Source organism: Adiantum capillus-veneris, chromosome 4 (genome assembly GCF_014529385.1).
Source record: "Adiantum capillus-veneris isolate H3 chromosome 4, ASM1452938v2, whole genome shotgun sequence".
Lineage (NCBI taxonomy): Eukaryota > Viridiplantae > Streptophyta > Polypodiopsida > Polypodiales > Pteridaceae > Adiantum > Adiantum capillus-veneris.
In genome coordinates, this window is record NC_140934.1 from 92,200,605 (window position 1) to 92,344,783 (window position 144,179).

Here is a 144,179-nt window from a genome sequence, read left to right on the forward strand (position 1 = left end):
ACCTTGATCAAAAGGCGCCAAATATGGGCAAAGTGTGGATGACATGGTGGTCAGTCCAATAGAGGCTTGAAAATTCTGAGCAACTAAAAGAATCTATAGTAGAGAAGGCGTGGTGACTACCATTCTGTGTCAAACAACGAAGAATTTTGGCCAAGTATTTTCATGCAAGATGGAAGAGCGCTCATAATTCACTCCATAGTGTGGCTTACATGCTCGATTTGGAGTATTGGAATTTAGATTTGATGTCCAATATAGAGGTGGTCATCGATTTCTATCACATGGTCAACAAGTTCTACTCCAATTTTCAAGACCTAATGGATTGTATCAAAGAAATAAGTGCATGTAGACTAAAAGAATATCCTTTTGCAAATGATTTTATAAAATCAATGGCAAAAGAGCAATCTACATGGAAATGGTGGATGACGGTGGAGAGCATTACTCGATCTTACATCCCTTTGCAATGAAAGTACTAGCACAATGTGCAGCAAACTCGAGTTCAGAGAAAAAGTGAAGTTATGTACAAGTATGTTCATAGCACTATTCGCAACAGATTATTAGCAGACATAGCAGAAAAATTAGTGTATATATTTTGCAACAAAAATATATTGCATTACATCGAAAGTGTTGGCTATGAGGAGGAAATGTCAATCTGGTAAGACGAAATAGAAGAGAATTTGATAATAGATGTGAAAGTTGGATTACAAGAAAACCCACAACACTCAGACTCAAAACCAAATAACAACTTCACATATTCAATATAGCTTGAGAGTAGAGTGAAGATTGTGTCAAAAACCATTATAAAAGAGCTTGTATTCAACGTGTTTTGATCATATACAATGCTTCATAGTAGTGATTATAAATAATCTATTGATCTCAATTGTTATGCTTAGAATCTGCATCTTCGTTACCAAATAGATTTCTAATTGTGTTAGGGGTATCTTGGCAGGCTTGCTTGAATTTATACTCATTTTCCATGCCAAACATATAATACATTCCTTGTGGAATATCTTGTGAATAGATTGCACATAAGCTACTATTTTGCATTTAACAAGTTAAACACAAGAGGTGATAATAATGACCACATGCCAATGTATAGTATCCTCTATCCATCAAAATTCTTTTATCCATCAAAATGGACACTGAGAAGATGAAGATGCATCCGAATCAGAGGCAAGGACCAACTCTAGATGCAAGATGAGGTGACTAATGTGTGTCCCTTGTACAGGTGGAGGATTCACTTGCTTTGTCAAATTCTGAATATCTTGGCTTAAGCAATGAATACTTTTCTCCATCCAGACCTGTGATGGTTGGGGTGTTTGTGTGGCTATATAAAGCCATATTATTTTTGCATCTTTCTCTTCCAATTGTTTTGTGTAAATATCTTTCTTCTTTTTTTAATGGAGGTTGGCCCATTCAACTATCAATGCCAGCTCATCCTTGGTGAAAGTGTGACAAGCTCTCCCTGATATCATGGGTGGAAATGGTTGTCTTCTTCAACAAAAAGCCTATTGATCGTTGTTGCACAAAATGTACATACAAAATTTTTGCAAGATATATGCAGAATCAACATTGTGCAATGGATGGCCATAAACTTTCAAGTAGATCCTCTCAGTGTTATCTTTGATCGCTTCATGAAGTCACTTTAATACCTTCCATTGTCCTTTCTTTATCTGTGTATCCTCGCATGGCCATATTGTTTTAATCATATCCTTGGTCACTTCTTTATTGATATATTTTCATTGTATGTGGTTTGGATTTGCCCATTTTGATAGTCGTCAAGCAGTGTGCATCGTGTGTTGTGTCAATATACCGTGTGCTAGAGATTTCATGCGCTGAAATGCGTTAACATATCCACTTTTTTTGTTGATCATCTGGACTGGTTGGGTATCACAAACTTGTTCTCCATCGGCCATAGTATCTTAGAACTGCAATGGACAAATAGACAAATATCCAATGTCTTTGACAAAAATATATTCTCACAATTCAACAGTCTCAAAGATACCACAATTCAATAGTCTCATCCACTACAAAGCATGTTGTATCTTGGTTCAATCAAATCACAAGTGATGCAAAAAACAAAATCAGAACTGATTGAACCAATTGAACCACAAGACAAATGACTAAAGATAATTGATCCAATTGAACCACAAGACAATTGATTAGAGACATATAGATTCAAATATACTTCAAATGGCTCAATGAGGTGAACCACCCTAAACCCAGATAATAGACTTCAATGCAAATAAAATAACCAGACGACAAGACAAATGTATAGTACAAAAATTTTCAAGCCAGGTAAAAACCTCGATTGTGCAAGTTCAACAAGCAGTCGTTGGACAAGATTAGGGTCTATCTTTAAACGCTCTTTGAAAAAGATCAAAACATCTGATGTGTTTCTTCTAGCTTTCCTCTCTCTTAACACTAGGTTGGTAATGGGACACTTTTATGTCTTGGGACACTTTTATGTCCTGTTAAGTGACCATTTTCCTTGAATTATGTCAAGAGTTTCAAAATGGATTTTGAGGTGCTATCTGTCTAGAAAGTTGTCTCATGAGCTGAAAAAAACTCGACACTTTTTTGGAATATCAATTCCATCTTTAACCTTGTCCTTGCACAACATTTCACAACCTAAACCATGTGAAAAAACGGGTCTTGTTTTTGGCTTTTTTCAACTTTTTGCAACTATACCACTCTAGAATTCATGTTTGTGAGGTCTATAATGCTAGAGAACTATCTTTAGTAGTCCTCAACATGTCCTGATGCTTCTAGGGAGAAATAAATGTTAAAGTCGTAAGTTATGACCAAATTATAAAAATTGTCAAATCCTGTTTTTTAGCCAATTTTAGCTCTTCTATGATTTTTTTGGTGGCTTTCATGATATCCAAATGCAGTTTTGATTTTCTATGTCGCATATTGTAACATAAAGCTAATATTCCTTGCGTTTTGGGGCACCTAATACCCTATTTTGCATAGTAGACAACGATGGTTGATTTTTCCAATTATAGAAGAAAACTAAACATTCTAGTATATCAAGTATAGCTTTTTCAATATTGTTAGTTTCTTGTGACAACTACATGCATTTTGTAGTTAGTAACCATATCTAGTCATAAGGATCAAATTTGGCTAGATACTGAATACTTTCTATGGGATTCTACAACTCATAATGTTGAACCCAGTTTTTTCATGTTTGCTGTATTTAGCACTTCATCTTTTTCCCCAAGATTCCCCTTGGTAAGAGATGTATTATTCTTTTGACATGCTCCATGGCTCCTTATGAACCTGAAGGACAATACGGAACTAAGAAAACATGCATATATTATTTGTATTGAGTGTGGCTATAGAAACTTTGATGACAGGTCTGCAGAATGGTAAAAATTCAACTTTTTTGTACCTATTTCTTTTGGCAAAACAAAAAATAGTGAGTGAGAATCAATCATATGTTCTGATCACCAACCCATTGAAGTTAACTAGGGAATTTATCTCAAGCCCTACAAAAATCCCTAATCTTATTTTTATGCAACAAAATGTAAGAAATCACTGTTTTGATGAAAATGTACTAGTCCATCAACTTTGGAGGCTTGGTGTGACCAAAAGATGAGAAATTTTACAAGTTTCTTATTTTTTCCATGTGTAGTAGGCCTTGAACTATAACCTCATGAAAGGATTTTACAAAATGAGTGGATCTACTATGGTTTTGGAGGTTTTTTTCAAAACCCTGAAAGGACACTTTTATGTCCTGTTAGGTTACCAACCTAGTGTTAACTTTATCTAGCATTCTACTTTTATCTGAATATCCCTCATGGCATCTTGATCGGGATGGTAACATACTTCTTCTGGGAAATAAACTTTCCTAACTACACCCAAAAATTCTATCATGTCAAAAAGAAACCATAATGCATAAATGTCGCTTGCTTTTGTGTACACATATGTGCACCATGGATCATATATGTTTGGAGCAATCCACGATTGCTTTGCAATCTCTCCTTCCCCTGCTGATTGTTCCTCCAAAACTGCAAAGTCCGATTGTCCTCTTGGATGCGAATAATTATTTGATACGGGCTTGGCTGGATTAAGCATTATGTCTTAATCAATGATCCCGACACGGGGTTTATTTGCACGAGTAAAGTCCAACCTTATGTTGAAAGGGTGAAGGTCATTGTGCACTATACGAGCTGAGTGAGTAGCCACAACAACATCAATAAAAGCGTGTAAAATTTTTGGCATCTGCTAAATCACTACTTTGATCCGTGCAGTCTCTATCTTTGGTAAGTGCTAATTTGCTGGTGACAGCAACCTCCATCCATGTTGTAGCATGTGCATGTGGCATCTAAACACTTCGTGGGCAAATGGCAAGCAGCACATCATGTCCCCCAAGGTACCCCCATTGTAATATAAAGAGCTTTAGTGGTAAAGCCAATGCATCTTACAATGAAGGGGTGAAGTTTTGCATTCCTTCCTCTATCTAAAAGTTATCAAGTTTTGCCTCACTCCCTCCCTTGTAGCATTTTTCCACATATGTGATGTGCTTTGGAAAGAAAGAGATGCCTTTGATGGTGTATAATGTGCACACACCAAAAGAGCATGCTCCAACCCGTGTATCTTCCATCAGCTCCTCGTGGGGAATGCCAATCAGATGAGCGCACTTGGCATTCAATGTTGTGTGCATGATTGTGCCGGTGCTATTGGCAAGAAAGCAATCAAAGGACAACTTTTGTATTCAAACAGGCAAAACAGCTAGTTTATTTGAATTCAAATTTTCCCCCCAAAATGAAATTTAAAATCTAGCGAACAAAACCATATCATGTAACATATCTTTGGAAAGAGCTCGGTGTGTATAGTACAGATCTATAATCTCCGCTCAAATCGAAGATCGTATGTAGGAGTTATGGAAGGCCAAAAATCATAAAGTTATCCACCCCCTTTTTTTGGGAAAAAAGTGCATCCTTTGAACACTCTTACACACCCACCATTCTTGCACACATGGCGTACACCTATTTGTCAAAATGTTAATCACCTCCATAATCTCATGGAAAATAAAGAGGCCCTCCTAGACCCCATCCTCTTCCTAATGGCACATCTTGGGCCATCTTCAATCTCTTGGATAAGGAAGCTTGGTTCTGAGCTTTCACCCGCTTCATCTTGACCTTCTCTTCCTCCCATAATTTGTCCCAAAGCTCTAATTTTTCCATATAGTAGGTGGGAGGGATATCTTCTTTTAAATCTCTGAAACAAACTTTCATATTGCCCAACACTGTCCTAACCTTGTGGTGGGGGTCAAATTCTTGGATCCCTGTTGGAATCACTAACTCATATTGGCCTTCACCTCGCAACCTACGCTCTGTGTTCTAGTGAGGTCTTTAATGAAGACATCACTTTCACTAATTTGTTGTATTCAACCATCTGCACATGATGATATTGTCAAATTACATTCTTTTCGAATGGCACGCATAATAATTTTCTTTTGATCTGGCGTCATTTTTGCACTGGACATTAAAAAACAACATATCAAATACAATTTCATGGGTGCACATTGCACTAATACTCTTACACTAGTTCAGACAAACCATAACAATGACTTGAAGACTTTAAAAAATGTGCACAATTATATTGATATACATTGGAAACCATGTTCACTTTAAAATGCTATGTTTACTAGTGTAAAATGCAGAGTAAATAAGTAACTTTTGAAAACTTCATATAGATCAAACAATACATGTTAAAAACCTAAAACATTTCAACATTTGTCTGGAAACATTCCATTATGTTGTGAATATTACTTATATTTTGCATGTTGCACTCTCTCACTAGTTCAAACAAACCATACCCTGACTTGTGCAAAAAATTGTGCAGGATTATACTCATTCAGGTTGATAATCATTTTGACTTTAAAATGCTATGTTTACTTGTGTAAAATGTAATAAAAATAAGTAACTCCTAAGAAAATTATCCAAATCTAATAGCTAAAAACCCAAACCAATTCAAAATATTTCGATAGAACATAAGACGTGAATTTATATTTCACACGTTATCACAATTTACTTCAAAAAAAAAAATCAATAGAAGATACATGCAGCGTGATGTACATATTACCAATTTCATTTTAGCTCATTTTAAAACATTGAAAGTATAAAAACCATTCATAAATTGCAAAGAATGTCTTGCTCTTAAAAGATAAAAATGAATATTTTACATGCAAATTGTGTGCATATACTTTTTTTAAATTGAAAGTATATTATCTATTTGTAGACATAGAGAAATAGCATAGTGTAAATATTACTTATGTAAATGTAGCATTTGAAATAGCAACAATGGTTGATGAAAAAATCATTCTTTTGAATATGATTAGCTAGTATATGTTTCCATAAGAACACTTTAAAAAAAAAAATTTGACCAATTTAAACATTTGTATATAAAATACTCTTCACGGCCAAGTATTTCATATACTTAATACTTAGAAAAAAGAACTGCAGATGTACATACAAATTATATGGCGTTTATATGGCCGGTTAATGACATGAACACCATATTTATGCAAAAATAGATGCTTCTAACAAATGACACTAAATTAGCCGCATTACCGATCGAGTGCCGCCCGAATCTAAAGAGCAATAATGGCTTGAAAACGAGCATCATATAGCCACATTACTGATTGATGCCCATATGTTTTTTTGGAAAGGGGAAGGCAAGTTGACTCACCATAAGGATACTAGAATTGCCGCATTACCAACGTAGTACCTACACAGTGAGCCAGTACTTACCACAAGGACACCATATTTCCTGTGTGACCGAGATGATGCTCCGGTGGTAAGCTCTGTTTCGTAGAATAGCTTACACACACACTCACATTGTGTGGTAAGGTACCTTATGACTGCCGTGCAATACGACAAAAGGCATGCTACCACAAAACACGTGCACACACACACCTAGGTTGTCTGGTCAGGTACTCCGCTTCTGTCGCGCACTGCGACGTAGAGCACTCTCACACACGACCCCCTCTCTCCTCTTGACGTACCTGCGAAGGAGGTCATTGATCTCTCTCTCTCTCTCTCTCTCTCTCTCTCTCTCTCTCTCTCTCTCTCTCTCTCTCTCTCTCTCTCTCTCTCTCTCTCTCTCTCTCTCTCTCTCGCTCTCACTCTCGCAAGCATGTCTTCTCTTCAGTCCATTTCATTCTACCAAGTAGAGTGACAAATTCTACTTGGTGTTTGAGAGACGTCATCATCACAAACATGATTCTAAGAATGCAGACTACTTAAATTTGTGCAGAATAAAAAGATAGCTAGTCTTATAAGACAAAAGCATTGGTCATCTAAAAGAAATTTGTACATTTTCTTACTCTAATGTAGCATTGTAAGCACTGACAAGGTTCATACTATCCTGAAGCTGTTTCCTTGCATCGATCTAGCGTCTTCAAAAGGATAATTTTTTAACTTAATAAGATACCATGAGATAATCTTACCATGTCGTAGGACCTTTTCTTCATGCCGAAGGATAGCCTCGGGTTGTAGCACCTCTTCTTGGTCTTCAATTTCGGAAGGGTCTTCAAAATTGGTTCACTTGGTGGCTCTCCTTTGTAGGGATTAAGTAGGCTCACATGAAAAGCATTGTGTATTGTTGGAATTAGGGTTGCAGAGAAACACACACAGCTTGGAGAAGACGAAGGGAGCTCAAGGCACACAATAGAGAGTGTGTTACTTAGTGTGCAATGGAAAGATAGATAGCCCTAGAGTGATGGGCGTATATACAATGCACGGGGAAAAAAACCTCCTAAAGAGGGAAAAAATACCCCGGCGGTCCTAGTGTGTTCACACACATCACTACCACATGTATATGGTAACAAATCCCCCCTGGAGTGATGCGGTGAATGAGAGCTGGCACATGAGTAAAGGGAAGTGCCATGCCCTGAGGACAGGATCAGTCCACAAAGGGGAGTAAGCCCAAAGCTTTGCGGAAAGCTTCAAGCTTCTCACGAGACAATGCCTTTGTGAAAAGATCTGCAAGGTTGTCCTGTGTTGGCACATAAGCCAAGATGATCTCTCCTGCTGAGAGCCTCTCCCTGACATAGTGGTAATGCACCTCAATGTGCTTTGTGCGAGCATGAAAAATTGGGTTCCTCGCAACTGCCAATGCGCTCTGACTGTCAGTGTAGATAGTGTTGGCAGTGTCCTGTCCAACACCCAAGTCAGCCATAAGGCGTCTGAGCCATACACACTCAACCGTAGCTGTGAAGACTGCCCTGTACTCAGCCTCACAACTCGAAGTGGCCACAGTAGGTTGCTTCTTGCTCAACCATGATATACATGAACTGCCAAGCATGAAACAAAAACCACTTGTGGACACTCGCGTGTCAAAACAACGAGCCCAATCTGAGTCCGAAAAAGCATGTAAGTCTGGCGGCAATGATCCCCCCTTGGGATAAAACAAGCCAAGATGTAAAGTGCCACTAAGGTAGCGGAAAATCCTCTTGACAGCCTGCCAATGCTTAGACCCTGGGCTATGCATAAATCTGCTGACCTGCGAGACTGCAAACTGAATATCTGGCCTCGTGTTGCATACATAAATGAGGCAGCCAACAGCAGTTTGGTAAAGAGTGACATCAGCAGGATCGCCAGCATCATGTAGACTCAACTTCAAACCTATTTCCATGGGAGTGGCAATAGGTTTGCAATCCTCAAGTCCAAACTTACATAGCAATGTCTCTATGTAACTTTTCTGACACAAGGCAATACCACCATCACACTGCTTAAACTGTATACCCAAGTAATGATGCAACAGCCCCAAATCTTTCATCTTGAAAGTAGCATTCAAATCAGCCTTAAATTCAGCAATATGTCTCTCATTTGGTCCAGTGATCAGCAAATCATCAACATAAAGAACCGCAATGAGAAATACATCATCCTCACGCTTTACATACAATGTGCTTTCTGTTGGACTGTTACGAAAGCCTCGTTTAACCAAATGAGTGTCAGCTTTCTCATACCAAGCACGAGGAGATTGCTTCAACCCATACAAAGCCTTCTTACATTTGCACACTTTGTCCTCTTGTCCTTTTATGACAAAACCGCGAGGCTGCGTTACATAAACTTCCTCAAATATGTCACCATTCAAGAAAGCAGTAACAATGTCTGATTGATGTACATCCCAACCAAAATGAGCTGCCAATGCACATAGAAAACGCACAGTAGTCATACGACAAGTGGGAGAAAAAGTCTCTTCATAATCTATGCCTTTTTGTTGTGCATAACCCTTTGCAACAAGTCGAGCCTTATGGCGATCGATCTCACCATCCGGCTTGCGTTTCAACTTGTAAACCCACTTCGTACCAATGGCCTTTTTGCCAGGAGGCAAATCACATAAAGTCCATGTGTCATTCTCTATAAGTGCATCATATTCTGATTTCATGGCAACAATCCAATTTTCTGAATTCTGTGCTTCATCAAAAGACAGAGGCTCCTCAACATCATGTAAACTAGACACAACCAAAGCATAACAATCTGATGCATAAGATGCATGGCGAGAGCCTGAACGAGTACGACTAGATAAAGGTGCATGCAATTTACTGTCACGCAAAGTGTGCACCAGCCATTTGGGCATACCTCTAGCCTGCTCATTTTCAGCCCTTTCCTCATCAAGTACATCATGTACATCTGCATCAGTAATAGGCTGTTCTAAAACATTTTCAGAAACCCCCATAGGCTGTACATTTGCCTCATTGGAACTTACATTCGTATTTCCACCACTGAAAAGAGGCAACAAAGTGTCATAAATGTCCTGTGAGCTTACATTACTGTCTCTAGTACATGACAGCAAGGGTTGAACAGAATCTTCCACAAACACTACATCCCGTGAAACCAGAATACGTTTTGTTTGCGGATGATACAACCTGTAACCTTTGCTTTCAGCACTATAACCAACAAAAATACATTTGACAGCCTTATCATCCAATTTTTTGCGCTGCACTTGTGGCACCAAAGCATATGCCAAACAGCCAAAAACACGCATGTGCTCAATAGAAGGTTTTCTATCATGCCATGCTTCATATGGAGTAATAGACTGCAAAGCTTTCGTAGGACACCTGTTAAGTACATAAGTGGCACACATGATGGCCTCAAGCCAAAAAGAATGCGGCAAAGCTTGACTTTTGACCATACATCGTGCCATTTCCGTTAGTGACCTGTTTTTCCTCTCAGCAACACCATTTTGCTGAGGTGTATAAGGCACTATACATTGGTGTTTTATCCCACGACTAGCCAGAAATGCATTAAATTCATGAGACATATACTCCCCCCCTCGATCGGAATGGAGGGTGCCCATAGTACATTTTGAGACATTTTCAGCCATAGCCAAAAATTGTTTGAAGCACATAAAAACTTCGGACTTCGCTTTAAGTGGAAATACCCACGCATGCCTGGAGTAATCATCAATGAAAGTCACGAAGTACAGGTAATTGCCCAAGGACGAAGTTTTCATGGGCCCACAAACATCACTATGCACAAGCTGCAACCTGCATGTGGCCCTAACTGAACCATCCTTTGGAAACTTAGAACGCTGCATTTTACCCAGAATACAGCCTTCACAAACATGTTTGATAGGTGCTTCAAGAGGCGGCAAAGAAGCAACCATATCAGATTTCTGCAAACGCAGCAAACTGGCAAAATTCAGATGACCAAAACGTGCATGCCAAAGTTTTGCATCTGAAATAGCCCTTGAATCTGCAACAGCATTTGCAAAATTTTGTCCACACTTGTCATACAAAGTGAGCTTATACAGCCCACGGCACAAAAGCCCAGATGCAACAATTTCATCACCAAAACTGAGATCATGAACTGTACATCTGTCATCCACAAATTTGACTACAAGTCCAAGTCTAGCAAGTGCGGATACAGACAAGAGATTCTTCTTGATCCCAGGTACATAAAGTGCATCAACAAGTGTGAAGGAACTGCCATTAGCAGCAGTGAGCACAATCTTTCCAACTCCCTGAACTGGATAAGAGGCGTTGTTGGCACAAGTGACTGAATTCCCATGAGGGACAGACTCGAGAGAGGTAAACAATTCACGATGTGAGGTAATGTGCTTTGTAGCACCACTGTCGAAATACCACACATGTGAATCTGCAGCAACTGACAAGCATGCATCATGGACAGCAGGATTATAAGTGCACTCTGCGCTAAAAGCCCATTCTGCATCAACATCAGCATCACAATCTCCTTTCACAGAAGACTCAACAATGGCTGCATTTGTAGTGGACCCAGCATTTGCAGTGGAACCACCCTCTTTCTTCTTAGCCTCTTTGGCCTTCAACTTAGGACACGACTTGATCAAGTGATCATTGGCTTTACAATAATGGCAACGCATCTTCTTTTTGCCCTTATCACCAAAATTGCCAGACGAAGTGCTGCCAGCAGAAGCATTAGGAACAGAATTTTTGCCACTCGTAGCAGAACCATAAGAAGTGGCTGCATTACTGTTACCACCCTTTCTTTGAGAAGCAATAAGCCTGTTCAACTGCACGCTGCCTAGTCCTGTTTTTTCTAGAAAGTGACTCTTGCAACAGCAATGTGCATAATGCATCAAACTTGACAACTTCAGGATTTCCTTGGGTCATCAGTCTCCAAGTACTAGCAAAAGTCTGGTAGGAATCTGGTAAGGCATCAAGAACAGTCTGCACAAGGGAACTGTCAAAAATGACTTCACCTGCAGAAATGAGTTGCTCATTGATATCCTTGACACTAGCAAGGAAAGTGTCCATATCATCTTCCTCATGCATAATCTTCGACTCTAGCTCTTTACGCAGCAAAGCAATTTTAGCCTCATTGCGGCTTGCATAAAGACCTGCTAGAATATCCCAAGCCTGTTTTGCAGATTTTGCTGAATGGATGTGAGGAATAATGGTGCGCTTCACAGACAACGCAATCAATGCATGAGCCTGCACATCCTTAACATCCCAACGAGCTTGTTCTGCCGTAGGCAAAACAACTCTAACAGCTGCAATCCTTGCATCAAGACCTGCAACATCCTCAATATCGCCTACATCTTCAGAACCAGGACGTACATCAATGCCCTACACAATGTTCCAGACACCTTTTGACACAAGAACATGTTGCATCATATAAGCCCACATAGGGTAGTTGTCCCCATCCAACCTGTCCTCAGCAGCAAACATCTTGAACACATCTGTGTTGTTGTTGTCAGCCAGGGTAAATGCTGCACCTGATGTGAAAACTCCCCGAAAATAGGAGAAATGGAGCGGGAACAACTTGTGCTATATAGCACAAACCGTAGAAGACTATAAGGCACCTGTTATGCAAAAAACGGCACTGACAGAAAATCTGCACAAAATGACAAAATAGCCTGTGCAGTACTGCCCGTAGTGGAAACGGAGGCCGAAATGAGCCCAAATCAAAATTCTGAGCAGACCGAGCTCTTCGAGCGCACCCAAAATATTTGTCGACCTGCGAACGCTCGCCAAAGCTCACTGAAATCGGAGAAAGTGAGCAGGCGTGTGCTGGAGCAGCTGGCGACTAAGCCCGGGAAGACGTGACCTGCTCTGATACCAATTGTTGGAATTAGGGTTGCAGAGAAACACACACAGCTTGGAGAAGACGAAGGGAGCTCAAGGCACACAATAGAGAGTGTGTTACTTAGTGTGCAATGGAAAGATAGATAGCCCTAGAGTGATGGGCGTATATACAATGCACGGGGAAAAAAACCTCCTAAAGAGGGAAAAAATACCCCGGCGGTCCTAGTGTGTTCACACACATCACTACCACATGTATATGGTAACATGTATGAGCCAATGGTTGGGCAACTTGAGTTGATAAGCCCTCATTGATTGGCTTCAAGATTTGAAAAGGACCATAGTATCTTTTTGCTAATTTAGCATAATAGTTTTGATGGCCCGTAGGATTTTTGCACGTTGTTGCTTTGGGAAACTTAAGTAAGATCCAATCATTTTCTTTGAATGTTAAGGCCCTTTTGTGCTTGTGATGCTGCCTTTTGCCATTTTTGAGAGATGGTAGCCTCCTTAATCTTTTGAAAAGATTCTTGTAGGTCACGGCTATACTCATCGATAGGGAAGATCTTCCCTTGTACTTTAAGTAGCAAGAGACTTTTAGGTCTTCCCTCCTTTTGCTTTTCCCGTAGAAATATGTACAGTATTATTTTATGCATACTCTACAAGAGGTGATTACTTTTCCCATTGTGAGCATTGATCTACTTCAATAACATAAGTCTTTAGTAGATCAAGTATCGTAAGATTGGCTATCTCACTTTGACCATCCATTTGTGGGTGATAGGCTAAAGAGAAATTCAATTTTGTTCCTAGATTTTCAAAGAGACCTTTCCAAAAATTACTGATCATTCTAAGATCTCTATCTGGCACGATGGATGTTGGCAAAATCCATGGTATTTGAAAATCTGTGATATGAAGAGAGTTGCCATTTGGTGTGCCTTAATAGTCTTTTTGACAAGAATAAAGTGTGCTTGCTTGCTATACTTGTCGACTATTGTCCATATTCCCGTAATCCCATGGATAGACTTGGGTAAACCAAATATAAAATCCATAGATATACTCTCCCATGGTGAATTTTGGATAGGCAATGGCTGGATTAATCCATGTTGCTTCCCTCTATCATACTTGGTCTTTTGGCATACCGCACATTTTGAAACATACTCTTGTATGTCTACTTTCATGGCAGGCCAATATAAATACGTCTCTACTCCTGGGAGAGTAGGTTGAATGCCTCTATGCCCTGCATAGAGAGGAGCATGGGATTCATACATGACTTTCTTACAAAGGGAGTGGGTAACACATAGCCTGTTTCTGTGGAGAATATAACCATCGTGCAAGGTGAATGGTTCCTCTTTCTCCCCCAAAGCAACGGCTGACATTATGTCTCTATAGTCTGGGTCAGTAGCATACTCATCTATCATGAAGATAGATCATTGTGTAAATAGATATAGACACCGTATTAACTTTTGGTCGTCATGAAAGTGCATCGGCCGCTTGATTGTGCTTACCTGCAATGTGAGCAATATGAAAATTAAATTGCAAAAGAAAATTTTTCCACCTTATTTTTTTGTCGGAAAGCTTAGTTTGCGTCATGAAGTACTTGAGACTTTGGTGGTCTGTTTGTAAAATGATTGGAGTCTCCAATAAATAGTGCTTCCATGTGTCTACGACATGAAAAACGGCTAAAAGATCTTATTCATAAATTCCCAAGACTCGTTTATCCGTATTGAGCATTTGGCTCTCATATGCTATGGCATGCCCTTCTTGAAGAAAGACTGCTCCAAGGCAATCACCACAAGCATCACATTTGACCTCAAATGGCTTTGAGAGATCCGAAAGCATGAGGACTAGTTGGGAGGTAAACTTCTCTTTGAGCTTGTCAAAAGCATTTTGCTCCTTAGCAGTCCATGAATACTTAACATTCTTCTTTGTTAAGTCATGTAATGGTCCTGCTATTTGAGAAGATTTTGCTATGCACACATACCAATAAAGCTTCTTAGCTCTTGTAGATTCCTTGGATTAAGCCATGCTTTTATTACCTCTAAATTTGATGGATCCATACGAATACCATCTTGAGAAATAATATGACCTAAGTATTGAATCTCTTGAAGGAAAAATTCACTTTCTTTTGGTTGAGAAAAATCTTGTTCTCCCTCAACGCTTGAAAAATTACTTGGAGATGTTGCTTATGTTCCTCCAAGGACTTGGAGTAGATGATGATATCATCAACAGTCCAGTGAATTTGTGGTAGGGTCTAAAGATTTTCTCCATTACATGATTGAATGTGGCTGGTGCATTACTCAAGCCAAAAGGATGACTAGGTACTCATAAAGACCAAAAGTTGTACGAAACGTGATCTTTAGGATATCTTCATCCACTATCCTTATTTGATGATAGACACTTTTAAGGTTAATCCTACTAAAGTAGGTAGAGCTTTGCATCCTATCAAACAGATCTTCTACCCGAGTCATGAGAAATCTGTTTTTGATAGTGATATGGTTTACTACTCGATAGTCCACACACATACGATATGTACCATCTTTCTTTTGCACTAAAAGGACTGGAGAACAAAAGGGAGAGGAGCTAGGCCTCACCATCCCTTTGTCTACCAATTTTTGTACTTGCCTCGTGATCTCCTCTTGTTGATCTTGGGAAACTCAATAAGGAGTCTCGTTAGGTGGTGAGCTTTCTGGTAGGATCTCAATTCGATGGTCATCATCTCTTCATTTTGGAGGTAAGTCCATAGGGATATCATCTATCAACACATCTTGGAATCCTTTTAGAAAATAAGACAAGTCCAACTCTTCTTGATTCCTGCCATTTACATTTGATGAAACATTCGGACCTTTTAGGGACTCTTTGACAAAAATCATGTATGCAAAAACTGAGCTCTTCATTGATTTATCAAAAGCAAGAGTATTTACAAGAGGCCACAGGTAGAAGATCTATTTGCAAGTTTTGGCCTGACAAATTCTCCAACCGCATTAAAACTCACAATGGACAGGCCACTCAAATTCTCTTCAGGAGTACAAGTGACACCTCCAGGTCACATTATCTCTCAAGATGGTATCCGTATGGATTCATCAAAGTTGGAGGTAATAAAAGCATGGCCTAATCATAGGAATCTACATGAGCTAAGAAGCTTTATTGGTATGTGTGCATATTGTAGATTCTTCATTGAAAATTTTTCTCAAATAGCAGGACCATTACATGACTTAACAAAAAATAATTTTAAGTATTCATGGACTTCTAAGGAGCAAAATGCTTTTGACAAGCTCAAAGAGAAGCCTACCTCCCAGCCAGTCCTTATGCTTCCGGATCTCTCAAAGCCATTTGAGGTCCAATGTGATGCTTGTGGTGATTGCCTTGGAGCATTTTTGCTTCAAGAAGGGCATGCCATAGCATATGAGAGCCGAAGGCTCAATGCCGATGAGCGGGTCTTGGGCATATATGAAAAAGAGCTTTTAGATGTTCTACATGCCCTAGAAACATGGAAGAACTGTCTCTTGGGGGCTCTATTCATCCTACGAATGGATCACAAAGCCTCAAGAAATTCATGACGCAAATCAAGCTCTCTGACAAACAAATGAGGTGGGCAAATTTTCTTTTGCAATTTAAATTTCATATTGCTCACATTGCTGGCAAGCACAATCAAGTGGTCGATGCACTTTCACCACAACCAAGGGTAAATGTGGTGTCTATAGCAACTCACAATGATCTATCTTTTATGATAGATGAGTTGCTACTGACCAAGACTTTAAGTATGTAATTACAGCCTTTGCATTAGGGAAGAAAAAAAGAACCATTCACCTTGAAGGATGGTTATCTTCCAAACGGCAATAGGCTATGTGTTACTCACATCAATACAATAAGAAAGTCATGTATGAATCCCATGCTTCTCCTGATGCAGAGCGAAGAACGATTCCATAATCTACTCTTCGAAGAGTAGAAATGTATTTCTGTTGGTCTACCATGAAAAATAAACATACAAGAGTATGTTTCAAAATGCATGGTATACCAAAAATTGAAATTAGATCGAGGGAAGCAACTTGGATTGTTTCAGTCGACAAGCTTAGCAAGAAAACACACTCTATGCCTGTCAAAAAAACTATTAAGGCACATCAAACGGAAACCCTCTTTAGATCTCAAAATTTCAAGTATCATGACTTGCCAACATCCATAGTTTTGGACAAAGATCCTAGAATGACAAGTAATTTCTAGAAGGGTCTCTTTTGAGAATCTAGGAAGTAGATTAAATTTCTCTTTCAGCCTATCATCCACAAACAGATGACCAAAGTGAAATAACTAATCTACTGATTCTTGAATCTACTAAAAGCCTATGTCATGGAAGTAGGTCAACGTTCTCAATCAGAGAAGTACCTATCTCTTATAGAGTATGCGTACAATGACATTGTACATACTTCTATGGGAAAAGCACCTTTCTAGGTTGAAAATGGAAGATCCAAAAGTCCCTTATTACTTAAAGTGCATGAGAAGACCTTCGTTGCTAATGAATATAGTCGAGACTCACAAGAATCTTTTCCAAAGATTAAAGAGGCTATATCCATCTCAAAGCAAAGGCAAAAAGGGTTGCTGCTAATAAGCACAAAAGAGCCTTAGCCTTTAAGGAAAATGATTGGGTCTTGCTAAAGTTTCTCAAGGCTCGTCTAAGGCATACTATGGGCAAGAATCCTACGAGCCATCAAGAGTATTATGCTAAACTAGCAAAAAGATACTATGGTTCTTTCCTTTAAAATTATTAAACCAATCAATGAGATGTCTTATTAGTTAAAGTTGCCCAACCATTGGCTCATTCACAATGCTAACCAGGTGAGCCTACTCAAGCCTTACAAAGGAGAGCCACCAAAAGAACCAATAACGGAGGACCCGCCAGAGATTGAAGATCAAGAAGAGGTGTTGTAGCCCGAATCGATTCTTTGACACGAAGACAAAGGTACTAAGAAACGGTAAGATTATCCAATGATATCTTGTTAAGTTTAAGAATTATCCTTTTAAAGATGCTAGATGGATGCAAGGAACCTAGCTTAAGGATAACATGAACCTTGTCAATGCTTACAATGCTAAACTAGAGTAAGCAAATGAAAATGCATTTTAAATGAACAACGTTTTTGTCTTACAAGACTCATTCTCTTTCTTTTATTGTGCACAAAATTTAAGAAGTATGCATGCTTAGGATCATGTTTGTGGCGACGAGGTCTCCCAAACACCAAGTAGAACTTGTCGCTCTACTTTGGAAGTATGATATTGACTGAAGAGCAGACATGCTTGCGGAAGCTAAGTCTCTCAAGCACCAAATGGATTAGTAATCCATTCTAGAATGATGTCGTAGTGTAAAAAGGGATCCTCTACCCGCTAAGAAACATGGACTAATGACTAGGCTTTATCTTCTCTACCTCATAGTCGAGGACGACTATGATTTCAAGAGAGAGGTAATGTCATAAAATATAATATCTAACTTTATCAAATGATTTTCTCATATTCAAGTGATCACTTAATATGGAAAGATAAAAGGGGAACAAGAGTTAGGATATATATGTGTGCTTCTATACCTATCTCAACCGGGGATCAAAAGGAGAAATGGTTGCATATCAACAGGGGTCCAAAAGGAAACGGTCTACCAAAGAGTAATGTGCAGTAAGTGCTTCTAGATTTACCTCAGCAAGGGACCAAGAGGAGAGATGGTTACATCTCAAAAGGGGTCCAAACGAAGGTAGTCTATCAAAGAGCAACGTGCATGTAATGGAGCCTAAAATACCTTAGGGTTAACTTCATTCAAGACATCCAAAAGTTAGTGTTAAAAAGTCCTTTGATATTATGCAAGCTAGGGTTAGCCTCGAGGTAGGACTCATACCCAAGCATGAGATGCGAAGATGCTTAAAGTGGTTGTGAAAACCTTGCCCAAAGCTTGAGGTGATTTTTATGCATAAAACGACTAAGGTTCTTGAAATGTTGAATTCAAAGATAAAGTCTCAAGAGGCATAAAAATTTCCATGCTTGATTGACTAAGGCTTGAAGTATTCAATTCAAAACAAATGACTTAAGAAGCAAGACAAACTTATTAGGAGATTTCGGAGGTCTTTTGGAGAGCCTTTTGGAAGAGAGAGGAAAATAAGCTCCTCCAATGAGAGAAGAGCTTACGTTACGTAGAAAAATAGATTGATATTAACAAAAATATAAAAGGTGTCCCTCTCCTCATTTAATAATCTAGTGGTTCTTGAAGACGAGCACTCTCTTTCATTTAATGCGAGCACCTTTTTCAGAAGGTAGATGCGGTGCATTTGATACGGGCTACGTCATCACTAGAACTCAAAAAGTCACAAAACTATCAAGTGGTGGAAGATTTTGAAACTTTTGATATTGCCAATGCGTCCGGAACGCACATATCTCTTAGAAATGAATGTCCAATTGCCTCGCTCAGACATCCAAAGAGGTAAAAAAATGTCAAAAAGCCCTAAAGGAACATTTTACTAACGGCGCGCGAGGGGCCATTCCAAAATTTTGTAATGCCTTCTCGCGCGCCGTTAGTAAAAAGCCTATTTTTCCTCTTTTTAGGGAGCTATTTGAGAGGAAAATGTCCAAAAACCTCTAAAAAGGGGCTTTCTGAAAAGATAAGTGTCCAAAAATCACTAAAAGGAGCTTTGTACTAACGACGCGCAGAGGGGCTTTCTAGAATTTTGGAATGCCTCCTCGCGCGCCGTTAGTAAAAAGCCCCTTTTTTCTCTTTTTAGGGAGCTTTTTGAGAGGAAAATGTCCAAAAACCTCTAAAAAGGGGCTTTCTGGAAAGATAAGTGTCCAAAAGTCACTAAAAGAAGCTTTGTACTAACGGCGCGCAGAGGGGCATTCTAGAATTTAGAAATGCCTCCTCTCGTGCCTTAAGTAAAAAGCCCATTTTTTGGGGTTTTTTGACATTTTTTGCCTCTCCGGTCGTCGGAATGAGGCAAGTAGACATTCGTTTTTAGGGTATTTTGGCGTTCCGGACGCACTGGTGGTGTCAAAAGCCTCAAAATCTATCACTAGTTGACACTTTGTGACTTTTCAACTTTTAGTGATGACGTAAGCTGCATTGAATGCGCCGCACCTGCCTCCTGAAAAAGACGCTCGCATTAAATAAAAAAGTGACCGTTTTCAAGGACGATTGAGAATATAAATCTACTTTTTAGAGTGTCTGGTTGTCCTTTTGGACGTACTCACAAGGTGCAAGTGCATTTTATAAAAAGTTTCTAGAGAGAGAAATACAATTTCTTAAAAGGCCCTCCAAATGACCTACGAAATTTTCTAATAAACTCAACGCAAACCACAAGACAAAAAAAAACTACAAACAACTGTCATAGTGGGGGTAAACTCGACCACTAAACCATCATAGAGCAGGGATTTAATATTTACATAATTACGACAAATTTTGTGTGATCGCAAGGTCTTATTGACACATTAATAGTGATCACAAAGAATCCGGTTAAGGGCAGCCTAGAAACCCACTAAAATCCCACTACGCTTTTTAGTATTCCCGTCGGGCCCGTCGGGCTTTTCCATTTTCCCTGCAGGCACGTCGGTAATACTGAAAAGCCCGACGGGTCCACATAATTATATATATACGGGCCCGATCGAGTCTGCTGGGTGTTATTTCATTGCTTCATCTTGAGAGAGAGAGAGAGAGAGAGAGAGAGAGAGAGAGAGAGAGAGAGAGAGAGAGTCGACCGCCTTTGCAGGTACGTCGAGAGGAGAGAGGGAGAGAGGGGGTCGTGCGAAAGCGTCTGCTGCATCGCAGTGCGCGACAGTAGCGGAGTACCTGACCACACAATCCGGGTATGTGTTATGTGTGTATGCATTGTGTGGTAGCATATCTTTTGTCGTATTGCGCGGCAGTCATAAGGTACCTTATCACACAATGGAATTGTGTGCGTAAGCTGTTCTACGGAACAGTGCTTACCACGGGGGTATCACCTCGGTTGATTTTGTTGTTTTTAAATGTCCATATAAAATTATATACTAGCTAACCATATTTAAAAGAATGATTTATTTATCAATCATCGCTATTTTAAATGCTTTATTTATATAAATTATATGCAAAAAAGTATTTGCACACAATTTGCATGTTCAATATTTTTTAAGGACCTCAAGCATCATCGCTATTTTTAATGCTTCATTTACATAAATTCTCTGTAAAAAAGAATTTGCACACAATTTACATGTTGAATATTCTTTTGTATCTTTTTAAAGAGCATCAATCATCATCGCTATTTTGAATGCTACATTTACATTAATTCTGTGTAAAAAAGTGTGTGAACACAATTTGCATGTTAAATATTTATTTCTACCTTTTTAAAGAGCAAGACAGTCTTTGTAATTTTCTAGTCCGATTTGTATACTTCCAATGTATTAAATGTTTTTGAAGTCTTTAAGTCAGTGTGTGCTTTGTTTGAACTAGTATGTGGGCACGGAGAAAAATATAAGTTAAAAATTCAATATGTGTTGAAATGTGCCAGACTATTATTATGTATTATTTAATCTGAATTAATTTTTTATAAACCACTTGTTTGATCTGCATTTTACACGTGTAACAGATTGCAATTTTAAGCGAAGATTGTTTTTAATTTTTCATCAATATTTTCTTGCACATTTCTTAAAGTCTACAAGTCGTGGTTAAGGATTTACCTGAAATAGTGTGAGAGTGTTAGTGTCATTCGCAACCATGAATGACTATTTGATATGTTGTTTTTTATTGTCCAATGCAAATATGACGCCAGATCAAAAGAAAGGTATTATGCATGCCATTCGTAAAGAATATGAATATATTTTGGCAATCTCATCATGTGCAGATGGTCGCATACAGCAGAGTAGTGAAAGCGATGTCTTCATCAAAGACCTCACTGGCGCTATATGGGAGAACATAGAGCACAGGCTGCGAGGTGAAGGCCAATACAAGTTGTTAATTCTAGCAAGGATTCGAGAATTCGACCCCCACCGCAAGGTTAGGACAATGTTGGGCAATATGAAAGTATGTTGCAGAGACTTAAAGATATATATCCCACCTGTCTGCGACATGTCAAAATTAGAGCTTTGGGATAACTTCTGGAAAGAACAGAAGGTAAAGATGAAGCATGTGAAAGCGTAGGACCAAGCAGTCTTACCCAAGAGATTGAAGATGGCCCAAGATGTGCAAGCAATTTTGGGAGGTCGATCCAATGCTAGCGGCACCGGCACAATCATGCACACGGATTTGAATGCCAAGTGCGCTCATCTTGTCGGCATTCCTCACGAAGCCTTGGTAGAAGGTATGAGGATTGGAGCAGGGTCCTTCGGTGTGTGTGCACATTGTACACCATCAAAGGCGTCTCTTTTTTTCCATACCACATTACATATGTGGGAAAATGTTATAAGGGAGGGAGTGAGGTGAAATTTGACAACTTTTAGACAGAGCAAGGAATGCAAACGCTTTACCCCTCCATTGTAATGTGCATTGGCTTTACTACCGAAGCTCCTTGGAGAACAAGATGAAGAACGAGATATTGGCACATCATCAGTGCTCGATGATCAACAATGAGCGGTTGTTAATGCATTTCAGTGCATGAAATCTCTAGCACATGGTATGTCAGCACAACAAGCGACGCGCACTTTTGGACGACTCTCAAAATGGGCAAATCCAAACCATATGCAATGGAAAGAGACCAATAAGAGGTGACGAAGGACATGATCAAGACAATATGGCCATGTGATGACGTAGAGATCAAGAAAGGAAGGTGGAAGGTTTCGAAGTGCAACCATGATGCGATCAAAGAAAATGCTGAGAGGATTTACTTGAAAGTTTATGGCCATCCCATGCACAATGCATATTTTGTGCTATATTTTACAAAAATGTTATATTTTCACTTTGTGCAACAACCACCAGTAGACTTTTTGTCAAAGGAGACAAATATTGCCACTCATGATATAAGGCAGAGTTGTGTCACTTTCACCCAGATGAGCTGGCATTGATAGTGGAAGGTGCCGATCTACAGTTAAAAAGAGAGAAGGATATTTACACGACACAAGTTGGCAGAGAAAGATGCAAAAATAACGCGGCTTTCTATAGCCACCCAGACACCTCAACCCTCACAAGTCCGAATAGAGAAAAGCATTCACCGCTTAAGCTAGGACGTTCAAAATCTGACACAGCGAGTGAATCTAACACTTGTACAAGGGACACACATCAGCCACCTTGTCCTGCATCTAGATTTAGTCCCCTCTTCTACTTCAGATGCATACTCTTCTTCCCAATGTCCAGTTTGCTACAAGAATTTTAATGGATGGATAGGATATTATACATTGACATGCGGTCATTATTATCACTTCGTTTGTTTTATTCGTTTAATGCAAAATAGTAGCCGATGTGCAATCTGTCCACAAGATATTCCACAAGGAAAATATGTTATGTTTGGCATGACAAATGAGTATAAATTCAAGCACGTCCACCAAGATACCCCTAGCACAATTAGAAGTTTGTTTGGTGAACAAGATGCTACTTCAGAGCAACACAATTGAGATCGATAAACTATGTATAATTGCAAACTGTGAAGAATTGTATATGATCAAAACAAACTTGAATACAAGGTCTTTTACAATGACTTTTGACACGATCTTCATTCTACTCTCAAGCTATATTGAATCTGTAAAGTTGTTATTTGGTTCTAAGTCTAAGTGTTGTGGTTCTCCTTGTATTTCAACGTCCACATCTATTATCAATTCTCTTCTATTTGGTCTATAGTGCATTGGGATACACCAACGTTGAACTCTTCTTCGTCTTCATTTTGACAATCATACAACCAAGTTGGCATTTCCTCCTCGTAGCAAGCACTTTCGATGTGATTCGATATCTTTTCGTTGCAAAACATATACACTAATTTTTCCGCTCTGTCTGCTAATAGTCTGTTGCGAATAGTGTTGTGAACATACTTGTACATACTCCAGTTTCTCTATGAACTTGAGTTTGCTGCACATTGTGCCAGTACTTTCATTGCAAGGGAACGTAAGGTAGAGTAATGCTCCCCACCATTCATCATCCACCACTTCCATGCAAGTTGCTCTTTTGCCATTACCTGTACAAAATCATTCGCAAAAGGACCTTCTTTTAATCTAAATGCACTCATTTCTTTGATGCAATCAATTCAATCTTGAACGTTGGAGTAGAACGTGTTGACCGCGTGATAGAAATCGCTTACCACCTCTGTATTGGACGGAGTGGACTATGAGCACTCTTCCACCTTGCATGACAATACTTGGCCAAAATTTTTTGATGTTTGTCAGAGAATGGTAGTCGCCACTCCTTCTTTACTATAAACACTTTCAGCTCTTCGAGATTTTCAAGACTCTGTTGGGCTGACCACTATGTCATCCACACTTTGCCCAAGTTTGGCGCCCTTTGATCAAGATTGCGGATTGCGAACATAACGGGCATCATTAAATGGTATGCATCCATTACACTCCTCCACCAAGCAGCCTCGTTTACATTGCCACGTAGATATGTAATTTTATCTTTCACTTTTTCTTTCTGCTCAAGTTGCCATTCATCAAAGGCCGCACAATTGAATGTGTCAATCACAGCGCATTTATTGCGGAGAAGTGATTCCAAGGTATAAAAGTGTGTGCAGAACCGAGTTTCAACAGGAAGCTTCAACATCACTGACATGCGCATCCTATACAAATCGAGCACTCTTTGTTGTTTCAAGATAAATTTCACAACCCGACGCGCTGTATCAATTATTTTGGTGAGCCATGTGGTTTCTTTGCTAGTGTACCAATCTTTCAGCATCAAGTTTAAACTATGCGTATTACAACCATTGGTAAAAATGTGTGGAAAGCACTTCTTTATTAATTTACTGACGTTTTTATAATTCTTCGCGTTGTCCATGACTACTTAAACGACATGTTCATCATCAATTTCTTCAATTACATTAATCAAGACCAGAACTATCAATCCCCTTATAAATTTTTCTCCCCTTAGACAAACCAGCATTACATTGATCAGCGGTCTTCTTTGAACATTTGACCAACCATCACTAATAATCGTACATCCTGAAAGCGAAATATTTCCAAGTATTATTTTGCCAAAACGCTCTTTGACTTCGATGTAACATTTGTCCAAGAAAACATTTCGTATCGTGTGATAAGGAGCTGAAAATCTTGGGCCAAACTCTTCCAAGCAACCTTCCAATGATTGCTGTCTACCATGACCAAAGCACTTCCAGTAAAGAATATTGCTTCGGCGTATGCAGTTTGTGCTTCTTCTAGAGACTGCATTCAAAAGCTTTGATGTAATGATTTTTGACGCATTTGACTAAGTCCACCTTCATTGTGACGCTTAAATGGAACACTGTCTGGAATTTTCTCTCTCTACGTAGGTTGTTCTCCAAGGTTAGTTGGCATCACTACAGGATCTGCGAAATTAATATTTGGCGCTGAGAACTCTTGACTCGAAGCCTCAGAGCTATAGATCTGTTGTCTTTTGCCACCCTTTTTGGCGAGCTCTTCTCTCAAACGCTTTGCAACTGCAGGTACCTGAGGATGTTCACATTTCTTATAACTCTTTTTAATGCTACCCAGAAAATGATCCCTAATATGTAATGCACCGCCTAATTTTGTTGTATGACAAAATTTACATTGCCATTCCATATATCGGCCGCATATATTGTGAGCATAATCCCACACTTTGTCAAGATCTTTTTTATTCTTTGGCTTCTTCGTACCACTTGTGCCTACATTTTGCTCCATTGCTTTTAAATTAAAATTGAAGACAAAAGAACCAAATGTTCAGTTTTTGAAACATTTTTCTTATTTTCAATATATATTAAAACTTGAAACCATTCAATATGAAAGTAACCATGATGCACAATATGAGATTTTCAATGCACGCTAGTCAATCCACATATCGATCACCTATATTGTGAACAAACATATACATTGCAATACAGTCTATGCACGGCATAATATCTACAACAATGCTATGAATCTCTCAATGCAATTATTGTTATAATGAATATTTATATGTCCACTTTCATTTGCAAACAATAAGACACATCTAATTTCAATTGCTACAAAAAAAACCGAAAGCAATAAAATATATGATTGGTCATTTCATGCACTGATAATCTATCATAATACATAATGCACTCTTTGTATTAACCAATGCATGAACTAACGCAAATAGATCTTCAATATAATCACTCAATTGAGGACTACTTGTACCCAGTGAAGGATTGTAGTCCCCCCATGCAACCAATTCAATATATAAAAGCTATCTTAACCCAATTAAGGATTATAGCTCTTATATTGTGGAGTGACAAGTGTAAATCAACTCAAATCTATGATGAAAAAAATGCAAGACTTCAAGGATCTTTATATGCGCAGTACACTAGTACAGGACATCCGACCCTTGACTATCGACTCGTCATTTACATATGCTCATCTTCTAAAACCAATTACAGCCCTCATTTGGACCAATGGTTTCTTCGCAATGAGCATGACTATCCAAGTTTTTAGTTGTTTTGGTTTCGTACCTTTATGTCAGTAAACGAATTAAAAAAAGTTTAGAAGTGGTTACCAAATTAAGAATCACGTTCAGTCCAAAAAAAGGACATGTGACTCTATAACCTTAGATCAATTCATAAGGAGATGACTATACCCGGCACTCGGATACACTCCCCAAGGATTTGCTTAGCTAAAAGACCGCAGTTAGGACACTATTTACTATATATATTACTCCCGTCGGACTTTTTCATTTTTCCGACTGGCCCGTCGAGTATCTGCAGAAGTCCGACGGGCCCCGCTAGAAAAAATATAAACCCCGGAGGACTAACTGACTCTATGGGTTTTTGCAGGTCATAATCAAAGTCACGTTAACAAGTAACATGATCACGTGATTTTCTTGTGTAAATACTAGAGTTATTGACGTAATCACACAGTCATGATTACGTTAATGAATCCTTTTCATAGAGTAAACTACGAATATACATAAACCATGACGAGAATCTAGCAAAAATCCCGTAGAGTTTTCCTTGAAAACTGAGCAAAAATCAAAAATATCACCAAATATGCATGAAAATAGATACTCAGTGTCTCAGTAGAAAAATCCACACATGACATACATAGCACTGCCAAACCCTGGCAAAACAGCTCACTCATGACCGAGAGGCTCTATGGATGTATATCTGTCCAAAAACACATGTAAACCTGCGAACCTGCTACCTACTTGTGAGCTATACCAAGCTCAAAATGTATCCACATAATGCATACATAGCATAAAACTGCACAAGACCGTGTCAAAAGCCCTCTCAAATGCTCCACACAATCTTACATGAGCACTACATGTGCCGCATAATCCACACTGAAAATATTGTGCAACCTGTGAGCAAAACTGCTGGGAAACTGGGACGGACTACCTCATCAATTGGTAAACTCATCGATCGAAAATGCCGTCCAAGAGCCACCTGCGCTCGACAGAAAAACTTGCTTTGAAATAAGCCGTCGGAGCGAGATGTGGCGGTACGTGCCATCCAGGTCGAAAACTAGAGAATCATCGAAGTCAGAACGCCGTGGAGAGTACGTCGCAGCCGGGACACTCAGGATGGGACTAGATGAGAGTCGATACCACTCTCGCTCTATGGTCTCTTCTTGTGCGGGCTCGAAAAATCGTCGTCGATGTCGTCTTCCGTCGTCGAACGGAAGTACGCTAATAGAATAGCCACTGATCGGTGTCAAAACCAATGCACTGAGCCGTCAATGCTCAAAATCGGTGTTTAGCCGTCGTTGCTGAGTTGTAGACGAAAATCGTCGAGAGTCGATGTCGTAAAGCGTGTCGCCAAAACGGAACTGCCAAATCAGTGTCAAAAATTGATGTTGAGGCCGCCTCCCGTCACCGGACGGGAGTCTCCGATGCCAAGGAGAATGCTGAAATCAAACCGATGTCGGATGATGCCCGGGCTTACTTGCCACTTGTATCCGCACACGCCTATGTATGTGTGCGTGAGCGCACACCAAGAGTGCTCTCTCTTGACCCCTCACTTGCTCCCTCTCGGCTTGCAAAACCTTCAAGGCTATTGACCTTCTCAGTGCTATCGAGGTTTGCTTTGCTTGCTCAAATGCAAGCTTTAATGGCTCACCTGATTCCCTTGGTCTTGCCTGATCAATGCTCGATGTCGAGTTGCTACCTTTGCTTGGCCTCGCACTCACCAAAATTCGACAATCTGCTGATGCTCACTACTACTCAAGAGGCCTTCAAGCTTTTTTTTTTCTTGCAGTTGCTCGGCTGGCTTGCATTCCTAAGCTTTTGCACTCCTACACACATTGAGCTTCTACTCCTTGCACTCCAAGCCTTCAAGGCTTTCTCAAGCTTGCCTTTGATTTCGAGCTCAATGCTCTCCCGAGCTCTTGCTACTCAAAACCTGCAGATCTACTTCCTACTCTCGAATCTGTGAGAATCCGCCACCAGATCCCCTCCAAGCCAAGAGGGGTTGCACATGTCATGGGAAAGCCAAGCCCCGAGATCCACTCCGATGCGGTTTTGCCTTGTCAGATCTGCCACCGCGAAGCTCACGTTTGAGCTCCCAGCTACGCCATAGCCGGCGAGCTCCGTCGCTTCATAATCGGCCATAGGGAAGCCGTCGTACGCGCCAAGCCGTAGCTCTAACACCACTTGTGAGTGCACATATGTGCGGATGTGTGCGTGCGTGCGTGGTGCAGTGCGATGCGTAAGGGGAAGGGGAGAAGCACAAAATGTTGTTGGTGCAGCAACCTCTAGAAGTGTAGTGAGTGAGGAGCTCCTTATTCTTTGAAGAATAAGGGTATGTACATACAGTGGGCGGGCGTTCCGTCGCAGGCAAACGCGCAATCCCTTTACCCCAACATCTCTCTCTCTCTCCCATATGAGGAGTCCCATGGAGGAACCTAACAGAGATCGGGACATGGCAGTGGGCTCTTGCTTGTTTAGCAGCAGGTCCAACAGAGGCAAGGCCGTGGGGGAAATCCCCCTTGCATGCACAAGGTGCGGAGGTGACTTGCATGAAACCCTTTGCAGGTGGGCTCGCTAAGTTTGTGACGGCAAGAGGAACAGTATTCATCACTGCAACGTGGGGAGAGGCCGCCTATAACGGATGTCCTTACTCCTTCGGCTATGCTCTACTTTATCAATGCCATGGTTCTCCTTTGTTTGTTCAAACTCGTCCGCCCTTTGGGGCTTGGGTAGTTGGCCATCCCCTTTCAAGGAGGCCTTTTCCACCCACCTACAGCAATATGTAACCCCCCTCTACCCTATTGCACTTGCCATGGGCAAGCGGGCATTACTTCGTCGACAAGGATGGCAAAAGCGGGTGGCCAAATCAAATAAATTTCTATAATGTCTCAGAAATTGCAGAGATATTGAGCAATACAATTGGAGAAGCTCATGCAAGGTAAGCCATGAAGGGCAGCAAGGAGGGCGTGCAAGGCATGCAAGGGATGCCTAGCCACGGCCAAGGCAAAACATGCATGCTGTTGATACCATATTTGGCAAATCGAGGAATTGATGAGGGGTTTGACGGAAGTCGGCAAGGCCAGAGTACAGAACTTTTAGAAGTACAATTGAGGAATATGCAAGGTAATCTTCTTGGTTATAATAAGCATGCAACAAGGGATTAATCCAAGGATACGACCTCAAGAATATGACAAGGACCGTTTCACTGACCGCTTTAAGCAATCTAGATGAGGACACGATTCTCTAACAGGAAAAAAAAATTGAGTTTCCAGATGCTATCCAAAGGAGTTCGACATTGGCAAGGCTATGAGCCAATACATCGGATTTGTTGATGCTATGACATACATTACCATAAGAATCAGTAAGCAAGTTGATTTTAACGTTTTAAAATAATATTTCATATAATTTTGTAGATCTATCTGCATTCCAAGCACGAAAGCAAAGGTCGCCTCTATTCGGTAAGTATCTTTAATTAGGTAAACATCCAAAGTTGGGCTACTACGCTATATCATGCAAAGGCATGGAAACTTGGTGATCTTCTAGTATATCAAGGGGACTATTTCTAGACATGATACTACTGCAAGAAGAAACTCCTCCAAAGGTAAGGAGCACTATGGAGTTTTTTTAAATCAATTGCGTAAGACGCGCAATGACTATGAGTTGCAATCGAGACGAAAAAGTCCTCATACCACTTTTTAAAGCTTGAGAAGCCCCCAAGGGTTTCTCTATGTTGTATTCTAGATTAAGAATTTTGTTAGGATATGGCTCCTAGGCAAACTATTTTAACACATCCGTTGATCAAGACAAATCTATATGTTCAAAGACAACATTAATCAAGCCAAGCAAGTATCAGACTTTTCTTTCTTTTCAATACATTGTACAAATTGGACAAGATCGATTATATGTGAATGCTCGACAAGGTCGACTTTCTCTTGCTATCGCATTGTAAATTGGCTAAGAGCACCAAAACTCCATGAGTACTTATGTGAAGCAAGGCTTCCGTTTCGACATTTGGCATCGAGGTTTCCAAAGCTTGGAATATGCTATTAGCAAAGAACTTGCGAGAACTTGCACAGATGTCTACAAGTTTTTCAATCACAAGAGTGTATATGATACATATGCTCACACTCAAGCAGTACTTACGGCTATGAGCCAAACTTGAGTGAGGTGCTTACTTATGAATTACCAAAAACTTGGCCACAAATGGACGACAAGGGTCATAAATTTCAAGTGATGCTTATGTCTTCTATAATCAAACCTTTCATTTGAAAAAACATTTCTCAACTGGTGCAAAGCAAAGTGCTTTGTCAAACTTTACGCAAAGCAAAACTTCTTTTATGTGCCGAGGTATTATTGATTGACTTCAGATCAATGATAATGGCGCACATCTTTGGCACTACGTGCATATAAGCTCACAATTTAAGCAACGACACATTGTGATGTATCCATGACAATATAATCATACAAGGCACGTATACCAAGGGCTCACATGGTTGAAACTTTCATTGAAGCCAAGGGCTTATTACTTTCGATATGTATGCATGGCGTACTAGTACAATGGACGTACTACACCCCATCATTGTATACGCTTTTGCTATAAAACCCAACATTGACTCTTATTTTGTTCGCTAATTAGCTAACACCTATAATCAAAATTGTTCAAACCAAAAAGCACCAATGATTTTCACTGAATCATTGTTGAATAAGATTGCTAAAAACAACACACTTCCGTCCCACAAGTATTAGCATTTTTTGCTTTCAGAAATAAAAACTAATGACGCCAAAGCGACCCCATAGACTCAAGTACAATGGTCGTGGCACACCCAAGTACACCGTCATTCTTTTCCTCCACTCCAATGTGCCACAAAAAAGGCTAGTCAACCATGCCTCTTACAGGCCGAGAAAGCTAATGGGTATTGACTTATACCTGATGTTAATGCCATTGTAGATTGCTGCTTGCTGTCCCAAAATAAGATTCATGATCCAACCATTTAAGTCCTGAGACCATCTCTAGAGTCGGCGAATATTAGTGAAAGCTTTGAATAATAGAATATATTTGCCAAGGAGAAAAAGGAATGAAGGGACTCATCCTAAGAAAGAATGTCCAAAATCAAATATGAGATCATTGAGATGTACTCAAATTGTTCTTGGATAGCACATGATCAAAAAAATCAAACTCCAAAGTGACCTCTAAAGAGCATCAGAACCTTTCATTCCAAAATTTTCACACTTAGAAGTAAGGCAAATACTGCACAGATGTCTTCAACTTACTATCATTGTCTGAGCAAAGAACAGCCGATTACGAGTCAACAAAACTGTTTCCCAATATCACAGCTGAATTAGTTTCTACACTTACAACCTTGTATATAGAACCAGCAAGTTTCTTCATGAAAAGTTGGCTACCTGGTTTATTGGAACATTTTTGAAGTGCCACTAGGTATACAGGCCTCAAAAGCAACCAAAAAGAAGCAAAAAAAATCAATGAAAGAGCAGCATGTAAAATGCCCACAGCTTGGCCACCTTCACAAGAGCTCTTCAATAGAATTTAACTTACATGGAACACTACAGGGTATGTTAACTATACAATCACCGCATAACCCAGACATTGGGCAACTTGCAGCAAGCCCCATGTCAAAGGTGTTAATATATAGCTCTTAATACACTCGTCGCTGAAGGCTTGTCCTCTCTCCTCATGAACGATGAGACTAGCTGCCCAACAATGGACCTTGACTAAATCTATGTTTTAGAATTCGGCGGCCTGTAAAAATTTTAAGATCAGTTTCAAACATACACAGTTCTCAAACTTGAAGAAAAACCAACACACAAGTCTTTCTCGAATAATACCTTGGGAGACCTGTTGAAGTATTTGTAAAGGTTCTCTGCAGACTTGGACTCGGAGCTAAACTACTCGCACCTTCATCCTGCCCTTGACTCGTAAGATCGGTGTTCATTTCTAGGGACTGCAATGCATGGGATATGGAATGCAACTCCTGCAGGTGGCAAAAAAAATGTCATATAATCATGCTTTTGAGCACAACGTTCATTTTCTCAACTAAACTAACTACCTTCAGTCCTGTACTTCCAAATGTAGATGCAGAGCGCTCAAGACGAGGTCTGCGAAAACCGCCCTAAACAGAAACCCCACCAGACAAGAGTAAGCAAGCAGCATAATCCAAACAAACATGAGCTAAGTAGCTCAACAAGTTTGCCTCCTAATACCTGCAAGGTGGGATTTTGTTGAGGAGCTTGCATTCCCTCCACAAAGTTACATAAATATATTACACCAGTATTGGCGATGTCCTGTTTTGTATCCAAAGTCATAAGCACAGTAATCCTTTGTAATATCTTATTCATACGCACAGACCTTGGATATAAACATTTCACACATTACCTGCTTGTTTTCAATACTATCAATCTTAACACCCTGTCAAAGAAACAATGTCAACGTAAAAGACTGGAACGTGGTTAAGGCTATGGCTGATGCAAAGAAAAACCCTTACCAGAGTCTGAACAATCCGTTGTACTGTCTCAATCTCAAGGCCATATCTTGCAATATCCCCTCGTAGGTTACCCACCTGCACAATAGAAAAACAGTGTCAATGTGCATGCAAACGTAGGTAATCATTACTTTGCAAAAATTAAACCTAGGCAACAAAACCCTGTTTCGCTTTAATGTTATAGCCAAACCAGCAAAGAAGGCGACTCGCACACCAGTTTTGTTGCATACCTCGTCTTTCAAGTCTATTTGAAGTTCCTTATTTTCATCCAAATTGCTAGAAAGCTTGTCAATTCTAGTGTTCAAATGCCTTTTGCTTGCCTATACCAAAAAAATATATAATCTCGCAAAACCATATTTGGGGAGAGTGCAATGTAGTAACTCAAATTCATCACTTACAGAAAGTGCACTTGTGACTTGTTCTAGCTGTTTTGAAACAGTTGATATTGCTTCTGACATGCTATGCCTTGTTACATACATAAGATCTGAGAAAGATAAGCCCTGAAAAAAGAAAAATCCTTCCACTATGTGTGATTAGGGGGCTCAAAAAGCATTTTTATCAATAGATCGGGACCAAAAGTAATATAGATGCTCACCCGCCAACGCATATAGCCATACCCTGCAGCACTAACAACCAATGCCGGGACCCCAACACAGACGACAAGACCTGCCCATTTCCAGAATACAATTGATTTGTTATCTCTGTCCCACGTCCACTTTTGCTGAATAATGACGAGACTTCGGCCAGTCAAAGCAGAAATATGCATATCAGGTGTGATCAAGGAAACAGTTTCCTGTTACTCAAGCTTTCAATATGCAAGCAGCTTCTCTCCAATGTCTCAATGCTTGCATTACCAAACCCGATTGCAGTACTAAACGATTCGCCCAAGACAACATAAGTTTAGATCCCTTCCCTTAATCTAGTTTGAAGGTTAAGTCTGAGCTTCGAAGGTTTTAAAAAAGTGAAATGCAAATCTATCTTATACTGTAGACTTATTCTTGCATCACTACAATAGAAAACCTCAAAACCACATCAACAGGATGATTTATGCAAACTGTTTGCGAAACATGAGTGCAAAATCACAACTATATCTACAAAATGTCATGTCATTTCATACCATTTGGGACAAATCAAGCCTATATATCAAGTGGCTACTCTTGCAGTAAGAGGCCAAAATATAAGAGCCAACACAGTACTATTCTCACAGCCAACAAGCCCTGCCTCAGGCCAACGTTTTCCATGACAGTCCCCATCTTTTAAATTGGTGGTGGATCTCTTTTTGCAATGGTCACAAAAAAATCTCCCCCACGAGCTGTAGTTTAGAATGTCACATCGCCAGCAAGGGTGCTTGTCAAGTCCCTAGGGCACACCTAAGAAGGCTCGATTTCTTTCTGAGCCCCTTGATGATAGCTGGAATGCTGCTCTCTGCAGCATTCATTACAGCCCACGTCCTGGCTGCTACTAAACATCTTCCTGCCCGGCTTTGGTCTGCAATTTAGCAGCCTCTACAGGGCAATCATTGCGCCACAGGTGCAGCAGCATCCTTCTCCTTGTACTGGACACTATGGGCAGGCCCATCTGGGCATCCAAGGGCTGCCTCCCGGTCATTTCCTCGGAACCAGCCTGAAGATATATACCAATTTCCCTCAGGTCGGTTACCTGCAGTCCATACCTCTCTTTTGTGGGCCTGTGGAATCTTCTTGGACTGCTATGTGGCAAAACATTCTAGGCGGTTTAAACCGCAGCGGGAGGCAGCCACCCTATTTGGGCATTTGCCATAAGTGCCACATGGCACCCATGCATATTCACTGGGCAACTGCTGCCTAGGCCGGCCCCTCTCCCACATGCTGATAGGCTGATAGCCAATAGGCCCCAGTATTTCCAACTGGCACTTCTCTATTAGAGAAATTACAAGCGGAGGTCTCTTGGGCTGCTACACTGACTCCTCACAGATGGGCTGCTACACTGAACCCTCATAGATGTTTTGATGCACCAAATTCATCTTTCCAACAATCAATATCACCCCTGCCGCTAAATAGAGATAAAATGTTGCAGACATTCCATCGCATACAATTTGAAAGAGTACATATCACTAGTCCAACCACTTCAATCACACATTCTGGAATTCCAGCCATAACATCACATATCATGGTGATCTATGTGCATATCATGTAACAATCACCAAACATAGTACCCTCAGCACATTGGAACCCCCAAAATGTCGAGTAAAATGGTTGACTCTATCTCTCTGTTGTTGATCTAAGACAAAGGAGTGGAATTGCTCCTCTCCTGTGGAGCACACACCGCACAAGACTCAAACCAGAAAAATCAACATGCACTTTTGGAATGGTCGCAGCCAAACCAAAAGTCACAGGGTAAAGCTCTAACAACCAAGGACTATCTGCCAAGTCATCCTCCTATGTCCACTTAACATCAAGAGAGGGTAGTTCCTGAACTTGCCCAAAGTATTTTCAAGCCAACTTACCCTTCACTTTCCTTTCCTTGTGCGCTAGAATTTGCTCAGGTATAAGAATCTCATATGTTTCTTCTACCTCAAGTTGCTCCTTTGGCTTTCTCCTATAAGCGGGACATAACATACTTCGCCCTTAAGAACCATTGATGTCCTCATCAATGAAGTGGGAACGCTAAGCTTTCAAAGCTCTGACATTTTCCCAAGTACCAACCTTTTCGAATTGACCCTTACATTTGATTAAATACTCATCAAAATCACTTTGGCATCAATGACAGGTATGATAATCTAAAACAACCGCTGCTTCTCGAGGAATATACTCAGTTTGGATATCTTCCCAAATATTTTCCTCGATTGGCACAATTGTGTCACCTTCACCTAGTTTTTCTTTAAGGCAATTGACATGCAACACTGGATGTACGCTAACATCCGAAGCAAGAGCCAATTTATAGGCAACTGAGCCAATTTTCTTTGTGATCAAGAATGGACCACAAAATCTAGTTGAAAGCTTATAATGCTTTCTGATTCACATGGTCTCAGCATCCTTGGGTATCTTCAGATAGACCCATTGTCCCACATTTGAGTCCTTGGAGATCTCCTCTGATTAGCATAAGTAGTAACTCGATGATGAGCTATCATTATACTATCCTTAGCCAATTTGAGCATTTCTTGCATATCATACAAGAAATCACGAGCTTTGCGATCTTTGACGTTCTCTAAGCCAATAGCAATAGGGGATTTAGATTGAAATCCATACACAAGCATGAACGGGTTAAATCCAGCAACAAAATGCTTGCTACTATTGTAGGCAAACTCTAATTGTGGAAGGTAACTTTCCCAATCACATTGCCCATGAGAGACATAAGCTCTCATCATGGCTTTCAATGTTTGATTCATCCTTTCAGTTTGTCCATCAGACTTGGGATGATCAGAGGATGACATACTCAACTTCGTCCGAAGACGAGCAAAAACATCTCGCCAAAATCTCGCTCTAAACTTCGTATCCCGATCACTAACTTCGGGCAAACCATAAAATTGATCAACAAATAAAACCGCCAGCTCATGGCTTTTTATTGTCGACTTCGTTGGTATAATAAACTTTGCCATTTTTGTGAGTCGATCAACCACAACCCAAATGGCATCATTGCCACGACTAGTATTTGGCAAACCAACAATCAAATCCATAGAAATACTGTGCCACGTCTCATCTCTCCAGCACGACTCACTTGGGTCTCCGGATCGCCCAAGCCTGTTGTCGGGGGATATGTGTTCGAAACGTGAGCCGGGCAAGCGCCGGGCCTTTGGCTATGGGAGGTGTGAGAGAGAGCAAGAAAAACAAATGCATATGGCTTTGGCAATCCTGGTAGTCTTCAATTAATCAATTCAAACTCTAAGTACAATGAAATTGGTAGCCAAGGCGGGTTGTTAGCAGCACCAACACTTGGATCAATTAGTAAATAGGAGTTAGCTCCCTTTACAGATTAACCGGGCCGTTTACGACAACGGGGCTTAAGACGATGATTAATTAACCTTCAGATTGATGACGATGATGGAAACTTTCACCTGCCACTTTACCTGCTTTATCTACATTCAAGATTCTGCAAACTTCATGTAAGTTCACTGTGTCGATCATCATGCTTCAATTATTGCCAAATATTCTGCAGCTTCCTGCTCTATTTGCTTTGCATTGTCTTCATTGCCGCACACAAGCTTTCACTTCGTCCTCTAAGCGACTTGCCTTCAAGCTCTATATGCTGGTGATTCCTCTTACTGAGCCCGAGAGAGAGAGAGAGAGAGAGAGAGAGAGAGAGAGAGAGAGAGAGAGAGCATGTATCTTGCTTCAAACCCTCCCTTGCCGGCTTCTTCGTAACCCTCCTTGCTCTTCTCGTAACCCTTTTGCTTTCTTCTCCTCGATTGCTCCTCGTCTCCCTTACATGCTCCTCTCTTGATTACGGCCGAGAGAAGGAGAGAGAAAGCCTGATTTTCCGAGAGCATCCGTTCTTGCTGAAACCGGCCTATACAACGTAGAGGGCGGTACTATTTGAATTACCTGTTAACTTTACACAGAGAACTGAGAAGGGAAGAGAACACAGTTGCGTCCAGCAACTAGAATGTCACTGCGCACACGAGACCGACACCTTGTAGGCCCCAAGACTGGCGCCCCTTTCGGTATTTCTTTATTCAAATTTAGGTAGACGATCCGACCACTTAGCACAAGCTTTCACAAAGCTGTCCAAACCTGGCGAGGACTGAAAACGCAGGTTTTCGACCTGATTTTGGCAACATAACGGCGCAAAAACCCCTGTAGGTCAAAAGCACTTGTCTAGGACGGATTCCCTCGCTATCTGGAAGCTTTCTGGTGAGCTGTCGCAGAAATTCAGCGGGCTGTAATTCCCTGTTTTTCACTGTTGGGTACCCAAAAGCCTGTGCACGCATCTCAAGGCTCTCATGAGACTCCCCCGGGGTTCCCTTGCAGTTTAGGTGCGAAACCCTAAACCTGCAGAAAAACACAGCAGGCTGTAATTCGCTGTTTCGGATCGTTTTTAGTGGAGCGAACACGCATACGCGTGTCCCAAGGGCTCCAGCACACAATGGGACAATTCCCCTGTGAATTGGACGAGTTTTCACGCGAGAAAACTCTCCGAACTCGCAATCTTTCGCGATGGAACTGTGTGTACCTGTGGGGGATTAGCAATTAGCTAATCCGGTTCCTGTTCAGAAGGCTCTTGCCTTGGCAAACGCGCATAAACCCCCAGAACTGTACATGTTCATCTGAGTAGCCCAACTAGTGGGGCATTACCATATGTGCCAAAGAGGAGAGAGAGATGCACGAGAGCAAATCATCGCGCTACATGAGACAGAGGAGAAGGCAAGCTTTCCATTAAAGCTGTAGACCTGCACCCACTACTCACACACACATTGTAGGTCACTAGTGTAAAATTCAGCCTCCTCTCTCAAATTGGGCGCCCCCTCTTCATGCTGGAAGTGGCAAAACTGCCTGGAGCCGCCATGTGTCCAATTTGCCGCTTTTGAATTAATTCTCTACTTCCCACTGACTTATAAAGTTATAAGTGACTTTCCGAGTGGCCCAGACTTCATTTGGCACACACAGGCTTCCATACTCATCAGAATTCAGTGCTAACTGGCCCGACCAATCCCAGACTCACCGACCCAGACTCCCGTTGTGAGAAACCTATTCGGCCGCAGCCGTTTCACACTAGCCATGCAATGTCCACTTGCACCTTTTCAAGGGTTCCGGGGAAAACAAGGAAAAATTAAAATAAATAAAAATATCTAGTACTTATTTACGGAAGGCAACAAGAAAAATACACCTCCTGGTGACACTTGCCCATTCTCGTTGTTTTCCTTTGTTGCTTCACGGTCGAGAGGGAGAGAGAGCCTTTGGCCTTGTGTCGAAGGACGAGAAAGAACGCGGGAGAGAGCCCTCCTTTGCTTCCTCTTCCTCACTTCGCTACCTCCTTTTCTTTGCTTCCTTACGTCCAAGCTATCCCTCCTTGCCAAATCCCCCTTGCTTCCCTTCTCTTTCTCTTCTTTCTTTTTCTTCTTCTTCCTTTCTTTCCTTCTCTTCTTCTTCTTTTTTGTTTTCTTCTTCTTCCTTTCTTTCCTCCTTCTCTTCTTCTTTTTCTTTTTCTTCTTCTTCCTTTCTTTCCTTCTACTCTTCCTCTTTCTTTCCTTCTTTTTCTTTTTCTTCACAGCTCACCCCTTCCTCTTCCTTTCTTCTTCCCTAACCTTGCATGCCTTTCCTTTCTTCTTGCTCATTAAAAAAACCTTATTAAAGCTTTCTTTTGAAGAACGCCGTCGTTGCCCACTCTCTTTTCTTTTTCCCCCCCTCCACACTAAAAAAACCCCTTTTGACTTGGGCGACATTCCCACCTTCTTGGGCGGCCACTAATCCTATCCCCCTTACGTGGCCTTATTCTCTTGCTTTGGGCGGCAGGCCCTTGTAGTGGCACCACATTTAACATGCATATCTAGCAAGGAACCGCCAAGCTCAACATCTTCCTCCAGCATCCCCTATCGAGCCTGGCATATCCCACAATCAATACGCTCCATGAGACGACATTTCGGACAAAGACCTCATCAAAAACATCGTTCTTTCGTATGAGCACCATATTTGGAACACCTATCGGCTCAGGAATTGCCCATTACGGCATTTAGCAAGCACACCGGCCAAAGAATTGCTCAACGTGGCTTTCAACTTTCAGCAGCACTTGACTGACAATATCATCCGGATTCCAAAATTCATCCTCCTCAGTTGTACCAACAGCTGACACCGGCCTTAAGCCATATTATCTCATGAACCCGGACTCGGTCTGACGAGCCGTTAATTCATTTAGACTTCTCAAACTGCATAGAACGCATACCAACCATGCTGAGGCTGTAAAATTTCCAGATGGCATACCCACCAAGCGGACCGGACTGGTACGAAACCGGCCCCCGGTGAATCTTTAACGTCTAATATCTTGGCAACCGGAACCCTGATCACTAATCTGAAAAGACCGACGCGCTCCACAAAGTGAGCACTTCAAGCCCATGCATTCCCCTTAGCTGCAGTTGCTTAAACTTCAACCTGCCATAACTTTTGCACAGTAGCTCCAATCGACGAGCCGTAAAGACAGGCCGGCAAAGCACTTCAAGCACTACAGTTCTAGATCATAATCTCCCATTTGTGCTCACTTCAAGCATACTCCTTTTTAGCATCATTAAGGCATCTGTTGGCCCTTTAAAGCCGCATCTGGCATACATTAATCGTAAACTAGCTTGTTAGCAAGCGCTGAACACTGTCCATTAATCAACGTAAGCTTCAAATAAGCTTGATGTACATTTTTCTGGCATCTTTCTTAGCATGGGAGCGGAGCTGCACGACACTATATATGAGTCGCGCCTACTTTGACCTACTTCGTCGACCTCGGTCCATATCTTGCCAAAATAGCTATCGAAACAAGATAGCCCTCACACACACACACACACACACACACACACACAGATGAAATGAAATGATATGTTAACGTCTTCAAAAGGCCAAAATGACCTATGAGACCAAGTTGTTAAACATGGTGAATCTAATACCATGTCCGGAATCAAAAAGAATTGAAACAAAAATACAACTACTACAAGCTGGGACTGTATCGATGTGCCAGCTATTACAAAAGGTGCCCAGTACAATGTGTAGTACAATGAGAGAAGAGGGGGGGGGGGGGGGGGGGAGGGAGGAAGATATGGTAGAGATCCATCCTCATCTGCACTCGAGACGTCGAGAAAGTATGGCTCGAATCCTCTGTTGTAGTCTCGATCGATATTGTGTTGCTGCTCTCCTCCATCGCGGTCGTCTAGATCTCCCTAGCTCCAATGCTCGGTCTATGAGAATGCCAGTAGTGGTAGTATGAGTGCGGGCAGAGCTCTGCAATGGTGGTTGCTCCTCTGGGTGTCCAATATCTAGTTTAAAGAAATCTGTAATCTGTCTATGGGACTCTCTCTCTCCAGCTCTCTCCAGTAAAGTGTCTCTATGCCTGTGTAACTCAAGTAGATACAATCCAAGACATCTCTGATCCTCGTAACTCATGACCCTAGATAGAGGCCTATGGGATCCATGACCCTAGAGAGAGAGATCCATTGAGATTTCAGCCAAAGACAAGGCATTAACCTCACAAATCCGACTGAGTGTGTCAGCAACTTGATTATTGGATCCTTTCTTGTAGTGAATCTCAAAGTCAAACTCTTCCATAAGTTCAATCCATCTAGCCTTTCGACCTTTGAGATCACCCTGATCACAGACATAGCGCAAAGAGTGATGGTCTGTCCATGCAATAAAGGTAGAGCCATACAAATAATGCCGCCACTTCCTCAAAAGTGCGGACCGCGACATAAGCTCTTTTTCATACGTTGGATAACGCATGTCAATGTCTTACTTTCAAACACAACAAGACGTCCATCCTGATACAATGCTACACCAAGCGCATAATCAATAGCATCGGTTTCAACTACAAATGGCTTCTTAGGATCCACAATATGCAATATTCGTGCAGTAGCCACCAAGTGCTTTAATGTCTTAAAGTTCTCGTCGAAACGCTCATTCCCAACAACAAGAGATTACCTTTACGGTGAGGCCTTGAAATCTTCAGTCCTTCCACCCCTCCTTTCAAAGTTGCGTAAATGGAGCAACAACTTTAGAGCAATTTTTTTTTTAATAAATTTGCGAAAAAATCCTGTAAAGCTTAGAAAGGACTTTACTTAGCGTACATTCTTCAAAATGGGCCAATTTCGCACTTTATCCAGTTTCGAATTACATTGCGAGTAATAATATGACCCAAATATAGAAGTTTTTCTTGAAGAATTCGCACTTAGAGGCTTTGGCATAAAGCTTCTCATTTCTCAATACTTCGAGAACGACGCATATATGTGCAAGATGTTTGGATAGACTTCCTCTGTAAACCAAGATGTCATAGAGAAATACAACAACGAAGTTGCGAAGAAACGGTCTCAATAGATTGTTTATCATTAGTTGAAACGTAGCAGAAGCAATTGGTCAAACCGAAAAATAAGACCAAAAATTAAGTCACCATAGCATGTATAAAAACCCGTTTTAGAAACATCTTCTAGTTTGATTCGTACCTAATGATACCATTGTCGCAGGTTTGTCTTCGTAAAGTATACGCTCCATGGAGTCTATCTATCAGATCATCCATATGTGGGAGTGGATACTTATTCTTAACAGAGAGCTTATTTAACCCTTTGTAATCCACACAAAAATGCATAGTGTTATCGTTCTTTCGAGGAAGTAACGCAAGCACTCCCCACGGCGATTTTCTTGACCGAACGACCTCTTCGGTTTTACTAAACCGATAAGGTTGCTTCAAAAAAGGCTCACTACGAGCACCACTTCAATAGCATGATCTAGATCATCGGACTCGTTAGAAATATTTTTACGAAATTCAGTGATTTACACTGATAAAAGTCTACATTAGAAACTTTGTATCCTTAAACATTTCAAAGCAGTGACAATTGGTATTGCAAAACCATTATTTACAGAAATCTGATTACAAAGCAAAACAGACACATGAGGCATGTCCTTTTTAACAAAAACAAGAACAATCTATATAAAATGTATCCTGTTTATCAAAAAACCATGGAATCCCTAAAATAACATCTGCTCTATCTAGACCCATGATGTGGAAATCCAGGTTTTCTTTGTAATCAGCTAGCTCGAGCGCCAAGCTAGGAACCATCAATTCAATACATCCAAATCTTCACCTTGAGCCATCTTCACACGATACTTGTGGTCATTGTCTCGCGTTTGCAGGTAAAATTTCTGTAACAATTTTGCATCCACAAAATTATGCAAGCTTCCATTAGCAAGGAGTACTATCACATCGTGACCATTAATCTTCTCGCGGAAATGGAGAAGATCATGCTTCTCAAAACACTTTGGTGCTAAAAGTACAATTAGTGCATGAACTATGCGCTAAATGATGGATTTCGACTTAAATAACATCAGAATTACCTGAGATCTCGTGAATATGAGCCAAAGGGCGTCCTTGCGATTTCTTTGATTTCTTCTTGAGACAGTCTTTAATTTGGTGGCCCATCTTGCCACAATCAAAACAAGCTCCCTTCTTCATTGCATCACCAATAATGGCATTCCTAGCTTTTTTCTTCTCTTGGGCACCACGCGAGATGGTGTTGAGAGAAGGTCTTGACGGCGAATTGGACCTTTGTTAGAATGGGGACCGCTTCCTTGAAGTACCCTCACCGGATTGGTGACCAAAGTTTCTTTTCTTTTGTAGTTCATTCCATTCATCAAATAAAATGTTCTTGCCTTTACCACAGCACCCTTACAATCAGTCGGGGCTTTATCCAAGGCCCAATGATGATCTTCATGCAAACCCAGCAAATACATATGCACAGCATGCGTAGACTCCACCTTGCAGAAGGTAAGTGCCTCCTTGAAAGTCGTAGTATACTTGGAAAAGGACGAAGTTTTCATCAAAAGACACTGTAGCTTAGCATAGGCTTTCAAAGGACCCATTTTTACAAAAGAAATCAGCCCACGCCGTAGGCTTCTCCATCATATCACGTAAATTCTTTCTTCCCTTGAGAAGTTGGTAGTTTTGTACAAAATTGTTGCAGTGGGCCACCCTACGAACGCCAAAAGCAACGATTTGCGTCTGCTTTGCTGAAGATTGGTGTCGTTCCCAAAAACACGCACAGTCATCGACTAAGCCGTATTTTCGAGAGCGACTACACAAGCATTAAACCCTTGTATGGCTCCTTCGAGAGAGCACACACAAATATATACCTAGATGAATCCAGGATAAGCCCAGACTCACCCTTAAAGGAAAGCGCAAGGTATAGACCCATGGTAGTCACCCACAAGAATTTATAACCCTCAGCTCCATCATGCAAAGTATCAACTAAATACCACGACATCCCCACTAATGTCGTCAGTGCCTAATAGTGGATGTAGAACTAGGTACTAACATATGCTCCCAAACACAACACCCACCACACACACGCACACATGAGCATACATCAACACAAAGTTCAGCGTACTAAGTTTCTATCACGACTCCGGAGATCAAGGGCAGACTCAGCCATAATGAAGCCTAGCACTAAAAGAAGCATTAAATCGTAAAAATTAGCACAAAAATGAGGTAGTTGATAGGGCATACGCACAAATGTTTGTTTAAACATTTGGAGCATTTATATGTTGATTGACTCTAGAAAGTACTCGTAATCCATGTATAAAGAGCACACACAAATGTTTGTTTAAACATTTGGAGCATTTATATGTTGATTGACTCTAGAAAGTACTCGGAATACATGTATAAAGAGCATACGTGAATGAAATTTCAGTGTTACATGACGTGTCTTCACATTGTGGACCTGAGCTGGAGGAATCCATGATGAAACTCGGTGGAAAACTCCAGTTTCCACGCAAAGACAGGGCCTTTTCATACTTTTCCTTCGCAAAAAGTAGATTTTTGGGAGGCTCCCCCAAAGGCTTACCATAAAGAATCTCAAAAGGTGCTTTCCTTGTAGACAAATGTACGGTACTGTTATATGCGTACTAGACAAGGGGCAAATACTTCTCCTAGTCAGGTTGTCTTTCTAACACATAAGATTTCAGCATATCCAATATTGTGGTATTAGCGATCTCACTCTGCCCATCCATTTGAGGATGATATGCAGAAGAAAAATTTAACTTCGTGCCAAGGTAATCAAACAAGGCACGCCAAAAGTTTCTTGTATGCAAGGATCTCGATCACTCACAATAGACTTGGGCATCCCATGATGCTTAAAGATCTGTGCTAGAAAAATCCTAGCCATACGATCCGCTTTGATTGTTTTCTTAACTAGAATAAAATGAGCTTGCTTGCTAAATTTGTCCGCGATGGTCCAGATCGCATCATTTCCAATCTGAGTCTTTGGGAGATCCATAATAAAATCCATGGCAATACTAGGGTTGATCAGCCACAGGCAAAGGTTGGAGTAACTCAAGCGTCTTATGCCGATCGTACTTTATCTTTTGGCAAATCAAACATTCCCTAACATATTGATCAATGTCTGCTTTAAGGCTTGGCCAAAAGAAATACCTTTCCAATGCTAAAGTCGTAGGGAGAATTCCCCGATGACCTGTATAAGGTGAAGCAGGTACTTCTTCTATGATTTTCTTACTTAATGGTTCTGCCATGCAAATTGCTTGGTGGTGATAGAGGTAACCATCCCGAATAGAATAGGGATATTCATTTTCTCCGTTCTGTAGCTTGCTCCAAATGAAGGAGAAGTCTGAGTCGTTTGGATACAACTCTGGAAATGATTCCAATTCTTGATGATACATAGAAGTAATTGCATTCACCCTAACTCTGGAAATGATTCCAATTCTTGATGATACACAGAAGTAATTGCAATCACCCTAAGCCGTCTAGACAATGCATCTGCAACCAAATTCTTACTCCCAGTCGTATGAAGGATCTGGAAGTGAAACATGGACAAAAAGTTGACCCATCTCATCTACTTCTCAGATAGTTTCCGTTGCATGAGAAAATACCGTAGACTCTGGTGATCGGTTTTGATCACAAAATCCGCTCCTAGAAGATAATGCTTCCAAGTAGACAAGGCGTGAATCACAGCAATAAATTCCTTCTTGTAGATCGAGGCATGCAATTCTGCATCCTTAAGCCGTCTACTTTCATAAGCCACTGCATGGGCTTCTTGGTTAAGCAATGCACCCATGCAATTACCTGAAGCATCGTAGTGAACCTCAAAATGGTTTCCTCAAGTTGGCACTATCAAAATAGGTCCATGGCTTAATAGATACTTTAGCCTATCAAAGGCACTTTGTTGTCTTGATCCCCATTTGAAAGGAATCATCTTCCTTGTTTTTGTTTTTTTTTGAAAAAAGTCAGGGCTGTATATTACTGAGTACAATATAATCCCTAGCGGATGCCAAAATAGCCTATCACGTGGGGTGTACAAGCTGTATGTAAGGGTGAGAGCCACTATAGTGACAACTCGACTAGAACAATCTCATGGTGGTCTGTGTGATGAGTGGAGGAGAAACCACCGCGGGGAAGCATAATGCCATGTAATCTGGCTACCTGTAAGTGTGAAGAAGAGTGGGGATCGGGCCCAACGCCTAAGGAAGGCAAAGCGACGAGCCTCGGCTCCTCGAGATGTACCTTGTTAGGTTATGGAGTGGTCCTTCTACTTGAGCAAAGCCTTGGATAAACCTCTGATAGTAGGAACACAATCCCAGAAAGCTACGCACATCATGTACCGTAGTGGGAGTTGGCCAATCTTGTACGACCTGGAACTTGGCGGGATCCATACTCACTTGGTTGTGTGAGACTATATGGCCGAGATAGTGTATCTCAGAGAAAGAATTCACTCTTCTTTGCATTCACATGCAACTCATGCTTTCGCAATTCTTGAAACACTATGTCCGAGTGCTTCCGATATTCCTCCTCACTCTTCGAAAAGACGAGTATGTCATCAAAGAACACTACTGTAAAAGCTCAATGTCGGCTGAAAATTCGATCCATCATTCGATTGAATGTGGCAAGAGCATCAGTCAAGCCGAACGGCATTACCAAAAATTAATAAAGTCCAAAGGGTGTGCAGAAGGCAGTCTTAGGGACGTCCTCACGGGCTATGCATATCTGATGATACCTGCTCTTTAAGTCAATGCAACTAAAGATGCTTACATCCTCCAACTTATCGAGAATATCATCAATCCGAGGAATCGGAAAGCGATTCTTGATAGTGATCTTGTTTAGAGATCGATAATCTATGCACATTTGAAACGTGCCATCTTTCTTTTGCACCAGTAGAACTGGAGAGCACTAAAGCGAAGTACTTGGTCGTACTAGATCTTTTTCCAAAAGCTGGTTCTTGCTTCAAAATTTCCTCTTGCTAAGCAAGACTAACCCGGTAAGGGGGTTGGTTTGGGGGAGAGCTACTCTCACAAAGACGTGGCAATTGCTAACTCGAGTTATTGGTTTCTTTTCGATGATTTTTGTTTAATTTTTGGGAATCTCTTTTTGAAGTTGCAAATGGTCTGACATTGTATGGCCACTGTGAAACAGTAGTTTCACCCGCAGATGGGAATTTGGTCGGCATTGGAATTCCAGTAGTAAAAGGGTGTCTAGACTCAATTCAAAGTCATCTAGGTCCCCTCGCCGCACTTAATAAGTTGGTGGATACTAGGAAATTAACTCCATAGAGGCACAATGACAAGGTGGGGTCACCCATAGAAAATCACCCGAGAACTGGGCTACATTGCATTTTTGGACGTGGTCCGAGTGGTGAAAGATGGTCAGATGACCAATAAGAGTCCAATGGAAGCATTTCCTAAAATTTAGGGAACAGCTATTTTGGGCCACAAAATCTGTTCGCGTCATTAGCTTCAGAATGTTAAGGGGAACATTTTATTGCTCAGTTGCAAAGTCAACTGAAGCACCAGTTGATAGATTTTTAAGCGGGAAGCCTAATGCAAGGAAATTGCATGCATGAGTGCCAAGTGACACTTTGTGGCCAATTTACCAAGTCTGGGAGAACAGAACTCGCAACTGACTTTTTGGAGCAGTTTTGGAGGCAGATAACTCTGATTTTCAGCCATTTTTCTGCATTTTTGAGCTTCCTATGTCTTTACCTAGGACCAAGGAGCTTATTTTCAGCATTGAAAGGCATCAGATGCGTGTTTACAGGGCTGTTTTGTTGCATTTTCAGCGATACGCAGGTTTTGGCAACCATGGAACTCTTCCCCTTTTGCATCTATTTGTTCACAAATGCATTATGGGTCGAGCGCAGAAGAGGGGGCGCTCCATTTATACTGGGTGGGATGCTTCATTGAGAACCTTTCACAGGGTAAGAGCTATTGATTGCAAGCTTTCCTTCTCATGTACAGTGTGGTGCAAGAAATCATGTCCTGCACACCTCACATTGCTCTCTCTCTTCCCTACGTGCAGTAATGTGATGCCCCAAGAGGGCTCTTTATTTGACTCATGTATAGCTATGTGGTTACATGCGTTTTTGCTGAGGCAAGAGCCTCCTTGAGCAGGAATAGAAGTAGCTGACTGCTGCTCCAAAAGCAGACACCGGTGAGGGTGATAACCTCACTGTACAGGTGCGATCTCAGCGCTGGTTATGCGGTTGTATTTTGCCTGTTTTTCAGCCATACTGTCACAAACGGGAGCGCATAAAAATATAAAATACATTCGGATAAATAGGATTTATCACTTATTACTGAAGCCAGAGGATATAGAGAGAAATAGATAGAGAGAGAGCGATAGAGAGTGAGAAGATCGACACAGTACTGGGGACCAAAAGATGGGCTGGTCCTCCCCCCCCCCCCCGTAATAGTATCTTTATTACTGAGGAGAAGTCTATACAAGCACTTGAACCGAACGTATTACCACGTTTGTTCTAGAATAAGACTTGATGGTTCCAGAAAGCCTCAGCTTCCGATTCCTAGGGCAAAACCCTATTCCAAGGGACTTCCGTTCCTTATTCCAAATCCTTGAGAACCAAGGTTCTGGCCTCTGGATCTCACCTTCCAGACTCACGGCATGACATCCCTGCAACTCTCTTTTCCAACTCTGTTTCCAGAGTCCTCTTCCCGCAGAACAACTCTGCTTTCTCGGACACGAAGTTCTTACTTGGGAATCCCAACTTCCGAATCACAACTTGAGAGACTACCTCTCTCCGACCCGTGGATCTACTTCCCAAACTCGGGTACGAAACCCTTGGGCTGATCTGGCTCTAGTTCCTCAGAGCGCTTTTCTCCTGCAGAGGCTCATGCATTCCTCTGCTCCTACTCCCTCACGAAGAGGAAGTACACCTGCAATCAAATACTCCGAGATCATAGCATGAAATCGTTACCTTCAAAGTCTCGACGCTCAGAACGCAACTCGGTTCTTGAAAAGCAATTCCCCGGAAGAGATCTCTACATAGAAAATCCCCTCTTCCAATCCTACACACAAAAGAGGTGTGTTCTCGGGTTCCTTCTCGTAAATCAGCCCCGTCTACGACGTTTATGGGCTGAAAACAGAGAAAAACAGCAGCTTGTCGCGATGGAAACATGCTCCGTAGGCACTTCTTCGCAAGGGAACTCGCGAACTGGGTCTTGGCGACATCGGGTACACTTGGGACAGCCATGGGCATCAACGGCAAACATCTTCTTTGCGGGTGAACTCTGCAGCAGCATCTCCTTCTTGCAAAAATTGATCCTCCCGTTTGAGTGAGGGCATGTGATGCTTTTCTAGCTCCAGGCCATGGCACGAATAGCAGAGCATTCGCTGCTCGCATAGAGATCGCCGCCGTTTTTTTGTTATTCTTTTTCTTTTTTTCTTGTTTTTTTTTTTGCACGCTGTTCCCCCAGAAAAAGAGAGAGAAAAAAACGATGGCTGATCTCTTGCCTTACGTGTCAGATGGCTGCCCACTTATTAAGTGGACGGCCGGTCACCTTTAAAAATGGTCTGAATCTGTCCAAAAACTCAATAAAACCTTATAAGTTAAAACAATGCTTTCACAGCACTTCCCAGGCGTCCCTGGATGCAATCACATGCACAGTTGCAATGCAGACATAGATTTCCTGGACTTCCTCGCGGGAAAGCATCTGCTTTCCCGAAAAGCAATCCCGCTTTCTCAAAAAGCATCTGTTTTTCCTCAAAATTTCCTATGAACCCATCTTCATTCAAGTGCTTGCTTTTCCTTGTGCACAATTCTAACACAGTTCGGAATTTCCTCTTGACTATGGATATCCCCTTTCCAATGCACCCGTCACCCACCTTGTGACGCATCAAGAATACCCATAACCTAGTCCTTTCCTACCGAACTTACGGTACAATCTCCTTCACGATGCTCTATGTCACCCATCCTATGACGCATCAGAGATGTCCGTTCCTGGATGGTTCGATACTTCTTTCCGATGCTCCCTGTCACCCATCCGATGTGACGCATCATAAGTACCCGTTCATGGTGGCCTTACAGATATTCCCGTTCTCAGTGCTCCCGTCGTTACTTTGAATGACGCACTAGGAATACTCTGTACTCGGATGTCTCCAGTGACAAAAACCCTCTCACTTAAAATTCTTCATTTAGAATTATTTTTCTTGGTGTTCCAAGCAAGAAAACCCTCTCACTTATAAATCCGATAATTCATTTAGAATTATTTTTATGTCAGATAAAGCCAATTTAGCAACACATACGAACGCCAGAACCCTTGGGAATAGTGCCCCACTGCTACAAGGCAGTTCAGGGACTGTTTAGGGCTGAAAACAGGGCAAAAACCAGTAAATACAACGAGCTGAATTTACTGTTTTTGGGCAGAAATCACAAGGTTTATGCTAGTGGAAGTGAGTTCCAGCAGGGGAATTGGTTTCGGGCAAGTTTTGGGACTGTTATGCTGCCGAAATTTTGCCAAAACTGGTGGTATCTAGTTGGATGCAGGTAAAGAATTCCCAGGACTCTTCTTGTAAGTTACCCTCTTAAAGAATAAAGAAATACCGAAAGGGGTGCCAATTTTGGGGCCTACAGGTTGTCAACGTTTGCTTAGAGCATATTAGCTTCCGAGCCGTGTGTGTAAGTGTTAATTCCCGTCGCAAGTTCCCTTTGCAAAGTACTCTCTCTCTCTCTCTCTATGTGTCTAAAGTAAAGTAAAGAATTTCGGGTGAAAGCCAAAGCCTACCGCCCTACAGGCCGGTTTCAAGGTTCCGTCGCCGGGATATAAATCACTTTTTCCTCAAGAAGTGAGCCTCGGTTGTTTGGGTAAAGATACTGAGTACAGGAATGCGGGATCACACTATGGCCGACAAAGGGAAGGGCATTAGGAAGAGGGTTCCTCTTCATAGGACAGACAAGAAATTCCTCATGTTCCTACATAACCTTTTCAACGTTCGCCTTGCCAAAAAAAGGTCAAATTAGGGCTGATTTTCTGCTGCATTTTTAGGGTTTGCAAGTATGAACCAAGATGAGATAGGGAGAGGTCTCTCAACCATTAGGACCTTCTTTTCCTCGAGCGACTTGTGCACAAAAGGCTTCCTTTTCTGTTTCTTTGCCTGCGCTCCATAACCCCTGGCTGAATCCTTGTCTTTGTGGCCTTTTTTGACCCCTGTGACGCTTCAGGAGCCGTTTTCACAAAGAGCTTCTTCGCTGAATTTTTTTGTTGTTGCCCTTGCTCGGAAACCCACTGTCCTCTCCTTTCAACAAGGCAAGACCAGTGTTAGCAACTACCATAAGCTAAGTGAGGGTAGCCACTCTGTTCTTGGTACAGTAATCGCGAAGCCCTCTAGACAACCCACAACAGTACTTCTCTATCTGCTCTGTCAATGGCACAAATCTGTAGGAGGTCACTGAGAGTAACGCTTTACAAAACCTTCGATTGTACTCCAGCAAGCTCTTGCATGTAGCCGAAGTAAGCTAGTGCCAATCTGTCATGACACCGGCTTCAAATTCATTTGACAGCCAAGTAGATGCAAACATTTGCTTGAAGTAAACCCAAGTGGCAGGTGCCTGTCCTTGCATTAACAGTGTCGTTCACCATGTAAGCGGATTGTCCTTTGAGAAAGTGGCAGCTTTTCTTACTTTAGAGGCCTCCGTAAAATTCCCTCCTGCATAAGTTGTATCAAACTGTTGGAGGAAAGTGAGAGCCTTTGCTTTATCCTCGAAGCCACTGAAAGTGCTGAACTTTACAGTTGCACCACCTTCTTTGTAAGCTTTCGGCTTTTCCAGTGCCCCCAAGTTGTCATAAGGAATGGTCTACAACATGGGCACTGTAGTAGGTATGATCGATACATCTTGGCTATTAACATTTTGCGTCAAAAGTGCCATATTGGTTGCTGTCCAAAAAAACCAGCCAGGCCAAAATGATCCTGTGGCACCCCAAATTGACCCTAGTTGCACTGAAAACCTTGCTACATGCCGATACTACCATACATGGGGTTTGGCATCATGCCTTGCATACCTCCAAACACTGTTCCTGGCATGTACGGCTGACTTCCAGGCGCATAACCAGCCATACTTTGGAACACAGATCCACCCCCAAAATACCCAGGATGTACTGGGTGGTGGAAAAACTGGATGCATTGCCTGGTAACCAGTTCCCTGTCCATTCAAGACAGCATGCGGGCTCTGAAAGGCGGCGGGCTGAGTTGGAATAACCTGTGGAATAGGCGTTCTAGCCACCTATTCAAGGACGGGAGGAACCTGTTTTGGAGCCCCAAACTCCGTAACATGCGAGTGTTCCCTATCCTACTTGGTCGCATGAAGTACTTGGGCTTGAGCCTCAACAAGCTCCATTCGCGGTGTAGGTTGCCTATTTTGTTGTTGCAATGGTGGCGCTTGCAAGAACTCCATAAACCTTGGATTTTGCACCAGTTGCGAAAAGACATTCACCGCGGCAACTAACAGGGTCCTGAAAACATCATCCTCAAGTTGCCCAGTCATAAAGCCCTGTACTACTGGAGGGGCATTCACATCAACGGGAGGTACAGTCTGACGTGGCCGTGAGCTCTCACCAATGTCAAAGACCATAGGAGTTTCCCGTCTGTCCTTCGAAGTGGAACCCTCTTCCATAATGCCCTTCCCTTTGTCGGCCATAGTGTAATCCCGCCTTCCTGTACTCTGTCTTTGCCCAAAACAACCGAGGCTCACTCTTTGAGGAAAAAGTGATTGATGTCCCAGCAACGGAACCTTGAAACCGGCCCGTGGGACGGTGGACTTTGGCTTTCACCCGAAATTCTTTACTTTAGACACACACACAGAGCACTTTGCAAGGGAACCTGCGACGGGAATTAACACTTATGCACACACACGGCTCGGAAGCTACAATGCTCCGAGCAGACGCCAACAACTTGTAGGCCCCAAAATTGGCGCCCCTTTCGGTATTTCTTTATACTTTAAAAGAGGGAATAAAACCTGTGATTTCCTACGAGCTGTCCCGCTTAATCCAAGATAAATCCACCTGTTCTGGCCCGATTATGGCAGCATAACTGTACTAGGACGCTTCACACACAATATCCCCATGCAATAGATGACATACGAACACTTTGTAAAACCTGGCAAGAATCTACAGCACGCTAAATTCTCTGTTTTCTGCCCCGAAAATGCGCCAGATCACCTCTACAATGGTCCCCTCGCGTCCCCGGACCTTATGGGGGTATTAGGGACCGTTTAAGGCCAAACCCTAAACTTAAAAAATACACAGCAGGCTGTAATTCCCTGTTTTGGGCTCCATTTCGCGAGCCGATCGCATCCATAGCAAGTCCTCGAGCTCCCGCACCTGTAGGGCTACTTGCCCTTTGAATCGAACGAGTTTCTCACGTGAAACCTCTCCGAATTCACCTGTACCTACGAGGGATTAGCAACGAGCTAATCTTGTACCTGTGCAAGAGGCTCTTGCCTCGGCAATCGTGCATGAACCCACACAACTGTACATTAGTCAAATGAAGAGCCCTCTTGTGGGGCATCACATAACTGCGCGTAGGAGAGAGAGAGAGAGAGAGAGAGAGAGAGAGAGAGAGAGAGAGAGAGAGCAGTGTGTAGTGTGCAGGGCATCACTCCTAGCACCACATTCTACATAGAGTGGTAAGAAAGCACTCCATAGCTCTTAACCTGTGACAGGAACTTTCAAAATTAGCCTCCCAGCTTATAATTCAGCGCTAGCTCTTCATGCATGAGGAAAGTGCGTTAAAATGCACCACTTGGCATGATTACAAGCATTTTCCCGTTTCGGGGTTGCCGCCTAAAAATCTCCCGACCGGTTGCCCAGTTGACTTCGCGGCAGAGTTATAAAATGTTCCCTTTGTCATTCCAAAGGTAATGACGCGAACACATTTCACGGCCCAAAATAGCAGTTCCCTAATTTTTAGGAGATACTTCCGTTGGGCTCCCACTCGTCTTCTGACCATCTATCCTCATTGGGACCGCATCCAAAAGTGCAATGTGGCCCAACTGTCGGATACTTCCTGTTGGTAATCCCACCTTGACTTTATGCCTTTATTCAGTTCACTTCCTAGTATCCACCAACTTGCTAAGTGCGACGGGGGGACCTACATGACCTTGGACTGAGCCTAGACATCCTCTTACTACACGAATTCCAGTGCCCACCAGCTTCCAGTCTGCACTTGAAACTACCGTTCGCATTGGCCATACAATGTCCGACCATTTGCAACTTCAAAAAGAGGGTCTCAAAAATAAAACAAAAATCATTGGAAAGAAACCAACTAAGGTTAGCAGTTGCCACGTCCTCGTGACATGCCATGTAATCTGAATATCTGGGCAATGAACAGTCTCGCTAAGTGATCCGGCTTGACTGTTTTCTTCATTGGAATGAAATGAGCTTGCTTGCTAAACCTGTCAATAACAGTCCAGATACCATCGTGCCCACTCTGTGTCCCCCCCCCCCCCCCCCCCCCACTTTTCTATTTTGATATATCAGTTAATGCAAAGCAGCTAGATTATTAAGTGAGAGGGTTTTCTTGCTTTGGACACCAAAAAAAAAAATAGTAGTAAATTATTGGAAATATTAGTGAGAGGGCTTTTCTCACTGGAGACACCCGAGTATTTCTAGTGCGTCATTCAAAGTAATGACGGGAGCACTGTGAAAAGGAATATCTGTAAGGCCACTAGGAACAAGTACTTTTGATGCGTCAGATCGGATGGGTGACAAGGAGCATCGGGAAGTATTCGACCATCCGGGAACGGACATCTCTAATGCGTCATAGGATGGGTGACATAGAGCATCGCAAAGAAGATTGTATCGTGAGTTTGGTAGGAAAGGACTAGGTGATGAGTATCCCTGATGAGTCACATGTGGGTGATAGGGGCATCGGAAAGGGAATATTCCATAGTCGGGAGGAAATTTCAGAACTGTGTGCACAAGGATAGCACTTGAATGAAGATGGATTTAGACGAAAGTTTGCGGAAATACAATTGCTTTCTGAGAAAGAAGGTTGCTTTGGATGTCATGTCTGCCTTGCATCTGTGCATGTAGTTGCATCTAGGGACACCTGGGAAGTGTTGTTTAAGCATTGTTTTCAGCTTATAAAGTTTTATTGAGTTTTTTGGGCACGGTTAGACCATTTTTTAAAACAGGCCGCCCACTTTATAAGTGGTCAGCCACCTGGTAATTAAAGCAACAAAATCCAGCCCCCCTTTTCTCTCTCTATTCTAGCAAGAGCCAAAACGATCTCTCTCCCCCCTTAAATGAGGCGCCCCTACCTGCTCTATTTTTGCGGGGAAAAAGCGACTAGAGGCCCTAATCTGCCGGCTTCCAAGAGCAATAAAAAGCGCACTCTCTTTCACTCATAGGGAGGCAGAAAAGGCCAGTGCTAGCTACATGAAGGGGATGTTGCAGATTTTCAGTTGCGCAGATGATGCCTCCGGTGACCCTCATGGCTGCCCCAAGTGCACGAAAAGTCGCCACGACGGCACGAGTTTCCGTCGCGACAAGCTGCTGTTTTTCTCTGTTTTTCAGCCCATGCACGTCGTAGACGGGGCTGATTTACGAGAAGGAACCTGAGAGCACACCGGGAAAAATAATTCTAAGTGAATTATTGGAAATATAAGTGAGAGGGTTTTTCTCACTCGAAACATCCGACTACAGATATTTCTAGTGCGTCATTCAACGTAATGATGGGCACTATGAAAGGAAATATCTGTAAGGCCACTAAGAACAAGTGCTTCTGATGCGTCACATCAAATGGGTGACAAGGAGCATTGGGAAGAAGTATTCGACCATCTGGGAACAGACATCTCTGATGCGTCATAGATGGGTGACATAGAGCATTGCGAAGGAAATTGTATCGTAAGTTCGGTAGGAAAGGACTAGGTGATGGGTATTCCTGATGCGTCACATGGTGGGTGATGGGGGCATCGGAAAGGGAATTTTCCATGGTCGAGAGCAAATTCCGAATTGTGTTAGAATTGTGCACAAGGATGAGCAAGCACTTGAATGAAGATGGGTTCAAAGGGGAATCTTCGAAGAAATACAATTGCTTTTTGAGAAAGCAGGTTGCTTTAAGGGAAAGCACATGCTTTCCCACGAGGAAGTCTATGTCTGCATTGCATCTGTGCATGTGGTTGCATCTAGGGACGTCTGGGACGTGCTGCGTAAGCATTGTTTTCAGCTTATAAGGTTTTATTGAGTTTTTGGGCAGGTTCAAACCATTTTTTAAACCAGGCCGGCCGCCCACTTAATAAGTGGGCAGCCACCTGGCATTTAAAGCAACAAAATCCAGCCCCCCTTTCTCTCTCTATTCTCGCAAGAGTAAAAACTCTCTCTCTCTCTCTCTCTCTCTCTCTCTCTCTCTCTCTCTCTCTTGCTGCTGCTCCTGCGCGCGCCACTGCTGCTGCCCCCTGTGCGCGCCACTGCTGCTGCTGTTTCACCCCCTGCGCGCGCCACTGCTGCTGCTGCTGAACCCGTTGTAGCTGACCTGTTGCGACTGCACGCTGCCAAGGCTGTAGCACTTGCCGCTGCCTCACTGTGGCAGCATTACCAAGTGCACCAGGCCCGCTGCCCCCAATCTCTCACACACGGATACATACCCACACACACACTACACACATACACGCATACACACAAGTACTCCCTCTTCTTCACAATATGAAGAGAGGGTAGTTACGAAGACAGCCATGTCTTCCCCCATCATCAAGACGCCGGCATCGACAATGAAGACAACGTTCATGCTCACGAACAAGAGGCTTGCACAATTGGAGAAGGACATGAAAGAATGGCGGATGGAGAGAGAGATATGGGAGGAGGAGAAAGCCACCCTCATCAAGCTATGGAACGAAGAGAAGGAGGACATGAGAGCGGAAATCCAAAATCTCAAAGAGGAGAAGGAGAGAAGGGAACGGGAGAACGGGAAGGAGAGGGAGAGATGGAGGAAAGAGCAAGAAGAGATGAAGGCACAAATCGATCTCCTTCATGCTTCCATCACATCCCTCACCCCCGAAGAAGGAGAGATTAAAGAGGAGGCTAAGGAAGCCCTCAAGGAGGAGATCACCAAAGCCCTCACCGCAAGCATTGAGGACAAATTAGAGGCCACCAAAGAAGGATGGGTCGAAGTGGTCAAAAAGAACATCAAGAAGGTTGCAAGAGAGGAAGCCCAAAAAGATGAGGTACTCATCGTACACACAACCATCGAGGAGGAGAAGATGCGACAAGCTCGCCGTCTCAATGTGCGAGTGACCGGCATCAAAGAAGAAGAAGGGTCTACACCCGAGAGCGATGGGAAAGCTTTATGCAAGAAAGTGGGATACAAGGAAGAAGAGATCCCTTTCTCCAAAGTTTGGAGAGCCGGCAAAGATCCAAAGAAGAGAGCTCTCATCCTCCAATTCGCCTCCGAGGAGTCTCGAACTTCTTTCCTCCGAAAGAGGGTCATCTTGAGAGGGCTAGAAGGCCCCCCGATTTATCTTGATGATGACCTCACAAAGATGCAACAAGATCACCGTCGCGCGTGCATGCCTAGAGTCCACCAAGCCCGCAAAGAAGGGAAGAAGGCAGTATATCGAGATGGTAGGGTTATCATTGATGGCAAGACCATCGCATAGGGACTCGCGGCCTGTGGGACACACGAGGAGATTCATGTCACGGTTTGGAATTGCAATGGAGACCTATGGACACACCCAGAGAGACTTGAGGAGGTGATGAGAGGTCGAGACATCATTCTACTTACAGAGACACACGAGAGCCCAGAGAGAGGGCTACCACGGATACATGGATTCCAGTGGGAGTCTCTACATCGGGGGTGTATGCGCCAGCACACCACTCGTGGCTCAGGAGGAGTGGCCATACTCTTTAGACAGGGGCTTCACAGTAGACTACAGATTGTTGCCCGGGACCCACAGGCCCGCTACATGTGGATTCGCCTCGAGCTCTCACGAGACAAGATCGTCTACATTGCCCTTTGCTACTTTGCTCCCACAGGCTCCAGATTCGCCCCTATTGAGCAGGAATCACCGTACGCATGCCTCACGGAGGAGATTATGGAGTACTCCACACTGGGTGAAGTCTTCCTTATGGGAGACTTCAATGCTCGTACGCGCAGTGAGCAGTGTGAGGCATATGACCACGAGGACCCAGAGGCACTACACACTCTAGATGAGGAGGCTACTATGAGAGATACAGCAGACAGAGCTCCAGTCACAGCCTACGGACGACATCTACTTCGACTTGGCTCCCAGCACCGTCTCGTTATTTATAACGGGATGGTCCAGTGGCCCACCTCAGGGGGCCTGACTTGTATGCCACATGGAGTTGCAGAGGGAGGGGGGAGTACAGTCGACTATATTCTGGGACCCAGGGAGGCTACACACCTTATCACATCCTTCACCATTCCACCCATACCCATCGGAGCCGACCACACATACCTCTCTTTCTCCATCACCGGAGATACCATCCCACACAGCTCCACAGCACACACTCCACACACCACCATCCATTTCACACATGAGCTAGCCTCTCTTTACTCGGCCGAGGTCGAGCATGGCCTATGCCTCCTCCACCCATCCACACCACTCTCAGTTCTCACATCACATATCTCTTCCGTTCTCCACACTTCAGCTATTAGCTCCTTTCCACACACCACTCACACAGGACGCACTCCCCCCCCCGGGACTATGCCTCAGAACCGCTGGTATGATGATGAGTGCAGAGAGCTATACCGACGCCTCCGCGCACAGCGAGCCTTAGGAGAGATCACAGAGAGAGAGGCCAGACGGCATATGAAGACGCTGACACGCCAAAAGCGGCGAGCATTCGAAGAGGCACAGGAGCTTGAGCTATACCGCCTATTCATGAGCATGGATAGCGCGACAGCATGGCGCACCCTGCGCGAGCCACGTCCGACTACAGCTATTGAGGATCCACAGATATGGCATGATTATGCAGAGCGACTTTACGAGGTGCCAGGACAGCCTCCTATCCCACAGCCACACGAGCCACGCCCCACGTGCTCCTCCTTCTTTACAGCACAGATGGTAGAGAGGGCCATACGCCGCATGCAGCACAGACGATCAGCTGACCATACTGGATTACAGAGTGAGCACATCATTTATGCGGCCTCCACTATAGCCCCGTTGATTGCACATGTCTTCAACCGGGCTATAGGGGAGGGCTTCCCAGAGGAGTGGACACAGCACACCATAGTGCCTATCCACAAATCTGGCGACACCCTGGATCCAGGGAACTACAGGACTATCATGATTGGCCACACGATGGCCAAGCTATATGGAGCAGTACTTGAGGCACAGCTCAGCTGCTACGCAGAGATCGAGGGTTTACGAGCTCCAGGCCAGGCAGGTTTCAGACGAGCTTTCTCCACCACTGATCACATCTTCGTTCTGCGCTGCCTCATTGATGGGGCAAAGGCGCGGAAGAAGAGGCTTTACTGCTGCTTTGTGGATTTCCGCAAGGCCTTTGACACAGTCCCACGCGAGAGACTCTTCCAGCGCCTTCACAGCATTGGGGTACCAACAGAGATGATTTGGGCCATATATGCTCTCTACGAGAAGGTGACGGGTCGAGTTCGTTGCCCAGGCGGTTTTTCAGAGACCATTGCTAGCACCATTGGTGTTAAGCAAGGATGCCCACTCTCCCCGACACTCTTTGGGCTCTACATCGACGAGATCTCCGACTACATACTGCGAGCAGGGGGAGAGGGGAGCGACTTGGCAGGTACTCCGGTCCACATCATGTTATATGCTGATGATATTGTGTTGATTTCAGAGTCACCCGAGGGCTTGCAACGCCATCTTGAGGCCTTGGACAAATTCAGCACACACAGGGGGTTGACTGTGAACCTTGGCAAAACCAAGGTTATGATCTTTCACACATCCAGTGCAGTGAGGAGCGCTGCCACCTTCACAGCAGCAGGAGGAAAGGTTGATGTAGTCACCTCCTATGTCTACCTTGGCATCACATTCACCAGCCTACCAGGATCCTTCACTATGAGGCAGGCTGCTGCTGACAGGCTCACCCGAGGATATGCAGCTCTGGCCATGCTAGAGCGGAGATGCCACCAGGCACACTTTCAGGAACCCCGCACGAAGGGGTGGCTTTTCGACACCTTAGTCACCCCGGCCTTGATGTACTCGGCGGCAGTATGGGCACCAGGATTGACAGCTGACCAGTGGACACAGCTTGAGAGGCCACAGGTATGTATGATCTCACGCTTGCTCCGTAGCAAGAAGACAGTGCCACATGACATTATTAGAGCCGAGCTCGCCACACCACCCATGGTGGTAGAGGCACTATTCCAGACAGCCTGCTTCATCCAGAGGATGAGAGAGCTACCTCCTGACAGACTTACTCGTAGAGCATTTGAGGCAACTATACAGCTATCAGAGAGTGGGCATGAGAGAGCATGGTACTCACAGGTCAGAGCATGGTTTGAGGGACACGGTCTTGACATGGAGAGCCTACCACCATTCCAGTACGACCCCCACTCACCATATGTTCACCTCTCTCGCAGTGAGAGGAACTTGGTACTGAGACAGGATCTGTGGCAGCTATACACTAGGAGAGTCTGGGAGTCACCTGGCTTGGGGACGAGGATGTCAGATTACAGAGACCAGTTTCTCACCATATTGTCCGGGGGGTTCATACAGAGACCACGCTACATGGACACATATATGCCACATAGCTCACGGGTGGCGATTGGTCAGCTGAGAGTGGCTTCACACAGGTTAGAGATTGAGATCGGGAGACATACTGGTGTTCCCAGGGAGGAGCGCGTCTGCAGAGCCTGCACAGAGGAGGTGGAGAGTGAGGAGCACTTTGTATGTAGATGCAGAGCATACACTGAGATCAGAGGCAGGTATGAGGCCCTATTCAGAGGACAGCCCACTCTCCGAGAGATCATGGACTCTCGAGATCAGAGACAGCTCGGACGGTTCTTACTAGAGATACAGAGCCATCGGGACACACTACTACAGCCACACACAGCTACACAGACAGAGGGGAGACAGTCGCAGCTCACAGACTTCTTTCAGAGGATTACCGCTCCTCCCCCACCAGACACTCAGAGGGGAGTGACACTCCCACAGGCGGAGGTGAGCCGAGCTAGACGACGACCACGAGTCACAGGCTACAGGGGCGCGAGCTCCCACCACCGACAGATCGAGGAGATCCGAGCCCGGGAGCGCCGTGCCACTGAGGAGCGAGTGGCCCGGATGAGGGCCGACCCGACAGCTTTCATCCGGGCAGCCTTGGCACCAGACCCGCCCATGTACCACATCTTACATCCCCCCATTAGTACAGGATGGAGCTAGATAGCTTGATGCATTCTCATGATTGTACTACCTTGAGCATATAGACATGCATATACCCCTAGAGATAGAGCTCCATCCCTCCTCAGATACCCCACTACCTACACTCAGTTCAGTTTTGTATCATTTTTTGTTTCATTTGTCTTTCCGATAGACGGATGACATACACACCATGTACATTTGATTTGTCTCATAGGCCGATTTCGGCCTGACATAGACGTTAAAAATCTTTCTTTCTTTCTTTCTTTCTTTTCTCTCTCTCTCTCTCTCTCTCTCTCTCTCTCTCTCTCTCTCTCTCTCTTAAATGAGGCGCCCCTATCTGCTCTATTTTTGCGGGAAAAAGGCGACTTAGAGGCCCTATTCCTGCCCGCTGCCAGGAGCAATAAAAAGCGCACTCTCTTTCACTCACAAGGAGGCAGAAAAGGCCAGCGCTAGCTACAAGAAGGGGCTGCTGCAGATTTTCAGCCACGAAGATGATGCCGCCGGTGACCCTCATGGCTGCCGCAAGTGCACGAGAAGTCGCCAGGACCAAGTATGTGACTTTCATCGCAACGAAGTGCCTACGGCGCGAGTTTCCATCGCTACAAGCGGCTGTTTTTCTCTGTTTTTCAACCCATGCACGTCGTAGACGGGGCTGATTTACGAGGAGGAGCCTGAGAGCACACCTTTTCTGTGTGTAGGATTGGAAGAGAGGATTCTCTGTGTAGAGATCTCTTCCGGGGAATTGCTTTTTTGAGAACCGAGTTGTGTTTCAAGCTTCGAGACTTTTGAAGGTAACGTTTTTCATGTTATGATCTCTGAGTATTTGTGTGCAGGTGTACTTCCTCTTCGCGAGGGAGTAGGAGCGGAGGAAGGTCTAAGCCTCTGCAGGAGAAAAGTGCTCTGAGGAACTAGAGCCAGATCAGCCCAAGGGTTTCGCACCCTGAGCTTGGGAGTAGACCCACAGATCGGAGAGAGGTAGTCTCTCGAGTTGTGATCCGAAACAAGAGATTTCCAAGGAAGGACTTCGTGTGGAGGAAAGCAGAGTTATTATGCAGGAAGAGGACTCCGGAAACCGAGTCGGAAAAAGAGTTGCACTTTTGCCATGTCCTGAGTCTGGAAGGTGACATCCAAAGGCGAGAACCTAGATGCTCGAGGATTCGGAATAAGGAACAGAAGTTCCTTGGAATAGGGTTTTGCCCTAGGAATAGGAAGCCGAGGCTTCCTATTCCATTGTAAGGTGCAGTGGAAGTGAATGTTGAACTTTGCTCAAGATGAGTGCTCCGAACTGTGCTCAAGGGTTCCTTTTACTTACGGAAGCGAGAGCCTTCCGTTCCTTTAGAGAGAGAGTGCAATGGACACAAACAAAGTGATGAACACTGTGAATGAAGGTGTTGAGACTGAGAGATAGAGAGAGAAGAGAATACGACACCAGAATGTTGTCAAACCCTCCTCCGAAGGTTGTACACACTTCTCCTCAGTAATAAAGATACTATTATTGGGGGGGGGGACCGGCCCATCTTCTGGTCCCTAGTACAAAGTCAATCTTCTCGCTCTCTCTCTCTTTCTCTCTATTTCTCTCTATTTCTCTCTATATCCTCTCTCTTTAGTATTAAGTGATAAATTATATTTATCTGAGTATATTTTATAACGTTATGCGCTTCCGTTTTTGACACACGGCCAGCAAGGGAAGGTTATTGGTGTCAAATGGGTCTACAAGACAAGTGCAAATCATATGGATCTTTGGATAAGCATAAGGCACAGCTTGTTGCCAAGGGCTTTTCTCAAAGACATGGTGTGGAGTACAACGAGACCTTTGCACCGACTACGAGGATGGCGACTATTTGGACAATGTTTTCTCTTGCATCCTTTTTGGTTAACCCGTGTTTCAGATGGATGTTGTGTCGGCTTTCCTCTACGGCGACTTAGAGGAGGAGGTGTATGTGGAGCAACCTCCGAGGTTCTTAGATCCAAATTTCCATGGCATAGTTTGAATGTTGTGGAAGGCTCTCTATGGCCTAAAGCAAGACTCTTGAGCATGACAAAACTCTTTCTCCCTACAACATTCCTTTTGTCGTTCTTCTACAGGCCCAGATTTGTATATTTTCATTTAGGGAGGATTGGTGATTGCTAATCTGGTGATTAGAGGTGGCCATGAGGAGTTTGAGATGGCAGATCCCAACTTGCTTCACTACTCTCTTGGAGTGGAGATATGGTAGATAGAGGGAAGCATCTTTCGCTCTCAACAACGTTATGTCCAAGAGTTGTTGAAAGCATTTGGTATGACCAAGTGCAAACCTATCTCACCTCTCCTATGGATCCCGGCCAGAAAATGTCCCAATATGACCCCTCAAATGTAGCAGATGCTACAAAGTTGGGCGGGTTCTCTTATTTGGGTGCTCAACACCCTGCTTGACGTCAGTTTTCCTATGGGACTTCTCAGTTCATTTACGCAGAGACCCGCCAAGTCACATATAAAGCGGGCTCTTCGGACCTTGCGGTAATTGAAGCAGTCAAAGTCAATAGGCATTTGGAATGCAGCTGGATGTACAGACTCCAAGATCATTCTGCATTGGGGCGGAGATCCAAATGGACAACGGTCGACTGCAGATTACACCTTTTCACTTGGTTCAGGAGCGATTTCATGGAGCAATAAGAAACAACCTTCAATGGCCTTGTTTGCCACAGGAGACAACCACGATCTACTCTGACAATCAAAGTTGTATAGCCATTGCGAGGAGCCCGGTTTTTCATGCGAGGTCCAAGCATATAGAGATGCATTACCATTTTGTTCGTAAGAAGACCAAGGCTGGCTCTATTCGACTAGAGTATTGTCCTACATCAAATAGCCTTGTTGATATCTTCACCAAACCTCTACCACATATGACATTAACCCTTCATGCCAAGTCCCTCGGATTGGTTGCTAATTAAGGAGCTGAGAGGGGGTGTTAAGAGTTACACCTTCCTGTCCAGTGGTGGCTCCAGTATCTCCCGAGAGCAAATTAGGGAGGGGCCCGAACTTTAGTTTTCGGGGAGAGTATTCACGGGAAGTGTGGCCCTTGAATTTATTGTGGCCTGAGACCTTGGTTCAAGGGGGAGGCCGGGGGGGGGGAGGATTTAATTCATTGGGGAGTTTGTCCTTATGTCGTGACTACATCTGTAATCATCCGTGTTGCATCGTGACGTGCCAACCATATATGCTCCATATTGGGTGAGATTGCCTAGGTATGTAATCTTAGTGCCGCTTTAAAGATTAGCGCGGTCTAGGTGTGATTACTAACTTTGCTACGCCAGAATATCAAGAGCCTTGATAGGCAATGAGAATATTGAATGACCCTCGCATTTTTAAAGTAACTTGATTGAGTTTTGCAGATGTAATCGCAGACGGTTACTCTTCTTTCAAGAGGGGGGCATGTCGCATTCTAGTGACGTGGCCCTAGCTAAAGATCAACCATTGAAGATCTAGCCAACTTACAAATCTTGGACAAGGGGCCTAAAACCTTCAAATGAAGACCAAGGGGTTAGGAGTAAAAATCCTAACCCTACCAACTTGCAGACCTTGACCGAGGGGCCCAAAACCCTAAAAAGACCAGAAGACCTTCAAAATTGTGTAAAACTGATGACGTGGCATACTGTACGGACAGCCCAGATTTCGCACTGACAACCTGTACAGATCTTGGATCAGGAGCGTTTAGAGCTGTTAACTTTTCATGTAACTGCATTTAGAGGCCAAGGGCCTTTAATCATGGGCAAGGGGGTCTCCTTTTGGCGTCCCAAGTTGCAGAGGAGCAAAGGAGCCCCAAGAACTTGTACTTGTTGAAGCAATATAAAGAAATACCAAAAGCGGTGCCACGATTTGGGGGCCAGTGCAGTCTAGGAGTAGAACTCCGTCACGGTCTCTCTCTCTCTCTCTCTCTCTCTCTCTCTCTCTCTAAGTTCAGGTGTTTTGAAGTGCTAAAAGTTTGTTCAAGTCTGTTCTCTTCAGTTGCCACATGGTACCCTCCCGTTACAAAGGACGAGGTAAAGACAAGCTTAAGGAGGATAGCAGGGACAATGCTTCCACCCAAGACATCGGCATGGCACACGTGGTGACAACCACAGTGGCCTCAGTTCCAGATTCCTAGCTCAGTGGTTGTCGCCACAACATGCTCTAGTTAAAGAGAGGCGTGGGGCCACTGGAGCTCCCAATACTTGATTTGGACCCGTATGTCAAAGTTCAAGTCATTGGGGTTTGAACCCTTGTGTCGGAGTACAAAATCACTGGCAAGGGACCAACATGACGTATACAAAACACTACCTATGTGCGCACAATCCATTGACGTTGGATTATGGACAAGGTGTGTTCCAAAGTTCATCATCTTGTAAAATCTTGGGTGTGATGTGTTCACAGTTCATGAAAGGGAATTCTTAATGTCGTCTACACTTCAACTTTCTATGAGGCAACCAATACTCAAGATGGCATAATTTTCAGTGACAGGCTGGTGTTCGCAAATTTGAGGTGTATCTGTAGACGCACTAATGGCGTGTCCATGGTAGCTTCTTCATCGACTTGGTCTTCCTACATATGTCCACTATGAGTGGTGCACAAAGGGTGTTAAAGTTTATGCATCTCAAGTGAATGCCTAATGTGATCCTATTTATAATTAGGTACTTATTTGACATGCTTTGGGTAGGGAAATTTACTAGGGTGGGGTACTTAAGGTACTCAAGTTGCTATATAAGAGCACTCAGTCCCCCATTGTAAAATTCATCTAATTCATTCCCAAGTTGGTTGATTCAAATCAATCCCTCTCTCTTTCTCTCTCTCGCGCATTCTCTCCTTAACTCTACACTTCCGCATCGTCGACTTTGACATAATAGTAAGCAAAAACACGTGTATCAGCCAAATAATGACTCGTGCACAAACAAACAAACTTGAAACAAGTTACAGCAATAAGTCGGAACGCATTCAGCATGTCCTCAACCTTCTTGCTCTGATAACCCAGGAAGATTGGCTCTAATCAGTGTCGGAGTGGAAAGCTCCAATAATAAGAACAAAATCAGTAAATATATATATATGGATATAAAAAGGCCAGTTCCTTTAAGGTTGGCTTGTTTCGTCCCCCCCTTCATTGCAGCTTCTAGCTTCAGCGTTCCCTGTTTTCGAATTATATGCACATGCCCTGGGCTTCTATAACTTAAAACAGAATGTGAAAATCGCCTTCTCTATACCTCTCTTTCCCAACAACCTCCACTGAACTTTGCATACATATATAGAGAAGCTTGTTCCAAAAAAAAGTTGTAAATACTACTAATTCACAACAACAAAAAAAAAACTTTTGGTGGAACCACTCCAAAGAGCGCAAGCCAAAGCTCACCAGAAGACCTTGAGTTGCTAGTTACAATAGTAACAGAAGCTCTTTCTGATGATAAGTTGCTCAACTCCTGTTTCAGTCTGCTAAGCTGAATTAACCAGTACATTGTCAGAGAAGCGGTTTGCAACGTCAAAACAAAAAACTTTACTTAAGGCAATACGAGTGTGCCTTCTGCATCCTACAAGCCAAAGACAAAGATAACAATTGAGAAGTGTCATTGACCTGTGCTAAAAGATTGGGGTCAACCGAACTTTTTTGACTTGGCCCACTTTCATGTTTCAAGTGTTTGACGAGTACCTGCAACATCATTGAGTTCTTTTCAAGCAGCTACAAGAAAGAAAAACACCGAAAAGCAGATAAAACAAAATGATATGTGAGTTTACAACCTTATATGTATCATTGACAAAGTCAGAAAGATTTCCATTTTGCACAAGAATGGAACCTGCTACACCTGAATACAAACACAAAAGTTCATTCAAGGACTATTTACACTTCACAACATATACTATCAAAAAAACTCAAACCATATTCCATAGCAATGAGGGCAATTAGTTTCCTGGCTTTAATGACATTCAGGCTTTTTAGCAGCTTGCAAGCTTGCTGAAAGACTCAACCTCACCTGCAGTCCCCCCCCCCCCCCTTATTGCATTCCCTCCCCCCTCTCTCACCCCTCACCTTAGTGGCCCCCTCCCTGCCTTTGTATGCAACACTGCCGGGTGTTTATACCTAAATTGCTAAATGGATACAAGTATGAATATGTCCACATCAGAATATCAATAAGATTTAAATTTCATACAAATTAGAATCAGATATTTTGAATGCGTCAGCACATGGGTGATGAGAAATATAAAATAAACGTCAATTCATCCCAAAACAAATGTGTGTTGGTGTGTGTAATAAGCTTGGACACTCCAAGCGAGAAAACTACAGCAACACATGTGAGAAAACTGCAAACAACTGAACTAAACTTGAAGAAGAGAGAGAGAGAGAGAGAGAGAGAGAGTTCCGCTTCCAGAAGCACTGGCCCCAAAGATACAAGGTACAATATCCGAGGGTCCTCTCTCTGTGGTGCTCTCAAGCTAATCTGCCAAAGAGAGGCGCCCTGGCAGGCCCAAAAACAGGGTGCCCCCAAAAGCTGCCAGTCCTAAAAGCTCTTCCTCCAAAAGCTAACGCCTAGAGGGCTGCCCACATTTTGCGGCAATCCGTATGTTGTGCCACATCAACAGTTCCGCAGTTTGCGCTTCAACCCGTACGCTGCGCCATGTCAGCAGGAGACTCGCGATGTTTATTTCTAGGGTTAGAGCCCTCGGCCAAAGTCTTCAAGTTGGGAGGGTTAGTTTTATTAAACCCTAACCTCCATGAGTATGCCACGTCACAAACTTGTGACATAAAGAACACATATACTCCCACTGTTGTAACTTGCTTCCTTAGAATCTTCACAAAAACTGTCCTTTGCACTTGTGTTGAAGAGAACATACCCACAACTCAACTGTGCAATCAATATCCGATACACAACATGATATCAATGCTTCAAGGAAGAGTAAAGGAACCGGCTCAAGGAACAACCCCGTGACAAACGTTGAGGCTGATCTGTAACATGCTAGAAAGCTGGGCAAAATACTGCAAGGGATAAGAACCTACTATGCTTGCCAGCCGTGGCCAGATTTGCACCCAAGGGACTGCCTCCAAGGCTGCATCTCTCCAAAGGGATGTATGGAAGAAGCATCCAAATGTAGCAGCTCACTGTGGGAGTAGGAACTAGATGTCCCCACCAGCTGTCGACACTACGTACAAACCTGTCATCCAAAGGATCTCGACAAACCCGTTGTTGAACATCACGAAAACCCCCATAAAAGGTTCCAAACCTGTCCCATAACCGGTGCTGACAAGCTTACAAGAGATCGTAAACCTGTCCCACAAATTGGTACTAACAAACTCATAAAAGGGCAGCAAAATGACCAAATTTGTAGGGCCACGCTACCAACGGGGAAGGAGAGAACATGAAGATAGGAGAAGTCCACACTCCAATAAAACCTCCTCCAACTGTTGTCATTGTCGGCTGGCACCACATGCTCCACCTCTAAACCTCATCCAAGAAAATCGGATGATCAAACAAGAAGTGGTTTTGAAGATTAAAATATCCCCCTCTGCCTATCAAAGCCAGCTCCATGCACTGAAACATGCACATGAACTGTTGCATACCAGATGAACAAGAGTCTACTGAAGCCGGAACTAGAACTTCCGTTCTTAGATGGACAAAGAACATCCTCTGCTTCAAGAGGGAAAGACATCCCCCTCTGTCATCCATAATCCACAATCTAGTACAAACGTGCAACAGAATCATCAACCTGCTACATGAACTATTGCATACCAGATGAACAAGAATCTACTGAAGCCAGAACTGGAACTTCCATCCTTAGATGGACAAGGAAAATCAAAGAACATCCTCTGCTTCAAGAGGGAAAGAGATCCCCCTCTATCATCCATAATCCACAATCTAGTACAAACGTGCAACAGAATCAACCTGCTACCCATCGGATAGGTAGCTCTGTCGACAATGCCAAGAAAGACGTGCAACTGCAAAAAGGCACAGCAAATCTGCCAATCCATCTCCTCAACGAAAACAGAGCCATAGAAACCTCCTCAGAAGTGAGGAAGAAGACTCAAAAGAAGAAGTTGGAAATGAATAGCTCCCCCTCTGAATCCAACAACCGCATGCTTGCTCCCCTTGCAGGAAGGCACGGCAACATGACTCCATCTGGGAAAACCAAAGCAATCCAGCACTACAACACATCATGTGACCTCCATCGAGTTCCCCTCAATGAAGAGAGGTCGGGGTAAACAAGGGTAAAGACGGGGAAGTCGTAGACGAGGATCCAAGGCCTCCACATACCCAAATTTGCCCCAACCTAGAGAAAAACCAGGAAAAAACAGCAAGATTCTACTTTCTCAATCAAGTCCAAAACAGCACCCGATCAGCCGAATACGAGCATCCAAGGTGGTCGTACCACCTAGGGCTCTGATACCAAGTCAAGGGTGGCAACGGAAGATGCAATGAAGACAAGAACTAGATCGTGATCCAATGGACACCTCGACTCCGATCTAGAACATCTGCAATGCCACATACATGAACAAGGCACACCTAAGGAGAAGAGAGATCATTGAGGTAGAAAGAGACGACATCTGAGAGAGAGAGAGAGAGAGAGAGAGAGAGAGAGAGAGAGAGAGAGAGGGGGATCCGGGAAAGGCTCTCCATGTTGATAACAAGCTGCTCATACAAGTGACCAAGGGTAGTCCAGCATAGATATGACATGCCCTATGGATAGACCCGAGGTACACACAACTACGACTGCTACTGGCATTGCCAACAGCTCCTACACACAAGACCACTAACACAGTCTCCACATGGGTACCATCTCCAACATGCTCTGAGAGCATAGATCTAGTGCACCTCCTTCTGGATAGATCTAAATCGGGATCTTGATTTCAGATAAGAAACCCTGCCAGTGCATGATCACAAGGCCTGTGAGAGGCTGCCTTAAGAAACGTTGCACCGTAGAGATGGTCTCCAAGCACTGCACCTGCTGCCCATGAAAAAAGTTGGGGCTGATCTGCTGAGCAAAACCGTTGGGCTGATCTCAAGCCAAAACGCTAGCTGATCTGCAGCAAAATGCTGGCTGCCCTGCATCTGCTAACAAACCCCTGGGGCACCCAAGGGAGGGCATCCCCCCTCTGGGCTCTACTGCTATGCTCTGAAGAGGTACCTGTCACAAACTGCTGACGTGTCAAGCCATTGAAGACCTGAGCCGACTTGCAATTCTCGGCCGAGGGGCCTAAACCCTAGTGGCAGCAGTAGAAGTAGGAGTCGTCACCAACTTACTGATCCTCGCAAAGTGGGGGCAAATTATCAAAGAGAGTTCTATCTTTTGGGACCCCTTTCCAAGGGGCCCAAGGAAGTTGGACACTCACAGGTGACAGAAGACCTTGCATAAATAATTGATGATGTGGCAGTTTTACAGACACTCAGATTTCATATTGACTAATGATGTGGCAGACTGTACGAACTTCCACAATTCGCGCTTCAGCATGCTGACATCACAAGTGTACGGATTTCCGTAATTTGTGCTAGCAACTTTTCAGTGCCAGCTTGTGGACCAAAATCTTTTGAGTTTGAATGCTTTCATTTAAATTGCTCTTAGAGGCCAAGGGCCTTCAAATATGACCCATGGGCTCTTACTCTAGCAGTCTACCCACAGGAGATGAAAAATTAGGGCCATTGGAGTTATACCATGTTGAAGCAATATAAAGAGATACCAAAAGGGACGCCAAGGTTTGGGGCCAGTGCTCTCTTGGGGTGGAACTCCCCCACTCCCCGTCTCGTGTGTCATGTATCTCTTTCAGTTCAATTGTTATTTGAAGTGCTTAAAGTTGTTCAGTTTTTTTTTTTTTTTGTTCGCCCGTGGTGCCTTCCCATTACAATATACCCCCCCCCCCCGGCTCAAATATAGGCCCAAAGGCTGGCTGCCCGACCGAGGCCCACAGGGCTCAAGGGAAAGATGTGCCAAGGCTGGAAAGCTTGTTGTTGATACCATCTAAGCTCTGATACCATGTGAGAGTGCACGTGTGCGGAAGCGTGAGAGGAGAGAGAAAGACAATAGACACAATAAACGGTAGTGTAGGGAAGAGGAGGCGATCAGCCCCCCTGACTACCAGAGCATAAGACCTGTACAATGCCATATACTATATGAAATGGGTACCCCCCTGGCCCCATATACATGAGTGCCCAAGGAAGTCCATATTGGGCGAGCGGATGCCCCAAACCTGGGCGGCCGGACAAAAGTGCAACCCGTACATGGGTGGCCAGCCCAGAGACATACCAGCCGTACAAGTATGCCGTAGACCTATCTGAAGCAACAGAGTGGTGTAAGTCTAACAAGGGATGCCCAAAAGCAAAGCCCCAGAAGCTCTCCTCCAAAAGCACTTAACCCCAAATTTCAAAAGCTTCTGGTCTCAAAAAGCATGCACAGAAACTGTCGTAAATTGCCAATGCAATTTGCAAAATCCGTACAGCAATGCCATGTCAGCATGTCAGCGCAAATCACAAAATTCCATAAAGTTCTGCCATGTCTACATGTCAACGTATAAATTACGGAAATTTTTGGCTAGTCCTTTCGCTTTGCATTATTAGGGTTTAGCCCCATCAGCCATGATTTTCAAGTTGGCAAGGGTTAGAGTTTTTAATGGTCTTCTCGGCCACACTTTCTCAGTTCGATTCCTCTTGTCCTCTTGACCGACTGGACGAATCCAGAGAGATGCCTGAACTCTAACAGTCGTCTCTGTCAAATTCTCCATGAAAACCCATGTGTGTTGCAAAAAGAATCGGATTATCCGTAGAAGAAGAAAGCTCAAATGCCACTATTACAAGCTTGGACACTCCAAGCGAGAAATCAATAGCAACACACGAACAAAAACTGCAAATAAATGAACAGAACGTCAATAGGGAGAGAGAGAGAGAGAGAGAGAGAAGAGAAGAGTCGACACAGAACGGCGAAGTTCGATCCCCAAACTAACTGGCCCTGAAGACTGGTGCCCCTTTTCAGTATTCTTTATTATTACTTCGCCAAGTTGCAACTCCCTAGGGTCCTCTTCTCGGAGACTCTGCATCCAGATGCTCTATAAGGAGTGGCCCTCTAGGCACTTATAAACAATACAAGGGATGTGGGAGTGCGCGTGTGCGGAAGTCTGAGAGAGGGGAGAGAGAGACAGTAGACACAACAAACGCTGGTGTAGGGAAGAGGGGGCGATTAGCCGTGATCGCCCCCTCATTACCAGATCATAAGACCTATAAAATGCCAGATACTATATGAAATGGGTACCCCCCTGGCCCCATATATATGAGTGCCCAAGAGAGTCCATATTGGGCGGGCGGCTGCCCCAAACCTGGGCGGCCGGACAAAAGTGCAACCTATACATGGGTGGCCAGCCCGGAGATATACTAGCCGTACAAGTATGTCGTAGACCTATGTGAAGCACCACAGTAGTCTAACACCCCCTCTCAACACTGGATGCTGAACAAACCGTATGAAGCCGAAGATGTGAGGTAAAGGATGAAGACATCTGTTGCGATGTCTGCAGAAGTCTCGGGTGTCCGAACCGCCAAGAGATCTCCATGGTAAAGTGCCGTCACGAGCAATGTAGCAAACTGATGTACTCCACCAATACAGGGTGAAGATACTGTGTGAAGGTCCTGAACTCAATGTGAAAACAGCTCCTTGTCGGAAAAGAAGTGCCAATAGACCTGCAAGTGTCCTGCCCAATAGGATTTGTGGTGTCTGTAGTAAAACCGTCTGGAGAAAATGGGGAAGCCAAGGAACCGTCAGAAGAATGACGCGAAGCCTGTCAATGCATGAACCTATAACATTGTGTGGCCAGGTGGCTAAGCTGTGTAAAACTCCAGGAAGGCCAGATGTAGTAATCGGCGTCGTAAACGTCCTCCAAAATAAGGAAAGCCAGACTCAACAGTCTGCACTGTAGAAGCTATCGTCAGTTGCAGCAATCACCGGGAGACCGCAAGGACCAACACCGGATGGTGTCCTGTAAGTAGGTAGGGTAATCCAAGATGAGGGTTCTTTCTGAAGGACGAAACGTTTCCACTTCAGCTGTCTGCACCGTAATTATCATGTAGAAGTAGTGAAGACAAACTGAGCAGTCTGCGCTGTGAATAATCTCTGAAAAGAGGAAAGGCCATACCAATTTGTCTACACCGTCTTGCCTGTATCTCCTACCTCCAATCCTCAAGTGTCAACCAAAACAGAATCCGCGCCAACAACGCCACCAAACCGCATCTCAGTGTGGCTCTCTATGTGAAAGAGTTGGGAGTGGCCTACTGCCCAGGTCGGAGGATAAGTATGTCGTAAGGTTATCGAGGGTGAGTGTAAGCAACTCTAAAGGTAACAATCAAATGATCAGGAGTGTAGAAGAGCAATTGCACTACCATCCAAGCCAAGCTCCACGTGACTCCGGATGTAGTCTCGTAATGCCTAATCTCCCGCATCTCGCCGGTAAACTCTCCAAGCAAGTCCAAAGCAGTGAAGTCCCACTCCAATCTCTAGATTCAAGCAATGAACCTGTCCAAGAAGAGATCCAAGATCCTCTCTCTAAGTCCATGTAGATGCTCCTCTGTAAGCAAATGATCTGCGTGTCGAGGTCAAATTGTAACTATCTGTCCACCCAAGATGGTGGTGTCTTCTTTGGGAATGTCGTGATCTCATATGCCGATGTCACGGCCATATCTCGTGTGAACTCCTCTAATGAGTGCATAGGTGTGTCCATAGCAAACCACAAATCATCACCCCCTCTGGAGTGCGCAACCATTGAATGATGGCTGGAATGAATGGATCTCACACGGATCGTACGCCCGTAGATGATCAAACCGACGTCGAAGCTACCGTGTACTGCAGCAGTCACTGAGAGACCGCATGGACCACCATCGGATGGTGTCCTGGCAGGAGGTAGCAACGTCCTCTGTGAAAAACACAAGCCAAGAGGTTGCTGTCACAAAGTGATGACGTGGCTACCGACAGCAGAAACCCTAATTTTTGCCAAAAACCCTAGTTTCCTGCAAACCCTAAATTCTGCCAGAAACCCAAATTGCTGGAAACCCTAACCCTAATTGCTGGCTGAAACCCAAAATTGGTTGGAAACCCTAATCTGGTGGCTGATATGCCACGTGGCACCAGTGTACGGATTTCCGGGATTTGCGGCGCAGTTTAGCGGAGGTGAAAAGCAGCAACATGGGTGACGCAATTTGAGAAGGATAGAGAGAGAGAGTTTATTGCTTTATTTTACTTACTCTGAGAGAGAGAGAGAGAGAGAGAGAGAGAGAGAGAATTTTTTACTGCTTTTGAATTGAAAGCTTTTGGGGCTCTGCTTTTGGGCATCCCTTGTAATCTGTATACGCGGTGAGGGCCTCACTTCTCAAAGCATCTGGACGCAGAGTCTGAGAGTGAAACCCTAACCGCTCTCTTGTACTTTGACATTGATTTAATACATAAAGAAATACCGAAAGGGGCGCCAGTCTTTGGGGCCAATATCTCTAGGCACGGAAGTCCGTCGGGCCAGTGCAAATCTATTGTGATCTGTGAATTGTTTTGAAGTGGTTATTTGGTGTTGTCGCGATTGATTCTTGACTTGGAGTGTCCAAGTCTGTTACTGTGGTATCAGAGCACGGCCGATTTCTCTTCTACGGGAAATCCGATCCCCATTTTTTTTTTCCACGGCACCTATGGCTTCACGCAAGGATCAGTCGACTCCCTCTACATCTGGAGATGCGGGCAGGGATCACAACGAAGATTCCGGCAGAGATTATGGCCCGCCTCGGCCTACTCAGGCGGAGCGACGAGAGATGGAGCGTCGTCAACTGATCGGCGATGCAACAAAGATGATGCTCAATTTTGCGAAGGACCCAAAATTTGCAAAATATACGAGCAAGACTTCTTTTCAGGAAGTGCACGAGCAGTGGCAAAAAACCACTACACCACCCCCGAAACCCGCTCTCAAGAAACCTTCTGCTCACAAGAAATATTCAGAGAAGGAATTAGAAGAGGTGGTTGATGCACGGATTGCTCAGCTTTTTGACGCGCAAAAGAAAGCCAAAAAGCACGGCAAAAAGCAGAAGAAAGGCACTGACTTCCCGGGTTATTTGGGTCATCAGTCAACATTTGAGAAAGCAAAGAAACAGAAGAAGCGTGTTCACTTTGAAGGAGTACCCAGTTCTTCTTCTTCTTCTTACAGTTCTTCTAGCTCTTCAGATTCGAGCGAAGAAGACAGAAAGGGTAAAAAGCGAAGCAAGAAACAACGCTTCGGAAAGGGCAAGAAAAAGGCAAAGAAGGCTAAATCTCGCCCAAAGACTGACAGTTCTACTGAGGACTCGTCTACAGACAGCTCAGATTCCGACGACAGAAACTTTAATGCAAACAAGAAGAATTTTTACAAAGCCAACCAATATGACTTTCTTGAAGATAAAAGCAAGAAAGTCCAAGAGTTTAAGGAAGGTGGCCACTCGATCAAGTTTGATACTTTTTCAGGATACTCAGATGCTTCGAAGGCTTTGTCTTTTATACAGCACTTTGACATCGCTTTCGCGGGAGGACGCTATTCAGAGCACTCCAAGATTCGGAGAGCTGCCTCTTACTTTAAGAGGAATGCTCGTACTTGGTGGTCCACGCTTCTTTTAAACAAGACTGCGCCAGTTAAATGGCTGAAATTTAAGAAGCTTTTTATTTCTTCTTGGTTAGCGCAAGAATATGAATGAGATATACGAGCTGCTTGGAACCATCTTCGGATGACCAAGAAAGATACAATCAATGCTTACTGTGAGAGATTCTGGAGCTCTTTTCTACCCGCCTCTTCATTCAAGAAGATCTCGTTCAGAGAACAGATTGAGCGGTTTACCTTGGGTCTACCTACAGAGATCCGAGATCACTGCTTGGAACAGAAGTCAGCTTCTATTCAGGAGTTGTTGAGTCATGCAAAGCGGGGCTTTGCCATTCACTCTGGCAGTCTGACCTACCCCACAGATGAGGCCATGACACAACGAGCCGAACAGACTTCTGGGAATGAAAGTAGAAAGAAAAAGAGCAACCCAAAGAAAAAGGATGCACGACCCAAGCTTACTCCTCAGGAGCGAGCTCGATTCTTCAAGGAGGGGAAGTGCTTTGGATGCGGGGAACATGGACATATCTCCGCGAAGTGTCCTAAAAAGGCACAGAAAGAACATAATGATAAGGACGACGACACGCTTGAGAGTTCGAAAGCAGCTAAGGAACGTGGCTGAAAAGCCAGATAGAAAAGTAGAACTGGTACCACATGACGTGGGACTTGCACCGAATTTTATGAATGAAAGTACAAACTTTGCCGCTTTTTGGGGCAAAGTGAAGGATCAAGAAGCTCTTTTGAAGGAGCCAAGGCCAACTTCTTTTCACTTGGAATTGGCGGCTCGATTTGGAATTACGCCCGACAGACTGACGCCACAGGCGGAGGTAGTTCGACTGGCACCTGACGGGATGTTGCCATTACACCAAGCATTGGCAAACTTCGTTTGCAATGACAGGGGTGTTCAAGGCACGCGAGTAACGTTCTACTCAAGAATCCCTTGGTACCACAAGAACTACGTCGTGGTTGACTACCGGGCCTAGAAAGCGACTTTGAAAAATGAAGGGCTCTGAGATTGTACTTGATGAATTTCAGTTTCTTTACTCATTCTTTTGGGAGAGAACTGAACGATGGATAAAGGTCGAATATGTTTTGACCTGAACAAAAGAACGCCAAGATTTTTCTCCACACTCATGCCGATTGTTTTTTTTAGAGGGCCTGAAGATTATACCATTGATCTGATACCTGGAAGCACACCACCGAACCGGCCACCTTATCGTGTGAGCCAAGCACAGAATGAAGAGATTATGAACCAAGTGAAAGACCTCTTGGAAAAGGGTCTTGTCCAGCCTAGCACTTCACCGTATTGCTCTCCAGTGTTGTTGGTTTTGAAGAAAGACGGATCTTGGAGAATGTGCATCGATTATAGAGCTCTCAATAAAATCACCATCAAGAATAGATTTCCGATTTCTAGCATCGATGATATACTCGACAGGTTACAGGGATCCTCATGCTGTAGCAGGATTGACCTGAAGAGTGGATATCATCGGATCTGATTCGCACCGGGAGACGTCTACAAGGCAGCCTTTCGGACTACTTTTGGGTTATTTGAGTTTTTGGTGATGCCTTTTGGCTTAACCAATGCTCCTGCGACATTTAACCGGATGATGGACAGGATTTTTCAAGAGTACAGGCTATTTGTTGGCACTTTCTTTGACGACATCATTGTTTTCTCCAAGAATGAGGCAGAACACAGAGATCATCTGCTTCAGGTCTTTCATGCATTACGAGATCACAAGTTACTGATTAATGCAAAGAAAAGTGAATTTTTCCTACCAGAGATGCACTTTTTTGGACACTGTCTCAGCAGCAGGAGTGCAAATGGATCCGGCCAAGATAGAGACTATACGTGATTGGCCCGATTTGAAGAATGTCCATGAAGTTAGAAGCTTCTTGGGATTGTGTTCGTACTACAGACGGTTCATTCGGAAGTTTGCAGAGGTTGCTTCCCCTTTGCATATCTTGACACAGAAAGGAGTCCCTTTCTCGTGGGATCCACAAAGGTGACTGCCTTTCAGACATTGAAAGAGAAATTGACTAGGGGACCAGTTTTGACTTTGCCGGACTTGCAGAAGTCACTCGAAGTATATTGTGATGCTTGTGGTCGTAGTCTGGGTGCGGTCCTTGTAGTCTGGGTGCGGTCATTGCTTACGAGAGCCGATTGTTCTCTGGGCAGGAAATGACAGCAGAGATCTATGAGAAAGAGCTTTTGGCGGTTATCCATGCTCTTACTCAGTGACACCTACCCGGAGCGGATTTTACCGTCTTTACAGACCATCAGAGTTTGCGCTACTTCTTGTCATAGAAGCAACTTTCGGAAAAGCAGATGCGGTGGGCGAACACCTTGTCACAGTTTCACTTCCAGATTGTCCATGTGCAAGGACAGAAGAATGTGGTGGCAGATGCTTTGTCTCGGAAGACGTTGGTTCTGGCTATTTCCGCGATACATCATAGGAGCTTCAAGAATATGGTCGACCAGTATGCCACAGATACAGATTTTGCAGATATTTTCACACGGATACGAGATGGGGAGACAATAGCAGGATACTCCATTCGGGAAGGCTGCTTGATGAGAAAAACCATGTTGTGCGTTACACAGCCGTTGAGGGAAAAGGTTATGACTGAATGCCACTGTCCACCTTTTACGGGTCACCGCGACATTGCTACCACCATGAAGGGGGTAGAGAGATACTTCTTTTGGCCGAGACTCAAAAAGGATGTGGAAGAGTTTGTGCACAGTTGCTTAGTATGCCAGAAGGTCAAGTTTGACAGGCATAAGGCACAGGGATTGTTCGGCCTTTACCCATACCCACCCGCCCTTGGGAAAGTACTGCAATGGATTTCATTTTTTATCTCCCGAGAACACTGAATGGTCACGATGATTTTCCGATAACATGGCATGCTTGAGACGATTGTCTCCAACAGAGACCCCAGATTTACGAGTTTGTTTTGGAAGGCAATTTGGGAGAACATTGGAACGCAGTTGCAGTTCTCGTCATCGTCCACTTGCAGACTGACGGGCAATCTGAGATTGCCAATTCAGTGGTTTTAGATTTATTCAAGTCTTGTATCTCGGATCAGAAGACTCAATGGGAAAAGTACTTACCTTTGGTGGAATTTGCCTACAATAACACGATACACTCTTCGACGGGGAAGGCGCCATTTGAGATTGTTGAAGGTGCTGCGAAGGTTCCACCCTTCCTAAGCACGAAAGATAAGGTTTTTTGAAGCAGATGAATATACGCGAGATTTTGCCAAGGTTCGCGAGACTTTGCAGAAGTCTCAAGAACGACAGAAAAAGGCAACAGATCGCCATCGTCGCGACTTGAAATTGAAGGAGGATGATTGGGTGCTCTTACGTTTTGAGAAGGCACGCCTAAGAAAGAAAAAGGGAAAAGAGGCTTTTTCCAAAGCATAGTATGCGATACTACGGACCTTTCCAGATCACTAAAAAGATAAATGATGTCTCCTTCTGATTGAAACTGCCAGATACTTGGAAGATTCACAATGCATTTCATGTGAGTCTCTTGAAACCTTTTAAGGGTGATGTGCCTGATGATGGGGAGCCTGATGAGCAACCCGAAGTAGAAGAAAACGAGGAGATTCTTGTTCCTGAACAGATTTTGGCACATAAGGATACGAAGAATAAAAATAAAGTCCGAAGGCGGTTCTTGGTTAAGTTCAAGAACTATCCTGCATTGGATGCGAAGTGGATGGAGGAGGAGGACCTAGCAGATACTCCTCAGATTGTGAAACTTTACCTCGATGCTTTTGGTTTAGCATAATCTACTCCAAACGGAAGCCAGAATTCAGCTTGGCCGGAGATCTAGTGCAGTGGGATGCACAAGAGGGGAGTCACTCCACTCGTTTGTCAACAGATGCCTTGATTTTGATACTAAAGTCACTAATGTCTCTTTGAGCTTCAGGGATACTGAGAGCTGACAGTATTCTGCTGGACGACTTTATGAAATGCACTTCCTGATTATGATACTGATTTGTTCTTGACTTCTTTTTAAGTGCAGGAACTGATAGACGAAATGACTATAGCATTTTGGTCTGATTGATCTCGAATAGACATGGTTGCAATAGAGGTTAGTCAATCGGACATCGATGAGGTCCCGATTGGACCTAGATGCGATTGCTAGCAACATTGCCGATAAATCATGGTCTAAGATCCGAATGAATGTTGAATGTCATGTGATGTCCTGTGATGTCTAGTGATGTCCTGTGATGTCATGTGATGTGACTGTCGATTTGGTACATGTGCTAGATGTGTGTTCCTTGTACGTAGGTACTAACAGTCAGTGTTAGCTAAGACGGTTTATGGCTTTTGTCGGTTTTGCAGGCGTAATCGCGGTCGATTACAATGCTTTCAAGAGGGGGGTATGTCACAAAGTGATGACGTGGCTACCAATAGCAAAAACCCTAATTTCTGCCAAAAACCCTAATTTCCTGCAAACCCTAAATTCTGCCAAAAACCCTAATTGCTGAAAACCCTAATCCTAACTGCTAGCTGAAACCCTAAATTGGCTGGAAACCCTAATCTAGCGGCTGACATGCCACGTGGCAACAGTGTACGGATTTCCCGGATTTGCGGCGCAGTTTGCGGAAATGAGAAGCAGCAACATGGGCGACGCAATTTGAGAAGGATAGAGAGAGAGAGAGAGAGAGTTTATTGCTTTATTTTACTTACTCTGAGAGAGAGAGAGAGAGAGAGAGAGAGAGAGAATTTTTTACTGCTTTTGGGACTCTGCATTTGGGCATCCCTTGTAATCTTTATATACGCGGTGAGGGCCTCACTTCTCAGAGCATCTGGACGCAGAGTCTGAGAGTGAAACCCTAACCGTTCTCTTGTGCTTTGACATTGATTTAATACATAAAGAAATACCGAAAGGGGCGCCAATCTTTGGGGCCAATATCTCTAGGCACGGAACTCTGCCGGGTCAGTGCAAATCTATTGTGATCTGTGAATTGTTTTGAAGTGGTTATTTGGTGCTGTCGCGATTGATTCTTGACTTGGAGTGTCCAAGTCTGTTACAGTTGCTGTCCACCCAAAAACGCAAATACGAGATGATGAAAACGATGCTGTCCAGCGATTTTCAATGTGCTCGTACGTTCCCGGCATGGTCCGGAGTAGTGCAGAGGGTCTGGGGAGGGTGGTGAATCAAGATCGCAGCCTCTGATAGGCTGAAAACAGAGAAAACAGCAGTGGATGCTGGCTGAAAACTGAAGGAAATGTAGAGGATTGTAGGCGGTAACGCACGGATGCGAAGCCGTGTGGGTTGGGGCAAGATCCAGAGTGGGTGTGGCCAAGCGCTGCCCTTCTCTTGCTGAAAACGATGGTAAATCTGCCCGAAAACGCAGGTTTTCTCAAAATCGCAGGTGGGGGCAGAAAACGCAGGTGGCAAAGAAGGGTATTTCCGGCAATGAAAAGACATCAGGAGGCCAGTGCTTGCTGCATGGAGGTGATCGCCATTGTGAATGGCAGAAAACACAACCAAGTGCAGAAAACGCAGCATTTTTCAGAAAATGCTGGCTGATTCTTCTTGGGAGGAGCACTTGTTGCAGATGAAGCGCCTGGTCTCAAGACCATGGAAAGCTCGTTGCTGATACCATGTGATGTCTGAGCTCTGATACCATGTGAGACACAACAAACGGTGGTGTAGGAAAGAGGGGGCTATTAGTCCCCCCGACTACCAGAGCATAAGACCTGTACAATGCCAGATACTATATGAAATGGGTACCCCCTTGGCCCCATATACATGAGTGCCCAAGGAAGTCCCCCAAGGGAGTCCATATTGGGCGGCGGATGCCCCAAACCTGGGAAGCCGCACAAAAGTGCAACCTATACATGGGTAGCCAGCCCAGAGACTGTCACAAACTGGTGACGTGGCAAGCTTCCAAACACACAAACACAGTGGCTGCGACAGAATTGCCATGTGGCAGCAATACAGATCCCCACATTATCCGCCGACAAGCTACTGGCGTGGCCATTGTACGGAACTTCCGGAAATTACCGTGCAGATCACGCTGGCAGTGCTGACGTGGCATTCAATATGGATTTGCGTTAATTGCGCTGGCTGAATTCACTGGCAGCTTTTGGGCCTATTGCTTTTGAATTAAAAGCTTTTGAGTTTCTGCTTTTGGGGCTCTACTTTTGGGCATCCCTTGTACTTATAAATAAGCAGGCAGGGATTCACTTCTCAGAGCATCTAGACACAGAGTCTAAGAGTGAGCACCTACCCGCTCTCTTGTACTTTGAACACAGACTAATACAAAAAGAAATACCGAAAGGGGCGCCAGTCTTAGGGGCCAATACCTCTAGCCACGGAACTACGCCGGGCCATGTCAAATTTGTGAACTGTTCTGTTGTGTCCCGGTGGAATCTTGACTTAGGGTGTCCAAGTTTGTTACAAAGGTATTAGAGCGCGGCCGATATCTCTTCTACCGGGAAATCTGATCCTTTTCTCGCGACACTTATGGATTCCAACAAAAATCAATCGACTTCTTCTACATCTGCGAATGCAGGAGATCACAGAGAAGATTCTCATGAGCAATCAGAGGAAGAGTATGGCCCACCTCGGCCTACTCAATTCGAGAAGAAGCAGATAATTAAAATTGCGAAGGATCCAAAATTTGCAAAATTTTTGACTCAGTAATCCCTCGCCGAAGTACACACCCAGTGGCAGAAGGCCACATAACCACCCATCAAACCGGCAATCAAGAAACCTCCTTCTCCAAGGATATTTACAGAGCAAGAATTACAAGTGGTTGTTCAGACACAGATCAGTCGGCTTTTGGACGCAAATAACAAATCCAAAAAGCATGAGAAAAAGCATAGGAAAGAACTGACTTCCTGGGTTATTTGGGTCGTCAATCTTCTCTTGCATCGGCAAGAAAACAGAAGAAGCGTGTACGATTCGAAGAACTACCCAATTCTTCTTCTTCTTCTTCTTCTTCTTCTTCTTCTTCTTCTAACAGTTCTTCTAGCTCTTCTGACTCGAGCGAAGAAGACAGGAAAGGGAAAAAGCGAAGCAAAAACAAAGCTTCGGAAAGGGCAAGAAAAAGGGAAAGAAGCCTAAATTTTGCCCAGTTTCTGACAGTCCTACAGAGGACTCATCCTCAGACAGTTCAGACTCCAACGATCACATGTTTTATACAAAGAAGAAGCATTTTTATAAAGCCAACCAATATGACTTCCTCGAAGATAAAAGCAAGAAAGTAAGAGAATTAAAAGAAGCTGGACAGTCAATTAAGTTTGACTCTTTTTCTGGATTTCGAGATGCTCCGAGGGCTTTGGCCTTCATACAGCAGTTTGACATAGCTGTCTCAGGAGGGCATTACTCAAAGCACTCCAAGACTCGAAGGGCTACATCTTTCTTCAAGGGAAATGCTCGAACATGGTGGTCCACCCTTCTATTGAGAAAGGAAGCTCCAGCTAAATGGTTGAAGTTTAAGAGGCTTTTTATTTCTTCTTGGCTGACTCGGGAGTACGAACGAGATATACGAACTGCTTGGAATCATCTTCGGATGACCAAGGGAGATTCTCTAGACGCTTATTGCGAGAAATTTTGGAGCTTTTTCCTACCAGCCTCTTCATTTAAGAAGGTCTCGTTTAAAGAACAGATTGAGCGGTTTTGCTGCGGACTTCCTACAAAGATCAAAGACTACTGCTTGGAACAAAAGTCAAATTCTATTCAAGAATTCATGGGTCATGCGAACGGGGTTTTGCCATACACTCGGGCAATTTGACTTACCCCACTGATGAGATCTTGACTCAGAGAACCCAACAGACTTCTAATAATGAAAGTAGAAAGAGAAAGAGTTCCCAAGAAAAGAAAGACAAGGATTCACGACCCCGGCTCACTCTTCGAGAGAGGGCCAACTACATCAAAGAGGGGAAGTGTTTTGGATGCGGGGAACATGGGCACGTCTCCGCGAAGTGCCCTAAAAAGGCACAGCAAGAACAGAATGAAGACGGGCCAGAGAGTTCGAGAGTAGCTAAGGAACGTGGCAGATGAAAGCAGGATTTGTTCCAGATTGCATGGGTACTGACCCAAGCACGATTGATGAAAGTACAGAACTTTGCCGAGCTTGGGGCAAAGTGAAAGATCACGAAGACCTCATTTTTTTTGATAGAGGAGCCAAGGCCAACTTCATTTCACCTGAATTGGCGCGCGGCTCGAGATGACACCCGATTAGATGGGACCACAAGCAGAGCCAGTTCTAGCAGCACCCGGACGGAAGATAGCCATTACACCTGTCATTGGCAAACTTCGGTTGCATTGTCAGGGGTATTTGGGGCACGAGGACTTTTACATAATTTCCTTTGAAGGTTGTGATGTCCTCTTTGGAGTCCCTTGGTACCATAAGAACAATGCCAAGCTCGATTATCGGGCGAAGAAAGCCACATTGACAAATGAAAAGGGCCGAAAAATTGTACTTGATATGAAATTGAAGGGCGAGTCTGTCCCTATTGTATCAGCTTCGACCGTTTCGAAATTAATGAAATCCGGTCTGTTTGTTTACTCGATCTGTTTGAAAGAGTTAAATGAACACAGGACAAATATGTCTGAACTTGATAAAGGATGCCAAGATTTTCTCTACACTCATGCCAATTGCTTTTCTGAGGGCCTGCCAGGCAAGTTGCAACCTTATCGTCCTGAGGATCATACTATTGATCTGATACCTGGAAGCACACCACCAAACCTGCCACCTTATCGTGTGAGCTGAGCCCAGAATGAAGAGATTATAAACCAAGTGAAAGACCTCTTGGAAAAGGGTCTTATCCAGCTGAGTACTTCACCCTACTGCTCTCCGGTGTTGTTGGTTTTGAAGAAAGATGGATCTTGGAGAATGTGCATTGATTATAGAGCTCTCAATAAAATCACCATCAAGAACAGATTTTCGATTCCGAGGATCGATGATATTCTTGATAGATTACAGGGATCCTCTTGTTTCAACTTTAGGTTTCAGGGATACTTTGAGTCATTGATGTTGGGTTTCAGGGATACTGTTGGGCTGACAGTATTCTGCTGTATGACTTTATGAACTGGAATTTCCAAAAATGAATATGATATTGATTGAGTTCTACTTGACTTATTTGAGTGCAGGAACTGAAAGACGAAATGATTGCAACATTTCAGTCTCATAAATCTCTATAGACATGATTGCAATATGGATTAGTTAATCGGGCGTCTGTGAGGTCCCGATTAGATCTAGATGCGATTGCTAAATACGTTGCCAATTAATCATGGTTTGAGATTTGGAATGAATTTGAATGTGATTCATCATGTGATGTCCTATGATGTCAAGTGATGTCAAGTGATGTCCGGTGATGTGACTGTCGATTGGTACGTGTGCTAGATGTGTTGTGCCTAGTGCGTCGGTACAAACAATCAGTATCTGCTAAGACAGTTTATGGCCTCTGTCTGTTTTGCAGGCGTAATCGAGGACGATTACAATTGACGTGGTAGGCTTCTAGACACACAAACACAGTGGCTGCGGCAAAATTGCCATGTGGCAACAGTACATACCCCCCCATTATGCACCAACGGGCTGACGTGGCCATTGTACGAAACTTCAAAAAATTACGACACAGATCACACTGGCAATGCTGACGTGGCCTTCCGTACGGATTTGCATTAATTGCGCTGGCTGAATTCGCTGGCAGTTTTTGGGCCTATTGCTTTTAAGTTACTGCTTTTGGGGCACTGCTCTTGGGCATCCCTTGTACTTATAAATAAGCAGGCAGGGCTTCACTTCTCAAAGCATCTAGACGCAGAGTCTGAGAGTGAGCACATACCCACTCTCTTGTACTTTGAACACAGACTAATACAAAAAGAAATACCGAAAGGGGCGCCAGTCTTTGAGGCCAATACCCTAGGCACGGAACAACGCCGAGCCGTATCAAATTTGTGAGCTGTTTTGAAGTGAATCTCTGTTGTATCCCGGTGGAATCTTGACTTGGGGGTGTCCAAGTTTGTTACAGAGACATACCAGCCGTACAAGTATGTCGTAGACCTATCTGAAGCAACAGAGTGGTGTTGAGGCTATTGTGCCAATCCTGCCTCCTCAAAGGAACAAATGTTTGGATTGCTTAGGAGCTGACCACGAATCAACTCAAGGTTAAAAAAGCCTGAGCTCAAGAAGGTCGATGAAGCCCGAAAGCAAGGCAAATGGACAGTTTATCGAGGAGGTAAGGCCATCATCCACGAGTTTCGAACTCCCAAAGGGGGTCTCCAACCCCACCTCGATCTTGTTTCTTTCCTTTTCTTCTACCCTGTTTTTGTTTGTCTCCCATCCCATGGGTCATGTATGACCTCTATGGACGATAATGCAATCTCTCTCTCTCTCTCTCTCTCTCTCTCTCTCTCTCTCTCTCTCTCTCTCTCTCTCTCTCTCTCTCTATATATATATATATATATATATATATATATATATATATATATATATATATATATATATATATATATACACACACACATACACACACAATCCCTTCCGCTGCGCTTTGACACTAACTCTCTCAAAAGCACCCAATTATTCGCGTATTACTTGCTTATGTAATGCATAAATGAGAATGTACAACAATGTTACTCAATCCACACCTTCCAAGATGGACTCTATTCAATGGCCCTCTAGCGGCATAACTCTTCAGATACCAATCAATGGATTGTTGTATGTCACGCTGGTTGGGCTCCAGCAATGGCTGCCAAAACGCTTGTACAACCAGCCACTTAGGGATTGCCTTTAGAAAGTATTTGAGCAATGGGAAAAAGGGGAGTCACATCAGCCCAATGAATGACGAGCGATCAGCTTTGGGGGTGATTGTTAGGATCAAATATGAAGAGACACGAGAACTCTCGAACATGCTAGAAAGAAACGTAAGCCCACTTCATGACTCTCTCCAGAGGAACTAATCACCATGTAGAGAGAATCCTACATCTCATAATTACATAGAAGGCATTTTAGCCCCACATATTTGCAATTATCTCTGAAAATGTACCATAATGATGAGAATGAACACTTTCTAAAGAAAACTTGTTGACAGAAGGGTTACTCATAAGGTTCAAAGAAAGCCATAATTGCAAAACTCTTGGTGTTCTAATACTTGAACTTGTGACTTGTTTATGCGAGTCAAAATTGTAGCATATACTAAGCATGATATCCATTGATGCCAATCCTCTAAAAACTTTTATAGCATTTACTAAGCATGATATTCATTGATGCCAACCATCTACAAGAACTTTTCTATAACAAAAACCCTGAACACATCAATACTGACACAAGAAATCAAGTACTCACTTTCAGTACATTGTTAAAGACTTTTAATATTTATTTATTGAAATCAAAACGATAGCCTTTATGTGATGATGGATTTAGAAATACAAAAATCCCACAAAACAGTTGAGTTTTTCCCTTTGCTTTAATTTAACAGATGTCTGTCAGCTTACCAGCACCCAGAACGAGAAGAAGCTTGGATGCTCCTAGAGCTAATTGAAGCACCATTGCTGTGCGGATGGATAAGAACTATCCTTCAAGAACCGCTACATATCAAGCTGCGAAAACGAGAGAGAAAAAGAAAACTACACGTGAAAAAGTTAGGTATTTTCTGTAAACAGAGTAGCTTCTTCACTCGTTTTGAAGATGCCGCAAAGCAATACGTACCTCTTCATGGAGCTTGTAACTCTTACGTCTCTGCTGAAAGCTTACTGATACGGGCGATTACGGTCGAAGAATTTTTGCACTAGGGGTTTAGGACAGCAATTAAATGTTTACTGTGGCATACTTCTGCGTGTAAAGAAAGAAACACGAAAGCGCAAAAGTTTTGAACCAAATTAATAATTCGGACTAATATGTGGCCACGATTAGCCAAAAAAAGGACCAATCTGTTGAGGATGCTCGTTTTTCAAGCGCAGAGGAAAGTCGAGGTTCTCTCGAGAGATTGAGGTGTTAGGCGGTGGACGGCTTGCTGACAGTGTTCGCAACTTCCAAACAAGAGCTATGTGGGAGCTATGCCCCTTAACTCTCGTGCTGCTAACCGCCTTTCGTTGGGTCTATAAAGGAAGACCAGGGCCAAGCCCACGAGGGTGGGGCTGGTGCAAGGAACGGGGATGCTCTCTCTCTCTCTCTCTCTCTCTCTCTCTCTCTCTCTCTCTCTCTCTCTCTCCAGCCATCTGCAATGTCCTCGTCCAGTTTTGCAAGTGGCTAGACTCTGTCTATTGTAGCGCAAGTAGGGGTTGGGTGCGGAAGGAGACAAGGCAATGGACTGGCTGGTGTTTATTCCTATTGATATGTTTGTCATAGAAACAAACTCAATTGAGGACACTATTATGCCACAAATGATCTAAGAGGCAAAATCAATGCAGCTCGCTTCATCATGCAATTGGCAATTGGCTTCGAGTTTCTCCATTCCAAAATTAAGGGCCAATTTTCCATCCCAAAGTCGATCTCCTAGATTAACAAACAAAAGTAGACTTTTTTTTAAAAATGGAAATAAAGCACCAAACCCAACACTTTACACATACCAATTATTGCAATTACGTATGGAACTGCCGCACATGCAAATTGTTTAGGCAAGTAGATTTGGTAGATCAACCAAAAAACCTAGAACTCTGGAGGTACTCCCAATCATCAAGAATGGAGTATCCTTCATATCTAGCAAACCATTGAGCATCTTCTTCTTCTTGGGCAGACACAGACTTTTTCCTAACCGAGTAGACACGATACTCAACATCGGAGGAGTATGCCAAAATATGCAACGTAAAAATATCAATAAATGGCAACTTCCTAAGGTCTGTGACACAAAAAGAAACAAAAAAAGGCATGAATCTTACACACCAAGTGAATTCCTAATTTCATGTACACACACTTGGTCTTGTAGTATTTGCGGATGGTTCGAACAATTTTTTCCTGCGACAAAGGTCCCAAAAGGAACAGAATACGTATCCACATAATGACTTAATAGTGGACAAAAACATACCATGATGTGGATAACATTCTACATTCAACACAAAGGACACCTCGGAGATGTAAGAAATTTGATCCATCATCTATATAGCCAAAAGGAAACTAAAAAATAGACAATGTGAGGCAGGAACGAAACCTTCACATAACATAATTTAGTATATGTTATGGAGAGAGGTAGAAAAATTAATTCATGACATATTTTACGAGTTAAATCATACACAAAAGAGAAGACAACGATAAGAATTAATGGAGTCTTCATAGGGCATTGTTTAATATGTCATGGTACACAATGTTTGTTGTTATTGAAGTTTTTTCGTTTACATCAATGTTACATAGAAGAATCTTCACTTCAGCAGTTAAACATGCACGTGACAATGCAACATATAATTGTGCATGAGTGAAGACCAGTGTCACCAACATGGCAATGCTTTGGCCCTGTGACTTATTTATTATCATACAAAAAGCCAATATAACTAGAAACTCTCTCCGTCCAGAACAAATGGCAACTTCGAGCCAGAATGCACAAAACATATGCAAGGGATGAAAACCCGGGTGCCAACCTAGTACCTCTAATAACTTCAGCCTCCAAAACTCTTGTATGAAATGCCTTGCACACCAAGTGTGTCCCATTACATAGACCTCAACTTGGATCAAGGTTTGGTAGTAGAATTATTGGGGAATTCATCTTCAACTTCAACCATTGTTGCCGATCTCAATCATTAATATCTTACAGCTCCAGACTCCGATTGGCAAGCTTTAAATTCCTTTGGCCTTCACTCACCAGTAGTCTCCATACAAACCCTTGTGAGGCTACAAAATTTTAGATGGAACACCGACGGAGGTGACCAATCTTGCACAAAACTGGCCCCTGTGAAACTTAAACTGGTAATATCTTGACAACTAGAACTCATATTGCTGATTTGAGAAGACCGAATGAGCACTTCAAGCTCATGCATTCATACCAACTTGACCCTTCATTAGCATCTGCCCAATTCGGTACAGATCTACAATCGATTCAAACTTCAAACTATCATAACTTCCTCACCGTAGCTCCAATCGACGAGCCGTAAAGATAAGCATGTAGAGCACTTCGAGTACTACAGTTCTAGTCCATAATCTTCCATTTGTGCTCACTTAAAACATACTCTTTTTTAGCATCATTAAGGCATTTTTTGGCCCTTTAAAGTCGCATCTGGCATACCTAAAGCTTAAAACTAGCTTGTTAGCAAGCCCTGATCATTGATCAATAATTAGGTAAGCTTAAATTAAGCACAATGTGCATCCTTCTAGTCTTTTTCTCATCATGGAAGAGGAGTTGCACGACATCCACCCCCTCTGAACCTGCACAACCTCTGATCTGTGCCAACTGGTCTTCAATCTGCATCTGTTATAAGCACTTAAAGCACCTTGCCATCATCAAGCTCACATAACTGGTAAGTACATGCAAAACAACATAAGGTCTAACTCCCATCACCAATGGTCTAACTGTATTATTTGGTAGTTGCCCTATTACAAATCTTCGAACCATATCTGTCGTATCCTCAACACACTCATTTATGGAAAACCCTATTGTCCAAAGAAGTCTATTGGAATCTAGCCATGTAAACTTATTGGCCACAAAACCAAAAATTCTTTCCTTCATAGCATAAATCCAAAAAGCAAAATCTACTACCAAGTAACCTACTATAGAAAATAACTAATATCCTTGAATTTGAAGTCTGCACTTCAATAGTCCCCCTCCACGATCAAATGGGATAAAAAGGAATCGCCCAATCACTGGATCATCATAATATCCACACGAGCATATATTTCCTATATCAATCAACTTTAAGCATTTTTGTTGCGCATATCTATTCATGGATCCAACAACCACAATGTATACCCAAAAATATCCATCCATATTGAACCTGCTTTTGAAGATCCCTAAAATCTCATGGATCCAATACCATTAAGAGAACATAGCATTGATAGGCCCCACAATATACCAAAGCATCACCTGACGCATAATGGAGCACCCACATCCCATAAACTTCTTGCAACTTAAGCTCGTTACCAGCAAGCATTAAAGAGCATTGACTCCCTTTTACTGGCAACCAAACCATCATTGGCATAAGCATCATTAGAAATAACATCCAAATCCTACCATAATTGGCATACTGTCCAAGAAAATGAAGAAACATGTACACCTTTTTCAATACCCATGGCGATTTAGCATCATCGCCCCCTCTAGCTTCATAGCCATCATGAAGAACCTTGGAACAATCTGGACCTGTAGCATCAGAGGCATCTTTACTTGGGATTCGAGCTTGATCATGGAAAACAACTTTATCCCCCTCATGTAGACCATGTATAAGAATAGAAGCAAAATTTCTCTAGGTAACCTTTTCATAGTTAACATGATCCAAACAATCTTCATACTCATCAATGTCATGCTCTGCTTCCTCATCTGCATTTATGTTAACAACTCATAATTACACTGCAAAGGTTCATTACACTGCAAAGGTTTATCTAGCACCCCCTTTGAAGGGATACCCTCAAGCATATCTTGTGTCGACTCTTCAACCTCCTGCACTTTTTCAGGTAATATGTATATGATAGCTTTATTGATGCAATCATCTATAGTGAACATGTTGTCCTGCTCAACTATAGTACTGATAGATCCATTAGTATCCTATAAAGGCTCATCTTCTTGATAAACTCCTTGAGAATATCCCATACCAAAGTCAGTAGCTTGTGCAACACTTGCTGTACATTCTACATCTTCACTGGAACCATTATTGGAGGTAACTTCCATGCAAGAAAATCTTTGAAAAAAATCCATATATATTTTTGTTTTAGCATTAAATTCATTATTTACCTTTGCTAGGTTGCTCAAAATATGTTCTTTTGAGATTGAGTCTGCTACTTCCAAAGCCATATTTGCCTTGATTTACTTCTTGCAAAAATGTGTTCCCAAAATTCATCATAGTTGAGAAACTGCATCTGATCCCCTTCACCTTTACTGAAGACAATCTAGCTTCATTCTGTAAACTTTTCTATTTCCAAATCCATAATCCTTGAGCTTTCGTGAATAAATCCTTCTGCAAATAGTCCCATCGTGTCGGATACATTTCTGGCAGTTCTTGAACTAGATCTTTGAGCTCAAAGCTTACAACTTCTTTAAAAGTTGCAATCATCTGGTCTTCTAGAACCTTTCGCCTCTTCATTTTGGCTTCATAACATGCAATAAAACCCTCTGGATCATACCCTTGAAAAACACGATACTCCTCCCATACAACATCAAGTGCCACCTCCACTCATCAATTTGCTTTTCCATCTTCATGGCTTTAACTTCGAGCAAACATCCCTCAAATAATTGCAACATTTTTGGCACATCTGGAACTGCTCGGTTCTCATCAAATCCTTTTGAACTGAAATCTTCAATAAAGTGCATCAATTGTTTTGGCATCTCCATCTTCTCCTCCCCCCCCGGCTTGTTACGCGTTGGGTTCGCCAAGAATACTGGGGGATTTATACTTGAAAGGCGAGCCAAGAAGGCACGGGGCCTCTGGCTGTGAGAGATGTGTGTGTGTGTGTGTGTGTGTGTGTGTGTGTGTGTGTGTGTGTGTGTGTGTGTGTGTGTGTGTGTGTGTGTGTGTGTGTGTGTGTGTGTGTGTGAGAGAGAGAGAGAGAGAGAGAACAACAGATGCAAATAACTTCAACAATCACTATGAGCACAAATAGACCTAAAGTAAATCTTTCTCAATAATCAAAGCGGGCCTTTAACTACACCATAATTGGAATTACATTAGGGTTGAGGAATTTAAGCTCCTCACAACAGGTTAATCCGATTGGACATTGTGATTAATAGAGAAAAACGTCGATGATTTTGTTGATGATGGTGTTGAAGATGGAGCTCTCCTCTATCGCAACTGCAAAGAGCTCTCTCCTCTTGCTCTCCTTGTTGCTCTCTTTATTTTTGAGAGATGAAAATATGGTGACTCAATGAAGTGGTGTGGGATAGAGAGCTTTCGAGTTTTCGCTCTCAGAGCTTTGCTTTAATGGCAAAAGAGGGATATTGCGGCTATGGATATGAGGAAAGTTCAGAGGGCTATCGATAAGTAATGTTATGGGTGCTTAAACATGAGAGAGAGAGAGAGAGAGAGAGAGAGAGAGAGAGAGAGAGAGAGAGAGAGAGAGAGAGAGAGAGAGAGAGAGAGAGCAGGTTGTGGGAGGTCTTAAGTTCAAATAGAATTTAAAAGCGAGATTAGACTATGGGAGCTCATCTCTGATGGCGAGAGGGAGATTTTGCTATGGGAGCTCGGAGATTAAAGCCATCGCTTATTCCCCACCAAAGAGAGAATATTATCCCCTCATGCAGGCACTAACTCCCTTTCTAAGTTTAGCTCAAAGATCGGAGGGCTTAGGACAAGTAGTATTATGGGTGCTTAAACATAGGGGGGGGGGGGAGAGAGAGAGAGAGAGAGAGAGAGAGAGAGAGAGAGAGAGAGAGAGAGAGAGAGAGAGAGAGAGAGAGAGAGAGAGAGAGAGAGAGCAGGCTGTGGGAGGGCTTAAGTTCAAATAGAATTTAAGAGCAAGATTAGACTATGGGAGCTCGGCACTGATGGTGAGCGGGAGATTTTGCTATGGGAGCTTGGAGATCAAAGTTGTCGCTTATTCCTTGCCAAAGGGAGAAGTATGCCCCCCTCATGCATGCACTAACTCCCTTTCTAAATTTAGCTCGACGTTGTCCTTCCCCTACCACTAGCGACATGGCTAGTGGAGGGAAGGCATAACATAAACTTTGTAAAAGCATTAACCATCCCTGGCCTCACTCCCAAGGCCTCAAACACCTTCAAAGGTGGAGAGAGCTAGCGGGGAATGAGGGTAGAGAAGAGGAAGAAGAAGTAACATACGAGAAAGAGATAGTATCTCACTTATCATCACTATTCTTGCATAGCATAACATAATAATGATGATGAAGAAGATAGAAAGCTTAAGCATTGGTGCATGGCTCTTGGTTGGATTTGCATTCCATAGCCAAGAGTGTTGGTGTAAGCTCTCAAGTTCTCAACAAGCTTGGAGAAGGAAATGGAGCTCTTCCACTTTGCACTTCACACAATGAGAGAGAGAGAGAGAGAGAGAGAGAGAGAGAGAGAGAGAGAGTGGGAGAGTATACCCTGCAAGCAAGCCCCCTAGTTGCTTGGGTCGACCCCTCATTCTAGCTCATGCTTTGTGATCATTGGCTCTCTCAAGCCTAGCTAATCACAATCATGAGTCAAGTCAAGTAGTAGAGATAGTCTTTGGACAAGTTTTCCTCCTTTCCTCTTTGAGAGAGAGGGCTTGATAAATGCTTAATCAATTAATTCAATTTGCTAATTTTTCATTGGAACTCTCTAAGTATCAACCAATAGGCTTTGAACACTCCTTGAGGGCAACCTAGCTAGGGGCTTGACATGTGTCCCTTTTGCCTCTTGAGCAAGGGGTGTCCTTTGGGAGAGAGAGAAGTCATTCAACCACCTCCCCTACTTGCATGGCTTGCCCCCTCCTTTGTAGGCTTGCATGTTGACTTTCAAGCCCAAGCAACTTGGCCCCCTACTTGCTTAAGCACCTAGTCATCATGCATAGGTTTAGTAAGAGTATGTGCTCTCTCTCTCTCTCTCTCTCTCTCTCTCTCTCTCTCTCTCTCTCTCTCTCTCTCTCTCTCTCTCTCATGTCCCTAGCTTCAAGGGCTCATCCCCTCCTTGTAGGGATTATTTTTTACTTCAAGCACATGCCTAGGTTCAAGCATGCACCTTAGTTATCAAGCATCTCATGCATTTTAATCATCAAGCACCTCAAGCGTAGGCCTAGATTTAACCTAAGGTCTAAGGACTTTTAACAATAACCTTTGGAGGTCTTTAATGAAGCTAACCCTAAGGTCTTTAAGCTCCATTAGCTAGCCTTGCTCTTTGACATACCATCTCTCGTTTGGACCCCTTTAGCCTTGGCCCTGTGTTGAGATAGATCCATAAGCACATGTCTATATTCTAACCCTTGTTCTTGTTTATTCTGCCACATTAAATGATCAGTTTAATATGAGAAAATCATTTGGGTTGGTTAGATATTATATTTTATGACATACTCTTTTTTAGCATCATTAAGGTATTTGTTGGCCCTTTAAAGTTGCATCTGACATACATAAAGCTTAAAACTAGCTTGTTATCAAGCCCTGAATTATCAATAATCATATAAGCTTCAATTAAGCACAATGTGCATCCTTCTAGTTTTTTTCTCATCATGGAAGTGAAATTGCAAGACAACGCGCTCCTTGGTACCCCATTGGTAAGATTTTTATGAAATCTTCCCCAACAAGCAACACTTTTCCACCAAATGGATTTCTTGAACACATGATATCTTGCAAAGACTTGTCCAAATCCTCAAAGGCATATCGATGCATCCTAGGAGCCTCATCCCCCACAATCAACTCGCATAGTCTAAGCAATGTAGCAAGCTACCTTGAATAGGGAAATTGCATGCAATTATTGAGTTCCAAGGCTATCTTGAATCTAAAATGTCCATTTTGTAGTAGCAATGTTGAAACCCCAGAAGATGTTGTGTCCAATGCAACTTCTCCTTCTCCACCCATGCGTAACAACAAACGATTGTACAAATAAGTTTTCCCAGACCCTGCAAGCCTATCTAGAAAAAAAATAGCCCCACCATCAACAATCAATCCATGCAAAATTTCCCCAAAAGAAATACTTTGATCTTCATTCAGAGTCTGCTCCATTGCATGTGATGCAAATAGATCTTGCATTATATCAAGGGATTGCTCTTGGAAAAGCAAGTTGTTTTTATCACATGTCAAAAAGCGCTCATCAGGCATTGGAATTTCAAGATATTCAGTTAAACTTTGTTCATATGTACCAAGAATGTTATGCAAATCTCTCAACACATACCCTTCAAGAACCTATGCACATCCATTTGACTCATATCTCAACTCCAACATGTGTTGATAGTCCTCAAACAAAAAAATTCAAAATCTTTCCCACAAGAGATGAGGGGAGGAGGGTTCACAAAACAATAGAATGATCACAAACAAATGTTTCAACTACAGGCCCGTGTGTCTTGCAAGCTTCCTCCATGCATCCTGAAAACCATTTCTCATCATCTTTCAATATACCCCTTGCAATGCATGTTGCCTTGAATGTTGGGAACAATACACCATTTACGAAACGCAGATCCTCAAATGATTTACATCCTTTACAAATAGTCAAAAGCACAGGACATAATATCATTCGCTTGTAGAGGGCTACACAAAATACATCCGCCCGATAGTTTCCCCACGATGTCTCTTCGTCCATATTTTGGAACCCGAATTCCACACCCACTTTTGACGAAAATCAATGTACAAAGTATCATTTGCATCAGAATTATCCAAGCTACATGGAAACCACTCTGTCAAAATGGTCTTCTCTACATGATTCCTTTGCAAGACATTATTAAGGTTGTCATATCTCAAAATGTCACCATTTGACCAGCCGGAACATGCACACTCAATCTTTGGACAACTAGTGTGTCATTGTGCAAAGAAAAGCTAAAATTTCTCAAAGCAAGCCTCAGATGTAGATACATAGCGTCGTGTATGTGTGTGCGTGGATGCTTTACTTTAATAAATAAACACAAATGACCATAAAAGTTCAAAAAAGAGCTAGCTTTAGACAAGTGACCAGGGGTAGCACAAAAATGACTTAGTCTTAAAATTATTTTGGTACATTACTTTAAGAATGAGGTTTCATTCTAGTGTATAAGTACAAAGGATGATCTGTGTTGGTTGTTCCATAAAGTGGTAAGAGTCTGGTACATCAAGAATGGACAACAACTAAGACAAAAAAAAATCCAAGAGAGGATAGAGTCCTCACTTGCATTCATTCAAACAAGACAACAATTACGTTAGCCTTGAATGCGTTTTACAGGTGTCAACGGACTATATCAGTTGTTATCCATCCATGTACATGTCTATGTCATTTGTTCTCCCTTTCGGCATCCAGTACTAACGTATGGACTCTTACAATTGCCCTATCATGCCCCTTGTAGATGTATTTATAGATATACTTGACGATTGAAATTGTAGAGCATACCTCAACATTGATATGTGCATTAAATAGTGTTGACAAAACAAAATTATATGGTGAAACCCATTGGTTATCAATAGTAGAACCCCATACCTTGGCGGTGAAGCCATTGTTTCATCGTGCATAAATGGGGTAGCCATTATTGTCCATGCTTGTTTGCTCACAAAATGGAGGTGGATATTTTCTAAAACACTGCCCATCAACCATGCAAGGAGATGAAGTATCGAACTCACCACATGGGCCATGAATGTTACAACTAACAATGATGTCATAGTCAAATATTGAGTGAGGCTTACATCAAGGATCCAAAATCAATAATGTATAAGAATGTGGCAAGCCTCTCTTTTGGAAATCCATGACAGACATGTAAGCCACCACTTTCCCAAAAATATCTTCAAGATGTACTTCATCATACTCAAGTGTTTCATGAAAAAAAAACCATGGTGGTTTTACGTCTAGTCAATCAAAGGAAACTTGCCCTCAAAGCAATAACTCATTTATTTATGGCCATTTAGGGTTCCATGTGAATGTGATAAATAGGTCTGCCTTTCCCTTTGCACGCACAATTGCCATTGCATCTTGATTCAATTGGTACATGTGCTGAGGGCCACTTGTAAAAGACGAGGGAAAGACAATTCTTTGACCCACAGATCATCCAAGTACAACATCACTCTCATACAAATGCACAATGTTAGCCAAGCATGTATACAATTATGCCCTCAAAATCTGTTGATTTGTACAAATCCATGCAAGAAGACACTTCTCAATGGAACAATATGCATCAACCATAAATTGTTGAAGTAAACGACCCCCACAGAGCAAGCATGATTTTGTATCAGCACGAATTGCAGCCGATATGCATAGTACTCTCTTTGAGGTGACACATTGTTGACCAGCCAAGGCATCCAAAGGGCCATGCACATTAGCATAAGGAAGCCCAACATACCATCCATCTTCTCCCCGTGGAAAGAGAAGAACATACAACAGTGTCATGTATGACCTGTGTAGATTCAAAATCCTTTGCAACCTCCTAGCTTGACAATGTATCACAATGTCTTGATGGCCAGTTGTTTGTACATCTTGACTTGGCTTAATTGCAGCAACCTCGTTGCCAATATACTACATGGAAGTATTTATTTTTTGGCAAATTGTCATTTTGTTCTCCACACCAAGGCTGTCATGTAACATTCTATCAACATTGTAGAAGGCATTCACATATGGATTACATGATTGCATCATCATTGACAATGCTTAAAGTGTGGACAAGCCCAAACCAACCAAGGCACTCATATGATTTTGAACCTGATGATTAGTATCATATGCATATATTTGTGCAAATTTTGGCACCCTTGCTTCATGTGGTAGCAAAGAACCAATTCGATGGTACACATCGTCATGCACATTAAAGAAATATGCACCAAACCGACCCATCAATGTTTCATCAATGGTAGCTCCAAGGGATGCAAATGTCATTACACTATTGTAACTCTTGATGTTTCTTCTGAAAGACCTACTCAAAGCATCACTATCATTCAGTAGCCTCTCCAATACATATGGTGGTCTTGCCAGAGAAAAGAGGGATACTTTCCCACATTTGCAACAATATTTTCTTGTTAATGGTGTATCTTCATTCTTCATTTCACACGGCCAAAGACGTGCACCGCAAAACTCACAGCAGGAAGATATGGCTCTTATGTAATTTGTAGGTAATGAGATGTGTGTTAGCGGCAGCATAAAGCATTGAAGCATGGCTCTTGGTTGGATTTGCATTTCATAGCCAAGAGTGTTGGTGTAGGCACTCAACCTCTCAACAAGCTTGGAGAAGGACATGGAGTTCCTCCACTTTCCCCAAGTGAGAATACTTGAAAAAAATGAGTGTGTGAGAGGTGTATACCCCCCCATCTTACCCCTTGCTTGCTTTGGGCAAGCCCTCCTTTTTGCTCAAGCCTGAAGCTCATTGGACCCCTCTCCCCCTAGCCAATCACATGCACTATGCATTTCAAGCACATGGGTAGTCTTTGGACAAGTGTCCTCCTTACCCCTTTGAGAGAGGGAGCTTGGAAATATCTAGATATTTGTTGAATTGAACTAGAAGTTCATTGGGCCCCTCTTTAGCCCGGCCAATAGGATTCAAGCACACCATGTGGCTAAGCATATGGAGAGTCTGACATCTGTCTCATGTGCCCCTTGAGAAAGGGGGTGCTCTTTGGGTGAGTGGGAGGTTAAGTCAAAGATTCCCCTAACTTTGGGGCTTTCCCCCTCCTTTGTAGGGTCTCTTTTTGACTCAATCACCTTACCCCCCATGCATGGGAAGCTTCTCAAGCACCTTACTCATCAAGCATGACAAGAACCTCAAGCACCTCAGTCATCAAGCATGACAAGCACCTCAAGCACCCTAGTCAGCAAGCACGCCAAGCACCTCAAGATTAGGCCAGGTTCCCACCTCAAGCTCAACCCTAGCTTGCATAAGGTCAAAGGACTTTTAACACTAACCTTTGGAGGTCTTTTAAGCTCCATTAACCATGAAGCTAACCCTACGGTTTTTTAAGCGCCATTAGATGCACGTTGGTCTTTGATAGACTTCTCCTTTTGGTCTTTTACTGAGATAAGTCTAGAAGCACTTATTACACATTGCTCTTTGGTAGATAATCTCCTTTTGGACCCCTATTAAGATGTAACCATCTCTCCTTTTGGTCCCCTACTGAGATAGGTCTAGAAGCACATGTCTCTATTTTAACTCTTGGTCTCGTTTATTCTCCCACATTAAATGATCAATTTAATATGAGAAAATCATTTGGGTTAGCTAGATATTAGATTTTATGACACAGCGTGCTTACTTCATCCCCGTCCTTGCGTGACGGTTTGATGAGGGACTTGTGGAACAATAATATCACCATGGACGCAACCCTCCACAAATGCAGAGGGACTACTACCATGACCATGATCATTCATTGAGGTTGGCAAGGTATCACTTGGAAAATATGCCGTATGTTGCTGGCAAAGATAATTTCATGCAACCTTTTGACGTGCACGTACATGCAAGGAATGAATTTGAGATTCAGGAAGAGAAAGATACGTGTCCTTATCCTCATAAATGCTTCTGCCAAGAAATAGAGAACAATAACAAACTTGCCCAGATATGGTCTCAAGACACTATCCATAAGTGTCATGAAAGTAGCTGGCACATTGGTCAACTCGAAGGACATAACCAAAAACTCATAGTGTTCAAACCGTGTTTGGAATGCAGTCTTGGGTATATCCGCAAGCCTTATGCGTACTTGATGATACCGTGATCGTAAGGCTATCTTTGTAAAGATATGGCTATGAGTGAGCTTATCAAACAACTCATCCACTCTTGGTAAAGGGTACTTGTTCTTGACAATGACCACATTCAATCCTCGATAGTCTACGCACATGTGCATGCTATCATCTTTTTTCTTTACCAATAAGATTGGAGAAGCCCATGGCGAGGAATTGGGTTGTATAAAACCTCTATTGAGATTGTCAACAAGCTGACATTCTACCTCAGCAGCCTCAGAATGGCTCATTTTGTAGGTGTGGTTTACTTATGGGTTTACTGGTTGCAACCATTCCTATGCCATGTTGCACAGCCTGTGTCGGCGGAGGTAACCCTGGTGGTAAATCATTTGGGAAAACATCTTTATTTTTCGTTAACAAATTCTTTAAACTGTTAGCAACATTTTCTTGTTCAAGAGAATGTAGATGGAATAGGAGAGAGAGAAGCATGCAACATTGAGGAATTGTCAACTAAAACATGATCTACATCAGAAAGAAAACAACACATGGTGTAACACTTGAAAACTTCTTCTATTTCATTATTAGAAGTGAGCTTCATAAGCTATGTTGTACAAGTGAGTGGTGAAAAAGGCACATCCTTCTCTCCCAATAGCAGCACGTGCATGCCATTGGATTTAAACATTAAGTTGTTGTGCTCATAGCTATATTTAAGTGATGGTCCTAGATTATGTAACCACTTTCTACCCAGCACCACATCTACCCGCTCCATATTCATAACCTGGAAATTCAAGGATGTGTGATACCATTGAATTTCCAATTACACATCTTTTATTACTTGAGTATCCCACACCTCTGCATCATGGTCGATCATCATTGCTACCTTGTGACAGTGGGAAATTGGAATCTGAGGAAACTTGAGCCATTTCACTAATGTATAGTTAATAAAATTTTGCAAAGCACCATTGTCCAACAAGATCCACACCTTGTACCCTTGGATGGACCCATGCATACGCACCAGCTCATGTGGACCAAAGGTTGACTGCCACATGGAAGCCGCGATACAACATTCATGCACCACCTTGGTTTGTGTTACCTCCACATTGAAGAAACAAAAGGAGGACTCAAGAGGCAACAATTGCACCATGTGCAATGCTTGCTCTTTTCCTTGGGTAGCAAATTTTTCCTTGGAACAATCCTTTTTGCCATGCCCACACTCTAAACTTGTAAAATAGAGTTTTTTCTTTTTTATCTTTCACAAACTCATGAGTGGAGAGAGGAATCCTAGACTCCCTGGGTTTTTTAGAGGCCTCCGATATAGCTACTATAAACTTTCTTTTATTGCATCCATGCTATGTGCATGTATTTGCATGTGTAGTGACATGCACTAGTCTCTCATCAGTATCATCGTGAATATAAGCTTGCACTATTGCCTCCTCAAGCGTCTTGGGATCCTAGGTCTTGACATGCTTCTTAAGCTCTGATGTCAGACCATGGATAAACCCACGTACTTGCTAAAAGGTATCTAACCCCTCCAACTTGAGAATGACATCTCGATAGTGCGATATATATTCCAATAGTGCTTTATGCCGTCACATGGATCACTTATTCCAAGCAAACCAATTTCTGTCCCCTTCATTTGTGGGCAAAAATTCTTTTCTAAATACAACCTCAAAGGCTGCCCAAGTTTGTGGTATGATACCCTTCTCCTTGAAAGACATCCACCATATGTAGGCCTTGCCTTCTAATTTCATACTTGTTTGCAATGCCGTGACAGCATCCGGAGTGCATCGCAAATCATGAATCCCATTCCATTTACTAAGGAATATATTCACTGCATCTTTATTGTGTTATCTTTCCTCTCCCCTAAGAATCAATAGTTTTGTATTTTTCAACAAATCATCCACCTCTTTTTGGGTGAGAGAGCAAAAAATCTGGATTGGGACCCTGTCCTTGATTAGAGCCTTGCTCCTACATATGTGTGCCAGCAGAACCCTTGGTCTGCTATTGCATATATTGCTTTACTAAATCTGATAATTTAGTAACATTTTCATTCAAATGTGCAAAATTATTGGCCATTACAGACATATGTGTTGTCTTCCAATGCTGAACAGAGGCCTACAACAACCTCGAGACTCCTTACAACAAGCCCAATTGGAGAATCAGCTAGATAATGGAGTCTTCACAGTCAAAGAAGGATAACCCAAACAATGTGAATGAAGATTCAAAGATGATAAAACAGGTATGGCAAAAGAAACCTTCAATGACAACTTGGTCCTTCACTAATCCTCTTTTTGAGGATTCAAGCTTACTTTTACCTGAAGAAATGTTTGTAGTAAGTGCAAGAATGTAAAAATTCAAGTCGCCAGGGTGCAAAAAACACTCTTTGGCATGGTCAGAGTCGGACTGTGGAGCCATAAAATGAGCAAAGCATTAGTCCCAAAGCTTCAAGTCATATTAAACTCTATGCTAAGAGTCATAGTTATTAGGCTTACACTCAAGCTGGAAGAGTTAAGCATATCTAAGTCATGTTGCTCATGCTCGATGAGATGAGCATAAGAGTCAAAGTCTATAAACTTACAATTGGTGGAGTGTCGTAGAGTCCAACACTCACGCACAATGCACAGTAAGACGAGAGCACATATCCTCGTTCACGAAAACCATTCTTAAAGGGGTGCCAGCTTGCAAAGCCATGTCATATGCTTTTATAGCTACACCATCTTTCTAAAGAACCCCTCACAATCTTTCTTGCACAGCATATTGTTTCCCATGCATTTCTGTGTATGCATATATAGGATGTCCCATCATTAGACATATGCATTAGACACTCTTTTTTGCTTCCACCTATGCACCTTGAGTGAACTACAATAGGCAAACCAATGTTCCATCATGCTATCCTCTTATATTTGCTACCTTTTTAATTCCATATCTATCAGCAAATAATCCCTTGAGTACTTTATTAATATTTTCCATGCTAATAAGTATTCCAATAATGCACGTATCCCAAAGTTACTTTCTTCCCACTAGGTTTTTTCCCTTTGGTCATCCAGGTATTAGACCCTAATTTAGAACCTCATCATTCTACTTCCCTTGTACATACTTTTCATAAATAAATAGCAACCTCATTATTATGCTATTACAACGAACAAATGCAACATCATCTCTCACATACGACATATTCTGACCAATGAAGATGCTGCAACAAATTGAACCTCATCAACAAATTCAATGACAAATGAAGACGCTCAGCCCATCAACAACCAATCAAAACCTTCCCTAGCCTTTATGGACACTTTTCAATAGTGCCCGAGGACATGCACTAAAATCGGAAGGGGGGAATGTTAACTGAGTCAGCATCAGTTAACAAAAGCTGCTAAAGAACAAAGACGTACGGATGCACATCGAGGATGAATACAAAGAAGCTGTAAAGATTGGAGTTACGCATTTCCACTTTTTACCAAAATGGTCATGTATTATAAATTCCCGTTTTATTCTCAAGCCATTGTAATATTTTAATGTGTTACGGGCTCAATGGGAGTTCCAAGCTGTAAAGAACAAGTCAATTAGTGTGTCTAGGTAGCAGATTTAGTAAATGGTGGAGCCCTAAAGGCCTTGGGTGCCCAAACATTGCATATTTTTACCTTAGGTATATAAGCAGTGTGTAAAAGAAATTCAAGCTCATTTGTTGAGAGCACTCTTTGGTGAGAGCTCTTGAGGAGTGTGGGTATGGAGTCCTTGAGCTTCTCCTTGCTCATGTGACTTGGTTAACACTAATCAATGCTTAATTCTCGTTCACTATGCCTCTCTCATGCTTCTTATGATTGCCTATGATGCTTAGATTAGCTAGATCGTAACTAATTAGTGGTTAATCCCTCTCTAATCTTGTGTGATTTCCCTCTCTTTCTTGTGTGTGCATGTAGGTTTGATTGGAGTGTGGTGCTTGATAGATCTATGTGTGTGTGCTTGCGATTAGTGTGTTGCTTGATAGGATTAGTGTTATGTACGTCTTGCAATTGTTAGTGTGTGTGATTGGGTTGATTAGAGGTGAAGAAAAGTGGATGTGGAGATTGCCCATCATTGTGACGTAGCTCCTCCATAGGTCAAGAAGCTCACCTCGTAAAGTTAACCATTCGTGTTGCCATGATTAGCTCACTAATCGTGTGAGTGTTTCCATGCCCTAGCCGAGTAGCTCATCCCTCCGGATTGATAATTTTGTTGGTCATTGGAGCTATGCAACGATGGGACCCCCAACAGAAATCCACATATTTCAAGATACTTTTAGCACCTTAAGCACTTGGAGAATTCAAACTAATTGGCCCATCATGGAGCCTTTCTGGCCTAGAAAACCACCATAAGCATAAATTCCAACGATTACTTGCCTGCCCAAGGCCACGGTATTCGTTTCAACACCCTTGCATGCACCTATAGGCTCCCATAACATCACTTTGCACTACTCATAGCACCAACCAATGTTAGTTGCACCATCATTGCCCCAACCCCCTTGTTGAACATTCATGTTCAACCACACCAAACTAACTACCTAGCACACTGGAAACGCACAACCATATGTACAAGGTATGTACAAAGCTTTATCTTCACTACATACATTGTGTCTTCTGGTGGGTTGCCCAACCCCCTTCACCATAATTTGATGCACATCATGCACTAAACCTCTGTCAAAGTATAGCTTGAGCCACACCCCATTTACCTTATGCCTAATTAGCTTACCACTTGCTCGCACTACCTGATAGGTCCCATTAGGAAAGGCCTTCTGTACCTTGTATGGACCTGTACACTTCTTGAATTCCCTCTAAAAAGTGAAATCAAGGTAGCTTTTGTACTTCATCATCACTAGGTCTCCTTCTTGTATCTTCTTGTCTACCAAGTTTTCATTAAATTTTGCAACCTGCTTCTCCCGCTGCTTCACATAGTAATTTGATGATGCCTTCCTGTCCATCTGCAAGGCTTCATGACTAGCAATTTGATCATGTATAACCTCCTACTGAGTGGCACTGACTCACCACATTCCCTTCAAAGCTCTTAACTTTGCAAGCACTACAACACTGCCTCCTTGTTTAAATGGAGTAAAATTCATAGCCACCTTATAGGATGTCTTGTATGCCCACAAACACTTCTCAAGGTTAGATTTCCACTTTGTCTCCTACTTGTATGCATACTTTGTTAGAATCTTGATGATATGCTCATTAGCACTCTCCACTAGACCATTCCACTGGGGGTGATAGGGCAAAGAATACCAACGTTGAATGCCCAACTTTTCTACTAATGCACGCATCAGCTTGCTTCTAAACCCTTGATCTTTAAAAAATGAGCACCCATGGCACTCCAAAATGGCAACAAACACAATCAGAGACAACTTAAGCCATAGTATGCACATTTACCTCTTTAACTGCCTTGGTCTTGACCCATCTAGTGAGGTAGTCAATGGCTACCACAATGTGCTTCTTACCACTCGTCAACTTAGGGAGTGGAATGATGGCATCCTAACCCCATTTCTCAATACCACTTTGGGCTATGATAGCTCCCTGCGACTCGGCTACCAACAATCATCTTTCACCCATGGTTTAGCACTTGTGGCATGTCTTGCACCAATAGTGCACATCATGTACAATAGAAGGATACCAAAAACCTTCTCTACACATCCTTAGAACAACACTTGTTCTCTGCCTTGGTGTCTGCTGTCTTCATGACATTGCTCTAACACCATGCCAACTTCCTCCTTGTAAAGCACTCTCCTTAGCACTCCATCTCGACCATACTTCATCAGATCCTCACCAATCAACGTGAAGATGTGGGCCTTTTGCACAATCCTTCTCCTCTATAGATTAGACAAACCCTCTGGACATTGGATTGTACTAAAAAATTCCTCTATCTCCTTTAGAGTCTCCCTCCCTACCTAGGTGGCAGGTGCCACATACAAACCTGCAACATGCACTTGTACTCTGCTACTTGCTAGTTGATCCGCCTCTTGGTTTTTCTCTCTCTTGACATGCTTGAATTGGACCACTTTAAAAAACTTTAACAACTTTTCAATGGAAAAAAACCAGTGCTTCAAGGAATCTCTCTTTACCTGCCATTGGCCTAAAAGATGTTTGATAACTAGAAATGCATCACCATTCACTACTAGTTTTGAAATACCAAACTCCACACATTGCTTCAGGCCCAAATGAAGAGTGAGGTACTCTACCTTATTGTTGGTGTGGAAATCTTCAACATTGTAAGCCTTGGAAAGATAACCTTGCCCTGCGGGTCCTGTATCACCACACCATCGCTTGTCTTCTTTACTACTCTTCAACACACTCTGTCGAACCACATCATGAAATCACTTTCCAAGTCTGGCTCTTCTTTAGCTTCATCTCGCACCACCCTTGGATAAACTAGAAAAATCAACACCCCTATTGACCAAAATATCTTCTAAGTGAGACCAGTTAGTATGATCCATCTTGAACTTGAACTCAAACTCCTGCAGCTCTAGCACCCACTTTATAATACGCCTCTCTGGCTTCAAATGTAGCACCACTTCTGGTAACAGATTGTTAGACGTCAAGACATAAAAATTGCACACAATTAGATGCACTTTAAACTTCTTGCAAGCAAAAACCAATGCCATCACCCACTGCTCTACTTTGGTGAAGGTCATCTTCCCCCAGGACTTATCACCCTACTCTCAAAGTAGATGGGCTTGTAGCTCCTCCCCACCTTATGCATCAACATTGTTCCAATTGCAATTGTACCTACCATCCTCGGGGGATTCACCATATATACAAAATGGGATGCCACTTGCAAGCGAACAACTTTGATAAAACCCCTATATACGACTCATATTAGGGAACATGACCCCCCCTTTTACACTTATACAAAAATCAATGACGAAAACTATCATACCCCTATCTTACGTATAAAATTTAGGTCTCACATGATCTAATTGAGTAAAACTAATCAAAGAGTGTGTAGCATAGTGACCGTTAACGTACTAAGAAACCACTTATATTGATAACTAAGTGTACCCTCAATGTATCTTAGTTTGACTTTCAACTCTATGTGTCCTATCAACCTGCACTCCGGTTACTCGTCCAATTATGACTCATCCAAAGCTGGTTTAAATCAACCTTTAAGCTGCTCCAAATCAACCCTTATCTATGATCGGCTTGATGCAAAATTTGATGTGCAACATGCAAAAAAATCCTTCTAAATTCATCCAAGTTCTAGTGCACATGTGACCGATCATTACAAGTAATCAACTCGGGTCAGGTTCCCCCCCCCCCCCCCCAAATATGATACCCCCCTCCCTTATTTTTAAGCTTGGGAGATAAATTATCGGGGCCTGCCCCTAACTTATACGCTTATGTAACTTATAAAATCATCCCTCCCCTGCACTTATGTGGTGAGATAAGTTTTTCATGGTGAATCCCCCGGGCTACCATCATAGCAACATAGAAATCATCCTCTTGGTTGGGTGGACATACCGTCCGGTAGCTAACAAAGAATTTCCTTCACCCTGTCAAAAGCCTCTTATGCTTCTTCAAACCACTAAAAACCTTGCACTTGCTAGGCCATCTTCTGAAGAGGATCCACATATTGCAAAAGCATTAAAAAAACCCGTGACAACTACTTCATCTTATGCATAAACAAAGATAAACCTTGAGCACTTGATGGAGGCTCTATTAGCACTAGAGCTTTCACCTTCTCTGGATCAGTTTCTATCCCATCTTGCAACACCACATGACCTATCAATTGAGCACGAGGCTAAACCAATTTTCACTTCTTGGGGTTCAACTGACCACCTTCTTCATTCAACCTTTGGATTCATAGTTGTAGCTTTGATAGATGCTCTGACCTAGAACTCTAGAACCATATATAATCCATGAACACCTTGATAAATGTGCCCAATTATGTTACCCTGCTCATCCAATCCTAAAAGGTAGCATACACATTCTCCAAACCAAACGGCATCTTGTGGTAGACAAAACACCCCCATGGAGAAATGAATGTCGTCTTCAACTGATCTTCAAGCGCAATACCTATCTTGAAATACCTTGAGAATCCATCCATGAGTACCTCTCATGATCTACTACCTGGTTTTAGATCTTATCCTAAAATGGAAAAGGGTAGTGATTCCGCTTGGTAGTTGCATTCAGTGGCTTGTCACACACCCTCCACTTCTTATTCTTCTTTAGTGTGATGACTAACTCTGATTCTTTCATTGGATAGATGCTACTTGCCTCCAACAACTTATTGATCTCCTACCAAAGGGCTTCTTTTTAATCTCCCCTAGCCTTCTGAGCTTTTGTGCTTTTGGCTTGTACCCTTCCTTGAGTACAATCTTGTGCTCCACTTCTTTTGCCACTCCCAAATCCTTGTATTTCATCGCAAACAAATCAGGATAAGATGCACACTAATGAATATAGCTCTCTTTCTCTTGCTTGGTCAAATATTCACTCAACATTCCAGCTACCTCCTCTACATCCGTGTCATGAACTTGAGACTGCATACATTCTTTTGTATGAGAATCATTGATGGTACCACCAAATATATCGGCATCTATCTTCAATATGTTGTCCTTGATCTCCTCCTCGTACATATTATTGTAGCCTTCATCATATGCCATCTCAATCTTATACTCATAGCTTGTCATTGTGCTGCCTACATCTCCTACTGCAAGAGGATGAAAAGTTCTCTCTTTGATCTTCAAATCCAGCACTATCTATCTCCCCTTCTCCTTTTCTAGCAAGTCCCAACACCCTGCTCTCCCATTCCTATTTGGACCCTATTGCAAGAAGTTGCAGCCTCCCCAAGATGATAGTGTAAGTTTTGTCACCCACTTTCATCACCAAAAAGTTGATTAGGCACTCTATTCCCATAACCTTGACCCTCATGTCTTGAGCCACGCCAAGACACCTTGTTTTAGCATGGTTGGCCATCCTCATCTGCACATTTGACTTAGCCACCACTTTGACACCAACATCTCTGATAGCTACATCCATCCCTGGGGGATTCACCATTGAAAACTTACCGCACCACATAAGTGCAGGGGAGGGGTTTTTTTTAACAAGTTACATAAGCGTATAAGTTAGAGGCAGGCCCCCAACAATTTATCTCCCAAGCTTAAAAATAAGGGAGAGGGGTATCATATTTAGGGGGAGGGGGGGACTAACTCGGGTTGATTACTTGTAAGGATCGGTTACCGGTGTGGGATTAATTTAGGGGAAGTTTTTTATCAAGTCACGCATCAAATTTTGCATCAAGTCGATCATAAATAATGGCTTATTTGGAGTAGGTCAAGGATTGATTTACACCAACTTTGGATGGGTCAGAATTGGAAGAGTAACAAGAGTGCAAGCTGCTCCGGCACATAGTTTGAAAGTCAAACTAAGATACATTGAGGGTACATCTAGTTATCAACATAAGTGGTTCCTTAGTACATTGCCGGTCACTATCTACACACTCTTTGACTAGTTTAACTTAGTTAGACCATGTGAGGCCTAAGTTTTATATGTAAGATAGGGATATGATAGTTTTCTTCATTGATTGTCATATAAGCATAGAAAGGGGGGTCATATTCTTTAATATGAGTCATATATAGGGGTTTTATCAAAGTTGTCCACTCGTAGGTGGCGTCCGGTTTTGTATAGAGAGTGAATCCCCCGGGCATCCATCATAACACAAACGTGGGCTCCACCATCTATATATACTTGTACCTATATCCTCTTCTAGATAGCAACATCCACCACAAGAGGAAGGACATCAACTGAACTTCCTACCCTTAAGGACATATTCTGCACCACATGCACACCTCCTTTAACCCTTGGTAGGCTAGTGTTGACACTTGTAGACCACTTCCTTCTTAGCTTAGGATTCAAAGCCAACAATTGCCCAAAAGTAGTGTTAGCTTTTTGACTCTGCACATTGCTAACCGGATCATACTTTGGGTAGCCACACCCCAGTTGAAAGTCCACCTGCTTGATTTTGTGGTGCCTCCTTCTCTTGCTAGCCTCCAACTACTCTCTACCTTCATACAACTTCTTCTTACGTTTACAAACTCTGGTTTCCCGCTCTGTCTCTGTTTCCCTTTCACCTCTTACCCTCTTGTTAACCAAGACCTCCACATCCTGCTTATCCACCCTAATCATATTAACCCTAGGGACCTCGCCATTATTCGATAGAGCTGGTGGTACTAGATTCTTGATTGCATGTTCTCTTTGGCCATTACATTGCCCTTGCCCTTTGCCTCTACCAAACAACAAGTATATGCCCCCTCTTTCCCTAGGCAGATGTGGAAAATCCGGTACATAATGACCCTCTTCTCCACAATTGTAACACCTGCTAGGCAATGGCCTCGCCCTACCTCTTCCTCCTCTTGGTTGTCCCCTATCCATCATGCTTAACCACAACTCCTGCATCTGCTCAGACAATTTTTTTATTGTACATAGCCAGTTCTAAGGAACAACTGCTATACCTTGATTCCCATGATTCTCCTCATGGATAGCATCTTGAGGGCTTTGCGATTGAGTAGGAACCACCATCTCGTAGCCCAACTTGCCCTGCTTAATCTTCTTCTTAATCTTCCTGCTCTTAGACCGTTGGTACAACCAAAGTTGGTCGGTGCTAGAAAGTGTGTTTTGTAGTGCTATGGATGTTGACAATTGCATGATAAAGGGCTAAAGCAGGTATAAAGACCTTGGGCAGGCAAGTGGCAGCAAAAATGTATGTTTGATGTGTTTTTTTAGGCCAAAAGGTCTCCAAAAGGGGCCAATTAGAAGACCCATGTGTTCAAAGTGCTGAGTTAATGCTTTAGACTGTAGTGTTTGCGGTGCTCCAAGAGTCGATCCAGACGGCTTCTCAAATGGAGCTACGGTGCAAAAGTTATGGTAGTTTCAATTTGGAAGTTTCTTGATGGATGGGGCACATGGTGACAAGTGGCCAAAGCTAGAGTAAGTAAATAAGATTTAAGTGCTCGAGCTGGGGAGCATGGCGGTCTCTTTGAATCATCTGTCGGGTCTTGAAAGTGAAAGATATCCACTTAAAAGTTTGTTGGGGGCCACTTATGGGCCAACTTGATTGCATTTGTCAGGACAAGGGTCCTGTAACCTAAGAACTAGGATGGTCATGGACTACGGCCAAGGGTCGGGCTAGACAGTGTGGACAGGGGATCCGTCTAGGGCAAGGGGCTAGGAGCCCGCCTATATAATGGGAGTGTTGAGCCAGCAGAGGATCACACCCACATTTTTGCTCACACTCATCATTATTGTAACCATTGATTGTAATAAATGTCTTTCCGACATTGATTTTGAATTGAGCCATTCATTAAGTAACGGGACTCAATTGAGTTTCCAGCTTGTAAATCCGAAGTAATTTCACTTGTCGATGTAATTAGTTAGAGATGTTCTCACCTCCAAGGCTGAGGTATATAAGCCAAAGTTTTGTAACCTAAAGAAGATTCAAATTATTAATCAAAGGGAGTTTTTGAGCGCCGTGACTGTGTCAGAGAGAGAGAGAGAGAGAGAGAGAGAGAGAGAGAGAGAGAGAGTCTTATCTACTTGCTACGCGAGCTACGGAGCCGCCATTGGAGAAGCGACACCGCCATTGTGTTAGCAACGGCGAGAGCTACGCACAGATACCAAGAGTGCGTGCTATCGGCTTCTATGTGTGGTAAGTTCCTACGAGCTTCTGTGTGAGTTTTCTTCCAACTCGTGTGTCGGAATAGAGCGTGCAGCATATCTATAGAACCACAACGAGTAGAGCTACACATTAGTACCATCGGGGTCGAGTTTCGATCACCTATATTTTTCGACCTGTCTTCATACACGTTTACTGCACGGAGTGGTTATAGGTTGATTATGCAGTTCAAGTCTTTAGGGTGTTGTTCTTACCTAGTGTATAGACTTCCCCTTGAGTTTGAGATCGATTCAATGATTCTAGATCCTGTTTCGTATAGCATTCGTTCGTAGTACGGATTTCAGTCACTTGCGTATTTTAGAACTTAGATTTGATTTCCTTAGTAGTGATTGTCTTTAGAAGGTCGAGTAGGTGATTTGACACCCACCTAGTTGTTTCCATGCGCCTGCGGGTCAAGCTCCGTCCTCGTCTGACAAATTCTGTTGTTGGTTGAGTTCTCGCTATTTAGCTTCCGCTAGTGGCGTAACCGCCCTAACATTTGGCGCCGTTGCCGGGGACGAGAGCCCTAAGTAGGTGACCTTAGACTAATCCTACGAGGTGAGTCGTATAAACTACTTTGTATACTTTAGTTAGAAAAGATCTAGGAGTGGTGGACTCCGAAGATCTCGAGAGATACTAGCAAGTGGGGTATTCCTGGGTCTTCCGTGTTGACAGTATTTTTAGTTTAGCTTAGATTTGTTTGTTGTTTTGTTGGTGTTGAGTAGTTGTTGATAGAAGAAGAATTTGCTAGTCCGTGAGTGGCAGTGGATCTCTTTAAAATCACAATTACCAAACCCATTTTATGATTAGGAATAGTTTAGGTAGGACTTCATTTGATCCTGATCTAGAGCTAGTAATCATTGGAGTATTTGCTTAATATGGTTGATTGCATGTTAGATCACTAAACCGTCGAGTTAGTAGTGAAACTTGCAATAAACAAAAGTCAGAGAAATTTTCTGTGTATCTGGGAGTTGCTGAGCACTAGAGAAAGCTTAGGGAAGGATTCTGTGCCAAAAAACTAGAGATCTGCAACTTTAGACATCATACGCGTATGATGTCTAAATGACCAAACAGAGACCAAAATAGAAATTTTGACTTTACGAGAGTGTTCAAAAGGGGTGTTATACCCTAATTTCAACTTAAAACAAGAGCATTAACACTCAAGGAAACCCAAAAAGACAAGTCGGAGTCCAAGAAACGCAAAGAATAGGAAATTTTGGATTCAGATCTTGTTTTTACATTCAAACCTGACAAAAACACTTGAAACTCAATTGTAAACATTGGAGAAGGCTTAAAACCAAGAATAGTCAAAATCTGGGACAAAAGACATCATACGCGTATAATGTCTTTTGGCACATCCACTGCTTATTTTTGATATCTGACCTGACAAGATTGTTACAAGCACTGTAGGAAGCATAAATATCAAGTTTTGACCCAAATTGATGAAAAAGACATCATACGCGTATGATGTCTTTTACCTAATTTTGGACATATTTTGATACTTTGCCAACACAGATCCATTGTAATAGCTGTCTAGAGGTTATATTTCAAGTTTCATCCCATTTAGATCACAATTGACCCAAAACAAGTTAAAAGCGGAAAATTGCCAAGAAAAGCCTAAATTAGCCATAACTTGCTCAAACAGAGTTCAAACTGAATTTTGTGAGTGGACAGAGCATAAGGGGGCTACTGAGAGTGAGTATAACCAAAATTGTCCAAATCTGTGAAAAAAGACATCATACGCGTATAATGTCTTTTTCAGCATAACTGCAACAAAATTCTCACTTGATGAAACAGAAGTTGTCCAACTGACAAGATTAAACAATTGACCAAGTATCAATCAGTTCGGATCAATTCTGACCACAAAAACTTGGGGAAAACAAATTGCTGAGACGGAAAAGTTAAAGCTTAGGGGAATTGATGAATTTGAGATCGGGCAGGAACCTCCAGAATAACCAACCAAAACAAGGGGACCCAGCAAGTGTCATATCAACCGAGGGAAGTGTAAACCAAAGTTGGGTGCAACCATTAGAGCCGATCTTTGAAGGAAGTGTCTCTGATACTTCTTCGGAGAGATCTTACGAGATTTTCACTGAACACTTGGAACACTTGAACCTGAACAACAGAGAAAATATGGCAGCAGGATCATCAAACCCTTCCGCCACAATGAAGCTATTGTTCATAAAATACCAGTACGATAATGAGCAAGGTGCCAAGATCTACAAAGATGGAATGGACCGCTATTGTGTAAAGATAGAGGAGAGACCTAGTGAGTTCAAGGACTTAGTGCCTGTGAGCTATAGCGGAGATAGATATCTAGATGACGAGGGTACCATGTACTTGGTAGTCCTAAACCCTAACATTGTGGACAAGTGGGGTTTGATGGGTACCAAAGCCAAAGTAGATGAAGAACTTGAGGAGAAAGCACCAATAATGAACTTCCCTGATGCGAGGTTAAGAAGAGAGAATGAAACTACAAGGATCAACACTGATAACATCTATGTGGGGCTATACAAATATAATAATGGGGAGCAGGATCTCTATTATAGATGTGAAGAACCCTACACTGGAGAGTTGACAAACCGAAAAAGACTTTATGTCTTTACCTACACAGAGGGATCGGAAGTGAAAATTGCTGCTTACGACAAGTATGGGAGGCAATACTCAACAATGGGCAAGAAAGAATTAGAAGGATATACATACTTTGGGGGACCACTACATCAGTATTATGTTACTTCTAGCTCACAAAGACCAGCACCAATAAATGGAGTGCAAAACCCAATGACGACAGGAGGACAAAGAACTCAGGCTGCTGACTCTTTCAGTCAACCTCAGTACTCGAAGCCCGGACCAATGGGATCATTACATTCCAGAGAGTCAATGGATACGAATCGAGGTAGTGTAGTTCCAATCCCCACGTATACCACTCCAGGTCCAAGGTTCGAAGCGGAACCATCACAATTACCTCCTAGTAGTAGATTCAGGGCAAGGGAACAGACAAGGGTAACCCATGAAGTCCATGATGCTAGAGAAAGCTTTAGCCGGGACACAGGAGCAATGAGATTGGTAGCAGACCATAGACGTATGAGACCATCTCAAGTAGCGAAGTGTATGCCAAAGAAGTATGGTGGTTCGGGAGATCCGTATGCACATGTGTCACTCTTTAAGCAAGTCTTAAGAGCTGAGCAGATAACCGATTTCCATACACAATACGAGGGATTTGGTCTTACTCTAGAAGGTACGGCATTGACATGGTTTCAACCACTGAACATAGGGGGATTCCATGACATTAACCAGTTGCTAAGAGAGTTTGCTGAGGAATTCTCAAAACGAGGGATTAAGCACAATACGGTCTCACAAATATATGCTTTTAAACAGAGAGAACACGAAAAAGTGAAGGAAGCTTCACTTCGCTTCAAACAATACATTGAGAGATGTCCAATACGTGAACGACCACAAGATGACAGACTATCTGTTTTCTTTATTGAGGGACTGAGAAACGACACTCTCAAGAAGGACTTGCACTTGAAAGCTTGTACAAGTTTCGAGCAAGTAACGAGAGAGGCATTGTACTTAGTGGATAACTGTGCGGTTTATGGAGAGGTGTCAGCGGATACAGATTTTGCATCCAGTAGCTCTTCCTCCGTAGCGAGCGAGACTACCACTAAAAAGAATGTTCAAACAACAACTATGCCAAATGTAGAGCAAATGATAGAAGATGCTCTAAAAAGGATGGCACCATACCAAAAACCATTGCCACAAACACTGAAATGGTGTGCTATTGAACAAAAATGGACAAACCATCCAACAGAGGAGTGCTATTACAACAAAGGGTATGTAAGGGAGCGTCAGTATGCACCTCCTGCTCAATTAGCACCACCTCAAGTACATCCAGTACCTCGATACCCAACGGGAAATGTACCAGGACCTATGGGGATAGAAATACCGCAACCGGTATTGGGACAACAACCACCTTTACCAGGAGCAAGACCAGTGGGCATTAGATATGCACCAATCTTAGAGAATCAGGAAGAACAAGCCTTAGTGCTTGTTCAAGCCTATTATGAAGAATCTGGTGCACACATGTCTCCAACTGTGTATTACCCACCAGAAGAACCCAAACAACCAGAACCATGGGGCATGATTGGGAATGTTGGAACACCAACAGCTCCAAGTGCTTCTGATGACGAGAGATACAATTTGGACGCAAGAACATTGATGTTCATAGCTCATGGAGGGTTAACAGGACAAAGACCATCCTATCCACAAAGGACGAATCACGTGGGACCAAGACCAGCACTAGGACCCTGTTACAAGTGTGGAGGTGACCATCTGATGAATGTTTGTCCACATACGGAAATCATTAGAATTAACGCTTATTGCACTGAGTGTGGGGTTACTCACTTCATTGAGGATTGTTCAAAGAATCCAAACAAAGTGCAAAAGACGACATTGAATATGCTAGAAACTATTCCTACCAGCAGTGGGTCTGAAAATGAAACTCTGATACCAACGCAAGTTGTTACTAGAGCTCAAGCTAAGAAAACCACTAGAGAACCTGAGAATGGAAAGTTAGCGACCGAAGTGGTTAGTCAAGGACCGCGGAGTCAGAGAAACACATGGAAAGCTAGAAAAGCACGCATGAAGTTGAGAAAAGAACGTGAAGACGCTATTCTAGTTGAGGAACTAAAGCAAACTAAAAATAGATTAGAAAAACTTGAGAGTCAAAACGGGAAACGAGAGATGAGCCCGGAAAGAACGAAACAAAAGAGTATCAAAGAAACAACGAGCTTAAGCTCAGGGGGATCAGTGCTAGTCGACAAAGTACACGAACCATTGGACGCACTGATGAGAGCTTACGAAGCTAGGTTAAAGAACAACCAAACACAAGAACAGAGGTGGATGACATACCCAAACGCGGAATTGGAAAAGCAGAGACTTGAAATGTGCCAGAGAATGATCGAGACTGCACAAGCCTTATTAGAACCACCAAAAGAAACAATGAATTGTGGAACGGAAAACCCAATTGAGCAAGAGACTATCGTTTCACGGGTAGCTGAAAAGACTCCCAGTGCACAAAAGCCTGAAAATACACACAAGGATGACCGCATAGTATTGAACACAACCGATCAGGAGATAGAGAGTTTTCATCGAGTCATACAGAGGTCTTACGGAAGAGATGAGGATTACAATGAATTTTGGAAACAAGTGAGAGAGGAAAACTTTGCAAACGAGCTAAGTTGCCAAGCTAATCAGACAAATTGGAAAAAGGACATCAGGAATCCTCCCATAGTGGAATTTGAGGCAGGATCTCAAGTGGACTTGGATCTGCAATCTTACTGGGGAGATGGGGGCTCTGTTAGAACAATGGAGAGCAAACCTCATTCACTGAATACTTTACCTTCATACTTAGGAGAGTATGAAGCAAAATCCGAGATTAGAGCACTTCCCTCACGAAGAATCTCATCAGAAAAAGTCATGGACTCGCAAGGATTGATAGAGATCTTGTCAACACCAGTGACATGCACTATCACTCTAGCTGAGCTTTTGAGGCTAAGACCACATATGTGGACCACTGTAGGAAAATGCTTGGAGAAATTCGGGATAAAAGACCCAACATCGAGACTGAAAGAGGGTATACAAGAGCTGAGCAAACCACAAAAGAATGCTAAGCCTGTACCCTTAAACAAGGTCGGAGAGTATTGCGAAGGTGAAGAGGGGAATACAACCTTACCAGTTGAATTCCAAGGAGTTAACACGATAGCAATACTAGACAGCGGAGCTGGGGTAGCCATTGCTACAAAAGAAATCTGGAAAAAATGGGGGAAACCAGCAATAAGGAAGACTAGGTTGAAACTCCAATTAGCAGATGGACACATGGAGAAACCTATGGGGTTATTAGAGAAAGTCGTAGTGACTTCTTGCGGTATTGAATACGAACATACTTTTGCTATTGTCGATTTTGGCAAGGAGAATAACTATGATATCATACTGGGAAGACCATTCATGAGACAATTAAAAATGGTCCAGGATTGGGCCTACGATCACATATACCTGAGAAATATGGAAACCACTACACGTGTGAACCTGAAAGACCATAGCTACAAAGATGTGAACCGAACACCGGTGGAGGAGTTTGATTCTGCTACTTTGGTGGGATCCGAATTTCCAGCTTGGTTAGGTAAACCCAAGGAGTTATGGATGTATGGAGCTTCGAAATGTGGAAGTCTGAAATGAGAAGAATATGTATTAGAAAGGGCTATCGAAGACGAAGCTTATATAGGAGAACCCTTTCCAGAGGACACGCTTGAACCATTAGAATGGACACACATTCTAGCAACCCTAGATGTTTGTGCAATTTCGGATGGTCCCACAACGAAATTTTGCGACAAGGACGGGTACGATGTGGTTCCGTACTTCATGTTGAGAACTGTACTCGAAAAAGAAACTGAAAAGAACGATACACTGGAAAAGGAAGATGAAGAGGAGGTGTTTCACGACATTCCCGATCATCCTGAGTGGGGAAATGAAGCAGACAACGAGTCAACGGACAATTCAAGCGGAAACGAAGAAACTATAACGGATGTCCGATTTTATGATTTTCCGAACCAAACTAAACAACGCCAGAAACGCTATAGAGCAAAGAAAAAAACAAAGGGGGTTAGAACCAATCCGATGCCTAGAATAAGAGGAAAAAATCAATTCCTAATGCTAGTAAAGGCGGAAGATTGTGTTAAGGACAAGATTTCTGGAAGAATGAGAGGTAATGATCAAAAGAGCTTACGGAAAGACAAAAGAGGCTCAAGAAATCAAGTTCAATGGAATGAAACGAAAATAGAAACAGAAAAAACAGAAAAGAACAAACGCAACAGAGAACACACGGAGTCCAAGTTAGAACGTAGAAACAAGTACAGAGAGCTCAAGAAAACTCTGAAAGAAGTTTGGACAACAAAATTTGAGAGTGGAGAGGACAAAAACGCCAAAACCAAGGAAAACATGGATGTTCCCTCTCACTATAGGAAATTCACAATAGAGGATAGGAAGGTGGTATTAACCCAACCTATTCGAGAGAGAAAGGAGAACGAATCTTATGACGGACCGGAGGATGCAAAAAAAGTAGATTTAGCAGCTCCAGGTGAGACACCTAGACCGGTGTACATAGCCACAGATTTGTCTCCAGGCGAGGAAGAGAGACTTTTGAGTCTTCTCAGAGAGTACAGGGATGTGTTTGCATGGTCTTATAAGGACTTAAAGGGAGTTGACCCATCGATATGCCAACACACAATCCCACTGAAACAAGACGCAAAGCCTAGCAGACAGAGACCATACACATATAATGATACGTTTGCTAAGCGAATCAAAGAAGAGATAGATAAGCTAATGGAAGCTGAATTCATATACGAGATTGAACACACCGATTGGGTATCTCCGATTGTGGTGGTACCCAAGAAGAACGGAAAACTTCGAGTGTGTGTCAACTTAAAGAAAGTGAATGCTGCAACAATCAGGGACAATTATCCCCTGCCGATAACTGATCATGTTCTAGAGCGTGTATCAGGGAAAACAGCCTACTCTTTTCTTGATGGTTTTTCAGGATATAACCAACTAGCCATAGCAGTGGAAGATCAACATAAAACAGCTTTTGCAACGGAGTGGGGAATCTATGCTTATAGGGTTATGCCTTTTGGTCTAACCAATGCTCCCGCAACCTTCCAGAGGTTGATGACGCATGCTTTCAAAGAATACTTAAGGTTGTTTCTAGAAATATACATGGATGACTTATGTTTGCAAGCAAAACCCAAAAGAAAGCTGATTCACTTACCGATGGTGAAAAAGACGCTTTCGGGCAACCAAATGGAGAAAGATGGAGAACGGGGAGCCAAAGTCAAGTTCAACCAAATAGGTGGCTTCACAACATATCCAATGAGCTGGAAATGCAACTCTCGAGAAGAAAAGTTGAAGAAATTCAACTCCAAGGCAAAAAGACGACTTCGGAGACTGAAATGCCTATAAGGGGGCTTTTTAGCTAAACTGATGACTTTTTAAGTTGAAAACTAGTTAGCAGGGCTTAGGGCACTAGCACAAAGCATTCTTTGCACAAAAAGACCAACATTTCAAGAAAAGACATCATACGCATATGATGTCTCACAACATGATTTTCACATCCATTTCAACATTTGAGTGCATAGCCTCATTCCACATGTTAATCACATCCTATGAACCAGGTATCATGAGAATTGGAGTTAGAAAACCCAAGGAAAACCAAAAAGACGCAAAGTAGGCCATAAAATTGATTTTTGGTCCTAATTTTGTCAAAATAACTCCAAACTCAATGAAACTTTGTAGGATTGTTGATTAACACATCTACAAGCTATCTGGAACCAAAAAGCACCATTTTGACACAAAAGACATCATACGCGTATGATGTTTATTTGCACTTACAGAGCCAAAACTGCTCATTTGTCATCATACATCCATTATATATATCTAATACATGCTACATATGAAGTTTGGAACCATTTGGTCAAGTGGATCACCCCATTAGCCCAATTGAGGAAAAATCCTTCATCCAAAGCCTATTTTAGTCCAAATCCAACATACTCAAGTCCAAACCAAGATTTGAGTAGATATAGTCCTTCACTAGTACATGGGGAGTCCACAGAACCAATCCCATGAAAAATTGATGAAAAAGACATCATACGCGTATGATGTCTCCAGAGCCATTTTTAGCCCAAAATCTATCCAAACTTCATAAATCCACTGAATAAGCCTATCTAAAACCAAATCCAAGCTTATAGAGAAATTTGGTCCAAAAATACACTAAAAGACATCATACGCGTATGATGTCTCACTATGTGATTTTGGCACCTCAGGGCTTCAACCACCAAACAGAAGTGATCTACATGCCATTTGAAGGTGAACCACCAAGTTTTATCCAATTTGGATCATAAAATCCAATTCCCTTTCAAAATTTTTCCAAGAGCCTGAACTGGACTAAATTGGCCAAAACTTGACCAAATGGGATCCAAACTCAAATCCAAGCATATGATACTCATGTATACACTATCAGCTACAAGCACAACCAATATGAAGTCATTTTGACACAAAAGACATCATACACGTATGATGTCTCCAGCATGATTTTGAGCCCATTTTGCATATTTTTTCACCTACCTTGCATCCTTAGGCCCTGAATAGCTCATGTTTCAATTTTCAAGTCATTTGGATAGTTAAAAGCTTCATTTCGGCTTTCAGTACTAAAAAGACGCTAACTTCTGAAATTGGAGTTACAGGATCCATGGATTCCACCCAGTCATCAGCAACAAAGAGAAAAAGACCGACAATCAAAGATGCTCTTGCAGAAGCAGAACCCTTTGACATTCTAGTAGAAACCCTCAAGCCAACCAAAACTTGGGTGGAGGAAGCAGTACTGGAACAAGAGGGAATAAAGATCTACCAAGGGACTTTCAGAGATCCTCAAGGGCAAGCGGTGGATATACCGATGATCCCACAAGAATTGGTGGATTATAGCAGGTCAGAGAACATCAGCAGGTACCTGGAAAGGGCAGACTTGCACAGATTCTTCACCTCGAGACCATCAGGTGTAGATACAAGAAGAGTGTATGAGTTGGCAACCTCCATTCAGAAGGATGGGAAAGCCACATTGACAGCAATAGATGGAGAGAAAGTAGAGGTACAGATCACTCCACAGCTCATTGCAGATGCATTGAAGCTGCACAACAAAGGGAGCTCTGTCAGGGAAAGAAGGGAGGCTATAGAGGTTTATGGGTCCAAGAAACAGAATGCAACTTATGGAGATATGGCAGACCAAAGAGCGGCAACCCTTTGCCGACTGTATAACCAGTTTCTCCATATTTGCAGTAAAAGACCGCAAAAGTATACGACACCACCCCATGCCATTGCAACTACCATCACATGGGCATTGAAGAGCAATATGCCAAAGGAGGTGAATTACGCTCAACACATCCACGAGCAAGTAATTGCCATGCACAACGAGAAGCCAAAGTATATAGGAGGAGCTGAAGTTCTGACAAGAATAGCTTATGAAGCTATTGGAGCCAGAGATCAATGGCCAAAGGTTCCCTCCCAGAATGAGTGGCTTAGAGAAGCCGATGAGGAGGAAGAACAGCCTAAAGTATCCAAGTGGGCGTCCACAAGAGCACGCAGGAAACTAGAAATAGTTTCAGAACCTGAAGAGAATGTGGATGAGCCGATTATGAAGAAAGCAAAGAAGAAGGTTGCTCCCAAGCAAACCAAAAGTCAGAAAGCGGCAAGAATGGAAAGACTGGTGGAGCAGTTTAGAGCGGAAAGAGCTCTAAAGGGGGACTTTGAAGAAAAGTGGGTGCCAGACCCCACTAAAGTCAGAACTAGCTCAGCCAGGCCACATGTTGATCAATATGATCAATATATTAGAGCTTATGAGGAGTCAGAGGCTATACTGGAGCAGCAACCTGTCGAGCCATACACTGAAGAGGAAGTACAGCTTTTAAAAGCTGAGCTGAAAAAGGACGACAAGGGGAAGAAGAAAGTAGATGAGTCTACTGAACCTCAAGAGAAAGACGGGCAAGCAAACAAAAGGAAATCCAAGATGACTGAGGACAATCAGCCCTCCTTTACTGATGTACCAAGCCCGAAGAAGACGGAAAAAATTGTGGAGGAGACCACAGTAGAGGTGGACACAGATGATTTGGAAAAGCCAGAGGCCGAGACAAAAGAAAAGAAGATAGATCCAGTTCAGCAAAAGAGAAATGATTATGACGATCTGGTAGAGATAGGGTATACTGAAGCAGAGGCCCTTGGGGCGGTTTATGGGATCACCCTACAAAAACGAGATGATCGGAGAGGGACATAGGAAAATACAAAGAGTACAAAAGAAAGTGATGAAAAACTGGACGAGCAGAACGTACTAGAAGAGCCGAAGCCAGTGGAGGTGGTGGCCAAAAAAGCTTTAGAGTTGACAGATGAAGATGAAAAAGACATGCACATGGTGCATGAACTGCTCAACAAGATCAAAGAAAGATCCAAGGCAAAGGAAGTGGAGATTGAGACAGCCAAACAAAGGGAAGCCAAGTTGCAGAGGAAATTAGAGGATGCTATGACTGAATTTGAAAGTCATAAAGCATCACTCTATGATGCGGAAAACGAGAGAGATGGCTTGATACTCCAGCTAGCCGAGGCTTCAAGAGAAGTAACAAGTGCACAGGAAGCAAGGGAGCGGATGGAAGAAGGCGGCTAAAGATGAGCTCATTGAGCTAAGGGAGAGAGTCGAGCTCCAAAAAAGAACAATCACTAGACTCAGGACTACCCCTAGAGCTAGCAGAGCAGGAACCGAACAAGAGGGAGCTCTTGTACCAGCTCTGGAAGACCAGGTCCGAAGCTTACAAAGAGAGCTAAGATTAGAGCAAGTGCAAAGGTTGCACATTGCGGAGGGATCATTGGCAGCAGAGGAGAGGCTCACTTTAGAAAATCAAACACTAAGAACAGAGAATGAGACCCTCCGCAAACAGCTCCAAGATCTACAAGAGCAACAAAGAAGAGAGACAGAGACACCACAAGAAGGATCAGGTGGAGCATCCATAGAGCTACCAGAAAATGGAGAGGCAACCACAATTGAAGATCCAGCCCCAGTTCAAGAGGTGGCCTCAACTTCAGGAATCTCTGAAGAAGAAGACCAAAGGCTCCATGACCAAATAGAAAAGTCAACAGAGGAGAGTGCCAAGGCGGAAATGGAATGGGAGAGGAGACTCCTAATCTCCATTAGACTTCAGGGATTAGACACAAAAGTGCCCCATGAAGAGTGGATGCAACCCAGCCTGCCTTTCCCTTTGATGAAGTTTGAAGTGATAAAAACGAAAAAGAGAATAGAGCAGGAGCAGTATGTCGCTCTTTACGAAGGCGACCTCACAAAAGAGGAACAATCAAAGAAGATTGTAGATTCGCAGCCTAGATGGAGGAAAGGTTGGCTGAACAAATACGCAGCCTACCTCATCTACTTGGTAGAGGCACCAAAGGAGATTCGGGAGGATGCAACCTTCTGCCCGGTGCCAAGAGTCAGAAGCTGGAAAGAGCATGGCAGGATTGCAGAAAAGAAGCCAAATTGGCTTAATTACCCAAGGATGCCAGGACCAAAGGCAGGAGAGAGAATAGGTAAAGCCTACATGGTGAAAACCCTAACGGGCACCATCAAGCTCTTTACTGGCTCTCCTGACCTTTCGTGTCAGATGCTCAAGAAAATTTGCAGGACTCTCTTAGCTTGCATTGAAGTGTTCGCGCCAAATAAAGCCATGACCTCGAGTCTACTATCGACGGCAGACACAGTGACTGATATGATGTATGACCTTTCATTGCAGCCTTCTCCAAAAGTGTTGCACCTCCTATACCAGAGGATTATGTTTTTGCCTAGCTTCCACATGCAAACATTCGAAGAAGCTTTCTACACGGGCTTTTTCACCCACAAAGGCAAAATATTCGGCCCAACCTTGACCATCGGCAACCTACGATACGAATCACATTTGCAGATGTTCAAGACGACAGGACTTTATTGACCAAGCATAAAAGTCATGTCAGGGACGACATGAACGCGGAGGGGGGGAGTGTTGAGCCAGCAGAGGATCACACCCACATTTTTGCTCACACTCATCATTATTGTAACCATTGATTGTAATAAATGTCTTTCCGACATTGATTTTGAATTGAGCCATTCATTAAGTAACGGGACTCAATTGAGTTTCCAGCTTGTAAATCCGAAGTAATTTCACTTGCCGATGTAATTAGTTAGAGATGTTCTCACCTCCAAGGCTGAGGTATATAAGCCAAAGTTTTGTAACCTAAAGAAGATTCAAATTATTAATCAAAGGGAGTTTTTGAGCGCCGTGACTGTGTCTGAGAGAGAGAGAGAGAGAGAGAGAGAGAGAGAGAGAGAGAGAGAGAGAGAGAGAGAGAGAGAGAGAGAGAGAGAGAGAGAGAGAGAGAGAGAGTCTTATCTACTTGCTACGCGAGCTACGGAGCCGCCATTGGAGAAGCGACACCGCCATTGTGTTAGCAACGGCGAGAGCTACGCACAGATAGCAAGAGTGCGTGCTATCGGCTTCTATGTGTGGTAAGTTCCTACGAGCTTCTGTGTGAGTTTTCTTCCAACTCGTGTGTCGGAATAGAGCGTGCAACATATCTATAGAACCACAACGAGTAGAGCTACACATTAGTACCATCAGGGTCAAGTTTCGATCACCTGTATTTTTCAGCCTGTCTTTATACGCGTTTACCGCACGGAGTGGTTATAGGTTGATTATGCAATTCAAGTCTTTAGGGTGTTGTTCTTACCTAGTGTATAGACTTCCCCTTGAGTTTGAGATCGATTCAATGATTCTAGATCCTGTTTCGTATAGCATACGTTCGTAGTACGGATTTCAGTCACTTGCGTATTTTAGAACTTAGATTTGATTTCCTTAGTAGTGATTGTCTTTAGAAGGTCGAGTAGGTGATTTGACACCCACCTAGTTGTTTCCATGCGCCTGCGGGTCAAGCTCCATCCTCGTCTGACAAATTCTGTTGTTGGTTGAGTTCTCGCTATTTAGCTTCCGCTAGCGACGTAACCGCCCTAACAGGGAGGTTGGGAGGAGGATTTTCAGTCTAGTTTCCCTTAGTTCTTATGCTGGTATCAGAGCTTAGGTTGGCTAGAAGGTCTCTCTTCCACTCTCTCTCTAGGCGTTCTCACTTTTGGCTCCTAAAAATAGGGCTTTAAGGTGTGAACCGTGGCTTTTTTAAGGGTTTTACCAAATTTAGCCAGTGGGCTTGCCTAAAACGGGTATGTTTCCCGTTTTGGAAGGACAGGTGTGGTGCACGAAACTGCGCGCTCTTGGGCTAGGGAGGAGCGCCTTGGTGAGAAGGTGGTGCTTCCAAGAGCTCGTGGCCTTTTGGTGCCCGAGTAAGCCGCACACAAACACTGTGTAGCTCGCGCTACCTGCTCGCGCTGCCTGTGTCGTTTTCCTTCAAAAAAATTGCCTTATTTCATTTGGCAAGGCCAATTACCATTCGATTTTGAGCCTTGGCTCTTCTTGGTGGTCCTTCCCACAAGTAAGGCAATTCCCACAAGCCTCGACCTCGGTCCTCGGTGAAAGAAGCAAGCCGTGTAGGCTTTCCCTTGAGCCCGACGGCTTACGAATCCGCTCAGTTATTGCAAAAAAATTCCAGATTTCTGCATATTTTTACATTTGCGACAGTTTTCATTGGAGTTCGTGCAACATAATCATTTGCCGATTAAGAAAGCTTTCAATAATCAAGCTTCTTCACAACGGTGACAATTCGACCATCTCCACTACAAGATTTCAGTCGTCTTGTGAACCACGAGCGATTTTGCGGAGCTCGTTTTTTACGCCGCTTGTGCAAATTCTTTTTCTTCGATGGTCAAGTGCTACGACGCACAAGTGGAGTTACCTATACTTGGCATGTGCTACCAACATCAGGTTTTTTTTTTTTTGAGTACTTCTTTCACTGCACTGTGTCGCCATGGATTCGGATATCAACATGACATTCAATTTTGAGCAAAGTACTCATGATCCTACCAATGACGGCTCGCGGCCGGATCCTCTCAAGGAGAGTACCCGCGATGCTACGGCAGGAGAAGATACTTACGAATTGCTCGATATTCAAGAATTTCGTGCACTTCAGACACGCATAACAGTCATGGATGAAAATTTTAAAGCTTTAAATGAAAATGTTACTAAACTTTTCACATTAGTTATTCAATTAATGCAACAACAGTCTAAGAGTCCTGCTGACACCCACATGCATGAGCACATTGGAACACAAGGGCAAGGCCCAATTAATGAAACACTGCATACTCTCACTGCCAAAGAGGTAGATGACTTGTTAAAGAACTTTAAACCACCAGTTTTCAAGGGCGAAGACCGAGACCGCAATAAGGATGCAGTGAATATCTTTCTCAGTAAATGGGATGGAATTCACGCCTTACGGCGTACTCCGGATGCATTCAGAGCTCTGCAAACGAGCTTAACTCTGGAAGGCAAGGCCTACAAATGGTGGATGTCTTTCAACGAGAAAAACATCATACCACAGAGTTGGACAGCCTTTGAAGCAATCTTTAGCAAGGAATTTTTGCCTACAAACGAGGCCGATTTGAATTGGACTGCTTGGGACACATGTTCCATGCGCCAATATCCATCACTCCTTGAATATATCTCTCACTATCGGGACGTCATCCTCAAGTTGGAAGGCTTGGATACCTTTCAACAAGTACGAGGGTTCATATGAGGTCTGACTCCAGAACTTAAGAAGTATGTCAAGACCCAAGACCCTAAAACACTTGAGGAATCCATAGTGAAAGCACATATTCATGATGACCCTGATGATAAGAAAACACATAATAGTAACCTGCCTGCTAGTATACATGGTAATACACGCACTTAGTACGGGCACAATAAAAGAAAATTTCTAGTTGCTAATTCATATGCATCTAAAAAAACCCAAGGGGTCTAGGGGTCCTCTCTCTCCTGAGGATTTTGATAAAGCCAAGAAAGAGAAGCTATGTTTTCAATGTTTAGGAAGAGGCCATGGCAAAAAGGATTGTCCCAAGGGGAAATCTACTGCTCAAGGGAAGGAGAAAGCAGTGCATACGGTGCAACTACTGCCTCTTAAGTCTTCCTCAAAATTCTCCACAGTGGAAGTAACACACACTGAGGTGGTGCATGAATGTTTTCTCACAGCTTCCATGTGGCAACAAACCTTTGGACCACATGAGTTAGTACGTATGAACAGATATCTACAAGGGCACAAGGTGCACATCTTGGTAGATGATGGTGCTACTCACAATTTCATCAATTATGGATTGGTGAAAAACTGCCTCAAACTCCGAGTACCCACCGCTACAAGGTAGCAATGATGAATGGAAATGATATTGAAATATGGGATACTCAATGCCGAGCTGTTCCATTGGAAGTACTAGGGTACTCTACTTGTTTGGATTTTTAGGTTATGAACATGGAAAGGGCTGATGTGGTTCTTGGTAGGGAGTGGTTGCATAGCCTAGGACCATCACTGAAGCGTAGCTATGAGCACAACAGCTTGATGTTTGATTCCCATGGCACACATGTGTTGTTGTTAGGAGAAAATGATATACCTTCATCACCACTAATTTGTACTGTTGAGCTTATGCAGCTTGTTTCTGATAATGAAATAGAACATGTTTTCTTGTGTTACTCACTGTCTCATTTTCTTTCTGACATTGAGTCTATTGAACATTCCTCAACGCCGCATGCTTCTCTCTCCTCTATTCCACCAATTGCTAATTCTACACAAGCAAACATTGCTAATCAATTACAAAAATTATTAAAGGAATTTCAAGATGTCTTTCCTAATGATTTGCCATCAGGTTTACCGCCGACACGCTCAGTACAACATGGCATTGACGTGACTGCAGGCTGTAAACCTGTTAGTAAACCACCTTACCGTATGAGTTACTTAGAGGCTGTTGAGGTGGAATGTCAGCTTGCTGACTATCTTAGCAGAGGGTTTATACAACCCAGTTCTTCACCACGGGCTTCGCCTATCCTTTTAGTGAAGAAAAAGGAAGACAGTATGCGCATGTGCGTAGACTACCGGGGCTTAAATGCGGTCACAGTTAAGAACAAATACCCATTGCTAGGAGTAGATGAGTTATTCGATAAGATAACTCATGCTCGCATTTTTACGAAAATCGACTTGCGGTCAAGATATCACCAAGTCCGTATTCGGCTTGCCGATATACCTAAGACTGCATTCCGAACACGGTTTGGACACTACGTGTTTTTTGTGATGCCCTTTGGGTTAACCAATGCGCCCACAACATTCATGACACTTATGGATAGTGTCTTGAAGCCATATTTGGGCAAATTTGTAATTGTTTTCCTCGATGAAATTCTAGTTTATAGTGCTTCTGAAGAAGAACACTTACAACATCTCAAGCAGGTATTTGAGTTGTTACGCACAAACAAGTTATATGCCAAGGAATCTAAATGTGATTTTCTCAAGGACAAAATTCATTATTTAGGGCATGTTATTTCAGCTAATGACCTTACATGGATCAATCCAAAGTGGATACCATCCGGAAATGGACACCTCCTAAAAATTTGGAAGAATTACAGAGGATTTTTTAGTCTTTGAAGGTTTTTATCACAGGTTCGGTAAAAAACTATGCTCACATTGCTATTCCTATGACGGATCAACTAAAAGGCAAAGTTAAAGCTTTTCAGTGGGGATCCGCTCAACAGCACAGTTTCGAAACACTCAAAGATGCATTAGCTACAACTCCTATACTAGCTATTGTAGATCCTTTAAAACCATTCGTTTTGAAAACGGATGCCAGTGATCATGCTATTGGAGCAGTCCTGTTACAAGATGGACGGCCGATTGCATTTGAAAGTAAGAAGCTTGATGCAACTCAGCAGAACCATTCTACTTACGAACGCGAACTCTATGCAATAGTATCTGCCTTAAAGACATGGCGTCACTATATGTATGGTGCTCAGTTCGAGATTGTGTTTGACCATGAAAGCATCAAATGGTTTACACAACAAACAGATTTAAAGGGTCGAAAAGCCAGGTGGGCCGAGATCCTTCAGGAATATGACACCAAATTAAGGTATCGCAAAGGCCGATACAATGTAGTGGCAGACGCTGTCAGTCGAATGCCAGAGATCAATTTGCTCTTGTTCATGGAACTTCAAAGTGAATTTCTAGATTCTCTTAAGGGCAAATATGAGCATGATGAAACATATTCCAAAGTGTGGAGCCATGTTCAAAAGAGGGATCCTTCTCACTCCAATGCAGCTAGTGTACAATTAACCTCCACACCTAGTTCTCCTTTATCAAGTGATGAACTACAATGATGGAAGCATTTTACCATCGATAATGGGTACCTACTCCACAAGGGGAGAGTTTGTGTACTGACGGACACAGACATTCGGTGCCAAATTCTTTATGAATGTCATGATAGTCCAAGTGAAGGGCACCCGGGGATTAGAAAAACTTATTCTCTCGTACGATGATAGTTTTACTGGCCAAGTCTACATGGTTTTGTTCAAGCTTATGTCTTGCATTGCCAAAAATGTCAAGTTAACAAGGTAGAGCGCCTGAAAGTAGGAGGACTCTTACATCCTTTGGAAATTCCCAATGGAAAATGGGAAAGTATCTCTATGGATTTCATTGTAGGTTTACCAACCACTATACGAGGTCATGACTCAGTATGGGTGGTCGTAGATAGGTTGACTAAACCATGTAAGTTTATTCCGACCAAATGAACGGTTAAAACACCAGAACTAGCCAAGTTATTTGTGGACAATCTCTACAAATTGTATGGGTTGCTAAGTAACATTGTTAGTGACCGTGATCCCAAGTTTAACAGCCACTTTTGGAGAGCTGTATTTAAACGATTGGGTACACAACTCAACCTCAATACAGCTGATCATCCAAAAACGAATGGTCAAACGGAACGGGTTAACCAGGTCCTAGAGGATATGCTAAGAGCATATGTTAGCAAAAAACAGTCAGATTGGGAAGAATACTTACCTATTCTCGAGTTTGCCTACAACAGTTCTGAGCATGTCACAACAGGTTTTAGTTCTTTCATGCTCATGTACGGGTTTCTACCTAGGTCACCAGTTACGGTGGGGTTGACAACCGAAAAACTCCAATAGGTTAAGGATTTTCTCCAAGACCATATGGATATGCTGAAACTTGCCCGTCAGAATGTCCGGCAAGCACAGGATCGGTATAAGAAATACACTGATGAGAAACGTCGGCAAGTTACCTTTGAAGAACGGGAGGAAGTATTTTTACGTGTACCAGAACATTCAGAAAGTTTGAAAACTGGACCGACACCTAAATTATCTCCGCGATATTGTGGGCCTTTCAAAATACTCAAGCGAGTCGATGATCGTGCCTACAAACTATTATTACCATCACATTCTTGCATTCATCCGGTGTTTCATGTAAGCCATCTACGAAAGCGGTTACATGGGGATGACAACGTCATTGACCAACGGGTTTTGGTTGATTACATTGAACCTCCTACCTTACCGCATGAACCTGAACGTGTTATGGATTATCATGAGTTGCGTACACGACATCACGTACGACAACAAGCCTTAATCAAGTGGAAAGACCGACCTAAAGAAGGTGCCACTTGGGAAAACATTAGTGTTCTTAAGAAGAAGTTTCCCACTTTTGTTTTCGAGGACGAAAACTCTTCTTAAGGGGGGAGTAATGTCAGGACAAGGGTCCTATAACCTAAGAACTAGAATGGTCATGGACTACAGCCAAGGGTCGGGCTAGACAGTGTGGACAGGGGATCCGTCTAGGGCAAGGGGCTAGGAGCCCGCCTATATAATGGGAGGTTGGGAGGAGGATCTTCAGTTTAGTTTCCCCTAGTTCTTACAGCATTATTAAGTGTGCCATCCGATGTTTTTTTTTTTCTTGACCAGGTTCCAAAAGGTAGAGCATAGGATTTGGAGGTGGGGGGGATTGACGGCTCATCCAACGGGCTCATGGTTGCCAAGCTACAAGCCGAGGAAGGTTGGTGCAGTTAGTAGAAGGTGTCAGATGTTTTTTTCTTGTTGTTGCGACCTTCGTTGGTGGGCTTCGAGGTCTTGGAATGCGGCAAGGGCCGAATGGATTGAATTCATGAACAAGTGTTGTAGCATGATATCATGGCTTGGGAATTGAGCAGATGTGCAAGGAGTTATTCCCATCCAAAGGGAGTACATAAAAATGTTTTTTTTATGTGCTTCCCTTGGGGTTTTCAAAGAATTTGGAGGCTAGAGCATCGTGGAGGAGCCACGTCGCATTTAATTTGCCCCATATATGCATCACAGACCCACACGAGGAGTGCACATATAGTGGAGTGGTTCATGGCGCATAAGGCATCACAAGGTACCATGGAGCTTTGGGCTCTGTGGGCTATGGAGTCAGCGCTGCCTTGGCAGTGCTTGTTGAGATAGATGGTGGCGCGAGTGTACGTGGGTGTGTTCGATGGCCGTTCTGGTTGCACCATGGTGTCATCAGAAAGTGGCACGGAGCGCTGACACATGGAAAGTCTCCTAGAGGCAGTTCACGTTCCCGTAAGAGGCCAAATATATTTTTGAAGGCAAAATGGCTCTCCCACTAACACTAGCGCTAATGCTAGGGGAGGGGCCCTTCCCATGGTGCAATTCAGTGAGACAGGAGGGGAGAAGGGAGTTGACACGAGCCTACAAGAGGCAGTTCCCCATGCAAACGTACCAAATTATATAGACAAGTGTCTGGTTGCCCCTGAGTTGCCAAAAGTGGACCAAGGTCCCTATGAAACAAAGTTTTTAGCCTTTTTTGGAGCTTTTTTTATAGTCCGGAGGAGCTATGAGAGCCAAGGGAGTTTTTTTTTCCACAATTGGCCATGGTGTTGGCATTGTGAGCTTTGTAATTGTATTGTTGCAACCACCATTTTCATTTATGGTGTCATTGCCCCCTTTCCCCCCTCTCTGTTGTACTGCTCTTGTGCTTGTGTCTGTAGTGTCGTGTACATGTGTAGGCAGGTGTGCCCCCCTCGAATCAATGGTGTCTCGGTTGCAAAGAGAGAGAAGGGGAGATTTTTTGTGTGTGTGGAAAGCAGTGGAATGTGATGTGCGGAGTGTGTGTTTTGAGTCGTGGTCTTGCAAAGTGTGTGTGAGTTAGGAAGTGAGCATATGGTGCTTTGCTAGTGAATATTGTGTTTTTTTAAGGTGTCTTTGAGAGGATAGGGGTGATGTGAATGCCTTGAGCTATAGAGAGACATTTTTTTGTGTGAATTGGGCGTGTTTCCCATTCACCCTCTCCACCGTGCAATTTCTATTGCACCATTGTAATTTTTCGTGCTTTCAAAGTCTATCTTTTTCCTCACCTTAGGATGCTGGGATGCCATGAACTTATCCAACTTGAAGTAATCCCCATTAGCCAATTGCATGGATGCCGCTAAATCTACCCAACATGCTCCAAAACAATCTAAAAATAGATTGAAAGCTTCACTTACATCTTATTGAAGTGCTTTTAGCTTTGCATCCATCTCAATTGGAGATGCCTCCCTGTGAAAATTATGCAAAAACTACACCCATAGAGTCGGCCATGCATGCCTTGGCTCACCTTCTAAAGCTTCATACCACACCTTCGCTTTACCATGCATAACCTAAAAAAAAATTTGCATCTTGTTATCATCATTCGACATACGTAGTGATAGCATATACAACTTAAAATCCGCAATCCATTTGGCTTGATTCTCCTCGCCTGCGAAAATTGGTCTATAGCTTTGTGTCGCCATGCTCGCCAATGCAAAAAAAAAGCACTTGCTCGTCTAGCTAGGAGCAACCAATGTGCTCCTCAATGGGGGCACCAAAATACGGAGACGGGGAATCGAGAACACACTTGGAGCAAAACACAAAGGCCTCTTTATAGCTCAGGGCATTCACTGTTGGGGTATAAAGCCCAATGTGGTCGCCCAGGTAAGTGGGCGGGCCACCAGGTATGTACACATGTTCTTTTGTAAAAACCTAATAAGAACTCACTATGCTCTACACATTACAGTAGAGCGAGTTCACCATATCGTCGTGCTCTTCTTCTCGCACTCTCTCTCGCGTCGCACTTCCGCTCGTACTCCTTCAACTGGTATCAGAGCTCAGATCGAGGCTCGGGGCAGCACTGCAGGAGGCTAGAGTCACCAGCTCAGATTGGAGTGAAATTCGACAAGCGAAGACATGGCCCCCAATCCTGTGGGGAAGCCCGAAGGGCTAGGTGTTCTCAGAATTTCATTCTGAGGTCATCTCGGCCACCGTTCGGCTTCGACAAAGGTCTGTGCAGACCATTTTCGACTACGTGGTCTCGGCGGGTGCAGATCCGACTCTGCAAATTTGGGGTTTTCTGCCTACGACTGTAGGTACTGAGGATATCGACACTCCCAGAGTGTTGATTTGTGGCTGTCTACACATCGAAGGACGACTCACAGTTCTTGGAGGCGTGTCACATAGGACACGAGCGCATCTACACACAGACTGTAGGCGACATCCACTAGTTCATCAGGTAGCTTGTGTTTGCTGCTTGATATTCTAGATTTCATCCTGACGTTGCAGGTACTTCTACATGGGATGTATTGTCAGAGATGATGTATGTTTGTTGAGGGTTTGCAGGCTGTGAGTCACGCAGCAAACAACCGCCGCAGCGGTTACAGCACACAGTGGGAAATTTGTGGATGTATGACTTTGTGGGAAGTCTATGTACTGTCAGATTTACTGCAGCCTTTGTTGAGGGTCGAGCGAGGTTTTATTGAGCTGGGGGATTCTCGAATGTTGAGATCCTTTCGGTGATACAGGTCTTGGAGCGATCCCTCGAGCACCCTTAGATAGGCAGCTAGGGGATGTATTGACTGTGAGTTAGACAGTTGGGATTGCATCTTTGCTTTACTGCAGTTGAGGCATTGTCGCAGTCTATGCTTATAGGACAGTGACAGGACAGTGAAAAACAGTACAAGTGCAGGATAGGTTTACCCGCAGCTTACAGTGTCAGAGAGATAGTGTTTTTTGAGCTGTTTTTTGGTCTGTTTTTTGAGTACACCAGAGCCATTTTACAAAGGAGACTTTGCCAAAATTTATGCAGAATCTGAAGCTTTCTTGGTTCATTTGACATGTTGATATTGGTTCAGAGGTCAGTTTACAGGGGAAACTCTGCCAAATTTTTCCCAGAAAAGTAAACTACTGTGAAGCGTAGCTATGGCTGGATCACAGGACACTGCTCTTTACAATATCAAGAAGGTGGATGGAACCAATTGTTAAGTATGGAGCCTGATTTACCCTTGTAATTTTCTGTGGTAAAAGCGCACATTTGTAAGGCCCCCATTATGAGGAGAAGCCATCGTGCGTGAAGGAAAATCACTCACTGGAAACCAAAATTTTCACGGACAAGAATCAGGGGCAACTTTAAAGGCCTCGGGGGCGGAGGCCCCGAGACTTTTTTTTTCGCTGGAATATTCTTTTTCGCCGGAATATTATGGCCGGACGGCGGCCGAAAAGTGGTCGGAAAACAACCGGTCGGTTGGTCGGTGGTCGGAAGTCAATGGCCGGTGGCCGAATTCAAAAGCGGACTTGTCTTCTCAAGGGCGGCCACACATGGGCGGATTGGAGGGTCCGATTTGGACTTATTCGCACAACGGCGGCTACACATGGCTGTCTCTCATAAGAGAGGGCAGCCCTTTTGGCCTATAAAAGGAGGCCATTTCTACACACATTTCATAGTGTGAAGTTGATGCAACAAGGTGAGTGTGAGGTGGTGAGAGTGAAGCAAGGCGGGAGCTCCATTAAGGGTATAATCCCTTTGTAAACTACTTCTTGTTTTGAAGTACTAAAGCCATTGAGTGGCTGCTTTCCCGTGGACGTAGCCCACATTGGGTGAACCACGTATATCGTGTGTACTCTCTCTCTCTACTCTATAATCTCGTGTATATAAATCTCTCTCTCTCTCAATTAAGTAATCTACTCAATTATCTATTTAGCTACGTCTTATTTCCTAACAACTGGTATCAGAGCAAGGTTTGCTCGTAGCTAAATTATCTCAAGGAAAGGATTCCTTGAATTGAGTGGGAGTTATGGCGAAGGAAGGGAAGCTCAAGATTGAGAAGTTCAACGGCAAAAACTATCAACATTGGAAGATGCAGATTGAAGACTATCTCTACCAGAAGGACCTCTATTTGCCACTAGGCGGTCTTGCGAAGAAGCCCGCAACAATGGCAGATGAAGCATGGATTGTCCTTGATCGAAAGGCACTGGGAACAATCCAGTTAAGCTTGGCGTCAACGGTGGCCTTTAATGTTTCGGAGATGAAGACCACGGAGGACTTGATGAAGTCACTTGACGACTTCTACGAGAAACCATCGGCATCCAATAAGGTATTTCTTATGAAGCGCTTGTTCAATCTAAAGATGGCAGAGAATGGTTCAGTTGCAGAACACCTAAATGACTTTAACACAAACATAAGTCAACTTCGATCAGTGAAAATCAATTTCGATGACGAAGTGCGAGCTCTCCTTATACTATCATCTCTACCGGATAGTTGGGACAGCCTTGTGATGGATGTAAGTAATTCTATCTCTGGCACAAATACTCTTAAGTTTGATGATGTTGTGGGTGTTCTCCTAAGCGAGGAAATGCGAAGGAGAAGCACAGGAGAATCATCAAGTGCTGCACTATCAGTGGAAACAAGAGGAAGGCTTAAGGAGAGGTTCAAAAACCAAAAGGGCCGTGATCGCTCAAGGCGGAGCAAGTCACGCACAAAGTCAGTTCTTGAATGTTGGAACTGCGGCAAGAAGGGCCACGTCAAGAAGGATTGCTGGTCCAAGAAGAAGGAGACAGAGTCTCAAGACAACAAGCCAACATCAGAGGCCAATGTGGCAGGTAAAGTAGAGCAAGATGCTCTAATTCTCTCATTAGACAATGTGTCTAATTCCTGGATAGTAGATTCCGGGGCTTCATTCCATGCGACACCACACAAGCAACATTTCCAAGACTACACCAAAGGTAATTTTGGGTATGTATACTTTGGAGATGATGAAGCTTGTGAGATTGTCGGCAAAGGTACAGTTTCTGTCAAAACTGCTAACGGAAATGAATGGAAGCTTAAAGATGTTAGGCATGTTCCTTCTCTTCGCAAAAATTTGATCTCTACAGGACAATTGGACGATGAAGGTCACAACATTGCATTCGGAAACAAACGGTGGAAGATCTCAAAGGGATCTTTGGTGGTTGCCAAGGGTGAAAAAGTCAGTACACTTTACTTGTGTATTGTTAGCACGCAACCTTCAGCTTGTGCAGCAACTACAGAAGTTGGCAGTGCGGCGTGGCACTACCGACTTGGGCATATGAGTGCCAAAGAAATGCAAATCCTTCAAACAAAGAAGCTTCTACCAGGTTTGAAAGAAGTGGACTTAGAGTTCTGTGAAGATTGTGTTTATGGTAAACAAAAGAGGGTAAAATTTCAAAAATCAGGAAATGAAAGAAAAAATAAAAAACTTGAGTTGGTTCATTCTGATGTTTGGGGTCCTGCAAGTACACCATCACTTGGTGGCTCATTGTACTATGTAACATTTATAGACGATGCGACTAGAAAAACATGGGTTTATGTCATGAAGAATAAATCCACTGTATTTTCCATATTTCAAAGGTGGAAAGCCTTTGTGGAGAATGAAACAGGTACCAAGGTTAAATGCCTCAGATCCGACAATGGAGGCGAATATTGCAGCCAAGCTTTTGAAATCTTTTGTGCTAGCAATGGCATTCGGAGGCAAAGAACAACCTCAAGGACACCTCAACAAAATGTGATTTCGGAAAGGATGAATAGGACAATCATGGAACGAGCACGAAGCATGCGGCTACATGCAGGCCTACCGCTTGAGCTTTGGGCGGAAGCTGTAAGTACGTCTGTGTACTTAATCAATCGGTCACCCTCAACGGCATTGGATGGGGGAGTTCCAGAAGAGGCATGGACAGGTAAACCGATGAATTATGCATTTCTCAAAGTGTTTGTGTGTGAGGCTTTCATGCACATAGATAGAAGCCTAAGATCAAAGTTAGATGCAAAGTCCAAAAAGTGTTTCTTCATTGGCTATGGAGAAGGAGACTTTGGGTATCGCCTATGGAATCTTGAAGATGGTAAAATTTTAAGGAGTAGGGATGTAATTTTTAACGAACAAAATATGTACAAAGATTACTTGGAAAGAAAACAAACAAAAGAAACAGGTGATGAGTACATGGAGCTTGAGGACGGTGAAGACTCAAGGACTGCAAACGGTGACAATGTGCAACAACGTCAACCAAATGAGGAGCCTCAACCTATTCCCCGAAGATCTACAAGAGCAAGTAGACCTCCAGAAAGGTTTGTTCCTTCCTTCAACCATCTCTTGATCTCAGATTCTGGAGAGCCGGAATCATATGAAGAAGCTATGCAACATGAATCCAAAGAAGAATGGACGAAGAGCATGCAAGTGGAGATGGACTCACTACATCGCAACCAAACATGGGAGTTGGTTGAGTTGCCTAAAGGTAAGCGGGCACTTCAAAACAAATGGGTGTACAAGCTAAAGGAAGAAGAAGGTGGGAAGAAAAGGTACAAGTCTAGGCTTGTGGTAAAAGGTTTTTCTCAAAAGAAAGGTATTGACTTCAATGAAATATTTTCTCCTATTGTAAAAATGAACTCAATTAGGCTTGTCTTAAGCCTTGTGGCTGCTCATGATCTAAATCTTGAGCAAATGGATGTAAATACGGCATTCCCTCACGGTGACTTAGAGGAGGAAATCTACATGCTTCAACCAAAGGCGTATGAAGTAAAAGGTAAGGAGAAAATGGTTTGCAGATTAAAGAAGAGCTTGTATGGTTTAAAGCAAGCATCAAGACAATGGTACTTGAAGTTTGATCGATGGATGTTGGATCATGGATTCACAAGATGCAACTCGGATCACTACGTCTACACGGAGAATTTGGGAGATGGGAAATTCATCATCCTAATGTTGTATGTTGATGACATGTTGATTGCAAGTGCTAACATGCAGGACATCAAAGACCTAAAAGAGGAGCTGTCCAAATCTTTTTCAATGAAAGATTTAGGTGTTGCAAAGAGGATACTTGGTATGAAAATATCAAGGGACAGGACGAAGAAGACAATAAAGCTATCTCAAGAAGATTACATCAAGAAGGTACTAGAAAGGTTTGCAATGCAAAATGCAAAACCAGTTTCTACACCTTTGGTTGGTCATTTTAAACTAACGAAGGATATGTGTCCAAAGACACAAGAGGAGATAGCCTATATGTCTAAAGTTCCATATGCTGCAGCGGTAGGTTCTCTAATGTATGCTATGGTCTGGACAAGGCCAGACATTGCACATGCAGTGGGAGTTGTGAGTAGGTTCATGGACAACCCAGGTAAAGAGCATTGGCAAGCTGTGAAGTGGATACTTAGGTATCTAAAAGGGACAACAACAAATGCTTTGTATTTTGGAGGAACTAATATTTTTCTAGAAGGGTATGCTGATGCAGATATGGCAGGTGACAAAGATACTCGAAGGAGCACTACTGGCTATGTGTTCACGGTTGGAGGCACAGTAGTAAGCTGGGCTTCAAAGCTGCAGAAAGTGGTTTCACTTTCTACCACGGAAGCAGAGTATGTAGCAATGACGGAGGCAAGCAAAGAAATTCTGTGGCTTCACAGATTCTTAGAAGAGCTTGGATTCAAACAAGACAATTGTGTCTTGTACAGTGATATCTTGTATAGTGATAGCCAAAGCGCTATCCATCTTGCAAAGAACTCAGCCTTTCATTCAAGGAGAAAGCACATTGAGGTGAGATATCACTTCATACGCACTCTTTTGGAAGAGGGACAACTAAAGCTAGGAAAGGTGCATACAAGTGAAAATCCTGCAGACATGTTTACAAAGGTGGTCAACAAGGAGAAGTTGAGCTTTTGCTCATCTTCAATCGGCATTCAAGGATAAGAAGCCAGAATGGAAAACAGTCACAGGTTTGGTTTGGAGATCAGTCTCCAAGTGGGAGATTGTTAAGTATGGAGCCTGATGTACCCTTGTAATTTTCTGTGGTAAAAGCGTACATTTGTAAGGCCCCCATTATGAGGAGAAGCCATTGTGCGTGAAGGAAAATCACTCATCGGAAACCAAAATTTTCACGGACAAGAATCAGGGGCAACTCTAAAGGCCTCCGCCCCCGAGACTTTTTTTTTCCGCTGGAATATTCTTTTTCGCCGGAATATTATGGCCGGACGGCGGCCGAAAAGTGGTCGGAAAACAACCGGTCGGTTGGCTGGTGGCCGGTAGTCAATGGCCGATGGCCGGTGGTCGAAAGTCAATGGCCGGTGGCCGGTGGCCGGTGGCCGAATTCAATGGCCGGTGGCCGAATTCAAAAGCGGACTTGTCTTCTCAAGGGCGGCCACACATGGGCGGATTGGAGGGTCCGATTTGGACTTATTCGCACAACGGCGGCTACACATGGCTGTCTCTCATAAGAGAGGGCAACCCTTTTGGCCTATAAAAGGAGGCCATTTATACACACATTTCATAGTGTGAAGTTGATGCAACAAGGTGAGTGTGAGGTGGTGAGAGTGAAGCAAGGCGGGAGCTCCATTAAGGGTATAATCCCTTTGTAAACTACTTCTTGTTTTGAAGTACTAAAGCCATTGAGTGGCTGCTTTCCCGTGGACGTAGCCCACATTGGGTGAACCACGTATATCGTGTGTACTCTCTCTCTCTCTCTCTCTCTCTCTCTCTCTCTACTCTATAATCTCGTGTATATAAATCTGTCTCTCTCCATTAAGTAATCTACTCAATTATCTATTTAGCTACGTCTTATTTCCTAACACCAATTTTGTGGAAGAAGCAGATTTGGCACGTGTTGGTACAAAAGAAGCAGATAAAACCTATAAAGCTCAAGGGGATAAAACCAGAAGATATGGACGAAGATGAATGGAGCGAAATGGATGAATTGGCACTTTCTACCATTATGCTGACTTTGGCAGAAAGCGTTTACTTCAATGTAGCAGACGAGATGTCGGCTTATCAACCATGGTTAAAGCTGAGTGATCTTTATGAGAAGCAGAGTGCAGCTTCACAGGTATACTGGTTTAAGAAACTTGTTGATTTGAAGATGAAAGAAGGGACACCTATGTCCAATCATCTGAATGAATTCAACACAATCTACAGTCAGTTGTCAGCTCAAGGTGTCAAGTTTGATGAACCTGGTAGAGCTATGTTCCTGTTGATCACATTGTCGGAAAGTTTGGACACTTTTCGCACAGCTTTGAGTAATTCTACACCTCCAGATGGTTTGAACATAGCAGGTGTAGAAGGAAGTCTGCTTACTGAAGAAACCAATAGAAAGACAATGGACAAAGGCAAAGGAACAGCCTTAGTTGTCAGGGGAAGGACCAAAGAAAAGTAGAAAGGTGGAAAGAGGAATCAGTCTCGTAGCAAGTTCCGCAGTGCTAAAGGCAAGAGTGACATAGAATGCTACCATTGTGGCAAGAAGGGTCACATGAAAAGAGACTGCAGAGAATGGAAAGCAGAAAAAGGCAAAGAGAAAGATGAAGACCATGGTGAGAAGAACAAGTCCTCAGTGAAGATTCAAGAAATAAATGTGACAAACACTGTTGCAGAGGATGACAGTCTAGTGTCAGGAGACATCTACTTCTTGAAGAATACAATGGACTCAGCTCTTCTTACAGCATCTGATGGAAATGCACTGAGTGACTGGATTATAGACTCAGGGGCATCACTTCATGTGTCTCCAAACAAGGAGTGCTTTACCTCTTATGTGACCACTAAAGATCATGTTCGGCTAGGCAATGGGCAGACATGTGAGATCTTAGGTGTTGGAGATGTTCAATTGAAGTTTCAGAATGGCTCTTCTTTCACGCTGAAGAATGTGAGACATGTTCCCGCAATTACAAAGAGCTTGATCAGCACAGGTTTACTTGATGATGCTGGCTACGTCACCACTTTTGGACAGAACATGTGGAAGATATCCAAGGGTTCTATGACAGTAGCACATGGATTAAAGTCTGGAGGACTTTACATGACTTATGTATCAAATGTCTCTAAAAATGTAATCAATGTAACCGAGCAGCCGAACGTTTCTTTGTGGCATAGCCGGTTAGGACATATGTCCAAGAAGGGAATGGAAATCTTGTCTCGTTCTGGTTATTTGCCTGGCTTTTCATTTGATGATTTTGAATTCTGTGAACATTGTCTGTATGGTAAGCAAACACAGCAGCCACATAAGCATAGAAGCAGTAGAAGAGATAGACAGTTGACACTTGTTCATAGTGATTTGTGTGGACCTATGCCTAACCTATCTCTAGGGGGAGCTTCTTACTTTATGACATTTATAGATGATTACTCGAGGAAAGTATGGGTTTACTTTCTCAAGCACAAGGATGAAGCGTTTAGTGTTTTCAAAACGTTTGTGACACTTGTGGAGAATCAGAGTGGCAAGAAGCTTAAATGCTTACGCACTGACAATGGTGGAGAGTATGTTTCAAAGGCCTTTCAGGACTTTTGTGAGTCAAAAGGTATAAAATGTGAACTAACTGCTCCTTACAATCCTCCTCAAAATGGTGTTGCTGAGAGGATGAATAGGACCATACAAGAGAAGGTCAGAAGTATGTTGTCTAATGCACAACTGCCAAATGGGTTTTGGGCTGAAGCTGTATCAACAGCTGTTCATCTTGTAAATAGATCTCCTAGCAAGGTTTTGCACAAGGATTCAGTGCCAGAGATGGTATGGTCAGGCAAGGTGCCTTCATACAAGCATCTCAGAGTCTTTGGCTGTGAGGCATATACTCACGTTCCAAAGGAATTTAGGAACAAACTTGAGCCAAAGAGTAGAAAGTGCATCTTTCTAGGCTATGGTAATTCTGGTGAGATGGGGTACAGACTTTGGGATCCCGAATCCAGAAAGGTTGTCCGCAGCAATGATGTTCACTTTAATGAATCCAAATATCATTCTAAACCAGAGAGGGTTGAGGAGATTAGAAGAGTTGTCTTCCAAGAAGATGGACCTTCACGTACAAGACAAAATGTCAGGGCTCAAGAGGAGCAAGGACAGGATAGATTGGAACCACAGGTTGTGGCTGAGCCTAAGCCACCTATTGTGCGTAATCTGGACGTGTCACGTGACCTCCTGATAGGTTTGTTCCATCTATGAACTATGTCATGTTGACTGATTGCAATGAGCCGTCATGTTACAAGGAAGCAGTGCAAATGAAGGACTCCGGGAATTGGCAATTGGCCATGCAGTCAGAGATGACAGCTCTGCATAAAAACCAGACATGGAAGCTAGTTAAATTACCACGGGGCAAAAAGGCTCTACCTTGTAAATGGGTTTACAGGTATAAGATCACCGCTCATGATAGTCAGCCAAAGCACAAAGCAAGGCTTGTTGCCAAGGGCTTTAAGCAAGAACAAGGCATTGACTTTGATGAAGTCTTCTCTCTGGTGGTCAAAATGACTACATTGAGATGCTTTCTTGCATTGGTTGCCATATTAGATTTGGTGTTGCACCAAATGGATGTCAAGACAACGTTCTTGCATGGTGATTTAGATGTGGAAATTTACATGCAGCAGCCAGAAGGGTTTGTTGAGAAAGGCAAGGAAGATTGGGTATGCCAGTTGTTAAAGAGTCTTTATGGCTTAAAACAATCACCGAGGGCATGGTACCATAAATTCCACAAGTTTATGCTTTCTCAAGGCTACAAACGTAGTGAGTTCGATCACTGTCTATATACAAAGAAGGCTAAGGATGGCAGTTGGCTGATCCTTATTTTGTATGTGGATGACATGTTGATTGCTGGCAAGCACTTGGAAGAAATTTCAGCTTTGAAGTCAAAGATGGCAAAATCGTTTGACATGAAAGACACGGGTGAGGCTAATCATATACTTGGTATGCGCACTGAGAGAGACAGATCAAAGAAGTTGATTTGGTTATCTCAAACAGAGTATATTGACAAGGTTTTACAATGTTTCAATATGGAGAAGGGAAAGGCATTGAGTGTTCCATTGCCACCATATGTGAAACTTAGCAAACAAGATTGTCCTGTGTCTGAGGAAGAACAGGCTGAAATGGATAAGATTCCATATGCGTCTGCAGTGGGTAGTTTGATGTATGCAATGATTGCTACTCGCCCAGACATTGCATTTGCAGTGGGAGTAGTAAGTCGATACATGTCAAACCCAGGCAAGAAACATTGGGAGGCAGTGAAAGGAATATTGAGATACCTGAAAGCTACAAAGAGTATGCGTATATGCTATGGGAGTCAGGAGCTAAGTGTAAAGGGTTTTACAGACTCAGATTATGCAGGTGACTTAGACAACCGAAGGTCTACGTCAGGGTATGTCTTTACATTGGCTGGTGGAGCAATATCATGGCGTTCTAGATTACAAGATTGTGTTACTCAGTCTACTACAGAGGCTGAATCTGTTGCAGCATCAGAGGCATGCAAAGAATCAATTTGGCTTAATCGACTAGTAACAGATTTGGGAATCAAAGAAGAGATGCCTGTGTTATATTGTGATAGTCAAAGTGCTATACAATTGGCTCGCAATCCAGTTTATCACTCAAAGACAAAGCACGTGGATGTGAAGTATCATTTCATCAGGGAAATGCTCGAGGATAAGCAACTTCAGCTTGTCAAAGTTCACACCACAAAAAATCCTGCTGATCTACTTACAAAAGGACTTCCCTCAGAGAGCTTTGCGCATTTTCGCAAGCAGTTAGGTGTAGGGTAGTACATCACTTCTCTACATCTCTTGTATATTAGCTTGTATAGTAGCTTCTCTCACACTTAAAGTACCACATTGGACTTTAAGTGGGAGGTTGTTAGGGTATAAAGCCCAATGTGGTCGCCCAGGTAAGTGGGCGGGCCGCCAGGTATGTACACATGTTCTTTTGTAAAAACCTAATAAGAACTCACTATGCTCTACACATTACAGTAGAGCGAGTTCACCATATCGTCGTGCTCTTCTTCTCGCACTCTCTCTCGCGTCGCACTTCCGCTCGTACTCCTTCATTCACAACACTTGTGTCCTCTCAAAAACACCTTTGAAAGATACAAAACACACTAGAAAATCACCATCTACACTCCACCCAATGCTCACACACCCAACAAGACCACCGCACCACACACACACACACACACACACACACACACACACACACACATGCACATAAACACACATACATACACACACACACACACACACACACACACACACTAGAACATCACCATTTTCACACCACCCAATGCTC

General features: G+C 43.0%; 1 protein-coding gene across 2 annotated transcripts; it reads right to left on the reverse strand.

The window, feature by feature from the left end:
• Positions 1-31,311: 31,311 nt before the first annotated feature.
• On the reverse strand, positions 31,312-87,143 carry LOC147459596 (uncharacterized). 2 transcript variants are annotated; one of them, XM_086510823.1, is made up of 14 exons: positions 86,987-87,143; positions 86,773-86,877; positions 66,490-66,554; positions 66,326-66,400; positions 66,107-66,191; positions 33,105-33,175; positions 32,908-33,009; positions 32,740-32,829; positions 32,513-32,587; positions 32,404-32,436; positions 32,232-32,312; positions 32,078-32,140; positions 31,857-32,002; positions 31,312-31,770 (listed from the first exon to the last, which is right to left on the reverse strand). In XM_086510823.1, the coding sequence occupies exons 2-14, from the start codon at positions 86,825-86,827 to the stop codon at positions 31,749-31,751; spliced, it is 963 nt and encodes a 320-aa protein (XP_086366949.1). In that variant the 5' UTR covers positions 86,828-86,877; positions 86,987-87,143; the 3' UTR covers positions 31,312-31,748. The 2 variants fall into 2 exon arrangements, with proteins under 2 accessions (XP_086366949.1, XP_086366948.1); XM_086510822.1 differs by having other exon boundaries at positions 86,773-86,904; positions 86,987-87,139.
• Between the last annotated feature and the right edge of the window lie 57,036 nt (positions 87,144-144,179).

What these genes read in the sequence shown, in the direction of transcription:
- LOC147459596 (XM_086510823.1), bottom strand. Translation starts at nt 86,827, where the DNA reads ATGGTGCTTCAATTAGCTCTAGGAGCATCCAAGCTTCTTCTCGTTCTG. An exon ending in ACCCCAATCTTTTAGCACAG is followed by an intron (nt 66,192 to 66,325) that starts GTCAATGACACT and finishes TGGTTAATTCAG; the next exon opens with CTTAGCAGACTGAAACAGGA. An exon ending in AACAAAATCCCACCTTGCAG is followed by an intron (nt 32,141 to 32,231) that starts GTATTAGGAGGC and finishes GTTTCTGTTTAG; the next exon opens with GGCGGTTTTCGCAGACCTCG.